We start from the raw sequence: 144,179 nt of genomic DNA, 5'->3' as shown, positions 1-144,179 counted from the left end.
ACCTGGTGATCTTTACATCCAGGTAGGTGAAGGAGTCGACAGACTCAACCTCCTGTGCATCGAAGACCAGCACTAGAGCCAGAGGTGGGAGAAAGTCAGAGGGACTGCAGCTTTTTTCTTTGCCCACCTGACGGTTAGGCCATGAGGAGATGCTGCTTCTTCTATCATCATGAGTGCATCAGCGAGGGTATCAATGAGAGTGACGAGTAGGGTGAATTATTTTCCAAAGAGTGCTGAGATTATGAGAACCAACCGCAACCCATATTCACCATTGCTCACTTGGATCATCAAATCATTGTCAGTCCAAATCCACTGTTGAAGAATGTTGCTAACAAAGACCACTGTTGACATTATTGCTCATGGCTTTTTAAAAAATAAATAAATAAAAAAGTGTCACTAGATGGGTCGGAAACACTGATAAATATACAGTAGTGACAATGTTGCTAAATCGGTAAAACTGAAGACGTTATGGCTCTTGCTTACCTGTACTGCCAACAATTGTGCACGATAAAATACAAAAAAACATTTAAAAACAAAAATACCACAAATGTTACATTTTATTTGGACTTCCTTAAGACTGCAAGGCCAGTGAGGGACTGTGGACAAGCCAGATACTTTGCCGAAAGGCCGAGCTAGACCAATCCGTCGTCGGTAAGTGTCGGGGCATCGGATTGCGCCGTCTGATTGATGTAGCAAAAAATATAGCAGAATGCATTGTCAAAGTTTTTATATTCCACCCCCGCCAAATAGCTTTCCAGTTGGCTTTTTCTAATCATGAGGAATAGTGATTACGGCCACCGATGGTATGGAGGGGTATTACATCTCATGCATCCGCAGAAGCTACTTTAATGGTCACCGTCGTTGTCTGTCATTGCGGTACATTTTTCCAGCACGATGTCAGTCACAGTTGGCAGACATCGGATTGGTCTATCTAGGCCCTAACATTGGCACAGACTATTTTGTATATTGTGTATATATATTTTTTTTAAAGTTATGGTTACCTTCAGCTGGGGAAGGAAGGGTGGGTGTGCCTGGCTGGGAGTAGCACAGGAACATCTGCTGGTCAAGACTTCTTAGGGCATGGTAAGTAGGATGGGTGTGTTGCTGGACAAAGACGTGCCCGGCTGAAACAATATTCACCACGATCACTTCAACTGTCACACCACTGGGCAGGAGAAGCTAGATGACAAACGACAACGTGTTAAAAGCAAAATATAAATCAGAGCGCACAGAATAGTGCAGGACAAAACCTTTGTGGCTGTAATGTCTGCAGCCGGCCAGACATGTGAGTTTTAACAACGATTGGAAAAAAAGCATTAAAAAGAAAATATTACTACGATAAGTCCATTCTAAACATTAAGTGTGGAGATCAATTCAAACATGGTTAAGGTAACAGCAAATTCAACATACATGCAATTGGAAACTACACACATAAAAATTTTTTACTTTAAACAGCAGTCAACTTTTTACACATGTATTAAAGTCAAAATGTCACTGTCGCTTTGCACAGTTTAAAAGGTACCTCCATCTGCCCATTTCAAGGTATTTATGGGTAAATGGAAAATTGTAAAGTGTGATAAATATCTGGAGTTCCCATCTTTGTGTCTAGTCTTGTATTCGCCAAAACAGAAGGGCCCGCGATACCCCAGGTTAATTTTATTGCAAGGTGCCCCATGTTAGAAACGGATGTGACATAACATCGTTGACTGGGCTTTCTCTTGCACCCACCAGTTGAAGAAGAAGAAGGCCTTTATTGATCCCGCAGTGGGGAAATTTTTAGTGCTACAGCAGCAAAGATATAGGTCACACAGGGACGGGGGCATAATGTAGCCATTAATGTATAACATTTACGGCAAACATTCAGGATCAAACCTTTGTAAATATACGCAGTAACTATGTGTATATACACACCAACATACATCTACATAAAAAGTATGAGGAACACTCATTTTAGCCTGTACAAAGTACAGAGGAAAAATACTCTAAGTAAGTGACAGTGCTGCAGTGAAATGTAAGTAAAAGCATTGGATAAAACTAAAACTAGACTAACAGTAGTGGGGAATCCTGAGTATTGCACAATACAAGCTCAGGTGCAGGACTGCACAATTGCACTAATGTCCGCCAGTTTGTAGAGAGTACACAATGTTCTTGTTAAAGAGTCTGGCAGCAGCAGACAAGAAGGAGCGGCGGAATCTCTCCTTTGCACAGCGACGGTGTAACTGTCTGTCACTGAAGGAGCTGTGGAGTGCTGTTAGGGTGCCCTGGGGGGGTAGGCCGGGTTGTCCAGCATTGATGACAGCCTGTCTGTTTCTGTCTGTCTCACTCTCTCACTCACTCACCCACGCACACACTTTCAATATGGAAGGACTTAAATTTGTTGACATATATTCTGATGTTACAAGTCTGCACTCTCCTGTTCAATTGCCAGGTTTTTATGTTATGTTTTATGTTGCTTGTTTCATCTGCATTTTCACTTTAGAAGCAGCATTCATGCACTGCACTTTTCTTGGCCTTATTGCACTTAAGTTTAACACTAGAACGCCCAGGGTTTTATTCACTTTTTTGCAACAACGATTGAACGACAAATCTGCTTGATATTTGACAAACAACTCTGCTGGCTACAAGTAGATGACTTTCATTTGTAAATTGGCCATTCCCTGCCAAAATAGCAGGTGATATGGTGACATCGTCAAATGTAAAGCATAAGTAGTCAAATGACCGCCTTCTGGGCGTTCTAGTATAAGTGGACTGTTATGTTTTATTTGTTGATTCATACATTGTTAGTAAGTTAATTCACTTGTCAAATTTTATCTTTATTTGAATAAATAACACTTGTTACTGTAAAAAAAAAAAAGAAAAAAAAAAAAAAAAGAAAAGAAAAGGCCGCACCTGACAAATACATCAAATTCTAAAAAACTAAAACTAATAAAAACTAAACTAAAGCTAAGCATTTTCCCCAAAACTAAAACTAATAAAAACTAACAAATGTATTCTAAAAACTAATTAAATCTAACTGAATTAGAAATAAAAATTCAAAATGAAATAAAAACTAAACTAAAATGAAAAATCCCAAACTATAATAACCCTGCCGAGGACCAGACTCTGAGACCCGAACAACGCTTCGGTTGTCCAAAGTACTTTGTCAAGCCTCAGATTCACTTTTTTTTTAAAAACATACTTATGCAATAGGGATGTTCTGTAGCCAGAACGTGGCTAATGGGTGGGCCTGGAAAAATCAGTGTGGGCTTGAATATGTGTCTCACTTCGCACAATCCTTCTGTCCCAACACATCGTATATTCAAATAAAATCACAAACCGAATAATATGTTCAGATCTTCCTTAGACAACCACAATTATGCTATTCTTAATATTTAATTAAGAAAAAACACAATTTAATAATTTGATGTTCCGATCAGGTTTAATGACACCGATACCGATACCATGCATGAGTGAGATCGGCCGATACCGATTCCAATCACATGGAAGATCTGTGTATTTTTCCATTTATTTATGGTGACTGCTATTATGCAATATTATCTGAACCCCCCCCCCAAAAAACAGCCATATTATTGCCGTAATTTTGACAAAAATCTATATATATTTTCAAAAGTATGAAGAAATACAAAACCATTGCTGGCACAATACAACAATTACTCAGTCACAAAGATAACGGAAAAACTTAAATTTACCAGCTTTTAGTAACACAGTTTTTAACATATCAAAATAATCAGCAGTCTCAAAAGACTTCATTATGCACAAAGTCAAATAAATAACATGCCACCTAAACATTGCATGGTTCAGAATATAATCAAAGAAGAAAAAATGGTCACATGCAGGCTTCACTTGAATTAACTATTCAATGAGTTCCTAAATTGAAACGACTCAGGAACTTCATTGTCTTGTGCATAAACAAACTATCGTGTGCATTTGTCAACGAGAAAAAAAGTCACTGTTAATCTTTTTGTGAATTATAAAATTATATAGTGGGTCTAATGCCCACAAGTGACCTACAATGCATCTCCCTGTGGCAATAATGCCACTTATACTGCGCTGTGTCCGCCTTGACTTTATTCAATGCAGTGAGCCTCGTAAATTCACCATAGTCTCCCGATTGCTTGTTCTTCAAATGTCGGATTAAGTTGGTTGTGTTGAAACCTTTGGCCATGCTCCCCGCGCGAGGTACCTTTTCATGGCATATACAGTATTACAAGACGCAAACTCCACACACACAGCAGACAAGGCTATGTTCACACCAACTGCGGTGGTCGGAATATTCGATCTAAGCCTTTCATTGCCGATTAGGGCTGTTCAATTTTGCCTGATAAGAAAATCCCGATTATTTTCTCTCAAACCCTCTTTCTTTGAACTCAAAATGCCAGTCAATTTGAATTCAATGAAGGGGATCGACTGGCTAAAATGCAGGCCGACCAGAGCAGGGATGATTCAGAATGGTTCAGTTCAGTTCTATTCCAGGCAATTTCCAAGTTTCAATCCTCGGCTCCTTGCTCACCATCGACCTGGACAATTCCGTCAGTGGAGCATACGCTCCACTTCACTTCCTCACTCACTCGGCAGTCGGCTCGGATAGTCGGCTCCTGCAGCAAACAATCCCCCACGTGTCACTTTCTCCTCGGCCAGCGGACAATCGCTTCAGCATTTTCAGCAATTGGATTGAACGCGCTACTCACGTGACCGCATGACAAACACGGAAGTAACCAACGGAAAACAGAGATCTTAATACGAAGAGAAGAGTAACAGAAAGTACAAATACGAAGAGAATGTACAAACAGAACACAATACAGAACGTACAAATGGGCGATTTGAACGTTTTAAACATCTTTTTATTCAGAAAATTCAAAATCGCTTAATCGAGCAGCCCTATTGCCGATTAAAACATCCGATCACCCGCAGTTCATGCTTCGCAGCCTTATGTTGCGTCCCTCCCCTATGCTCGCAGCGGAGGCGCGGCTGCATTAGGGAGCCTTTCTGGCGGCGGGTTTCGATTGGAGTCAATGTAGCTCGCGCGGGCGGGCGCAGTTGCGTGCAGGGCGGCGGGAGTGATGCTTTTGGACGGAGGGACGTCGTTGCGTATTAAACAAATAAACTTTTTTTGCCATTTCGTCTCGCGGCGGCCAAGCATGAGCTACGGGTGATTGGATGTTTTGATCGGCAATAAAAGGCTTTGATCGAATATTCAGATCACGTAATTTTTCACGAAAATCGTCCGATCATGATCGGTGCCCGATCGATCGGAGCATCCATAATATGCAAGTATACATATGCGCCAACGGCAATGTGGCATCATCCTTTAGTTACTTACATGAACCACCAGGATCACCCGCCGTACACTGTCAAGCGGCAGAGCCCAGGGTGATCTTCCAACCATCCATTTTCTTATCCTTTAGGACTAATTTTAAATCCATCCGCTTGTTGTACAAGCTGATAGTTATAGAGAGGCTAGCCGGTGTATTTTCATGTCTTCTCCAGCATGCGAGCAGTCCGCCGCTTCTGCCACTGTGACGGCTTGAGGCAAGCAATGAAGTAAATAGAGACAAATGCGTTGATAAACGGTCTAGCGGAGCTTCATTGACTGCTTCAAGGAGCCGTATCATGCTAAATCAACTTTTGGGAGTTTTAGCCATAAAACGTTAAAATGCTAATTCCTCACCAAAAAAAAACAAAAACTCCAAAGTGGTGTTTTCCTCCATTCACCCATCTCTGAGTATTCCTCCGCTCTTAGCAACACCTCCTCTCAAACCAAGAAAACAACTAGGTGGGCCAATAGGTTTAATGAACCCAGACGTCTTACTTCAGGCTCTGGGCATAGGCGACCCATGCGGTCACCAAAGTCAGGGGTCCCCAACCACCGGGCCGTGGACCGGTTCGAGGCTGCAGGCCACTTTGGACCCGGCCACGGTGGGCCACAGATAGAAGGAAAAAATAATAATAAAGTACTTCCGGTTTATTTATTATCCGAGGCTGAAAAACATTTTATTTTGAAAAGTGACCGGATTCTCTCCGTTACATCCATCTATATGACTGACTTTCAATGCATGCACTTTTATTTGTCTTTATATTTTTTACATTTAAACATTTTCTTGTTTTGCACCAAAAAAATGATCATTTGAATAATTGTGATTGCATTTATTACCAAAGTAATCATGATTAACATTTTTTCCCCCATAATCGAGCATCCCTACTCAGCCTAACCAAAATGAGTTTCGATGCAATTTTTCTTGATTAAACCATACAGTATATATGTTCCTTTTGATCACCACAGGTACACTTTAAGCTTTTATGATGGTAACTGTTTGACTCTGGAGCGGAATATTTAGATTTTCAATGTCTTTTTTCCTTTTAAAATGGAAGAAAATTCTTCACCTCACCACAACATTCATATGTCCTCTGAGACTATGCAGCATACATATAACACTTAAACCAGTACTTTCTCGAGAAGACAAAGAGTCAGACTTACCCATGAAGTCATGGGGAGTGACGGCAAGGTGAGGGGGGGTGGCGGAGATGCATAAAGGTTGGTCAAATCCATATCTTTAAACTTCTTACCAATCAGCGACAGGGCTTTGTCAACTTGCAGTTGCATACCTGAGTAGACATCAAATACGAGGTTCAACTTGAATAAACATCACTTGTGATAAAAATATATATTTTTTTATTTTTAAGCACTTGAGCCAGATTCTTTCAGCTAGTCAGTTCCCTTTTCATAAGATTCTATAAAAAAACGAGGCAGTCCCCACAACTCACCCTCTATGTGACAGATTTGGAACTCCTGTGTGTAAGGCAGGGTTGAGATGTATATCTTTGCACCTGAGGTCTGCTTCAGAAAACTCACATACCTTCCTTGCTTCCCAATTAATCGCCCAACCAGAAGCTGAAACAAAAAGACAGCCAAAGAATGCACATCATTCACATTTTAATGAACATTGAGAGCCAACCTAATTTCTTAAAGACAGAGTCCTTTCTGAAATGTGCATCAATGGTCAAAAGGAAATCATATGCAAAAATCACGAGTGGAATGAAAATTTGACTCAAGCAAAATAACTCTTACACATACTTCCAGTTCAACTGTTATCACAAGTGACATGTAAAAACTCTGCATGTGTCATGTTAAAATCTATATTCACTATGTGCACAGAAAGACTGATTTATTTTTAATTTGGCATTTATCACATTTTGGAAAAGAGCCCTTCAGTTTACCTTTGAAAAGCTGTTCGAGGCAGAGCGACTGTACTGCATTTTACCGACAAATGTTTGTACAATCACACTGGATTTCAGGTTCATCTTTCACTTATTAAAAATTGCAACGCTTTGCTTATTTTACTTGTAACAGTTAAAAATAAACAGAAATAATGCTAGTTTAATATGCTGTCAAAGTCTAAACTTTGCCCTTCGACTAACACTTATAGAATCCGTCTGAATTACTGTGAATGGGTTGTTGCATGCCAAACCACCCTAAAAAATAAAAAACTATTTAACCAAGCATATATCAAACTAGCAGATATTATATATAGTCTCTGTCATGTGAAAAACAAACTTTTTTTTTTCATTTTCCTATTCTTACATGAAAGGTGTTTCCGCATTAGACATCGCATTCAATGTGAAAATGTGAAAAAAAAAAAACATTGACATTTTTTTATTAGGGTTAGGCGATATTCAAATTTTGACACGGTTTCACCATCTCGTCATTACACTGAGGTGTAACAGTAATACCATTGCTAATTTTATATCATTGTACTAGTCAAACAAACTTGCATTTCGGTGTCAGTTGTCCCATGTAGGGCTGAACGATTAATTGCATTTGTAATATAATTGCGGTTTGAGAATGCGGGACTTATTCACTTGTCAATCTATATGATAAGTTGAATGAGTGATTTAAAGGCAAAACCAAACTAAACCAAACCCAACATTTTTTTTCTAGAATATATTCTATGCAGGCCCACTATTTGAAACAAGGCATTCTGATTAATATTGCCTTTGTGGAATATGATAAATGCATCAGATTTTAGCCATCTCAGTGGGCGTGACCTGAGCTCTGAGCAATGTGCATTTTGCTGCTTAACTCATTCCACAAGCGCAAATTAATCAGAATGCCTTGTCTCAACTAGTGGCTCTGCATAGAACATATTCTGTTAAAAAACATGTTTTGGTTGACTTCCTTCTAAGAAGTGCAGTCCACGTTTACATATCATGTTTAATGAAATGAAGTGACGTGTAGGAAATGGTACAGAGCCACTGGATTATTGATTTTCGGTCGATATGAGAAGTTGAGTGATTAAGAAGTGCAGTCCACCTTTACATCATGGTTCATGAAACAACGTGATATGGAGGAAGTGGCAAAGCTACTGATTTGTTTACATTACTGTTGTAATCTGCACTTGAGTTTGTGCCTTTACAGTATACTATCAGTATAGTCAACACCGTATTTTCCGGACGATAAGCCACATCTTTATGTAAGCCGCACCCACTCCATAAAAAAATAATGATAAAAAAACAAACCGCACCTATCTATGATGAAAAATGGGATATTTACTGTATGTACAGAACGAGTTTGAACTGTAAATGTACTATGTACCTGAACAGATTCTTCCCTAACAGTGCCTTTTGACATAGCAACTTTGCTGATTAAAACCGAACAGAACCAAGAGAAAATAAACAGACTTTATCTTCATTTCACTGCCCACTGTCACTCCAGTTTGTCAGTTAATAGTGTCCATCTTTTGTTGTTCTACTTCATACCAACTAATGCATAACCTAGTCTATAGTGCCCTCACCTGTTGAACTCCTCACATCCTGTTAATGGCAATTGTATTGTATTGTAATTCCGGTTATAACACCCCATGCGGAGGAAGAAAAATCCACGGAATAGTCGCACCGTTCTATAAGCCGCATGGTTCAAAACACCACACCTGTGTGGCAGAATTATGTTGTCGTGGTGGACGCTTACCAAAGTGCACATCAAAATATTTAGGAAATGCATAACTAATTGTAGCAGATAAACTGTCTTTCATATTAATTAATGCTTCATTTTGCCTTTACCCAAATATTCTATAATGCAAAACAGATCTCAGATTGTTTGTTGTAAATTAATAAAGATTAATTTGTTGAAAAAATACATTCAAAAAGCATAGGGGGGTGGGGGTGGGGGGGGATTGCAACTCTCATGAGAAAATGCAATTTTTATTTAATTTTTTTTTGGGCCCAATTAGATTATTTTGCATAATTGTTCGGGCCTAGTCCCAAACACCGAACACAATGCTTGCTGTGAGTGTGCTCTTATTTTTAAAGTAATACATGTGACAAGCTGGCAAACTCTTGAACTGATTCTGCACTAAAAGGGGTTAACATTGACGAGAGTAATGAACATTGTTAAGACCTGCAATGCCTCACCTTTGGCACCTCAATCTCCCAGATGACAAGCTCAGAGCTTGAAGATGAAGCATGGTTACTATGACTTTCTCGAGCGCCCATTGTGCAGCCACTGTCCACAGAGTCCATACTGTTCACATCAGAGCCTAGACAGAGACAGTCATCATTGTTTTCAACAGCACAAAACAAACATTACCAGTTCAAGACACCATAAAAATCTTGATTGGATGAAGAAGGTGAAAGCCCATGTCTCGTAGGCACTGCATGGAGTGCACGCCACTGTTGACAAGATCACATCGAAGTGGTCACAAAATAGTTTGAAGTAGTTTTGTTCAACTAATGACGTGTGGGGCGGCACCGTGGTCGACTGGTTAGCACGTCTGCCTCACACTGTAGAGGTCATGGGTTCCAATCCTGGCTTTCCTGTGTGGGTTTGCATGTTCTCCCCATGCGTGCATGGGTTCTCTCTGCGTACTCCAGTTTCCTCCCACATTCCAAAAAACACGCATGGTAGTAGGGGTGGGCGAGATGCGCAAAAAAAATATCAATATTTTTTCAAAAAACTCGATAACGATAATTTGACGATATTGACAATATGATAATATTTTAAATCTTCACTTGTTTCACAGACCAATTATCGATAGACAGCGTTTGTGAACATCTCTTTTAAATTGCTAAATGTAGCTTCTGCAAAACAATTATATTCTACGACTATCTAACAAAAGAACAAAAAATTATGTATAGACTTACATAGATTTTGGGGAATATTTATGTCATTTAACTGTCTTTGCTCTCATTCCATAATGATGTGACATTTTGAGCTGCAGTAAGTACTGGTGTACCACTGCCAACTACGAGAGCAATCAGAATGGGAAAAAATGTATTTGATATGTGACGTATGACGAAGTGTCACCCAGCGAGGGAAAAAAAAAAAAAAACTTTGTCATGACAAAACCCATTCGAATACATTGCCCGCCGTATTTAGAATAAAGTTGAATAACAAAACTGCAATTTACCGAAAAGTGCATTTTCTCACTCAGTCGTCGCTGTGATCTGGAGACTTGTGACTTTATTCATATTTGGGTGTATGCTGGCGTCACACTAATAAACCGTCGTAGTTTGTGCAACAGCATGCCTCTGGTCTAAAGGCTAGTTATGAATGATGCGGACTAAAAGAATGTCAACTGAATGTTAAACGAACATCCAGGCTATCACGTTTGACTTGATCGCTAAAGTACTGGGCGTGTGTGTGTGTGAGTGCGTGCGTTTATATTTGTTGGTTCAACTCGGCGACTGTTTTCTGAGTGTGTGTGTTTAAGCTTTTGTTTAGCATGCTTGCGCGATCAAGTTTTCCTCGTAATCCATATGGCTCGTGGTGCAACAGAATTGCTCTTCACGGTGACCTTTTTGGCACATCTAACAATGTTATTCCCACCAACGTCAGTCTTGTCAACCCCAAACCATTTACAGACTGTATGGACAACGTGGATTCCCCGCTGGACACTCCTCTATACTTGAAGCTCGGCTGCAGTGCGGACAGTCACGTGACCGGGTCCTGCTCGCTGATTCGGCGAATGATTATCACTTCCTCCTCCTCTGCCGTCAATGCGCACTGATTTTTCAGTATTTCCTCATACTTTGCGGCCGTCGACTGACTCGAGTCAGAGGCAGTATTAATACTCGATAATGTAAAATTATACATCGTGAAAGCAAGATGGACGATGATATCGATAACCATATACATCGCCCACCTCTACATAGTAGGTTAATTGAACAGTCTAAATTGTTCCTAGATATGATTGTGAGTGTGAATGTTTGTCTCTCTGTGCCCTGCGATTGGCTGGCATCCAATTCAGGGTGTACCCCGCCTACTGCCCAGCTGGGAAGACAGCTGGGATAGGCTCCAGCACACCTGCGACCCCTGTGAGGATAAGGGCCTTTGATAATAGATGGATGGGTGAGGATGTGTGTGCTCTGACTGGTGAGCGCAGCGCACATGTGGCTTTGCCTGCAGCTTTGTGAAAATAAATAAATAAAAGTCACTTCCGGTATTAATATCACGATATTTCGTCCAGTATTACTTGGAATTAATTATCGGAGATCACTGATGTTGGCCATTGCTAGTTTGGGCTGCCGTCATATGTATTTAAAAAAAAAAAAAAAATGAATTTCAACTCATATCACAATTGCCATTTTTAGGAGAAAAAAATATATTTTCCAGAAACATTCAGCCCTACCATGGACGCAAAAATTTTGTTTTCCTAGTCCTACTCGGCCAAAACGATGCTGCATCATTCCCGCAGCTAGAGTTTGGTGCCACCAGTGCTCTAATTCTTCGGAACATTTCCGGTTTTTGTGACAGGGCTGACAATAGTAAGCAACTTCCAAGTGTGCGCAGAGGCATTGTAAAATAGGCAGGCGCCTTTGGCCACTTGACAAGTGCAGCAGCAGTGTGGACAAGCTCGCTCCAAGCATAAAGAAGGCAGGAATCTCCCATGGGTATGACGGTGTGGTGAAGCCTGGGTCGGGTGTGCTGAAAGTGGCCATCTTCTGGCCGAATTAGGTACAAACTATTCCAGATAACAGCATTTTCAACGCAACTTGTTTGTAAGTACGAAAGCATCTTTATCAACAAAACAGTAAAAAGAACACTAACCATGTTCAAATCATTTAACATGACACATGAAGAAAAATAACATCACCTGCATTGTAATAAACAGTTAAACATTTACCATTCAAATATTACCGGCTTGACTCATTTGACTTGGTACATCGTAAGCATGTTTCAAATGTGGCTGATAAATGACTGCAACATATACACAATCACAAATTCACTATTTTAGAGTATCATTTTCATAATATGAACAATATATATACATTAGGGCTGCACGTTATTAGAAAAACATCCGATATGTGATATGGATGTTGACTATTGCGATAGATATTGTGATATTTAACCTAATATTTAACCTCAAGAAATGACCTTTTTATTATCTAATGATTAACCCCAAATAAAATGCAGATGTATGCATGTATGTGTATACACACACATATATACACATATACATACACACATGTATATACACATACATATATATATACACACATGTATATACACATACATATATATATATATACACACATACATACATGTATATACACATACATATATATATACACACACATACACACATATATATACACATACATATATTCATACATATACACACATACACACGCACACATACATTCACATACATACACACGCACACATACACATACATACACATGCATACATACACACGCACACATACATACACATTCACACGCACCCACACATACATATATACACACGCACACACACATACATATATACACACGCACACACACATGCATATATACACACGCACACACATATGCATATATACACACGCACACACATATGCATATATACACACGCACACACACATGCATATATACACACGCACACACACATGCATATATATACACACGCACACACACATGCATATATACACACGCACACACACATTTACAATATATACACACGCACACACAGACAGACATATAGATATATATACATAAACACACACACACACACTGAATGTTTCTTAGACGAGGAAGTGTCTGTTTAGCGGAAACAGTGTGTTTAGCCAAAAACATCAAACTTATATAGAGCCAAAAACATCAAACTTAAATAGCGAGATTGATCATATTTTAGCGTCTCCCAGGAGGTCAGACGTAGTTTAATTATGACGTTTTTATTAATCCAAATACAACTGCTTGCGCTCTTCTTCGTTCTCCGCTGCCCCCCTCGCTTGCCGTATGATGCATTCATGAACCTCGGAAACATCACAACTCACATATGGACAGTCTTTCATTTCAGAGGTTCCACCACATAGCTCACTTCGATCGACAAGTGACACACAAACGCGTAACTCACCTCCAGACTGGTCGGTTTCCACTTCACACCCTTGAGGTCCATTCCTTAGGTCCATTCCATCAAGCATCTTCACACCACACACAGCATCCATTGAATTTTCTTCCGTCAAAGAAAAAACCATTTCCTCTGTCGGTGTCTCAATTAGTGATTGGGGTTCTGTTGCTTCTTTTTCTGACAAGTCTGTAATCTGGAAGACATCCATTTTGCTGTCAATCAGACTACGTTGGTGATTTTTGTTGCTGATGCCATCCTCAGAGTGGCATGTGCTGCAAGCAGAGTCCTCAGTCTGTGTAGTTGATTCATCGTCTTTTAGTTTGTTGTTTAGTAGAGGTGCACCCTCTGCTACTTGGTGAGACAGTTTTGGCATGGGGTCTTTTTGTGTATTGTTTATCTGTACTAATTCATTGACCTCTATAGAGTCCCATACTGAGGCAGTAAAAGACCCGTTGGGCATCACTTGCGCTTTGTTTTGGGTATCATCACAGCCTGTTTGGTGGTGGTTTGACAACCGAGGATGGTGACACTGCTGCCTTCTGTCAGAAACTGAGCAACTGGTGCCACCAAACACCTGCTGGGTGGCAGCTGAGATAACCTCAGTTATGAGCCCAGCTGCCAGAACTTCCAGATCTTGCTCCTCTTCATGACTGCTGTGAACCTGGACTTCTTGTGGTGTCAATGATGTAGTCTGGGCTTTGGAAGTCAGGACCACAGAGTTGGGTGTGCTGGTTAGAATGCGTTGATTAAAATCTTGCAGTGAAATGGGTATTTCTCGAGACTCAAACTGTGATGAGACTACTGTCTGCACTTCAACAGGTAAGATTGTACACCCATCATCCTGCGGTGTCATATTGCTGTGGTTCTTTGCAACTTCCCCCTCTGGCTCAGGCCGCTCTGCATCAGAAAGGCACACGGACATCGTGGTCGAATGGGCAATTGTGGCGGATTGGCGGGGAAAGACAATCTCTTTGACAGTGATTTCTGAAGCAGACGGTTCTCTCTTTAGATCGATGTCTGCCTCTGAAGCACAGGAGGGTACTGGGTCTTCTTTCAGGTCACTACGATCTTTCAGTGACACATTGAGACTCTCGTCCTGTTCATATGATGGCAGAGTTGAGACTGTGGGTTTATCAACTTCCAGTTTTATTCTACATGGCTCAACAGCTGCCTCTTCAAGAGTCTGTCCCATTACGGATGCTGCGTCTGTATCGTCAACATGATTTTGGGAGACACTTTCCTGCTCCTCAACTTTTCTAGGGGCCTTTGGATGTTTGCTGGTCAGGTGGTGTTCTGTGTTATTTGTCGTAGATGCAGTGTCCTTCTCAACCACACCATTGCGACCCACCGTTAGAGACAATCTCAGGGTTCCATTAGTTGGACCTCCATCTGGGTCATCATGGCTGATGAGGCGCTCTTTCTTACGGGAGGTGTACCACCACCAGCCAATCAGTGCAAGGACTCCGGGCAGCGTGTAGGGCACAACCGAACGAAACCTTAGAGGCATCTCCTCAGGACACTAGCAGCTGCACCTGAACGGAAGGGGGGGAAAAAAAAGGACAGATTTATCTCATTTGCTATGTGAGCTCTATTCAACTAGACCACATTTTAAATGCAAGCCTCATCCAAACAATAGTTATAGTCTTCATCCATGTTTGGTTAACCTTCGATTCGGCTGACATCATTACAAAGTTGGAACAAGAAGTCGGGCGCTTAACTAAAGTGGTGGACCAACTCTCTGAGAAGCGCACCAATCTCAAAGGGTAGAATACAAGACAAAACTTGCGGATTTTGCATATGAAGGAGGGTGCAGAGAATGAAAAGAAACCCGGGTGCTTCGCGGCACAACTTTTGAAGAACGCTCCATCTTTGGAGGGGCGCCCCCTTATTGACAGATGCCTAGAATGCTCCGGCCCCATCCAAATGACGATTGATCCTCTTGCTCTTATAGCCACGAGCTTGAAAAGGCATAACGGAAAGCTGCTGAATCTAAGTAAATAACTTTTGATGGACAGAGGATCCTGATACTATACCCCGGCAGTTGTGAAATGTAAAAGAGTGAAATCATGTAAAATCATCAAACTTAGGTAAAAGCACTGTGCTAAATAAAACTAAACACTTGTATTGGTTTTTAATTTTGTTTTTATTTAACCTTAATACAAAACGTTTTGTTTTGCTTCTCTAATATGCATACCGGTAATTAGATCTTCACATTCAAAATGTGGTATGCACCCGGAATAGAAAAAAAACAAAGATTCAGAGGAACATATTTTTTAGCACTCTAAATTAGTATGTTATTACAACCTAGATATGTTATGTCTTATATTGTTAGGTGTTGTCATTAAGGGTTTGTGGGAAATAGGTCATGTTGTGTTAACTTTGAGTAGTGGGATTTCCGAGTTATTAAATGCAACACTCCGTACGTGGTCATAGTGACCGTGAGGCAGCGCATAGCCCCTCGCTGTTTAATGACTACCGCGGGTACAGAAAAAGTGTTTTGGTTTAAAAAAAAAAAGAGTTTGCTGACTAATGCCTAGGGTTGGGCACCGGGAACCGTGTGGAACTGGGATTAGCACTTCGGTTCTCCCGGAATCGTTTAGGGTTTAAGATGTCGGTGCAACATTTCGATTCCTAATCCGTCTCGCGGAGGAAGCCGCACAAAACAAACAAAGTACCAATAGTGTGCGCACTGCGCGGATCAATCGACAGACACAAGCATAGTACAACCAATAGGAAATGCGTTTGCGCGCCGAGCCTACAAGCAACAAGTGTCGAGCATTTCTGGCAGCACGTTTCAATTGGAGTCAATGTAGTTCCCGCGGGGGCCCCAGTATGAATTATGTTTTTGGACAAGTGGGACGTCATCGCGTAGGGCTGCTCGATTAAGCGATTTTGAACCGTAACCGAATTTTCTGGATAAAACGATGTTTAAAAAAGTTCAAATCGGCACGTTTGATTTTGTTATTTTTGGTGTATCTAAGTGTAGCCCATTTGTACTTTCTGTATTGTGTTCTCTTCGTATTAAGATCTCTGTTTTCCGGTGGTTACTTCCGTGTTTGTCATGCGGTCACGTGAGTAGCGCGTTCAATCAAATTGCTGAAATGCGGAAGCGATTGTCCGCTGGCCGAGGAGAAAGTGACACGTGGGGGATTGTTTGCTGCAGGAGCCGACTATCTGAGCCGACTGCCGAGTGAGTGAGGAAGTGAAGTGGAGCGTATGCTCAACTGACGGAATTGGCCGGGTCGATGGTGAGCAAGGAGCCGAGGATTGAAACTTGGAAATTGCCTGGAATAGAACTGAACCATTCTGAATAATCCCTGCTCTGGTCGGGCTGGTAGGAGGCTGCATTTTAGCCAGCCGATCCCCTTCATTGAATTCAAATTGACTGGCATTTTGAGTTCAAAGAAAGAAAAATTAAGTTTAAATAAAAGACATTCAAAATACTTCACTTTTCATTATTTTTTATTTCACAAAGAAATCGTAATCATAAAATCGGGTTTGAGAGAAAACAATCGAGATTTTCTTATTAGGCCCGCGCGAGCTACATTGACTCCAATTGAAACGTGCCGCCAGAATCGCTCCCACCGCAGTTGGTGTGAACGTAGCATTGTCTGCTGTGTGGAGTTTGCGTCTTGTAATACTGTATATGCCATGATAAGGTACCTCGCGGAGGGGAGCATGGCCAAAAGTTTCAACACAACCAACTTAATCTGACATTTGAAAAACAAGCAATTGGGAGACTATGGTGAGTTTACGAGGCTCACTGCATTTAATAAATCAAGGCGAGCAGACGACGTATGGCACGCATGCCGCAGCTTGTTATGCATGATGCGTTACTGTCACAGTATAGTCACCATAAATAAATGGGAAAATATACAGATATTCCATGCGATCGGACTCGGTATCGGCCGATCTCACTCATGCATGATTGGTATCGGTGTCGTAAAACCTGATCGGAACATCAAATTATGAAATTGTGTTTTTTCTTCATTGAATATTAAGAATAGCATAATTGTGGTTGCCTAAGGAAGATCTGAACATATTATTCGGTTTGTCATTTTATTTGAATATACGATGTGTCGGGACAGAAGGATTGTGCGAAGTGAGACACATATTCAAGCCCACACTGATTTTTCAAGGCCCACCCATTAGCCATGTTCTGGCTTCGCCCCTGGTGCAAAGTGTTGTATTCTGTAAACATGTGGGTTCAACAGACAGCAAGAAGTTGTACGTTTTCCAGCAAGTTATTTTCCCAGACTTCCGCCTCCAATCCTATACACGGCCTTCAAAATAAAAGCATTCCAGCAAACCATTACACAAGACAGGCAAGGTTGCAGATCTAATATGATTCAACACCTCCGCTTACATGGGGTAGAATTGTTAGTGTTTGGTGTTTGACTCTGCGTCGATCTGAAATTCCTGTCGAGACGTCCTACAATGCTTAGTGTGCTTGCGCACGCATACTCACAACGCCGACAGTGAGTCAGAATCGGGTAAGTATCCAAATGAAATATGTTTAATGTCTACATCGAGCACAAATTTTTCTTTTTATTTGCACACTTGGCTTGCCCATGGGTGTTAATTAAGTAGCATGCTATAAGCTGCATTATTTTATTGTATTTTCTTGAGATTTTGTCATCGTTTTTTTTAAATACTAATTTGCACATTTCTGACCATTTTCATAAAACATATTTAAAATGCGTATAAAACTCTGAAAGAAAAAAAAAAAGACATTTTAAGACAGCTAAGCTTTCTGAACAGGTTTTAATTTGAATAGTGACAATTTTTATCAAAATGTGCAGTGAATGTAAACATAAAAGGTAATAATGTAAACATAAAAAAAAACAGCTCGTAACGCAGGTCTAGTACTTTGAAGAGTCTTTTAAACCCCCCGTTTTCCACTGTTTTAATGGGAATCATGTCTTCAGCAAGGTAATAAGTCACCGCCTCAGTTACTTCTTTACACTGCTTGCTTGTTTTTTCATATGGAGTGTTTTTGTTAAATGACTGTTACCGTGAGTTGCGTTAGCTTGGAGCTAGCGGCTGCCTCTGGTTACCATGTGTCTGATCTCCGTTTGCTTTGGCTGCCGGCGCTGACGTCCTAACAGAGTCTCTGCAAACTTTGCAAATAACTAGTTTGCGCTTTCTCCTCCGAGGAAAAGCCAAACCAAATCGACACTGTGGATGTGGAGTTTCTTTTTGGGAACAACTCTGCTTTGTGGTGACTTTCCGCTTTATAGCTTCCCGCTATACAAACAAACAGGGAGGCGGGGAGTGTCACGTATGGTGCACTGTGCGTGCTGTGATTGGTTGGTCGGGTATACGGGTCAGCGGCTTTGCGCCGCCATAGAGCTAAACTATTAAGGATGTGCCATGTAGACAATCAAACGATCTTTCGGCTTTATGAGATCCTTAACGGTTTAACGTGTTCACGATCAAATATCATCATATCGCCCACCCCTAGTTTGATATTAATGAATGTATTATTTATCATTTCTAATAGAATTTATTTATTACAAATATTTGACCACCCCCCCACCCAAAAAAAAAAAGAATCGGAATTGAGAATAGTTAGGAACCAGAATCAAATCGAGGAACGGGAATCGCCCAAATTCAAACGATACCCAACCATAGTTATGACGTGATGTCTTCTTTAGTGACGTATCCATGAAATGAGATCAAAAAGCCTCGACTCATTGTTTCCCCCAAATACTGTATTTCTACCTCCTCCTGAATCGCTTCACTGTAGAAATGCCTGGACCACATTTACTTCTGTAAAAACTACATTGTTTAAAAATCAGTGTGAACCTAACCTTAGATTCATGTTCACAATCAGAGGCAAGGCAGGTGCACGAGTGGCACCCGCGACTCCTTCCTGTAGTTAAGGCTGTGTAATCTTATGACAGCACGTCCGAGACCCTAGTGAGGATAAGTGGTTCGGATAATGGGATGGAACTAGTATTATAGAAAAACATCTATCATGTTGTATCACGCTATAGTTTTTATAATGTTATTTTGATGTGTGCGGTTGGTATTTGTGTAACAGTGGCCCGCCGCCTGAGCCCCACCTACTCGGCCTTCGAAGCCGCAGCAATGGCTTGGGAGCACGGGCCGCCAAGTCAATGACTTTCAAAGCTCAGAGGAATGGTTTTGCTAACGTACACTCACGCAGCGCTAGCTTCCCTCCTTTACATTGGATTAGCTCTGTTGCTACGAACATAGCATCTGTGCATTTCACTCTTTAGGAATGACGAACCGATTCCCACTCAATGCAACTGTTATGTTAATGTAAAAGGGTGGTTATTCTTGGTTTGAGTGGTTATGCCTGGGGAGGGACCGTGGGATGACGTTGCAACTAGGGATGTGCGTGACTAGTCGTTTAACCGTCTACGATTTATTAAACGTTTTGTATTTTACTAGTCGGTTAAAAGCGGCATTAAGTATCACGCATCTTTTTCAACACACCTCTGCCTTGGCCTCTGTAAACATGCTGAGCACCAAGAGAGAGAATTGCTCCCTCCCCACTAACCGCAACACCCCCCTACACCCGCACCCACACACACACACACACACAAATAGTAGGGGGCGGGGACACTAAGATTGGGGAAGAATATTTAGAAAAGTACATTCTGAAGATATTGAAGCTACCACGAAGAAAAAAACGCACCGTTTGGCAGTATTTTGATGCGGCATATGACAGTGGGCATGGCGGCGGGACCAGGCAGATGAGCATGAGAGCGTTTGTTCCAGCCACGCGCTGCATGCTCGCCGCACAGCAAAGATTGCCCAACTAATTTGTGAAATGACCGCCCGCAATATGCTGCCGCTTTTTGTTGAAGGCAAAGAGTTCGAAAAATTAATGCTGTACACCTAGCCTGAGTACGAGGTGCCAAGTCGCAAAACAATCACGTCCCAACTCGAGAGTAGCCATAACCAAATAAAAGGAGATGCTACGAGCGTTTGAGCGGGTCAACGACTGTATGTGGCCATAACTACAGACGGATGGACGTCCATAGCCACCGAATCTTACATGACTATAACGCGTCATTATGTGGACGAAGGACATCTCCGCTGCTGTGTGTTTCAGACATGTGCCTTAGAGGAAAGACACACAGCTGAAAACTTGGCTGCTCACCTGCGGAGTGTGATGGGTATGTGAGCACTACAAAATAAAGTCGTCGCCTGTGTGCATGATAATGCAGCTAACATGGTGCTAGCGAATGAGACCCGCTGGACTGGGAGTCGGTACCATTACTCTTTACATTATTCATAATAAATGTCATGCATTGCATTGGAAAATGTATCCGAAATGTATTTCTCTTTCAATTGTTCACCTTTATTCAGTCAGTTGTTGTTACATCAATAGAATTTAAATTAACAAACTGTCCTGAATGTTTGGGCTAAAAAAGCCCCTAAATACACACATTTGCATTTTAAACTTTGAATTCAATATGTATAAAAATTCAAGTTTTCTTCCTTATAGACTAGTCGACGGGCAAATTAGTCGAAATTCCCATCCCTAGTTACGTCACTGCTCAATGCCCGTTGTCACAAATGCGATCAATAGTTAAACTGTCAGGGGAAAACAAGCAAGCTTAACACACATACAGCAGAAAATGTGCATTTCACCTCACAGAAGTGCTTTTTGCTAACCGAACTGCATTTCCAGCCTTGTTGCACTACACACGGTTTCTTTTACACTAAATCTTTAACAGTATTACAGTGATTTATTCAAATCATTTATTTCTCTGCAAATTATTTTACATTGTCATTAAAAAAAAGCATAAAAAATAGTTTTAGTTCCAATGTTTTTGTTTTGTGTTTTTCTAAACAAAAACATATGGACAAAAACACCATTAACCCATTAAGGCCTAAAGCGTCTGGCTCAACAGCTCCCTAAAACATAAGATCGCCTTTGTAATTACCCTTGAAAACCTTTTTTTCCAGGAAAAGTTTTCCCAGAAATTCAATTTGAAGATGTAAAAATAGCATGTCAGTGCAAGAGAAGCACTATTTAAATTTTTTTTTTTTTTTTTTTTTTTTTTTTTTTTTTTTAAATCGAGTGGTAATTACCATCCTCTATTCTGTTACAAAGACACCAATATCGTCATTGTCTACAAACCACATCATATCACGCTCGACTGGTTCCACTGTTAAGAGTAGTAGCATCGTTAAAATCTTAATCAATACCCATCCCTAGTACCTCATGACACCAGCAACGCCAGCATTCTATTAACTAGCAACCAGCAGGGCACCGGCATGCTAGTGTTGCTGGTGCCAGCAGCAACCAGCAGGGAGGCCCATCATAGGTGATCACCAGAATAATCAGCAAATGTGCTGTTCTTAATGTGTTTTCGTGCTGGTCTTGCAGATACCAGTAGCAACAAGCAGGGCACCACCAGCTTGCTGATCTCACCAGCTACCAGAAAGACCAGCATGAAAACACAACAATAAGCAGCATATCGCTGGTGTCGCCCAAAACTTCCTATGTCACAATTTGATATGTCATGTTTTTTCAATATTATACTACTGGTCAGCCCATGTGTGTTGGCTAGTTTAAGTGTTGAAAATGGCTTGCTCTCGTTGACGATGCAACGTCAATGGTTGAACAAATATGCCATTTTTGGGGTCTACTGAAAATTGATCATTTTGGAGGTACGAAGATTCTGCCCCACGGCGGTGATATGACGGTGAGCACCTATGTATGTCCATGCCAGGGATGGGCAACTGGCAGATTGTGTGTTGCCTATGCCCCCCGACCACACTGAGTGGGTCCTTAATAAAAAAAAATTTAAAATGTAAAAAGAAAGAAAATACACATTTATACAGGGTTGGGCACCGAGAACAGGGAATTGAGTGGAAACGGGTCCATCATTCCAGTTCGTCCCGAACCGTTCAGATTTTAGAATGTCGGTGCTAAAGTTTTGATCACTAGTTAGCCGCACGGAAGAGCTACGAACGAAGTACGACCAATTCAAAAAAAGAAAAAAAAAAAAAGAAAAAAAAGGGTGCGCACATAGCACGCAGCCCCAGGCTACTGCCGCTGAAGGTGCGGCACAATAGCGCGGACGCTCGCACTCACGCGAGCTGCCGTGGTCCGCCCGGTCAGTACCTCTATTTGCTTTGTACCGGCCGGCAAGCACGGGCCGCTGCAACTCTGGCCGTGCACCCGGCCCTTTCCGCGGATCTCCACAGCGGTGTCAGCAGTCGCCCTTCGTGGGGTCTGTGAACCTGCCCGGGCCGGCCGGCTCATTCGGTCGACGCCTAGCCATAGAACTGACGTGATGCACTTATGAATCAAAAGTCAGGCTAAGTACGTCTAATGGCAACATTGCGCCAACAAGTTCAACACACAAATGCACATATCCAGCTAATATTTAGCCTATAGCATACGCAGCTGCAGCATATACATAAATACTGTACATACAGATACATTGTATATAGACTGCTTAGATTAGATAGACTTTTTTGCTTGCCTTAAAATGCAGCGTTGTGTTTGTTAAATATATTTTCTTTCTAAAGACAGACAAGGTTAGACAATCAATTGGTGTTCAGTAGCATGCTTTCAGTAACAGCTGCATTATTGTATTGTCTTGAACTTCTCAAAAATAAAGCTCCTGTGAAAAATAACACAAAATAATAATACAAAAAATGTAATAAAATAAATAAACTGGTTAAAAACAGCCATTTGAGTAATGCTGGGTAAAGTTCACAAATAGTAAAATGTTCATGAAATTGAAGAACAGAGAACTTCATGTGATTTGTCCAAAAACAACTTTTTTTTGTTAGGAATCAGAATTAAGAATCGTTAGGAACCGGAATCGAATCAAAGAATCGTAATCGTCGAGATTCAAGCAATGCCCAACCCTAGTTAGGATAGTGGATCTTTTGTACAAGAGAGATGGGCATGCCATCCCAGAGACGTAACGGTTCGTCCGTCCAGGAGGTGGACGAACGGACGGAGGATGAGAGGTTTTTAAAAAGGGCGGACTAAGCAATGACAGAGGTGGGTTTTTGTCCGTACCTCTATCCGTACCTAATCGGGTCAAGTACCGATTACGTTTTGTGTTCTTTTAAAAAGCAAGACCACTGTTCTTGTCTTGATTGGGCGTAATTGTAATTAATGCATTAAAAATGTTTTATTACTACGCAGTCCATTTTTTTTCCCCCTGCCGAAAATCAGCATTGGTCTAAAAAAAAAAATAATGATAAAATTATTGGTCCGGTCTAGTTTAGGTGTACATTTGAAATGGAGAATAAAATTCTTATTAAGCATTTGTTTATGACCATTACATAGATCTAGCTAGTACCCCCCGACAGTAATCTACAGATGTAATTGTGAAATCAATTATACAAGCTTTATACAAACACTAAAACATTTTACATGACAAACAAAAGGACCACCACTTCAAACATCTGTCTTCCAAAGACCAGCCCATTCACAATGTTAGTCTTGTTATTAAGCACAACTATTAAGTGCAGTAATATGCATGTAATGTGCCTGGGAAATGGTGGCTCACACTAAACTAACCTTGGACAAGGTTACAAGTGAAGTTGGCTGGCTGACTGATTACGTGTCAAAATGGCCTTTGCATGTCATATCGCTGTTCATTGCACTTTTCTTGACCTCTAAAGTCAACTTTGCAATTCAAGAGTGGCAGTGCAACTAAAGATTGAGGAACTTGTGTGACCTACATATTGAAATCAAATCAACTGTTAGTTACTGTATTTCAAGTGTACTTTGGGCTGTTCATAAAGTATAGCATTGTTTTGCATTTTGTTTGCAATCACTCAAAATATCCAATTCTCTCTGTCTGGCACATAACTGTAAAACTGGCAACAAAGCTTCTTCATTAAATCCGGTTCGGAAATCGTCCGTTTGGGGCACCATCTCGTCCATAGGGACACATTGCGAGATCGCTGCATGCGCAAGTCATGCGTGCACAGGCTCAGGAAGTAACGACATACATGTACTGGCGTTACATATTAATGATACAAAAAAACAGAAAAGACCAGAGAAATATATAAAAATAAACATCGTATTGATTTTTTGTTTGTTTTATTGAAATATTTCAACATACAGTATCTGGTATTGGAGTAATCCAAATGTGACGAAAATAGTAAAGTTATATTACTTTAATATTATGGCACTTGGATCACATTACTAACTACATTTTTTAACAGGTAACTAGTAAGTGTATGTATCCACTTACCCGTCAGCCGCACCCCCCACAAAAAATTTCAGGCCACGAAAAATTGTTATATGGGGTTGGGGGGACACCATCTGCCCTTTTAGCTTAGGGCACCCAAAGGGGTAGCAACGGCCCTGAATCTATCTAACAGTTAGTATCACGGGTATAAACTTACTACTGGTACATGGGGAAGGAATAATTAGTTAAGCCTAGTTGTTTTTGCATTCAAGTAATGCCAATTATAGGGCTGTTAAATTCTAAAAATTATAAGTTGTTGTTAACACATATACAACTAAAAGCTTACTTTTAACATTCAAAACAAGGAGAGAAAATTCCAACCCGAATTAATTCCATGTGCTACTACACCGATCCTGTTGGTGCTTAGTACACAAAAGAAAGTCACACTACACTCAAACGCCACTGTAGCTACCATACCGTTAAGCTCGTATGCAAAACCAGTTGACAAATGTTTTATTTGACAAATGGTTAGATTTGGTTCCACAGTTTTGTGTCATCCTGTCATTTGTTTGAGTCCTTTTAACAAGTAGTTGAAGGAGTTAGCTATCTGACAAATTAGCATCGACCACCAGTGTCAAACGGAAACACTCGGACGTCTTTTCCCCTTGAAAGGATACAAGAAAGGGCATACCATGAATGAAACCTCCAACCGTTTCTCCTTCTGATTCAAGCTAAACAAGTATCTAACATATCAACACTTTAAAAAAAATCCACAACAATACAGACCACGACAACCTTTTACTGCTAAAAACTAAATATACATGTAAAAAAAACAAAACCGTAGGGTGACTAGTAACTACGGAGATTACAAAGTTATGTGCCCGGGTATCAAAATAGGCGGCCGTTGTCCTACATTTCTGTAGGCGATTTCGTGGGCGCATTTACGTGCAAATAAGTAAATTATGTTTCGGTGCGTTGATCGGCGTTAAAGAACAACCCGACGCTGATCGCTGTGACCTAATGCTAACTGACACTGCTGGGAATAAAGCATGGCTCGTTGGGAGGCCGCTGTGTTTGACACACGTTACGTTAATAGGCAATCGCCGTAATTCAGTGAAAAAAAATTACGTCGAATTAACGGTAACGTTGAATCAATGTCAATACAGCAAGTAAAACTACTAAGGTGCGATATTTTGGGCCCAACGACACTTATCGTGTGTTACATCATAAGATCTTATGTGTCTAAGAACAGTGTTTCATGTCGTTCTCGCCCAATAAAATTAATGTATTCACTAAACCGTAATACTGTGAAATGCAATAAAAGAAAGCTGTCCAGTGTAAACTTGAAGACATTTCAGCCAGCGCTCCTCCACCGAACGGGCCCCAGACCTTGACATTAGCTTGCTAACCGGCCTGCCGAAAAAGAAAGCAGTTTGTCGAAGTGCTACCGGCAACGTATGCATCATTGCCACTACTCTGGACAGTGGCTCCTGTTATTAATGCATGAATTAACGACAGAGAGGGCGAATTTGGCCAAATTATGGACAGAAGTGGCTAACTTGATTACGCAAGTTTAAGAAAGGTTGGACGATGATGCTAGTTGCTCAATGACACGGACTTACTAACGTCAGTGGATTTTAGGGGAATGTAGGAATACATACTATCAACACGAAAGTTGTATTAATAAACGACCCAAAAAAACTCTTGCGTTGCATCGAAGTCAGTAGAACTAACCCAGCCACGCGGAGTGAACATGCAGTCAACTACAGGCTAGCCTGCTTGTGGGAAAAAATATCTGAATGTGAGTTTATCCATTTCACTTACAGTATTTTAAGGCCCTTGATGTCGCCACAGTGAGAAGAACGCGGTCTAAACGTCGATTTTAAAAAAAAATGTCCCAATACAAAGTCAATCTTCTCCCCCCACGTGTTGTCAGAGGAGTACCAGGCTAAAAAAAAAAAAAAAAAAACGCACACAAACAGCTGCTCATATCTCGCGATGCTTATGTGTTGAATACACATCACAATCAGTGATGTCTCGCGGTAACTGAGGTTGCGGCAATGGCAAGTTGGCAACATTGCCAACAGCCGTGTTCGCATGGCCACCATACAAACTAACTCTTGTACTTTTTATTGTCGAATACCAAATAGTTTATCCAAGTAACAGATGGAAATACATATTGATAACCTGTGTCAAGTTCAGAGTGTGCTCAGCGATTTTAAATTCAAAGGTGATCTTTTGGTAGTTATCACTGGTTGAACTAGAGGAGGTTCGGGGGGGGTACTGCTCCCGGACCCCACCCCATCTCCACTTACTGACCATTGCATTATTAATGTATCACTAAATTTCGAATCTCAAAAATCAAAGTCTAAAAATATATGGAAATTTAATAAATTCACTTTTGGTCGACAACAGCGTTTGTTGTCAGGTGAAAACTACAGTACCTTGACAGAAATAAACAAATTGGATATGTCGAACATAGGCAAATGGGAATGGTTCAAATGTCAAGTAAAGCAATTAGCTATTGAAATGGGGAAGAAAAATGCTGAAGTAAGAACGCAGAAACAAAAAAATAAGCTTACTTTGTGGAAAACCAAATCTAAATGAAGAATACTCAGAATTGTTAAATTCTTTTCAAAATCAATTGGACCAAATTTATTTAGAAAAGGCAAAGGGAGCCTTTGTAAAATCCAAAGCTAAACCGATCGAACAAGGGGAAAAGAATTCTTCATATTTTTTCAATTTAGAAAAACGAAGGCAATCAAGAAAAAAGAAAGTTAAGCAAAAATGGTACTGTAATACATGATCCAACTCAAAAACAAGAAGAAATATGATTATTTTATCGCAATCTCTTTAAAGAAAAAATTGAGAAATATAAATGTGATGTCTTTATGGACATGATGAGAAATAATTTAACTATATTCAAGTCAAGTCAAGTCAAATTTATTTATATAGCCCTTAATCACAGGAAAGTCTCAAAGGGCTTCACATATGCACCAGATCATATACACGACATCCCCTGATCTTAACCCCCAGGAGGGCAAGGAAAAACTGAAAAAAAAAAACATCTGGGGAAAAGTGAGAAACCTTGAGAAGGGACCACAGATGGGGGAATCCCACTTCCATGATGATCAGGCTGCAATGGATGCCGAGTGGGCAACATAGGGTTTACATTATGGTACTGTACAGAGTTTGTTAAAGTGATGTGAAAGTTAATCAAATGAAGTGCTGCAGGAAGATGACATCGGTGAAGTGAGCAGGGGCCCAATGGTCAATGTAGAAATCTCCATAGCAGCGCCTCCGAGGATGTGGTCAGCCTCCAATCTTGTAGCAGTCAGTTCCTGTTGGATCGAAACAGCAAGCTCCAATTCGGTCGTCATCACCTAATTCCCAAGCCTGGGAAAAGGGGGCAGAAAAAAAATAGAAGCGGCAGTAAAGAGGCCAAAACAAACAGTTCAACTAAATGCAGAATCGTACAAATAAGTCTTAAGTCGTATTTTAAACATTTCTACTGAGGTAGTGCCTCTAATATCCGCGGGTAGGGCATTCCAAAGCATCGGTGCCCGAATAGAAAATGCTCTAGAGCCTGCAGACTTCTTTTTGGCTCTCGGGATCACTAAAAGACCGGCATTTTGTGACCGAAGGTTTCGGATCGGAACATATGGTATCACTAAGTCGACGAGATAGGAAGGTGCTAAGCCGTGCAGTATTTTGTAGGTAAGTAGCAAAATCTTGAAATCGCATCTCAAGTGGACTGGGAGCCAATGCAAATTGGCTAATAAGTAATATTATCAAACTTTCTCGTCCTTGTCAAGAGTCTTAATTTTGGACTAACTGCAGACTTTTAATACTAGACTTGGGAAGACCAGGAAGCAAAACGTTACAGTAATCGAGGCGAGACGTAACAAACGCGTGGATTAAAATTTCTGCATCACTATTTGACAGAATTGGATGAATTTTAGCAATATTACAGAGATGGAAAAATGCGGTTCTAGTAATATTAATGTAAGTAATGTGCATTTGAAAAGACAGAGTTTGGTCGAATATAACACTAAGATTTTTTGTTGAATCACTTTGGGTAGTAATACATTAATCGAGCCTCAGAGTGGTGTTAAATAGGTGCAGATGACGAGCAGGGCCAAGAATCAACATCTCGGTTTTATTGGAGTTAAAAAGCAAAAAATTGAGAGACATCCATTGTTTAATCTCGGCAAGGCACGCCTCTAAATTACAGCAATTAGCCGGGTTTGTTATCTCGAGCGGCATATATAATTGGGTATCGTCAGCATAACAGATCTTGTTACCAAATATTCAACTAAACTATATTTCCCTTAACGACACAAAATGTAATAATAAAAATGTTAATCAAATATTTAAAATTAAACTTCATGACTTTGAAATAAGTGCTAAAATTAATAATAATGAAGGTAAAATTACAAAAGAACATGTGTGCTTTATCAAATGGCCAATAGCTCCTAAAGTAAAAGAAATGCAATTCGAAATTCTACATGGTTACTACCCAGTAGCAGCAATGTTAAAAAAGCGATTTGGGTTTGAGGCGCAGCCTTGTGGCTTTTGTTCTCAAGAGGAGGAAACGATTGAACATCTATTTTTCTCCTGTCTTAAGACCAAATATTTTTGGAAGGAAGTTAAAATTTGGATGCAAATTAAAATGGATAGTGTTCCACGATTAAATTTGGACCGAATTCTCCATGGCAAAATTAAATTACCAAGAAAAATACTTAAACTTTGTGACATTGTTATAATTATGGGTAAATACCACATACATAAGCGTAAAGGGCAAAATAGAAATCCGTCCCTTAATTTGTTTAAAATAGAGTTACAGCCATATTTTGCTTCCTTGTCACTTCTGAGGGACTTGAATATAGAATTTCAGAAGATATGTGAAGATGTCTCAAGTTATTTATTTTTTGAATTGTAATATATTAAGAATAGTGCTCTGTGATTGGCTGGCAACCAGTTCAGGGTGTACCCCGCCTACTGCACGATGACAGCTGGGATAGGCTCAGCACGCCCGCGACCCTTGTGAGGAGAAGCGGTATATGGATGGATGGATGGATGGATGGATATATTAATACTGACTGTAAAGAGCTTAAAATGTCATTGAATTTGCCTTGCTGTTCCTTTTTGTTTTAATGTTAAGGTTGTAATTTTTAATGTTTTCTGGTTTATTTGTTTTTTTTTCTCTATACTAGACTTCTTTTATGGTCATTGCACAAACAATTAAGAATTAATGTAATCAAACCTTGAGTCAAAGTACAAGGAAGAGCTTTGACATATACTTTCTTGAAACACCTGTAAAAGAAAAGGTGCTATCTGTTGAGCGAATAATTTATAGAATGCTGTGGTAAGGCCATCTGTTCCCGGAGTTTTAATATTTTTAGCAGTTGTATGCATTGAGTTACCTCCATTAAAGGTAAGAGAAGGTCACACATTTTTTTCCCTTTCCCCCTGAATCAAGTTGAGGAGTATTCGAGAATTAAAGAACGTTTTAGCATAATTGTCAGTATATTCTGAAGTATAAAGGTTTTTGTAAAAGGAAGTACAATATTTAGAAATAAGTTTTTGGTCATCAGTTTTAGTGCCATTTACATTCAGTTCAGTAAAAGTGTTTGTTTTAGCATGGTGTTTTTCTAATTTTAAGAAATAAGCAGAGTTTTGTTCTCCTTCTTCTAACCATTGACAAAAACAAAAATCAGATTTCAACTGTTTAGCAAATAAAAATACAGCTTATGTTATTTCTTAACCCCTTGACGTTTAGGGAAACTATAGACAATGAAATACTTATGAGTAGAAAAAATATTTAAACTGTGAAAATGTGAGAGGGATGCAGATGACATCATCCTGAGTTTCAAATGCAATCCAGTTGGTCAATAAACAAGTTTGGCCTCCAGTAAATAACAAAGCAACATAATAACCGAGTTCGATATACAGTTTAACAAAAATCATTATTTGAAAAAAATATTTGTAATTTCCTACTAATAACAATAACTTTAATAGTAACAGAACACAGCAGCTGGGATTTAAGATTCCAAAACAGTCTAATGTTACGTGGCTCATGAACCGGATAGAGGATTAGTCTTCATTTCACCCTTTATTTCAGAATATTTCTTTACTACTGATAAAAGCCTGTGCGCCGACGTAGTAAGCAGGGAACCTGTCCTTACGAGCCGTGCTGTGAACGGACGGGGCCATAGCTTCAGCCTCGCCTCGCGGATCGGTTGGGAGAGGTCCTTGGCCAAGCGGAGCCCGCTTTCATGCAGAAAAGGGTTGCCCCTGGCAGATTTCCAGATGGCATCACTGTAAGAACGCAACGCGAAGCGCACGATGATAGCCCTCGGGTTAGAGTTGTTAGTTGCTCAGCTTCCCCAGGCGATGTGCGAAATCAATGGCCCCTTATCCTTCTCCTTGGTTTGGATTTTCTGGCAAATTTCTATAACTTTCTCCTTCACATTTTTGTTCGTCATCTCCGTGACTCCATAAAATTTCAGGCTCCATTTTCTGGAGTAAGAGTCTATTTCATTTACCCAGGTTTGGAAGGTGGCTAGTTTAGTTTCTTTGGCTTTTAGACGAAAGTCAATCTTGGTGACCTTTTCCTTTGCCTCTCTGACTTCGTTGCACAAAAAGTCGATTGTCTTCTTCATTTCGCCCATTTCCTGAGTATTTCTGTTGACCAGAGATTCAATGGTGTTTATAAGTTTAGAGAGGGTGGATATTATAGTATCTTTAGATGTGTGCTCCGTTTTATAAAGAGCTTTTTTTTGGTGGCTGGAAATTTAGCTGGAGTAACTGGTAGCTCAGGAAATTCTTCTCTGGATGCAGTCGCAATTGGTGATGGTGCTGACATGTTAACTAGCCATGACACTAGGCAATTAAGCATGTTTTCAACCTGAAGTTTAGGAGTTGAGTTTTTTGCATTCTGCCTCCTCTTCCTTGACACCATTTGACCTCTTCTGTAGCTTTGTACACAGATTTACTTCTACTCAAAGTTGGGTAAAGTTAACTGACTTTTTAACCGTTTTGCGGGTTCAAGTGCAGGAGCTCAATAAAATCCGTCTAAGGTAGCCAACTTGGCCTGCCTCCAGGTGCCGCACTCACACGCGACCGAGTAAGGAAAAAAAATAAATAAATAAATAAATAACAGTGTTGTGTACCTTGCGGTCCCACAGACGCAATGACATGTGCCCTATATTGTTTTTATTTCACCGATCACCACGCATTTACTTTTTCATAGCGCCGTGTGTGTGTGTGTGTGTGTGTCTGTTTTGTTTGATATTTTTTCTTTGTTTGACAGCGTGTCAGCTCGTGCGGCGCCTCTGCTCGTGCGGCGCCTGCCTGTGACGTGAGGATCACGTTCTCGACACCGATTGGCAAAAAGTGTTTGCAGCTCCCAGTGTTTGTTTTTTTTTTCATGGAAATCGGGTCGAAATGGCTCTTTGAGTGAAAAAGGTTGCCGACCCCTGTATTAGACACATCTGAGGTGATAATTGGTCCTTTCCTTGGAGAACACATGGCAAGTCAGCTGGATGACACTTTGATACATCAACCCAGCTGGCTGTTTGATTTTTTTTTTTTTTAAAGAGACAATTATAGACAAGGCCTGCAGACACTACTTTTCTGGAACCTGACATACTGCATACTGTCATATAATAAATTGTTTTATATAGAGTTTATTTTGAAATGCAAAAAATGCAAATAAACTATTAACACCAAATTAATGTTTACGTTTATAAACCCTATGAATAAAGATAATACCGTTTCAGAAGCAAATAGCGAGAATTGCACGTTCCTTCACTTTCAGCTCGTGTCAAGGTGAGATTTGTGAAACAAAAAACTAATGACACAAATTAAACAGTAGTTTAAAAGAGTTGTAATCACGTTATTCTGGTATCAAATACTGCCCCAAATAGAACAAAATATGTAACAATATTAAACGGAAGATGAGCTATTCATTTTGTAGTCCGTCCTGTGTGGAATTAAGACAGCTGGGGCGAGTCTTCATTGTCTATCGATACGTGCTGTGTGCTGTTTCTACCCCTAGGTGTCAGGGATGCCTAAGGTCTAAGGCATGGATTTCAATGTGGCTATGGCATTATGGTTTGTGGGGTGGGGGATTGGGGACGGAAATCGAGACGTACGGACTACGGGTCACCGTTTTGATACGTTGCTAAATATACACTAGTTTCCTATATTTGAAAGGAAGCACCTTTTCATCCCTCCGCGACCAGATGGCTGGAAGTCTAAAAGGAAAAGTACAGGCGTCAATGAAAAATAGGTTGAGGTGAGCTTGTTAGGGAGTCGGTCATCAAGCTACTGTACCTGGGCAACGCTATTATTAACTTGGCTATGTTGAAATAAATACCAGTGTATTGACTATTTAGCTGACTTTGGAAATGTTCAGCCCTGACCGCATTATTGAGGTAAAATGTCCCTATGCAGGCGTAAAGGAGACCATAATTCAGGCATAATTTGTACCAGTTAAACTGCCGTTTTGTGTTATGATGTTTAACATATTTGAAAAATTAAAAAGCAGAAAAACAGTAAACAAAGGTAGTCCAAATAAATTGAAAGGGAACAAAATAACAACTGTGAAGACTTGTTTTAGTTAGCACGTTCTCACATCCAACCATTTCTTCAAATTAAGACAATGGTAGATTAAACAAAACTGTTTGAGAATATAAAGTTGTAACATAGATCTTAAAGACAAAATCACACATTTATTCTGAAACATTTCAGTTAAGGATGATTGATCAGCATGGAGAAAACAAGTATATTGACACATTTCATACAGACAAATAAAAGCCTATGTAGAGGAAGATGATATGTAATTTAACCTTACTCAAGACTGGCTATACAAAAAAAACCAAAAAAAAACAGGGCTCATGCCATTGTGGCAGACAGTGACAGAGGAAATTCATGCTACTTCACAAAGAAGTACACAAGCAGCCGCCGCACGCGCAGTCATGCCAAACAAAGAAAAAATACCACACAAAAAAAAAACAGACACACGCACACGCGCAGCGTGGTGATTGATGGAATAAAAACAATATGGAGCACATATCATTCATTGTGTCTGTGGGACTGCAAGGTACACAACACTGTTTTATTTTATTTTATTTTATATAGTTTTCCTTACTCGACCGCGTCACGCAGAGGTGGGTAATCCAGGTCCAGAAAGTAAAAACCCTGCCACAATTTGGCTTTAGCCACATGTGCTTCAAATCAACCGGCAGGTAAACAAGCTCATTTGATTAGAAGCACCTGTGGCTAAAGCCAAACTGTGGCAGGGTTTTTACTTTCTGGACCTGGATTACTCACCTCTGGCTGCATGTCAGGTGTACGGCACCAACGTGTGACGTGGTACAGGTTAAGTCCGTTCTCGACGTCGTTTGACTCGGACCGACTGGGGCCACGTGGGTCAATTAAATATGCAGACGGGAAATAGGCGATGCCCAGTTCTGCCAATCAGAGCTTTAAGCGTGGTATATCTTGTAATGGCTGCACGGATGACTTTGGGTGTCCAAGCCATTTCGGTACAGTCAGGGGTGCCAGTGCAGGGGTGCCCATTACGTCCATCGCAAAGTCATCGTGGATAGATAGCCAGTCTATCATCCATCTTCACTACCGTATTGCTACGTTCACACCAACTGAGTTGGGAGCGTTTCTGGCGGCGCGTTTCAATTGGAGTCAATGTAGTTCGCGCGGGCGGGTGCGGTTGCGTACGGGGTGGCGCGAATGATTTAAAATAAAACAAAATTTTTTTTTTTTTTTATTCACATAATACAATATAATACAAACCTCTCGACGGGAGATTAAACAATTGTTCGTGCAATGACCATGGAAAGAGTGTCGTATAGAGAAAAAACAAAACGAAAACATTGAATACTACAACCTCAACATCAAAACAAAAAGGAACAGCAAGGCAGATTCAATGACATTTTAAGCCCTTCATAATCAGTACTCTGAATATATTGCAGTTCAAGACATAAACAACTTGAGACATTTTTACATATCTTCTGAAAGTCCACATTTGAGTCTCTCAGGAGTGACAAGGAAGCAAAATGTGATTGTGACTCAATTTTAAACAAATTAAGGGACGGATTTCTATTTTGCCATTTACACCATTTACACTATTTATCCATAATTATTACAATATTTCAAAGTTTACGTATTTGTCTTGGTAATTTAATTTTACCATGAAGAATTGGGTCCAAATTCAATTGTGGAACTTTATCCATTTTAATTTGCATCCATTTTATAACTTCCTTCCAAAAATATTTAGTTTTAAGACAGGAGAAAAATAGATGTTCAACCGTTTCCTCCTCTTGAGAACAAAAGCCACAAGGCTCCACCTCAAACCCAAATCGATTTTTCAAGATTGCTGCTACTGGGTAGTAACCATGTAGAATTTTGAATTGCATTTCTTTTACTTTAGGAGGTATTGGCCATTTCAAAAAGTACAGATGTTCTTTTATAATTTGACCTTCATCCTTCTTAATTTTAGCACTGCTTTCAAAGTCATGAAATAGTTTATTTTAAATATTTGATTAACATTTTTATTATTACATTTTGTGTCATTAAGGGAAATATAGTTTAACTGAATATTTGGTAACAAGATCTGTCTTTTAGAGTAAATTAAATAATTTTGAATCATGTTTAATAAGGCCATGGGAACAGCTTTACAAACTCTTTTATATTCTCTTTTAGAACTTGTACATTTTTTCTCAAAATCTTCCATACCCAGGAATTGACCATCTTTGTCTAATATATCTGTAATAAGCATGAATTTTTTTTTGTACTATTTTTGAATAAACAAAGTTTTCTTGTTAGACGTTATTACCCTTTTGTTCCATAGGGTAGAGCCATGCGGTGTAAAATTATGGGAAAATACCATCTTCCAAAAGTGTAACACCTGTTTGTGATATTCAGATAATTTCACTGGCAACTTAGATATTTCAAAATCACACTTTAAAAGAAACTCAAAACCTCCAACTTGTTTAAAAATATTATGTGGGATGTGAAATCATAAAGAATCTGGTTTCTTAAGAAAAGCTTTTATCCAATTAATTCTAAAAACTCCAATCATAGATTCAAAGTCTATTGTTTTTAAACCGCCATTGTTATAATCTTTTGCTAGTTGTGATTTTTTTTATATAGTGGGTTTTGTTGCACCAAATAAATTGATATATTATTGCATTTGTCTTTTTAATATTTTGTGGAGTGATATAAAGTGAATAACTTGGTTGTACTGTACTAGTTTTGAGATGCATTCTGATTTTGATAATACATTTCGGCCTAACATAGTTAGATCTCTAATCAACCAGTGATGTAAACTTGTATTAATTTCCTCAAATTTTCTCCTTCATATTTCTAGATTCTCTTGATTTGGCATCCCTGGTAATGTTCATGCCCAAATATTTAATTTCCATCTTGACAGGAATAGACTCTAGGTCCTTATCAGTACAATCATAAAGGGGTAGTAATTCACATTTTTTTAGATTAAGCTCAAGTCCTGATGCCTGATAAAATTTGTAAATAACATTAAGGGTATTTTTAAGCCATAAGGCCCTGATACACCAAAACGACGTTCACCAACAGTGACAGACGCTTACCCCCTGTGGCGTCCGGCCGGCTGTCGGCACGTCACGCTGGAGGAATACACCGCAACGACAGACAGTGACACTGACCATTAAAGTACCTTCTGCGCATGCATAAGATGTAATACCTTTCCATACCATCGGCGGCGGTAGTCACCATTTCTCATGGTTAGAAAACTCCAACCGGAAAGATGTTGGCCGGGGGCTGATTATAACAACGTAAACAATGCATTCGGCTCTATTCTTCACTCATGATGAACTCCCACGCCAAGTAAACCATCATGTTCTTGACACGGTATTGTGAAATACTTACATTGTCAACCCTCGCTCTTGTACTTGTAAGAAGATTAAGGCAGCGGAGGCGTGCTCACTGTTTTTCCGCCTTTGTTGCTTCACGTTGGTGCTCCGCGCGCTGATTTGCTAGCTAACAGCCAATCAGAGTGACCAAATGTCACGACTGGCGATGCCGATTCAACATAAGTAAATGCCCCCAAGACGCTTACAGCCGGGTTACGACACTACGATGGTGGCCACTACACTAATCAGACGACACTTAACGACCTCCGACGTCGGTTTGGTGTATCAGGGCCTTTAGTTTGTCTTTCAAAAAGATTACCATGTCATCAGCGAATTGACTGATTTTAAATTCTTTATTAAACATTGTTATGCCCTCTATATCTGGTTGTTTACTATAAGATAGGCCAACAATTGAGTGCACAGAATGAATCATTTTGGCGAAATTGGACATCCTTGTCTAATACTTTAAGACACATTAATTCTTTGAGTCATACCGGGATTGTCAGGTCCGACAAAAGAGGACAGGAAAAAATGTGGATCCCAAAAACGCAGAATAAGACAAAATCGTCAAATAGAAAAATCTTTAATTACAAAATACAAAAATGACCGACAAAGTATGAACAAAAGACGCTGGAGAAAACAAGGCCAGGGAACATCAAATGGGAAACACAAAACGCTCGCACAAGGAAAGGAAGAATTGACCACCGAAAAACAAAACTAGACTGCAAAAACTCCAATAATACGAAACACAAAGCGCACAGTGAAAGTGACGAGGAACAAAACTTTATACTACAAAACTTAACCAGAAAAATCGAGAACAAGGTACGAGAACGAGGGGTCTAGAAAACAGAGCTTGGGCTGTGAAGCGAGCAAGGTCAATAATCTGACAAGATGTGGTGGTGAACAGTGTCCGATTAAACCTAGCTGATTATGATCAGCCACAGGTGCGCAGCTGAAGGGAACGCCCCCCCCCACTCCAGCTGGGCAGCAACTAACACAGAGAGAGAGCGAGAGCGCGCCTAGAGCAAAACATGACAGGGATGCAGTGTAACGTAACTGAAAATTTCCTTGTAAAAAATACCCATTCTCTTGCAAAAAATGTCTCCAAAACCAAACACTTTCAATGATTCCTTGAGAAAATTGTGCTCAACAGAGTCAAATGCTTTGAATACGTTTATGAATAAAATTAGGCCTTTTAGGCCCTGATACACCAAACCGACGTCGGAGGTCGTGGCGTTTGTAAGCGCCAGCTGATTGGTGTAGTGGACACCGTCGTAGTGTCGAAACCCATCTGTAAGCGTCTTGGGGGCGTTTATGTATGTTGAATCGGCGTCGCCAGTCGTGACATTTGGTCACTCTGATTGGCTGTTAGCTAGGAAATCAGCGCGCGGAGCACCAACAGGATGTGACGAATGCGGAAAAACAGTGAGCACCCCCCCCAGGGCCTTTGGAATCAGTTCCAGAATGATAGTCTAACAAGTCTAAGATTAGTCGAAGATTGTTATGTACTGTATGCGCTTGCCTTTGATGAAGGCAGACTGAAACTCGTCAATCAGTTTATGTAAAATATTTTTAATCCTGTTTGCATATACCAGAGCCAACAATTTGTAGTCATTGCAAATAAGAGTTATTGGTCTCCAATTAGTTAACTCTAAGAGATCCTTATTTGGTTTGGGTAATAACGTTATTAAGCCAGTTTTCATTGTGTGAGATAGTTCACCATTATTTATACAGTCTATGTAAGCACTAAATAATAATTGCTTTAGGTCCTGCCAAAAAACTTGTAGAACTCAATGGTAATTCCATCGATACCTGGTGATTTGTTGGATTTCATCTGCTTTAGTGCAATTTCAAGCTCTGTTATTGTTAGGTCCTTTTCAAGTGATATTTTGTCCTCATTTGTCAATTTAGTTACATTATTTCTCATCATGTCCATATGGGCATCACATTTATTTTTCTCAAATTTTCTTTAAAGATATTGCGATAAAATAATCGTGTTTCTTCTTGAACTTGAGTTAGATCATGTATTACAGTACCATTTTTGCTAGTTTTCTTTTTTCTTGATTGCCTTCTTTTTTTTAAACTGAAGAAATATGAAGAATTTTTTCCCCTTGTTCGATCCATTTACCTTTGGATCTTACAAAGGCTCCCATTGCCTATTCTAAACAAATTTGATCCATTTGATTTTGAAAAGAATTTAACAATTCCGATTCTTCATTTAGTTTTAACCTGACAACAAAAGCTGCTGTTGACCAAAAGTGAATTATTAAATTTCCATATATTTTTAGACTTTGAGTTTTGAGAGTCTAAATTTAGTGATACATTAATAATGCAATGGTCAGTAAGTGGAGATATCTGACTCCCACATTTTGCCACAATATCAATGAGAGTTTGAGACACCAGCAAATAATCCAACCTTGAGTATACGTTTGGGTCCACAGAACTAAACCATGTTTAACTTTCTGTGTCAGGGTTGGACATTCTCCAATAGTCAACCAGGTATAATACCGCACAAAAGGAATTAATAATGCTACTATAGTCCGGCTGTGTTCCCCTGGAAGGCCTTCTATCGAGCCAAGAATGAGGGGCAATGTTAAAGTCACCATTTGTTATTATATTATCCGTACCATAAGTAATTTTCCATGTACTAATTGAGTTAATTTTAAAATGGCCTTTTTGTTTCGATATCTGTTATTGTATCCATAAAAGTTAATTAGGATATATTTCGTGTCTTATATATCTAACACAACCATTAACCAATGGCCATCTTCATCACTCTTGTGATCAATTATCGATCTTATAAATTTGTGGAATAATATCATCGCTCCTGTTGAATGAGAAGTGCGATGTGAAAATAATGCAATGTCACCCCACTGTTGCTTCCAAAATTTTTCATCCCCCTTACATGAATGTGTCTCCTGTAGAAAAATAACATTGACTTTTGTTTCCTTACAAAATAAAAACCTTGCCTTGCGTTTAACATTGCTCTTAATACCTCTAACATTTAAAGAACTTAAATGAACAGACATGACTACACTCAAAAAAATCAACATGGGTGTCTGTTTTATCAACAAAATTGTGACATGTAGCTTCTGCTTTATTTATTCATGTTTAGTGCTTAAACATGTTTCAATCATGCAGTTTTAACCTGACAGGCAAAATTCTTAAAACGGCATGATTGCTTTATGTCAACACAACCCAATTGGCTTAAACGGGAAACCCATATGCAATACCGCTCCAGAGCAGTATGTGGCAGTAACATGCGACATACCCTCTTCATCAGCTAAGATTGGGTGCTTTTGTGTAAAGTTACATTACAGAAGTTGTGAGACTCATATTTGACTCACGCAAATTGAAGCTCCGTGCAGCTATCAAATTTAAACCAGCTACGGGGGAGAAACATATCAGTCAATAAGTTCATTTTCACTTTTTATTCTCTGTGATGGGTTTTTTCTTTTCTTAATTATTTTAGATGTATGACCACTAGTTTTAGCTTTAGTGTGTTGTTGTCTTTTAGCTAAGCCGAAACTGCACACAACTGTTAAACACGGTGCGTGCTATAGACCAGTGGGAGTACTTTACACTTTTTGGTACGTTGGTCAATTAATAATTGAACAACAATTTGTTGTTCACATGCCTGTAAAATTCACAAGACTTGATCAGGGTGTTTGGCGAGAAAGGTGGCACTTAAGGAAGAAATATTTGGAGCATCTTGGTTCCCGTATCTCTGGTATGTTAATGGAAAAATAGCCTGTCAAACCTATATATCTTTTTTAAAAAAAAAAAAAAAAAAAAAGGTTAACATTTGAAAAGAAAGAAATTTAATTACAACAAAATCCATATCTGATAGATTACAGATTCAATTAATTAAATTACAGATTTGCACAAATCTAAAATTTGAAAAGTTTTGATTTAGTCTTTAAGTCATTCGCTGCCAGACATTTTCAGACCCTATTTTACTCTAACGTTTGAAAAAATATATAAATACGTTCCTGTGATTGAATGGCTGGACTGAAAAGACAAGTAAATGTCTCAATGGCAATGAATGAGTTTAAATAATGTGAGACAACAGAGTGACTTGCCAATACTTATGTATGTGTTGTGATACCTACACTCCTCATGATTTAAAATGTGTTTTTTAGATTTTTTTTATTTATTTATTTTAGTTGTTGTGGCAAACTGACTGACACTGCTCAGACCAACATTGTTGATATCAGAAGAGAGTGTATCTCAACACCCTGTGCATGTACCTCAAGGAGACAAGCTGGTGAAAGAATACATGGTATGGGTATAGAATTACATTTTTATCCTATGGCATTTGTAATTCACTAATAATTGTGCACTTCAAATATAGTATTTAACTTTGAAATGTCAATGAATAATCTGTCACAGTAGTTATGTTCATATTTATTTAAAGAGATGAGTCATGAATGTTTATGTTCTGAGTGGGTGCAGCTGTCGAAAGCAACCAGGCTGAAATTAAGGAGGTGGTCTTTGGAATTTATGCCATTCGAAAAGATGGCGCAGAGTCAGAGGATAACCCAGATGATGTGGTTATCATCATAGATGCTGTCAATGTTCTGGATGAACTGGGGAATTTCCCATTTGCTGTTGTGATGCTGTTCGCTCTGGTCTACGCACTCAACCTAAACTACCCTTCAGAGTTAAGACACAACATTAAAGTTCTGCAGAAGATCATCATGGAGCTTGGTAGAAACAGACTCCCAAGAAAAGCTCAAACATTGAAAACCACGCTTTTACCCAAGTCATCCTGTGTGGAGTGACCAATAGACCTAAATTGAAGCAAGTATTATCAAGGAAAACCTTATATGTAGTAGCTTTTTTGTATCACTGAGAACCTGACAGGGTTTCAATAATGGCACAATTTTGAGGATATTATGTTTAAAAGAGCAAAAGGACTTTGAATTAAAATGCTCATAAGAATAATGTAAATTTAACCAAGTATTTTCAAGGAAAGGTGATACATATATAAGCAGTCATGTTTAGTTGTTCAAATGCTGCTCATTGCTGCTTTCCACATTCTCCTTATAAGATTAGTCATCATGGAGAACCTGACAGGACTACCAAAATGGTTCAATTCTGAGTTATATTATTGTTTGTTTTATGAACAATGTAAATGAATGTTGGATGCAAACTAAGATTTCGCACAAAAAAAGCACTTTTTTTTTTTTAATGGAGTCGAGAGGCTTATTTTTTGTTTGCCTTTTCTGTGCAATAAAGTTCTATTAAAACTCAAGTCCGTTTTGTGGTCTCTTACAAACTTGACATCAACTGCGGTTAAACTAAACTGACGTGAAAGATGCTCAATGTAAACATTCAGCAACGATGCCTTATTTTCTGAATTATTTTTGTGTATTTACATCTAACTTTTGGTTCACAGTATTTTTTGTTGACTTGTTTTGTTAAATCAGCATTAGTGTTATTTTACCATTCAAAAATGTAGCTGTACCAACTCTGTCAAAATGAGATACCCGTACTATTATTCCATCCATCCATTATCTATACCGGTTATCCTCACAAGGGTCGCGGGGAATGCTGGAGCCTATCCTAGCTGTCTTCGGGCAGTAGGCGGGGGACACCCTGAATTGGTTGCCAGCCAATCGCAGACCTGTACTATTATTATAGAAGTTAATCTGACCAAAGGGAAAAACGCGTGTTAAATGGGTTAAAACAACCTGAACAAATGAAGTTGAAATCAAACATTTCAAATAAGTATGAACAACACAAATACTTTATGTCCACTCAACACATTTACGATTAGTTGGTTCAACAAAATTGTATCTCGCCAAATAACAGCATTTTAGTTAGATTGAAGCGTAGTACGGTAAATGTGTTAAAACATGAACAAATGAAGTTGGAATCAAACATTGAAAATACGTACAAACAACACGAATACTTTATGTCCACTCAACACATTTACGATTAGTTGGTTCAACAAAATTGTATCTCACTAAATGACAGCATTTTATTTAGATGGAAGTCCTTTCCATAATTTTATTACGTTAACCCAACAATTAATTTTTTTCAGTGTAGATTAAAGTAGTGTACGCTTTGAGGGCATTGGAAAAAAAAATCTGAATACGCAGGAATCAACCTATTATATGGTCATCATACACAATTAGCTAAATGTCTTTACACATAAGCAGTTATAACATGATAGCTGAGAGGAAAACTCTTTGTGTCTTGTGTAAACTCACAGACACGCAAACACACGCACACACCAACAGGCATTCATACACAATTGTTATGCACACTTTTATCGGTACACGCATTTACACACAAGCTTGTGGAGGGAATGTGGCCTCCAGTTGTTTCACAGGGCTGAGTCCATGGGGCTCTGGAGCCGCCAGACAAGGGAAGGACTCGAGACGGCAAGATGACCTGAGATCTAGAGTGATACGCCACGGAGGGAGAAGATTCGAGTCTACCGACATTTTTTTAGATTCCTCTGTTAGGGCAATATGGTATATATGTGAGGGCTGCATTTTAGATGGCGCGCTTTTCTGACTGTGCCCGTCACGGGTACTAGTCACGGGTACTAGGTACTAGTGTGAAGAACCTTGGCGTCATTTTTGACTCTGAGCTCAGTTTTATTCCTCATATTAAAAATGTAACCAAGATTGGTTTTTATCACCTTAAGAATATCGCCAGAGTCCGCCCGTTTCTCTCTCAGGCTAACACGGAAGTGCTGATGCATGCCTTTATTTCCTGTCGTTTAGATTACTGTAATGCCCTGCTCTCTGGCCTCCCGAAAAAGAGCATTTCACCACTGCAACTACTGCGGAATTCAGCCGCTCGGGTGCTGACGAGAACCAGAGGGCGGGAGCACATTACGCCAGTTTTGAAATTGCTGCATTGGCTCCCTGTGTGTTTCAGGATCGATTTTAAAGTACTTTTATTAGTTTATAAATGTGTTAATGGTCTTGGGCCATCTTATTTATCTGATTTGCTTTTATCATACCAGCCCTCGCGGATCCTGAGGTCCTCTGGCGCCGGCCTTTTATTTATTCCAAGGGTGAGGACCAAAATGCATGGCGAGGCTGCATTCAGCCATTTTGGTCCTCACCTTTGGAATAGCCTGCCAGAGGATGTCAGGTCTGCAGAGACTGTTGATATTTTTAAGAGGAAGCTCAAGACACACCTTTTTAGTTTGGCTTTCAACAACTTTTAAATAATTTATCTTTTCTTTTGATTGAAGATAATTCTATGTTTTGCTTTGAATGTTTTAAAGCAGGCGGCACGGTGGTCGACTGGTTAGCACGTCCGCCTCACAGTTCAGAGGTCGTGGGTTCGATCCCGGCTCCAACCTCCCTGTGTGGAGTTTGCATGTTCTCCCCGTGCCTGCGTGGGTTTTCTCCGGGCACTCCGGTTTCCTCCCACATTCCAAAAACATGCATGGTAAGTTGATTGGATACTCTAAATTGCCCCTAGGTGTGATTGTGAGTGCGGATGTTTGTCTCTGTGTGCCCTGCGATTGGCTGGCAACCAGTTCAGGGTGTCCCCCGCCTACTGCCCAAAGACAGCTGGGATAGGCTCCAGCACGCCCCGCGACCCTTGTGAGGAGAAGCGGTACAGATAATGGATGGATGGATGGATGTTTTAAAGCACTTTGAGTTGCATTTTTATGTATGAAAAGTGCTATATAAATAAAATGTGATTGATTGATTGATAGTCCGCGCGAGGTTAAGGAAAGCAGCCCAGCTTGACTTTTGTCAGATTCCTAAACTTCAGAGATTCAAGCGTCATCCTTGATTGCTGTGCGCAGCTTGACTATACTCGTGGACACAAGTTGCTTTGAAACAGTTGCGTTCCAAGTTGGGGGGGGGGCGTCGCTTCAAAAAGTCAGTGACAACAATGGATATCGTGCCTGCTACAACCATAAAGCGACCGAGATGACTAAACGATGCATTTAATGTTATTGCGAAAATGATCTGGAAGGTGGCGGCAAAGGGGGGACGTGGGTGAGCAGCTTCTTTACACACACATACGTGACATAACACCCACGCAGCTGCCAAACTAGCTTGCTTTGCAGCAGCAACGAGTTGCGTGGTGCATCCTCTCCTCTGGGGGAAACTCTATGTCATTGCAACATGTGACATAATTGACCAATCAGCGCAGCAACAATTCCTGATGTGTGCATGGCATGTGTTGCAGACCTGTCGCCAACAGCACAATGCGTAGGTCATGTGAATCCATGTGGCAGTTGTCGCTCGCGCTGATGCGGGAGTAGAAAGAAGCCTAAAAAGAAGCCTTTCACCGAGTGGGCTGAGATGAAATTTGGCCGCCTCGCGGCCACGTCACACGTACATAGCGGGCCGGACTAAAATTCACTTCCGGCCATGCTTAGTCCAGCCCTTTTCAAAAGGACTGCCCAGCTCTGCATCCTAAGGTTCTTTTCTTTTTCAAGTTAAACTCCGAATTAACTAAAGTGTTGAAGCCTAAGTGCTAATGTAGTGTAAAGAACAATGCATATGCATACATACACATCTGCATATACACACATATACACAATGTAGGTGCCATAATTGAGTTATGTCACGTGGTGTTTTATCTTTGCTGCTGTAACACTGAAAATTTCCCCACTGTGGGATCAATAAAGGTCTTCTTATCTTATCTTATCTTATCTTTTGGTTGCTATGGTAACGGGCTGTTGGTTGGGTCACATGTGGTGAATGCCAGGTAATTTTAAATAGGCGTGCTTACCAGCTGTACGGAGAGAGAGTAGAGAGAGTCGGAATGGGTAGCCGTATTTTATGTTGATCGCTAAACGCTACGCTAAATGCTTCGCTTTGCTACAAGCATATGCTCTGCTACGTTACGTCACTGTCATATTAAAACCATCCAAAGCGCAATCAAGACTCAAGTGTTTCAACTGTCAAACCACCGTAACAGCAGAGTGTCAGACAAGTACCCAACCCACCCACTGTCTCTCAGAAGCAGTCGTTACAATTTTGTCAACAAAAAATGGCGTTTGAAGAAAGTCATCGATCGCAATACAAGCCACGAATGAGCCTGGACACGGCAAAGTAAGTGCGACCATGCAGTACAGTCACGCGGAGCACAGCGCCACACCCAAACGCCACTTTGAGAAGAACAGGTAGGCCACCTGCTTCTTGTTTGCTTGTGGACAAAGAATCTATGTGCATTTAATGCTGGAGTGTCTTCCTGGGAAGTTTCTTCAAGATGCTGGATAAATATGTCATCTTCCAAACCGCTTATCCTATACAGGGTCGCGGGGAGGTGCTGGAGCCTATCCCAGCCGTCAACGGGTGAAGGCAGACTACACCCCGAACTGGTCGCCAGCCAGTTGCAGGGCACACATAGACAGCGCCACTGAGTGGTAATCGATCCCACGCTGCCCGCACACAACTCAGGCGTGTGCACCACTACACTATCAGTGACCCGATGCTGGATAAATGATATTGAATTACCAACTGAAATAAATGAGACCAAGTTTGTGGAGCAAATGGAAATCGACCTTCGTCAAATGTTTGTGATGCAAATGAAGATGACATAAATCCAAATGACAGTATTTCCAATTTTGGATCATCCGAGACATCTCAAAGCATGCATTCAACAACTTCATCTGCACGTTTAAGAGAAGAAGCTGAACTGGCTGCTTTAGCTACAAGACAAAGATTATTGGATGAGAAACATGCGCTAGAAAGAAGAGGAGGAACAACTCCGCAAAAGGAAATTAAAATTACAACTGAATACTGAAATTGCTGAGAAAATGGCACAATTAAACATACTCAAAACACGAAGCACATCAAGTGGAGGAAGGACATCAAAAGCCTCGGATGGCATGAACTCATACTTGAAAAAGGAAAATTCTCAACAGCAACTCAACGTGGATGCAGAAGAAGTCCATCCAGCAGGAGATACAAAACAAAAAACAGGTCAGCACACTATGATGGAAAAGATGACATTATCATACAACAAAGTTCCTGAATGCTCTGTGGTTAGAATGAAGCCAACCAATATACAGCATGTTCATCAACAACTTATCTCAAATTCAAATACAAATACACCTAGAGTGAGCCATTCAAGTACTGTATCACACATTCATGAATGCATTCAAAAATGGAGTTGAGAAAAACACGACAAACAGCTCAGACCGTCTTTATCATTTGGAACAACACACTAAAGGACACGCCAAAGAACTTGTGAGAAGTTAATACATGGACCCATCCATCTATCCATTATTGATACCGCTTATCCTCACAAGGGTCGCAGGGCGTGCTGAAGCCTATCCCAGCTGTCTTCGGGCTGTAGGCGGGGGACACCCTGAATTGGTTGCCAGCCAATCGCAGTACATGGACCCAGACAATGGATATTCAAAAGCCAAAGCACTACTAAAAGAACAGTTTTACTACATGGACAAAGCCCTTTCATGGCCAGCAATAAAAGCAAAAGATGCGAAGGCACTACAAGATTACAGTTTATTTCTCAGAGGATGTTGCAATGTGATGGAAGATGCACAATATCTGCATGACTTGGACATGCCTTCCAATATGCTAAACATCATAAAAAAGTTGCCATACAAGCTCAGAGACAGATGGAGAAGCCAAGCTAGTGAGCTACAAGAACAACAGAAACGAAGAGCAAGATTGAGTGATATTGCAGATTTTATTGAAAAACAAGTCAAAATTCTATCTGATCCTGTTTTCGGCAATATACAGGATGCTCCTACAATTCCGACTAAAGCAACATACAAACCAAGGTTACATCCTCAACCCAAAGGATCAATCTTTGCAACCACAGTTGGACCTATTGAGGAGAAATCCCAGCATGCAAATAGATATCAAGAAGCCCAAGAAATCAAAACACCAGGAAAGGATACCTGCATTTTCTGTGGCGCAGGACACACACTAGCCGTGTGTGCACAGTTGGACAGAATGGCACATGAAAAGAAGATGGCATTCTTAAAGGAAAATGGCATTTGTTTTGGTTGTATGTGTAGAGAACACATTAATAAACATTGCCACAAAAGGATTTCCTGTTCAAAATGTTGCCTGAAACATCCGACTTTACTCCACAAAATGCAGGATTTGGAGCATGTCAATAAAAGAGATGCAGAGGTTGGTGTCAATCTGCTAATGTCAAGTGGTCTTACAGGGGCTCGAGAGAACGACTGTAAACTGCCAATCGTGCCCTTACAAGTTAGATATAAAAACGGAAGCAAGCTTGTTGCCACCTATGCCTTTTTGGATTAAGGAAGCACGGCAGTGTTTTGTACAGAGAGTCTGATGGGAAAACTGCAACTCACTGGAACGAAAGGACACATTCTTCTACGCACTATGGGGCAGCAGAAGGTTGTGAGCAGCACCACAGTATTGGGACTGGAGGTGGCGGCGCTACATGGGAACAAATTTATTGAGTTGCCCAAAGTTCACACACAGAAATCCATGCCAGTCTGTAAAGACAAGATACCTACTAAAAGGGAAATCGAAAAATGGCCTCACCTAAGACACATCACCAGAAATCGAGCTCCTCATTGGAAGTAATGTGCCACAAGCACTGGAGCCATCGGAAGTGGTGAGTAGTGTGGATGGAGGACCGTTTGCTATAAGGACTTTGCGCGGATGGACCGTCAACAGCCCACTAGGAATAATGGAGCTGCAAGAGCATCTGGAGCTGGAGAGACAGGTGCGCAACAAGGCAGATAAGATGTGCAGGGACCTTGGAGAGGAGCTGGAAGCTCTCAAGACTGAGTTGGAGAACACTTTGGACCCTACTGCAGCGCAACAGGAGCTGAGGTCCAAACGTGAAACAGAGTTGCTCCAAGAAGAAACTCGTCAGAAGCTGAGCCTCTCCACTCGCTTGCAGCAGCAGAAGGATGAGCGAAACAACCGGCAGGAGATGCTGGAGGAAGAGGAGGAGGGCAGGAGGATCGTGGAGAAGCAGGTCTCCTCGGAGAGCAAAGAGGGGGGTCGCAAGCGCGCCCAACGTGACGCTGACTCGTTGCAACATCAGCCAGATGAGAAGACCGCCTATGACAAATTGGAGAAGACCAAAACCCATTTGCAGCAGCAGCTGGATGATTTCCTGGTGGACCAGGACAACCTGAGACGGGTGGTCTCCAACCAGGACAGGACACAGAAGAAGTTCAACCAAATGCTGGCTGAGGAGAAGGACACCTTCGTTCGACGTCGCAAGGAGCGCGACAAGGCTGAAGCCGACGCCAGTAAGAAGGACATGCGGGCGCGAGTTGGAGATCATGACAGACCTGAAGGATGAGGTGGAGCTGTCCTGGAGGAAGTGGGAGAAGGAACACTTGCCCCAGCTCCAGGAATGCCAGGGATGGACAGGAGTAAGGAGGAACCTCGTGGTCGGCGATCTCGTGCTCATCATGGACAGCACAGCGCCTAGGAACTCGTGGCCAATGAGACGAGTAATAGACACCTTTCCGGACCAAAGAGGATTTGTCCATTGGGTACGGATAAAAACACAGACCAGCTGTTTGGACCGGCTTATTAGGAAGGTCTGTATGCTGCAGGAGGCTGAGGCTGGTTAAGGACGTACCAGTCTCAGCAGTGACTTTTTTTGGACCTTATGGACACCTTGCAGAACTTGGTTTTGTGGATTACTTTTGATATACAGTGAGACATTTTTTTTGTTTTTGCTCACACTTTAATGTGGGCAAGTATTATTTGGACATTCCTTTCTGGACTTCAATATGAAGAAAGAAGATATGATGGAGTCCAACCCTCACTGGGAACGAATCCGACTTACTGCTGCAATGTGGACCAAACTCTGACATCGGTGGTACAGCCCGGACAGCCCTTATCAGGGGGCTCGGTACACCGTACTCCCGAAGCACCCCCCACAGAACTCCCCGAGGGACACGGGCAAAAGTCCACAAAACACATGTAGACTGGTTGGACGAACTCCCATGCACCCTCGAGGACCCTGCTGAGGGTGTAGAGCTGGGTCCACTGTTCCACGGCCGGGACGAAAACCACATTGCTCCTCCTGAATCCGAGATTCGACCTTCCGACGGACCCTCCTCTCCAGCACCCCTGAATAGACCTTGCCGGGGAGGCTGAGGAGTTTGATCCCTCTGTAATTGGAGCACACCCTCCGCTCCCCCTTCTTAAAAAGGGGGACCACCACCCTGGTCTGCCAATCCAGAGGCACTGTCCCCGATGTCCATGCGATGTTGTAGAGACGTGTCAACCATGACAGCCCCTCGGCATCCAGAGCTTTTATGAACTCCGGGCGGATCTCATCCACCCCCGGGGCTTTGCCACAGAGGAGCTTTTTGACTACCTCGGTTACTTCAACCCCAAAGATAGGAGAGCCCACCCCAGAGTCTCAAGGCTCTGCTTCCTCAGTGGAAGGCGTGTCGGTGGAATTGAGGAGGTCTTCAAAGTATTCTCCCCACCGACCCACAACGTCCCGAGTTGAGGTCAACAGCACCCCATCTCCACTATAAACAGTGTTAATGGTGCACTGCTTCTCTCTCCTGAGATGCCGGATGGTGGACCAGAATTTCCTCGAAGCCGTCCGGAAGTCATTTTCCATGGCCTCCCCGAACTCCTCCCACACCTGAGTTTTTGCCTCAGCAACCGTCAGGGCTGCATTCCGCTTGCCTCCGGAGTCCCGCAGGCCAAAAAGGCCCGATAGGACTCCTTCTTCAGCTGGACAGCATCCCTTACCGCTGGTGTCCACCAGCGGGTTCGGGGATTGCCGCCACGATAGGCACCGACCACCTTGCGGCCACAGCTCCGATCGGTCGCTTCAACAATGGAGGCACGGAACATGGTCCACTCGGACTCGATGTCCCCCGCCTCCCCCGGGACGTGGGCAAAGCTCCTTCTCCAGGGGATTCTGCCAGACGTTCCCAGCAAACCCTCACAATACGTTTAGGTCTGCCAGGTCTTCCCCCACCATCGGAGCCAACTCACCACCAGATGGTGATCAGTTGACAGCTCCGCCCCTCTCTTCACCCGAGTGTCCAAAACATGCGGCCGCAAATCCGATGATACGACTACAAAGTCGATCATCGAATTGCAGCCTAGGGTATCCTGGTGCCAAGTGCACATATGGACACCCTTATGTTTGAACATGGTGTTTGTTATGGACAATCCGTGTCATTGCCCACGTGAGCATTGAAGTCCCCCAGCAGAACGATGGAGTCCCCAGGTGGAGCGCCCTCCAGCACACCCTCCAAGGACTCCAAAAAGGGTGGGTACTCTGCACTGCTGTTTGGTGCACAAGCACAAACAACAGTCAGGCCCCATCCCCCCACCCTCAGGCGGAGGGAGGCTACCCTCTCGTCCACCGGGGTAAACCTCAATGTACAGGCGCCAAGCCGGGGGAGCAATAAGTATGCCCACACCTGCTCGGCGCCTCTCACCCTGGGCAACTCCAGAGTGGAAGAGTGTCCAACCCCTCTCGAGAGGACTGGTACCAGAACCCAAGCTGTGTGTGGAGGTGAGCCCGACTACATCTAGTCGGAAACTCTCAGCCTCACCCACCAGCTCGAGCTCCTTCCCTGCCAGAGAGGTGCCATTCCATGTCCCAAGAGCTAGTTTTTGTTGCCGGGGATCGGACCGCCAAGGTCCCTGCCTTCTGCCGCCGCCCAGCTCACACGGCACCCTACCTCTTTGGCCCCTCCCAACAGTGGTGAGCCCATGGGAAGGGGGACCCACGTGTCCTTTTCGGGCTGAGCCCGGCCGGGCCCCATGGGTGCAGGCCCGGCCACCAGGCGCTCGCCATCGAGCCCCACCTCCAGGCCTGGCTCCAGAAGGGGGCCCCAGTGACCCCCGTCTGGGCGAGGGAAAACGTGAGCCATTCATTTTTTTCTTCATAAGGGGTCATTTTGAGCCGTGCTTAGTCTGGTCCCTCACCAAAGACCTGTTTGCCATGGGTGACCCTACCAGGGGCATAAAGCCCCAGACAACTTAGCTCCTAGGATCATTGGGGCGCACAAACCCCTCCACCCCGATAAGGTGACGGCTCATGGGGAGCTTTTACGTTTATTTTATTCTAATTCAAGTTTTCCATTTCATTTTATTTGGTCTTTATTTTATTGTATTGAAAGCTGATTTCAATTCAATTTTTTTAGTTTTCCCGAAATTTTAATTGTTCATTTTTTCCCACTTTTGCCCTAATTCTTTTGTTCATTTACAATTTTTTTTTTATTGATTCACCTGTTGTACCCGGTCCCTTGCATACTCTCCTTGGACCTATAGGCTCAAGGAAGACTATCCCTTAAGAACCAATCACAACTTTTGCAAATCAAAACAATTTTCCTGCCATCTGAACCCAGCTTGCATTGCTGAAGCCGGGAGCAGCCCCTTTCGCTGACTAACCCTTCAACCAGGGTGAGCCAGTGTGCTCCACCTAAAACAAACCGTGGTGTGAGCATTTTTTTTTTAACGGACGTGTACTGCGTCCTCCGGTGCCAACGTGATACGCCACAGATAACTGTAATTATTAACTTACCTGCGTGTAGCTGATTAATTAACAGTTGTCCTGCCGTGTCTACCCGTCCACCCGTCGACAGCTAAAGCGTGTTCATTTTGCGTTTTAGTTTGTTTGTTAAATTGTGTTAGTTAGATCAACACAATTCGGAAGCGAAATTACTTAACAGGACAATATATTTTCCCTTGCAAGTTCTGAGTAACTAAGCCACTGTTGCCTAAAGTAAGTATACGCATACTTTTACACCGCCAGTAAGTTACGTTTGATTTGAGCTTCGCCAGCATGGCCGAAGCACGTGAGACTCCAAGTCCTTTTGAAAATCTAGATTCTCTCGGACAATTGATCAAGGACATTACAAAAGACCTGATACCAGGTTATGCGGAGTCTGTCAGAAATGCTGACGTTGACACTCTGAATGCTAACATAGCACAAAGCATGAGTGATGCTGAAGTCAAAACCCCGAAAGACAAAGCCCTTACGCGATTGCTCGGATGTATGGTTTTGAATCTAGTGTCCCAATTAAGATTAAGATTTTGGAGGATGACCAAATGAAACGTTGAAATGAAAAGTTGAACGGCAGCAGCATTGCGAGACGATGGCACAGCGAGACACCACATGACAGCAAAACAGTGCGGTGACTGCACAGCTGGGGGCAACCACTGAACGTCTAAACACAGTGGAAGCCCGACTGATGACACTGACTCTGACGAAGGTTCACCCTCTGAGGACGCTGTCTTGACCTAGAAAAAACGCGAATTAACGGAAGCCCTCGCTTCCTACAAAGACACAAATCGCGAACAAGAGACACTGTTACGCGCTGCCGCTACAGAAATTACCAGACTGAAGTCTGACATGACCAAATTGGCTGAATGACCCTCCAAAGACCAATTACGACAGGTTGAAGCCGAACACAAGCGTGCACGCTTGTTGCTGGACCAAGTGTCGGACCAAATTACTGGTCTCCAACAACAACTTCAAACCCTTCAACAGGAACATGCTGCAGACGTGGACTGCTCGTATGACCTCAAAACGCAATTGGCATTTCCTGAAATTAAGTACAACCGCATCCAACAGCGTCAACGAACCGGGAAGCGGAGTTAGAGCAGGTAAAACATGAGATACAGCACTCACGGCAGTTAAATACCACCTGCGGCACACCCCCGTCAAGGGGTCCGACTTCCCTGAACCAGTAATGACTGCCCCACCTTTCAAAACATCGCCAGGGTTGGAACCGGAAACCGCATGGAACACGCCACGCATTGCCGCCGTTTCCTTGGGCCAAGCGTTACAAATGCTAAGGCCCGCACGAGACTCAATGCTGCCACCCGCTGTGGACTACTCCGCAACCTGGAGTGGGCACAAGTGTGCCCTGGAAGGATCTAGAGAAATTGACACGTAACATCCAGAAGTTTGAACCTGGATCAGCGCGTTCCGTCAGTTCGTCAGAATACCTTAAGGACATTGACTACTACTTAGAGCGTTTCCCTACGGCTAACCTTGACGACAAGCTCTATCTAATTTAGATGACGTCTAGTCGAGCAACCGACTCCTTGAGCGACAACCCGCTCACGTGTAAGCCGACCCGAACGGTTTACACAGAGCAATGGCCCGCGAATTTGATGACTCTCCCAGTGCCACCGGCATGGCAGCAGCCTTGCCTGTAAAACAAGGGAAGTAAGAGTCCCCCCGAGTCTATTATGGCCGCATTGGGCGACGCATATTTTGGGGCTTGCAACCAACCCGACATGGAAGAGAATCCAAGCTTCAAAACACTGTTTGTTGAGAACCTCCATCCAGATCTCAGCCATTACCTGGGGTTGGTGTTGTGTCCCCAGACACTAACCAGTTTTCAGCTGCGCGATCTAGCCCAGGACCAGAACCCCTAAAACAGCCGACGCTGTCGTCTACAATGTAGACCGGGACCTTCTGACAGAACTCGAAGGTACCTGCCCCAATACATCTGATGAGTTCCACTCAAAATCACGGAACCGGACATCAGCGTGATGCCCAACACATTGTTCGAACAACTCCACGCCACATCACGAGCTAATGACTAAATCCTTTGTCTGCAACGCTGTTCACTCAATATCGTTGCTTTCTCCTCGACAAACACCCAATTAAATTCTGTGGCTATGCTCCACTGGTCCATCGGGGCCATGGAGTTCATCCACCCAGTCTACGTGTCACCTATCGAATCAGTTTCGCTGCTCATTGGTCAGGACTTGCTGTTCCGCTTTAAACCCCTCATTGACTAAAAGAATCTTCAAATCTGGGCTCAAGTGCAACAGGCTCTGCCGACACGGCCGCCAGATCTCAGCCAAGCTCAGTGTTGCGCTGTCAGCAAAGTACAGCAAAACAGGTACCTTTGATGTGGGGCCGGTGCCAGCGAACCCTCAGCTGAAAGACCCTGAACCGCCTCGCAAAAGTCACCTGCAAAATTACGACACATTTCTGTGCCATCTTGACCCACCACGACATGATGCAAGGTACGTCCTCCATGTCTGCGGAGGTGTCAGACTGCAAGGTACACTTGTAGAAGACGCTGTCCTTGTCTTGTGCTTTGCCTTTTTTGATCAAGATGGTTGAAAGTGGGCCTGTGTCTTTGGCGACCCTCTGGACAATTCGGCCTATTTTACTGTTTTGGCTGATTGGTGCTTCATTCACAAACGCTCTGCTTGTGTATGATCGCCAAACTTTATTGGACTTGCGATGCAGCGTTGGAGGTTCGGGTGGCACGACTGTAAAGACACGTTGCCCGCTGACATCTTTCATCTCCCACCACTACCACCAAGGCGAAAGCAGCGCTGAGGCAAACGTGTTGGCAAGCTAGCGAGGCTAAAAAGGGAGCAGGTGCACGCTTCGTCCCCTGCTCGCTCCTGGACGCACGGACGTACTCCACCGCTGTGCCTCGCTCGGGACCCTGCTGCTGGCTGCCTGATACCCGTCGTCGGCTGCACCGAGGAATTCCGGCTGCACCGCCGTCTACCATGCGCCATAGGACGCGGTGTGAATCACCAAATTCTCAAGGAGCTTCCCAGGGCCCGCCAATCGGAGGTGACACCCGCACCTGCTGCTGCTGATGCTCCCACAAGGATAGCGTTGTTGAACGCCCGGTCGTTGGCGAACAAATCGTTTATCCTGAGGGAGCTATTTCTTTCCAACAACTTGGATTTCCTCCAAGGAGACTTGGACTGGCCCCAGTGAGTGCAGTGCGATGCTTGAACTATTACCGCCTGCATGCTCTTACTTGGATGCACCAAGAACTTCAGGCCAAGGTGGAGGAATGGCTGTTTTTAAAAACAAATCTAAATGTAAAGTGTATATTCGCCACAGCGTTCAGCAGCTTTGAGAGCACATTCCTTGAAGTTGCCAGTGCCGTCCCTGTGCTCTGGGCTCTCATATACCGTCCTCCCAAATACAACAAGGAGTTTCTGAATGACTTTTCAAATCGCGCCGAAATCATGTTGCGATATGATCGCATCCTGTTAATCAGGGACTATAATATTCACGTGTGCTGTCCTGAAAAAACACTGGCTAAGGACTTTTTAAGACTCATTTAATCTTTCAATTTGGTGCAGTGCGTGCCAGGCTCCACTCACAAAGAAGGACATACTTTAGACCTTGTCCGTTCTTATGGTCTATCGGCCTCTAATGTTTTTCAGTGCTATCAGAGCTAATGCTAGCGAGCGCAAGGCCCGGGTTTTTAACCACCTCACTGCTAGTCAGTTCTCCGATGCCTTTGATCAGCTTTGTGTTCCCTCATCAAACACAGAGGAGCTCAGCACTTGGTTCCATTCATCTTGCCTTAATATTTTGGACTCCGTGGCTCCATTAAAAATTAGGCAGCAAAAAATTTTACCGGAGCCATAGTTTAATGAGAGCACTCGTACAGCTAAACAAGAATGCCGCAGAGCTGGACACAGGCTGCAGGTCTCATATCAAATCTTAAAAGACTGCTGGCGTCGTTACCAGAGAAAGGTGAAGGAATCCAAGAGAGACCATTCGTCATGTCTGATTCAGGCAAATCGGCAAAATCCACGTGCCCTATTTAAAACAATTGACTATGTAATGAAGCCCCGTCAACCGACTTGCACGGAATCGTCCCCTGAAATGTGCGATAGAGTCATGCAGTTTTTCATTGACAAGGTTGCTACAGCTAGGGCTCTTGTTTTGAACACTACATTTCACCCCTCTGTCCAAGTTCCTTGTTCAGCAGTGTTCGATTCCTTTGAGCCGGTTTCTTTGACATTTTTGGAGGAAGTGGTTTGCCATATGAAACCATCGGGCTCCCCTTATGACTCCATTCCTCCACACTTCTTTAAGGAGATTGTCCCGACAATTGGTAAATCGGTTTTGGCCATTATCAACAGCAGCCTGTCTTCTGGTGTGGTCCCCCAACATTTTAAGTATGCTGTAGTGCAACCACTGCTGAAAAAAACTGGCCTTGATCAAGCTGTGCTATCAAATTTTAGACTCATTTCCAAGCTGCCTTTTATGTCTAAAATTTTGGAAAAAGTGGTGCACTCACAGCTAAGATCTTACTAGGATAAACACAATGTCATGGAGGTTTGCCAGGCAGGCTTCAAGAAGATGCATAGCACCTTGTCAGCCCTGCTACGTATTTTTAATGACATCCTCCTGGCAAATGACACTGGAGACCACGTATGTCTCGTTTTGTTGGATTTGACTGCAGCTTTCGATACGGTAGACCACAAAATTCTTTTGACTCGCTTGCAACACCAAGTGGGCATTAGTGGAGTGCTCTAGAGTGGTTTGGATCCTATCTAGCAGGACTTTTTCTGTTAGCCTAGGTTCCTCTGAGTCCCGCTCTGCCCCTCTATCGTATGGTGTTCCACAGGGTTCTACTTTGGGGCCATTGCTGTTCTCATTGTATTTGCTGCCCCTAGGTTCCATCCTTAGAAAACACGGAATTTCCTAAATTTCAACAAAAAGAAAACAGAAGTTATGGTATTCGGTCCCAGTGGCTCGTCTCCATCCCACCCTGTTGACCTGGGCCCCCTGGCTTCATATCTAGCCAACAGTCTTAAACTTGGGTTTCAAAATGGACAGTGATCTTAAATTGGACCGGCAAATGAGCGCTGTTGTAAAGTTGAGCTTCTTTCACCTTAGACAGCTGGCTAAGGTAAAGCCCCTCCTTTCCCATGAGCACCTAGAAACAGTCATCCATGCCAGAGTCAGCCAGTCCTCCCTCAAACGTCTCCAGTTGGTCCAAAATGCTGCTGCCCGCCTACTAACTGGAGCTCGGAAGATCGAGCACATAACACTAATTCTGGCCTCCCTTCACTGGCTCCCAGTGCATTTCAGGGTTCAATTTGAGATTCTCCTATTTGTCTTTAAATCATTAAATGGCCTCGACCCGGCGTAGCTCTCTGAGCTCCTCCACTCCGATGCACCTTCCTGCAGCCTCAGGTCTGCGGACAAGGCGCTGCTCGAGGTGCAGAGGACCAAGCGGATCCACAGAGGGGATCGAGCCTATTCTGTTGCTGGTCCTTCCCTTTGGAATGACCTCCCATTGGTTGTTAGGCAAGCCCCCTCTCTGTCCATTTTAAAACCCGGTTGAAGACACATTTCTTTTCTTTGGCTTTTGATCAGACCTGAAATTTTGTGCGCTTTTCCAGTGACAATTGTATATAGTGTTTTATGTCAATTCATGGGCTTTATATATTTATATTTTTATTTATATTTTATATATTATTTATATCTATATTTATTTATATATTAATACATGTATCACAGCCTTTTATTGCTTTTGTTCTATTTATTGTATTGCTTGTAAAGTGCTTTGTTACAGCTCAAGCTGTTATGAAATGCGCTATATAACTAAAATTGTATTGTATTGTATTGTATTGTGGGCCGACAAATTGGCCGTCACTTCAGCTTTTGTCGAGGACTTACGCGCTAACAATTCAGACTTCCCTTTCGCTCCCAAGTCGTGCCATTTTCTGCTGAACACAGAGCCCCCATCTGCAGTCACTGCAATGGGCGTGTGCGCCTTGGACCTCCAGTGGGCTCAGCGCTTGCTGACCCATTATTTCTTGGTAGTGCCTGATGCACCCCATACCATTTTCATTTTCATTGGTGCGGACTTGCTCGTCTGTCTCGCAGTCCAGGTAGACACCATTAAAGGGACGGTGGGGCCGGGATGGCCATGTTTTCACTAACAAGTTCATTTCATATATTTTTTGATCAGGAAAATGAAAAGAGTTTTTATCTTTTAGTCTTTTATACTTTCACAGGTTGAAGTGGACAACAGTATTAATGTGCATTTTCATTTTGGTGACGATCGGTCACGGTTTTAGACAACAGAACTGACAAAGCAAGCAATATTACCACGCTTGGCTCCCTCCCGTGACGTGGACAGCTGAGACCGAAAACATAACATAAGCCACGCCCCAAAAAGGGGAAACCTAATCACAAAAAAAAGCCCTTAAATCACTACAGAGTCTTTTGGGGTGGGCATTTTAGTATTACTAATGTCATTTTTACATGCAAACCTATTATATAAATGCCAATGTTAAGCTCACCCAAGTGTCCCTTTAATAACGTCTTGTGGTCCCTCACCACGTCTGAACCTTGGGCTTGTGTACCCATCCTTTCGAACATGAAGTCCGGGCAAACCATCCCGGTCGCTTGTGAAGTCCTCAATGAGTATGAAGTACCGTATTGGCCTGAATATAAGACAGTGAGTGTTTTTCGCTTTGAAATAAAACTGAAAAAGTGGGGGTAGTCTTATATTCGGGGTCTAGACATTATACCCATTCACGACGCTTGATGGCGCCAGATATCATTGAAGCGAATACTGAACTTGACCCCGCAGGCCAAAGCAACCCCTGTCACGTGAGGATGACGTGCTATGGGAGGAGCCAGAGGATGGGATTAAGGACAGCGACGGTGAGCACAGCAAGGCAGATAATTATTTGTGAGGAGTAATGGTCTGTCATGATAGATCTCAGCTACTCTCAAGTTATAACAGTTTGCATTATTTTATTGCAATGTTTTTCCTTATTCAGATTTGTTTCAAGACTACAATTACAGTTAGACTTCACTTTGATGGTTATTGCAGTTATTGCAATTTTTGTTGTTTGAGCACAATAGATTGGTTTATTTACATTTCAAAAACCAGAAGCCATTCATTTACGAATGTGATTGCACTTTAGTTTACATATTTAAATGTTGAGATATTAAGATTTGAATGAGGCAAAATAACGTGCCTTTTCTCTCAAATATATTGTTATAATCATTTGTTTCAGATGTACTGTAATTATTTTCTGTATAAAATCAATTTGGTGTTAAAAAAAACTTTTTTCAAACTTGAGTCTTGAAAAAGAGGGGGTCGTCTTATAATCAGGGCCGTCTTATATTTGGGCCAATACGGTAGTTGCCCCAGCTGCAACCATCAACATTCCCATCCGCTTGGCTGCGCAAGCAAACCAGTCTTTTGGCTAGTTGCCCCAGCCTCCCTGTATGGAGTTTGCCTGTTCTCCCCGTGCCTGTGTGGGTTTTCTCCGGGTACTCCGGTTTCCTCCCACATTCCCAAAACATGCATGGTAAGTTGATTGGACTCTCTATATTGCCCCTTGGTGTGATTGTGAGTGCGGATGTTTGTCTCTGTGTGCCCTGCGATTGGCTGGCAACCAATTCAAGGTGTCCCCCGCCTACTGCCCGGAGACAGCTGGGATAGGCTCCAGCACTCCCCGCGACCCTTGTGAGGATAAGCGGTATCGATAATGGATGGATGGATTGGTGTGGTGCCCCCTAGCGGCGATCGAGAGTTAGTGCAGGCATTAACCCAATCGCCGCCCATTTATTAAATTAATATTTAATACTAATCATACGCTACACAAGTTACACCAGCATATAACAGTACATATAAAAATAATTCTCAATATATTTATAAATAATGTGTTTTGCATTTTTAGTAGGTGATAGATCATTTTGACTGGGTCATGTCATAAGTAGATGACAGGCTGAAATGCTTTTTCAGGCTGAAAATGTGTGGGCACCCCTGATCTAGCACAATCCGAGAATTGGCCAACATACAAAATGGCATACAGGGCACTTGTGACAAGGGAGCAATTAAACCTCGTAGAAAGGTCTAGGACACTACAATTCACTCGGAGCTGCTTCAAGGTCAAGAGAAACTGACGTATACACAGCAACAATTTCTGACGCGTGTGTGGCATGTCTTGCAGACCTGTTGCAAACATGTCTCACAGCACAATGCGTCGGTCACGTGATGCAATGCAGCAGTTGTCGCTCGCGGGAGTATAAAAAAAGTCGCCGAGTAGGTTGAGATTAACTTTGGCTGCCTCGCGACCACGTCACATGCATGAGGGCCGATTAATGGGCCGGACTAAAATCCACCTCCGCCCTTGCTTAGTCCACCCCTTTTTTTAAAACATGTCACCTCCTGTCCTCCGCCCCCAAAATCGGACGGAGCTGTGGCCTCCGGAAAGGAGGGATGGACCATTCCGTCCCCAGAACGGACTGCCCAGCTCTCCAAATCAGCTGTTCTGGAACCGGAAACTCTGAGGTAACGACCAATCACGGCTCAGCTTCAGAAAACAGGTCAGCCGAGATTGGTCGTTACCTGAGCCCTGAGACACTGTGATGTCATTTTCAGTGGACAGAAGTGACAAAATGGCCGCCCCCACAGATGGCTAAAAACGAGTGGATTAACTCTTATTCCACAAATGCAATATTTATTAGAATGCCTTGTTTCAACTAGTGGGCTTGCATAGAACATATTCTTTCAAAAATATGTTTGGGTTGACTTCCTATTTAATATTTCAAAAAATAAAACAGTTGTACACCTTTTGTGGTGTTTTGTGCACTGTTCTTATTTTGGTGGGCCTAGTTCTTTTTCCGCTTGTTTTTGGTTTCTTTTGTTGGGAGCAGCTCATTCTGGAGGACACCCATTCACACGTGCAAGCCATCTGCAATCAACTAGGTTTAAGAGCCAGTCAGACTAACATGCAGATGCTAGATGATTCCCGCTATAACAGTGGAACTTCGGCCAACACTACAGTTTGCACCTTGATTTTGAGTGTCTACACCCCTTTTTTGATATTTTTCTTCGTGTCACCAGATCCTCCAGAAGATCGACTGTTGAGCTCCGATCACAGCTCATCCTTCTCACCACCTCAAGTCCCACTTTTATACAGAGGACTTGTCACCTGTTTCCTTTCTACAAAGAAACCCACCAACTCACTCCCGGACACAGCTCATATGCTCAGTTTTTGTCATTAAACCCTATCTATACTCTCAACCTGTTTCCTCTTCGCTCTTAGGTCCACCTTTAGAAACTTATCGTCGGTCCTATCACTTTTCAGATCCTCAGACCTCAATGACATGTCCCATATTGGTTTTATTTCACCAATCACCACACTGTGCGTGTGTGTGGCGTGGAAATGATGTTCTCTATGCCGATTGGTTGTAGCCGACGAGGGTCAGCCTGAAATACTTACGGGAACATAGTGAGGGCCTGACGATGCCCACCTCTGCTGATTGTTAATATGTTAAAAGCACATCAGAGTACATTGTACCTATTAGGTAACTTGGTAGGTAGGCTTGGTGCCCACCAATCTGCCCACCAAGATGTACGGTATACTAACTTGATAGATGGAAGGCTGGTGGCCGCAGAAACTGAAATTAGACTCAGTTTACATCAATTCTCAATAACAATTTGTTCATCTTCCACGAGACATCATGGTTTGGCACGAATGGTTTCTGGAAGCAGAAAACCAGTTTAGCTGCTTGCATAACTCAGCTCAGGGAGGGTCACAACTACAATTGACGTCATGAGAGTCTCCAAAACAAATTATATACTGGAATTATAACTACTCTTAGCTATTATCTTGGTGGAGCACAAACATGATGATAATCAAATGAGTCTGCCCAGTCCAGGTTTTACCAGGCCTCTTGCCCTGGACCGTCACCAAGGTCGGGCCACAGGTGGCCATGCCACTCCACTTGAGTCTCAGTATTTTTTTTTCATTCAATGTTATTTGATTTTATTATTGTAGAAAAAGCTACAAAGTCCTAGTATGTTAACCTTCCCTATGGCTACTAATTTGCATACTTTTTCTAACTGTCTTATGTAAAGTGAGTTCATGTCACTTAGGCATTTATGGTGTCTTTAGATTCAAGGATGATCGTTTTTATGAAACCAGTAAAAAGACAATAGCCCTATGCAAAGTTTGAAACTCGAAGATGAGAGAGACACTACATCTTCAAGTTTTGTTTCATTTGTCTGACGCATCTAAGATAGCTCTGTGAACTTAAGATAGCTAGTTTAGCTCGAGAGTTTAGCTCACTAATCGCTGGGAACTTCATATAGGTTCTGATTTAATTGAGAAACCAATAAAGAGATAGATTAGACACCATGGATACTGTAATCTTTTAAACAGCGGTCATTACTTAGGCGTAGATATCAATACATAGTCTAGTATAAATAGTCTGCTTCCTGCTTGCGTACTTTGTAGAGGCCAGCTGCTCAGCTCCGGCTTTGCTTGCATTCTTTCAGTTGATAACGGCTTTGTATTTCTCTCTATGGACTTCTACTGGATAGTTTTTATAATGGTGTGGCTGTATGACTTTTTCTTTTTTTAGTGCAGCCAGCACTAGGCCAGGGGCCTTTTTTCAACATTTTTCTTTACCTCCTCATAATAATGTAAACACGCCTGCAAATTAGCACAAGACTGCAATTTAGCAACAAGTCGAGAAGCATAATGTCTCCCGTCTCCACTGATGAATACCACAAACTCCTTCAGAAGATGGCGGTGCTGGAGGCAAAAGTGCAACGCCTCGAAGTGTATGTGGAGATGAATGGGACATCAGGCAATGAGCCCACGCACCTAAGTCCTCAAACAGCGGACACAAGCATGCTAACAAACAGCTAGCTCCACCACCAAAACAAAAAACAGGCATTCAACTGAGAAACAGGGTTGCCCTATTGTCACATGACCAGCAAGTTTCGGTGGAGCACAGCACCAAAGAGAAAGTGGACCTTTTCAGCAAATAAGACCAGCTTACTGGACCACAAACACTGATAACAGGTGATAAAGCCTTATTTGGCACCAAATGTCTACATAGCAGAAAGAACACAAAAGTTCTGTGTTTTGCTAATGACATGGTGTCGGATTTCTATGAAAGTCGCTACTGAGCATCCGACTGTCATATCAGTTATAATTCACACAGGAGTATTTTCTCACTGTCCTATGAAAAACACGTATGTCCAATTTTGGAAACTTTTTTTGAATTTTCACATTAATGCGATGTCTGTAATGCGTAAACTCCATTCATGTCAAGAAAGAAAAGATGAAGAAGAAAGAAAAATGAAAAAAAAATAGAGAAGTGTTTTTCACAGGACAATTTGAAGTGTTGAAAGTAACAGTCAGAGATACTGAAGCAAGACTTTGTTAGCATTCTACAAAAAATGCAATCTCTGAACGATTCTTATGAATATTGCATTTGTGGAATATGAGTTAAGAACAATGCTGCCGATCGAAAAATGGATTTATGCAGGCAGGTGACATTGGAAGACATCCATTTCAGTGTTAAAAGCTACATAGAGTTTGCCATCAGCTGATCAAAATAACTATGACTCTGAGACCATGCTAGTTTCTCCTGTGACTCTCTGACACGTCGGGTGGAGGAGTATTTCCCCCTGCGGATTGACTGGGCCAAACCAGAGGTAAGGGCTATTTGGCAGTGACCTTTATCACTGGGTTTGTGCAAAAACAACTCACACCATGTATTGGGGAGTTGAACAAGAAGGTGTGTATCCTTTCAGTTCCTCCAACCTCCCATACACCCCCCAAAAATATGCTTCTAGGGATCGAAGTTAACACACAGTCACACACGCACACACGGACACATGCACGCATACACCTGAACGCGCCTGTTTAAAGCGCAATGATCATACATTTTTTGCAAATTGTAAATAGATATTTTAACATTCATTGTTTTTTTTGCGATCAAAATTGCTTTTTAAGAATAGTTTTTTTCATAAGAGGAATACTGTACTGTTTATATAGCTGAGGTGTCATAAAAGCACAAACTATTGGTGTCAAAGCTGAGGTTTTACTTGAAATAAGTCTTCAAAAAACCCTCGATTTCTCAGAAACAGGATTTCCAGTGAAACTTGCCTATGTTCTATTGCAGATTACTAAATAATGACAAATGCTTGAAACAAACTTTTTTTCTGATGAAAGAAGAGTCTTATCTTTCTTTTGGTAGGTCCCATGTCTATATAGTCATAAAACACAATATTCTGGGACTTCAAAGATGAGTCAAAATCCTCAAAAATGGCTGGCACTCAGGGGCTTAGCTGCGCTGCGAATGTTCTGACATTTAATGAGTTAAAGAGGTGAGTATTTGTTGTACCATTTATGTTGTGAAGTTTGGCGATTAATCAGAAAACTAAGTGATGATATAAAACTACCGCTTAAGGCTAAAGGTTCTTTTGCAGTGCCTGTACAAGCTACGGAACCTTCGAATACAAATGGGCAAAGTGAAATCTTCGTTGGTGGGACCACATATGGTACCGAGCCTCCTGCTACAGACCTGGCTGACACACTTCCTTTGATGTGTCCAAATGACACTGGACTAGCTGGAGAACCTCCCGAACTAGACGGTCCAACTGATCTCACCTACTGGAACAGTGTTGGCGCCAGACCAAAGTCATCCACACCAGCCAGGACCTGGTCTGAAGTTGTCCGTCGCAGAGGTAAACCCATCAGAAATTAAAGTTTCAAATCTCACTGGATGCAGATTACTTGGAGCACACTTGCGTCATACTGTTGGAATGGCAAACCCAAACCTGAGTGTGCAGATAAGACCGAAGAACACAGAGAGGCAAACGACTTTTAACTCTGCCTCATCACCAGATTCACAACACATCACCCATATTTTTTATTCATCTTGATTTTAACCATTTTAATCTAATTATTCTTCGTCATTTAGATTTTTGTAATTCTTAATGTTTTATTCCTCTTTCTGTAATGCTTTTGATGTTTTATGCAAAGCACTTGTCTTGTGCATGAAATGTGCTATACAAATAAACGTGCCTTGCCTTATATGACACACTCTGGCATGATTTATTTGATGATCAAATATTGAAAGGAATTGAATAGGAGTAGAGTAAATTTAGGAGGACAAATCGGTTACTTGACTACATGAGTATTGATTTGAAAATATAGATCAGTTTGAACAGGGGTGTAATTGTGAGAGAGAGAAAAAATGATAATAAAGGATAAATGTACGATATGTGGAATCTGGCAATGCATTGTGTTACGTTTTTTTTTTTTTAGTTTTGTACTTTCAGCATTTGTCTGTATCGTCAATGATTGTGTCCACCTGTCTGCATTCCACCCCCTTGTGTTAGCCAATCACCTCCCTCCTATCTTGTGTGTCTCGTCCAGGTGTTTCTCCTTGTCTTGTCAATATACTTGTATTTAAGTTCCTAGTTTTTCTTCTTTCCTTGTCGGATCACTGTTGCTGTTGTTGTTTTGTTTCTCAGTGTTTCTTTGCTACTTTGAGTTTTGGACTTTTCAAGATTTGTTCCTGCTGGATTTTTTAAAAATAAATATTTTCATCAATACGCCCTGCATTTGGGTCCTCCATCCCGCAAACGTGACAGCATTGGGCTATAAAGATTTAAATTTGTTAAAAAGTTCAAATTTAGTTACAAAGTAGGTCTCTTTGGAGGGACCAGTCTGATTATGGTGCGTTAGTGATTAGAACTCGATGCAGTGGTAGCACATTTGAAAAGGTTCATCTCTATTATGAAAAATTAAAGTAACAAATACAATTATAAGAAAGCAAAAACTAGGGAACTCCAGGACTAAAAGAAAGTAGGGGGACAAAATATAAAATAAAAACGAAGAGCGATTAGACATGACAAAAGTAAACCAAGGATGATATCAGAAAAACTAAGATTAACTATACAGGAAAAAGACTAGCATGTATTGAAATTAGAGCACAACAGAATGTATTCATTAGTCATAACAATGGAAACAAAAGAGCAATGAGCCAGCATCAGGTTAAGGTGTTGAGAAGTCATAGAACAGGATTTGTTGAACCTGGCCCCAGGTGTGACATTCCTTTCTGAACTCCTCCCTTTGCTATTTAGAAGCTACTAATAGAATACGGGGAAACTATTAAGTAATACAACTTTGTTAAAAACAGATAGGTCAGGACTCATTAAAAAACAAAAACATTTAAATCAGCCTAAATCAGGAGCAATCGCCACAGTATTTTTGATTCTGTGGAGGTGATCATGATGAGATCATGTTTTATGTTAATGAATCCAAACTATTGTGCAGAACACTTTTATACTTTCACATTTTGAAGTGGACAAGAGTAGTAATGTGCATTTGCATTTTGGTGGCGATCGGTCACCGTTTTAGAAAACACAACTGACAAAGCGAGCAATATTACCAAGCAAGCCTTCCCTCGCGTGATGACCGCTGAGACCGAAAACATAACATAAGCCACGCCACTTTTTGGGGCCATGGAAATTTGTCATAAACCTAATCACAAAAAAAGACCTTAAGTCACTACAGAGTCTTTTGAGGTGGGCATTTTAATTTTAGTACTAATGTCGTTTTTACATGCAAACCTATTATATACATGCCAATGTTAAGCTCACCCAAGTGTCCCTTTAACCAATACATTAGCCATATGTTGATCAGACGGTAACTGCATTACATATTTATGGTCATTACACACAAACCTCTAAATGTCCTTACACAAAAGCAGTCATATAACAGACAATAGAAAGAAGAAAGAAAACTATTTGTATTGTGTAACACACACATCAACAGGCCTTCACATAACTGCGCGCATGCAGCTTTGTCTAATGTAATGGAATATGGCTTTGAGGGATGTCTGACAGAGCTAGAAGTCCTTGTGACCAAGGATGTCTCCGGGCCAGACGACCTGGTCCTTGAAGTGATTAACCATAGGTGGAGAAGATCAGAACCAATGTTTTAGATTAGATTTATCTGACAGCACAACACTATGTGAGGGATGCATCTTAGACAGGGCCCTTTTCTCACTTCTCCCCCATGGGTGTGAGTGTTCGTGAGGTAAGAAAAGAAGCCCAGATCTGACCTTGTCTGATTCCTGTATTTCAGAGATTGAAAGAAATGGATGAGCAAATTCACTCAACTTGTGTGAGTCTTGATTTACATTGGATGCTTTCTTGAAAGATTAAACGAACAGTCGAACACGCGTTGGAAAATGGTTGTTGATTGTGAACTAATAATTCAGCTTACATGCCAGGTGAGTGACCTGCTGAAATTTTCCTAAGAGCAGCACTGTGTTTTTGTCAGCCCAGTCGCCGTTTTGCGTTTCAAGAGAGACAATATAAACAAATTATGTCTCAAACAGCGATGCAAAACCGCATATTTTCGAAAAGTGAAGTGCTTTTTAGAAGTTGTATATATATATGTATATATATATATATATATATACAGTCCTGTGTGTGTATATATATATATATATATATATATATATATATATATATATATCCCGTCAAGGGATTTTATGTAAGCTTTGCTGTCACTAGACTTCTAAAAAGCACTTCACTTTTCGAACTCCTAATCTAATAATAATAATAATGACAATGATAATAATAAATCTTTATTTGTCAGGGACGATGCAGTCAAACATAGATACAAACTTGCAGCTGATGTGATGCATGTAGAAGTTATAGCTAATGCTAGTTCTCAACTCCGGTCCCCAGTTGGGCTCTTCCACAACATTGCAGTACAGTATAGGAAATTATACATCAATTAACAAAACAGACAAACCAATAACCAATAATCAAATATCACTATTACAGTATATAACATAAAACCTTCACATAAAATAAATAAGAGCAAAAACAACATGTTTTATAATTCAATAACCACAATAAAAACGCATTATTTACAGGTGAGTACAGTCAGTTAATGGACGACTGGATTCCATAATTACTCCAGTCAAGATCACACTTCAGGGCTTGGTTCTTTCCAATATGAGGTTGATTTCAGCACACCTGAACTGTCATAAGTCACATTCTGTCATCATTGGCTCATCAACTGGCTCACAAACGTCAGCTACACCCTCTGCTTCATCATCTCCTTGTGGTGCCGTCTGTGCTTCTTATGAGGTGATCTTAATTAATGTCTCATCCATCTGAGGTGTGCCATCTTCCCCGCGAAAATAAATGTGAGGCGTTACCCAGTGGTTACCCTGCAAAAAAAACAAAGCATAGATCAACATAGGTGATCACCAATATAACCAGCATAGTGTCGCTGTCCTGTGAAAAACACTTATGTCCATTTTTTTCATTTGACATTTTTTTTTACCTGAATGGAGTTTCCTCGTTACAGACATTGCATTAACGGAAAAAAATAAAAATAGACATAAGGGGTTTTTGCAGGACAGTGCTGATATGCTGGTTCCTGCTGGTGTTGCTGCTGTCAGCAGCTACCAGGAGGGCAACAACAACATGCTGGTCAGCAGTGAAAACAGACCAAAAATGTTATTTTATTTCATTTTGGGGGCATGGCTTGCCATCCAAAGCACTGCCAGGAGCACAAGGAGCAATTTAGGTTCAGAGTCTTGCACAGGGACACATTGACAGCAGACAGTCAGAGCCAGGATTTCAACCACCAACCCTTCGGCCATTGGTGATTCGGGGAAGGGACTGAGGTTGCTGTTTACAAGAACAATACCCGAATACTTGAGCGAGGGAGGCTCCTACCTGGAACATTTGAATGCATTTTAATGAATGATAAAAGATGACTCCTTTGACATTCAATTTTAAACACCAAAGACAAGGGAGGGACCTAAAATAGAATTCGGGTTGAACCATTATTGTGCTAAGGGCGGCTACTGTTTGACATTTAAACTAATTACACAAAATAACAGGGGTGAGCCAAGTGCACTTAACTCATTCACTGCTATTAATTGACTTGCCTTTTCACAGGACAGCCATTCATTCGCAGGAACTTATTTATATTTTTTTCTAATTTTTTCAACCGTTTGGGTAAAACACTGTCTGAATATGTCTGGCACTGATTAAATGCCTGTAATTTGAGAAGCTTAGGATCAGTTTTGGTTGACAAAAAGAGATGCTAGTCTGCGTTAGGGCTGATTGTCTATAACAGTGTTTGTCAAGCTTTATTAAGCCAAGCCACATATTTCTCATGGAACACCACTTAGCAAAACGATTAACAAAAAGCGGCTGTACTGGGTCATTATGTACCTACTGTAATCTACTGGAAGAACATTTTATTGTTTTTCCTATTACAATACGTGGTCGGCATGAATAAACAAAACAATTTTTTTTTAATTATATTTTTTTTGTCAAAATAATTGACATTGGATAATTTTCTGTTATCTACAAAGAGTTATGTAGATAACTCTACATAATGGAATAGAGTAAGGTAAAAAACATATTCACCTTATATTAGGTCAAATCCAACCAGTGCATAAACTACACTTCTTTTCACTGAAAAATTTCCAGAATTTCACACACTCATCATATTCACATTAGCAGAGATAGGCACTTTACCCGTTTTTTGGGGGTCCGACCTCCTTCCACTACCTGGGTAACCCTTCCGTCCTCATCCCTCCATTCTTGTCATTCATGAAAATAATCGTCCTCCAACCCCGTCCATCCTCGTCGATTTAAAGGAAAAAAAAAGTCTGTGCACTCATAAACATTAGTTGAAGCTAATTAGCTGGGTAATTTCCTATGCACTTCAATTTACCAGCTGGGAGTACTATGAGTGGATTGAATTGTTTACAACTGTTTAACCAAGATAGGATTTAGCTGCTGTAAGAATAATTGTAAATATTGTAATCATATATTTGATGCTATAATGATGCTTTGCACAACTAACTGGAAGAAGACCAGGTGGAGCCACACGTTTGCTAAAATAAAATAACTTGCCACTTTAATGATGTCTCTACTAAAGATTTCTTAATGTCTTACCAGACATGTACTAAGTAATTTTCCACCTACATGCATACAATACACAAACAAATACAATACGTTCCAACAGCCCTTTCGCTCACCCCATCCTTTAGTTGGAACGCCCATGTAACTAGGGAAGTAAGAAAGAATAAAAAGAAAGGAGCCAGAGAGACTGTTTTAGAACACACTCAAGAATTGTACTGTACAGTTGTTCTCGTTCTCCTTGCAACCTGTGATGTGATCATGATGATGATGATGTGGACCGGAGCAAGCCAGGGGACATCACGAAAATGTTTAAGATTTCAATGCTATTGCCTTTTATTGCAAAACGTTTTAGCGTTTTAACTAGTGTTGTTCCGATGCCATTTTTTGGCCCTGATACCGATCCCAATACCCAGCTGTGCGATATCGGCTGATGCTGATACTGTACTGATACCGGACTTTTGGAGAAAAAAAAAAAAAAGATATATATGAGCATTTTTTTCTTGTAATTCTAAAGAACTGCATACTCACTTGGATGTTAAACCATTGCTATCATGGCTTGGTCAGACTTAAAAACCTTTGTGAAACAAACAATATACACAAGGTATCTTTGAGGGAGATTGTGTCGGAAAGATTACAAAAGCTATAGGACATTATTATAAAAGTTTGTTTTGAGTATTAGTGACCCATCGCAACAACTTCCGCTCCCAAATTCACTTTCAAAACCAAAAACAAGCATTAGGAAAATCCCAAAAGTTCAACTCCAAAATCCAAAATTAAACAGGGTTTGTTGTTGCGGTCCATTCCCCTTGTTCATGCTCGACGGCGCCGGCGCCGCCGCAAGCTCTTGTTGCTTGTTCACATGTCCATCCATCCATTATCGATATTGCTTATCCTCACAAGGGTCGCGGGCTTGTTCACATGTTTCGTCCTCAAATGTTTTATCAGGTTTGACGTATTGAACCTGGCCACTTTGGTTCCACCTCTTGCAACTTTCGCAATGCTAATGTCGCACTTAGCTGTTGTACTCGCTGAGTTTCTATGTTGAAGAACAGTAGTTCCATATCGCCGCCGACATTATTTCTCCTGTACCTCACTGTTTTTTTTTCTCTCAACATGAAAAAGCATGTTGAAGTAGTTACATATCGACAACATTATGTCTCCTGTACCCCACTGCCCCCCCCCACACACACACACATGAAAAAGCAGCAGGGAGCAAGATACAAAGCGCTGCATTCAACGTTCTTTACTAGTACAGCATCGAGAAATGGCATCGGCACATTATTTGTAAGTACCGTATTTTCCGGACTATAAGTCGCTCCGGAGTAGACATCATTTCCACCGAGCTACGATGCTATGTGTAGCATTCAAGAAAGTGACGGTAAGATAACTTTAGACTCACCAAAACGATTGTAGATCGCTTAAATAAGTCTTTTATTCATCCCCGACCATGTAGAATGTTTCCAAGTCTCCAAAAGTATTTATGTATTCGGTCGTACTTATTTCTTCCTCTCCTCTCTGCTGAGTGTGCTCCTCCTTACGTGTGTGGCTGCATGATGCAATACCCCAGCCAGAGGCAGGCAACTGCATGTTTGTGGTTCGTTCTTATTCAACCATCGTCTGTAAGTAACTTACAAAATTGTGTGTACCGGTAATAACCATGCAATATTTATATAGGAACTGAATTGTGACTGATTGTACTGTGTTGTTGACTGAACATACTAATCCCTATCGCTAATGCTATTCGCGGTTGCTAATCGTTAGCATGTCTGCCTGTTTGTGGCTTATTCTTGTTCAACCATCGTCTGAAACTAACTTAGATAATTGTGTGTAATGACATTTATATACGAGCTGAATTGTGGATGATTGTAGGTTGTTGACTCAACATACTAATCGCTATCGCTAATGCTAATCGCGATTGCTAATCGTCAGCATAGCCTCATCTTGTTCATGTCTATGAAAATACATGTGTATGTAATGCATAGATTGATAGTATTTTCTGTTTCTTGTGCAGTTTCACAATATAAACAGGCAACTTCGCTGCACACCTGGAGTCAGTGGAGTTTGTTTATGAATGTTTAGCTGTCTGTATAAGCTGACTTCCTCGACTAGCAAGGCCTGTTAGTTTAACAAAACATTAGACTTTAACCATTTAAATTATTCATGCATTTTAATAGCTATTAGGATGTATCTTATGTTTTTTTCATGTTGGTTACAATAACATGTGAAATGATATAGAAGTAATTGTCATGGCTTGTTAGTGCTGACTTGTATTTATGATGTTTTGTCTCCCCTAAAGCGCCTGCAGAGGGCGGCAAAACATAAGCCACAAGTCAGCACTAACAATCCATGACAGTAATGTGTTAATGATTTCACAAATAGGTCGCTCCAGAGTATAAATCGCACCCCCAGTCAAACTATGGAAAAAAGTGTGACTTATAGTCCGGAAAACACGGTACTCGCAGATACCGATACCAGTGTTTTAATGTGGTATCGGGATACTTCCCTATGCCGATACTGGTAACACTAGTTTTAACGCAAGACGTTTTCAGTTTTTATTGCATTTTGCAATGAAAATAATTATTGCAAAATAACGCAATGTTATTTCAGTCGGAGAACGAACGTTTTCCACTTCCGGGTCACAGCTTTCAGTGTATGCGGACCTGGCATCACCCGTCAGGTCAGGTCTGAATAGATTTTTGGATTGATTTTTAGTCTAGAGATGTCCCAGACAAGGACATATTTTGCATGCAATGGGATAAGGTTTGTTCTCAATGTTAACAGTAAGTTAACAAAACAAAATTGCTATCTACCTTTTTCCTCGTCAGTGAAATGGGCATCCATTAGAGGGCAGACTTTGCCTTTGAGAACAATACTGCTGGGAGGGAATGCACATGAAAAAGAGCACTGTGTTGTGAAGGCTGTAGTCATGGCGGCTCTGTGCTATCGCGGAAGAGAACAGTGGTCTTTCTTTTTAAAAGAACATAACACATCAACCAATACTTGACCCTGTTAAGGATGATTAGAGGGACAGACGAAAACCCACTTCTGTCCTTTCTTAGTCTGTCCTTTTTAAAAGACTTCTCATCCTCCGTCCGTCAGTCCACAAAATGGGCATCTGTCCGGGACGGACGTACGGACCGTTCCGTCCATGGGACGGAATGCCCATCTCTGAGGATGACTATGTTGCCGCCCGAAGGAGGGATTCCGGTAACAAAATCCACTGCTATGTGCGACCGGGGACATCCAGGTACTGGGAGCGGTCGTAGCAGATAGTGGTGGGGGAAAATTCAGATTTTTAGATGCATCGAGATTCAGAAATGGACGAATCTGAATCGATTCACTGAGGTTCACATTTCGATTATTTAAATATGTTAATTAAAGTAATACAGAATGTTCTAACTAATGCAGAACTAAGAAGCGCGCCAATTGTAATTTCCGGGAAACTTTGGGATACGCAACGCCAACACACAGGAAAACAAACATGGATGACCGCCACCCACCTCACCGTGAGATACGAAAGGCTCCTTCTAATTTAAAAGCTGAGGTATGGAAGCACTTTGGCTTCTACAATGTCGACAGTGGAAGAAAACTGGACAAGAGCCACGTTAGATGTAAGATGTGTGGCGCTAAAATAAAATACTTTGGCAACACAACCAACATGCGAAGTCATGTAAGTCGATTCCACCCTACAAAGGAGTCTGGGAGACGGCTGGCTGTTGCTGCGGCTACAAGTGGCGCTACTGATCAGAGAACAATCGAGGAAGCAATTCGGAAACTGCCAGCCTCATCGGAGAAAGCGAAGCGAATTACGAAGGCCATCTCAGCATCTATTGCCATGGATTTGCGTCCATATTCCGTCGTGGAAAATGAGGGATTTCGAGCACTGCTACATACTTTGGAGCCTAGGTAAACCATACCATCCCGACGCTATTTTACTGACACGGCGATGCCGACGCTCTACAACCAAACCAAAACAGAAGTCATGGCCGCGCTGTCAAAGGCAAATACGATCACAGTTACATGTGATGCGTGGACATCTGTCGCCACCGTATCATTTGTTACTCTAACTGCGCATTTCGTTACCGCTGAGTGGAAGCTAAGCTCATATGTCCTCCAAACAAGAGCAATGAATGAAAAACACACAGGTGCTAATGTGGCTGAGCTGTTAAGCAGTGCCCTAAATGAATGGAACATCGCAAAGAAAGACGTTGTTTTAGTTACAGATAATGCCGCTAACATGATTGTCGCCGCCGAGCTGGGTGGCTTCGTTCACCTGAAATGCTATGCACACACTTTAAACCTAGCCTCTCAGCGAACTCTGAAGTTGCCGAGTGTGGCAAGGTTGCTGGGGAGAATAAGACGTTATTGCAGCTTTTTTCCACCGCAGTGCCATTGCCAAACACCAGCTTGAAGAGAAACAGAAGCTGCTTAATATTCCAAGGCACAAACTGAAGATTGACTGCTGCACGAGGTGGAACAGTGCATATGAGATGGTGAGCAGGTTTTTGGCGCAACAGCCTGGGATCACTGCCTCACTTCTTTCACCTTTGCTGAGGAGAGCAGAGTCAGACCTCTGCACTCTCAGTGAGGCTGATGTCACCAATGCCGAGGATGTCATTGCAGCCCTCAAACCCCTGAAGGATGCGACAGCTGTCGTGTCAGAGGAGAGCAGCCCCACTATTTCTCTGGTTGCTCCTTTGCAAGCTAAACTCCTCAATGAGACAAAGGACTGCTCTGGAGTGTCTACACTAGTCAAGGAAATAAAGCAGGCCATACACGAGGACCTTAACAAGCGATACAGTAGTGAGTAGGAGAAGCAAATTCTTCACTTGGCTGCTGCTCTCGAACCTCAGTTTAAAGGCCTGCCCTTCCTCTCAGACGAGGAAAGAGAGGAGACCTATTGCAGACTGGCTGAGGCTGCAGAGGTAATTCTGCAATTTTATTTTCTGTAAACTATGACACCATGCTTATGTTTAACTACTTATTCTTTACAAAAACACTATTAAAAAAATAAAAGTTATACCTTATACTAAGACTTCATAATCCAATATTTTTATTTAACATTTTGGTCAAACATGATTTGAAGTTAAGTTGGGATATAGACATTTAAACGTTTTTTGTTTACGTGTTTTTAGGTGAGGGAGGGAACAAGAAAAAACCCCCTGCTGTGATGGAAAAAGACCCCCCGAACACCCAGCTCCCAAAAGAATGGCTTTGACTTCATCCCTGCTTGAAAATCTGCTAGGACAGAGCTTCACTGATGTTCCTGTACAACAGCCCATATCTGCCTATGCCAGGGCCGAGGAAGAACTGAAAAAGTAGTGCTCCACCTCTCCGTCTCTCTGAGGACCCTCTTGACTGGTGGGGTAGGAATGAGGTGTATTTTCCTATTATTTCCAGGCTTGCCAAGAGGTACCTAAGTATTCCAGGCACTAGTGTTGCTGCAGAAGGAGTTTTTTCGACTGCAGGGCATATTGTCACTGCGCAGCGCAGCACACTATTATCCGAGCATGTTGATCAAATCTTGTTCTTACACAAGAATTTGCAAATGTCCACAACACTCACTAGCTAAGCACATTTGAATTGACCTGCATTGACGTTTTATTGTGGCCTGTTTTTTAGTTTTAGTAGCACTGTTTTGCAAGCACTTTTAAAAGGAAATGTTGTTTAGTGTCGTGGGTTCGATCCCGGCTCCGGCCTCCCTGTGTGGAGTTTGCATGTTCTCCCCGTGCCTGCGTGGGTTTTCTCCGGGTACTCCGGTTTCCTCCCACATTCCAAAAACATGCATGGTGAGTTGATTGGACACTCTAAATTGCCCCTAGGTGTGATTGTGAGTGCGGATGTTTGTCTCTGTGTGCCCTGCGATTGGCTGGCAACCAATTCAGGGTGTCCCCCGCCTACTGCCCAAAGACAGCTGGGATAGGCTCCAGCACGCCCGCGACCCTTGTGAGGATAAGCGGTACAGATAATGGATGGATGGATGTTGTTTAGTCAATGGGATTCTGTGCCAATTTAGTCTGAAGTCAAGTTGATACATTTGCAAGTAGGAGCCACATTTCTTGTTACAGTTTTAAAATACAACTTAGCCATAGTTACAGAATTATTCGTTTTTGCAACTCAGGACAGCCTTTTTATTTTGTTAAATATTGAATATGCTCCTGAGCTGCGGATACAGAAGGACTATTTTATTTGTAAATTTCACCATTTCATGTTTACAAACATTTAAAATCAGCAAAGCACTTTTTCAAGCTGCTGGTACTGAAGTACATCCACATTTGTAATTAATTAGTTCCTTTTGTGTTCATTTATCTAATTTTATGTTGAAAAGCCTCAACAGAATTTTTTCTTTTACAATATGCTGCTATTTATTTTGGTATAGCATTTTATTTAGTCAATATTTATTGATTACAGCATTGCATCCAGTTTACACGCATTTCCATCAGTTTAATAAAATATAATGGACTCCTTCTTCATTTCCTTCTTCGTCTCATTCTTCTTCTCGCTCTTCCTTTTCTTCTCCTCTTTCTGCAGACCGTGTTTGTTTTTCTTAAAGCTTTTTGCAGAACAAACGTGCGCAATGCAAGTAAGTACGCACAGTTGGTAGTGGCTCATTTGAGGCATTCAGAGGCAATTTTTGTCGCGTGTCCATTTCGCCGAGTAGGTTGAGATGAACTTTTGACCGCCTCGTGAGCACGTCACACGCACAGGGCCGATCAGTGGGCCGGACTAAAATCCTCCTCCGGCCTTGCTTAGTCCAGCCCTTTTTTAAAACTTGTCACCCTCAAACTCCCCGCCCCAAAAATGGGCGTTCGGAGGGCCGGACCGGTTTGGCCCCGGGACGGAGTGCCCAGCTCTGCAAACCCCGTTGTTTCCGTCGCATGGGTGTACTGTGTTGTTCCTTCTGTCAAGAGCCACCTGCAAAAATGTGTCAGGTTCTGAAAGTTCTGCCCAGCTCCGTGCCATGTCAAGATCACAGGTACAGGCCAATCGCTGTCGCACCCCTGCCCCGAACTACAGCATCGGCCAAATTCTTTGGCTTTGGCCCTGTCTACACGTAGCCGGGGTTTTTGAAAACGCCGGATATAAGCCTGCGGATAACCCTATCATCCACACATCCCCAGAGTTTTTTCAGTGAAAACGCAAAACTCCGGCCGCAGTGGAGAGTTGCGGATATATCCAGATATCTCCTGATCCGCGTTTTCGTCTGGACAGGTATAGCCGCAGATTTACGTCGTCACCGTGCGACAACAATGCTTTGACGTCACTTGCGCGACTTGAGTCAACATGGACTCTCGAGGTGCTGCGTTGGTTATACCCATTCTTGATGCGCTTTTTGCTTACTTATTTGTCCACAACCAACCACTGCTTCTCGGTGAAAGGTTTAAAAGCAATTCTGACGGTCTTTTGTCGGTTCGGCGCCATGTTTTTGCTTTCGTAGAAGTGACGTCAAAGGACGGAAGTTCCTTCTGAATGGACAGTATTTGGCTAACTACTACCGCCTAGAGGCTTGGCGTGCATTTGAAAACGCACTACTGCGGTTAAGTGTGGATGCCTTTTTTTATGTGTATTCTAACGCAGGTGGGGGGAATATAAGGCCCGACACACACACACACTCTCTCTTCTTGCTGCGCAGGCGTGCTGCACTTAACATGCACATTAACACAAACATGTCTGCCGTGTGGAGTTACTTTGTTGTTGTTGAGAGCGATGTGATGTTCGCGTCTTGTAATATATGCCATGAAAAGGTATCTCGCGGGGGGGCATGGTCAAAGGTTTTAACACGACCAACTTAATCCGGCATTTGAAGTACAAGCATTTGGAGGAGTATGGTGAGTTTACGAGGATCACTGCATTGAATGAAGTAAAGGCGGACGCAGCAGCAGCAACAGTAAAACGGCAGCTCACTCAACCCATGCTGACCAACTCAAACCCGTATCAGCCATCCATCTAGAGTCAGTAATTACCAGCCTGATACTAATATTGGACAAATCCTTTACTGGATTGATTCAGACTTCCATCTTCACAAAGCTGTTCTGCATGCATCTGAGTTTTCCGGCTCACATCCTGCCATTGCTTTAGCGTCAGCTTGTTCGAAACATGGCATATTCTAAAAGACAAATACACGTGATATTCAGAGATAACACCCGGAATATGGTGAACGCTATGACTGATAATGGGCTACCAAGTTTGGGGTGTATGGCACACACCCTGAAGCTATTCATCATGCGGTGCTGTCACAGCGCACTATAAATTACACCATTGCCACACGGAGACGCATTGTGGGTCACTTCCACCACTCCCCCTTAGCATATGCAAGACTTCAGAGCATACAGAAACGGCTCGGCCAGCCCACTAAAAGACTGCAACAAGATGTCAGCACGAGATGGAATAGCACATACTATATGCTCCATTGTCTTCTTGAGCAAAAACGGGCATTGGGCGTTTATGCCCTTGACTTTGATCTACCTGCCACATTCACATCATCACAGTGGGGATTGATTGATAACATAACAGCCCTCCTGGAACTTTTTGAAGAACTGATCAAGGATATATGCTCATCAACGGCATCCATCTCTGATGTAATACTTTCTGTGATGGTTTTAAAGTGCCTCCTTACTGTAGCGAATATGCCTTCATGTGGACCACATCTTGAGGTTATGAGACTGATTCAGCCAGATGTCATCAAGTCTGCTCCAGCCTCACTTAAAAACAATTGAATCACCAGGGGACCCCGACAATTGGATTTTACAAGGACATGCCAGGACTCAGGAAGACCCAAAATCCTGATAAGGAGCCACTCGTCGCCATCTGAAAACCTCTCCAGACAACGGATATGGATTCGAATGGCCTTAAAACAGACTTCATGGAGCCTCCCCCCAGCGGGAAGCCAGAAGGTTCTTCTCACAAACCCCGATGAACATCGACAGTGCTGGATGAAGACCGACCCCAAGAGGTCGACATGGGAACTGCAGCATTGAACTTCCTATGCTTTTGATCAATCAAAATTACCTTGAAATGAAACATAATTGAATGTATGTTTGTGTATTGCTTACTGTGTGTATCCTGCTAAGTTTGCATTGATGAAGAATTTGAAGAATTTTGGCCGTTTTGCAAGAAATTTACCATACACTTCCTCATCAAAAAGCATTTTGAAGTTCTTTTCAACCAAAGAAACATTCAATGGCAAAAAAAAAAAAACACTACAGAAAATAACAACAACAAATACAGCTAAAAATCATGTATCAAAGTTTACTTTCATTCTTATCAACAGAGCTGGGCACTTGACCCTTTGGCCCGTCCGGCCGCGACCCTCCACCCTTGACCTGGGTACCCTTCCGGCCGCGACCCCCCGGCCATATTCATAAACATTGTCGGCCCCCGCCCGTTCCGACCCCCCCCCCCCCCCCACCGGCCTTCAAAATAAAAGCAAACTACTACACAGCAGTTTTGCTACAGCGTATTTCCTTAAGTAGGAAAATGCATGATGTGCTATACTTGAGTGCTGCGCGCAGCTTGAATATACTCCCGGACACAAGTTGTTTTGAAATAAGCCTAAAAAGAAGCATTTCACCGATTAGGCTGAGATGAAATTTGGCCGCCTCGCGAGCGCGTCACACGCATGAGGGCCGATTAGTGGGCCATGCTTAGTCCAGCCATTTTATTGTCACCCCCCACCCCTCCGCCCCAAAAATGGGCATCCGGCCGGGCCGGAGGGCCCGACCGGTCTGTCCAATTTATTAATATGTATTTCATAACATCGTTCTGTCTCTAATAATAGCTTTGGACTCAGGTTTACGGCGATAGATTGTAATCCAACTAATCAAACTGTTAGCATTAGTACTTGGCTAATGTAGCTCTGTTTTCAACGTATATATGTACCCACAATTTATCACGTCGACAAAAATGTATTGTATGGATACTGTTAATAGCTCTTGCTAACTTGGTTGCTCCGTTTTTATTGATTAATCAAGTATTCTCACAGAACTAAAAAAAAACAAGTAGTGTTTAATGCACAAGAAAAAATGTTGCACATAATTTCTTGTATAGTGAAGACATGCCAGAGAGGGCTATTTTGTTATCCTGCGAACTAGTTTAAACTGAAATGTAGTGACACAAGTGAGGTTTATCCGCTTTAACATCTTACTGAGTGTTGTTGTCGTCCTTACATGTTTTTTGGTTCAAATATTACATATTCATAAGTACAGTATACCGTGTTTGTAGACACTGAGACACACACACTGAGAGTGTGTGTTGTGTATATTTTTTATGAGTTGGTAGTGTAATGTCATTGGATATTAATGAATATATGCACACACGTCAGCTTCATCGGAGTTGGCTTTAATGCAGGTGACTTAACATTAAAACAGGGCTGACTGGGAGTTCACTCTGTCTCCTCTGTAACTCTGGCATATCCAAACCACCAGCAGCCTTTATCGGTACCTAGTTGTAGAACAGTTGAGTCTCTATATAACATCTAGTATGCATAATAAGAGCAAATTATGAATCCGCCCCATGGAGCAAACTTGTGATTGTGTATTCCTAGAAAAATATATGAAATGTCACTGTGTTTTATATGAATCAAATAGTTTGTCAGTACACTGAAAAAAACGTTGAGTTTACTCAATTTTATCTTGACAAGTGGTTGCATGATATAAAACCATCTGAATCCTATTAACATCCCTCCATCCATCCATTATCGATACCGCTTATCCTCACAAGGGTCGAGGCGTGCTGGAGCCTATCCCAGCTGTCTTCGGGCAGTAGGCGGGGGACACCCTGAATTGGTTGCCAGCCAATCGCAGGGCACACAGAGACAAATCCGCACTCACAATCACACCTAGGGGCAATTTAGAGAGTCCAATCAACTTACCATGCATGTTTTTGGAATGTGGGAGAAAACCGGAGTACCCGGAGAAAACCCACGCAGGCACGGGGAGAACATGCAAACTCCACAGAGGGAGGCCGGAGCCGGGATCGAACCCACGACCTCTGAACTGTGAGGCGGACGTGCTAACCAGTCGACCACCGTGCCGCCATCCAATGAACAATGATCTCTTTTTCTTTTGTAGTTTCTTCCTTCTGAGCAAATCAGCCCAGCTGCAGCACTTTGTAAACCACCACCGAAGTCCACTGCAGTATCATTGGAACCTCTACCTGTTCAGCATACCCCATTATGTTTTCTCTGGAAATTATTTTAATAGATCCACTGTAAATGTCCTGGATGTAACGATTTACTCCAGCCCAGATTCAAGTGTCAAATACGGCTGTCACAAACAATTATTTTGCTAGTCGACAATTCACCAACAGGAGTTGCGATTAGTTGACTAATCGGATCATATGTAAATTGCGGCATAATCGCACCAGCAAGCTGCTGCTCTTATATGACTATCAGCAGCTTACAGTTAGAACTCTTTAAGGTATCGTACAAAAGAAGAAAGACCAGTGCTGAAAGATGATAGTACATTCAACTTGTACTAAAATGTGCAGGTTGTACCAGCATTCCTGACTTGTTTTCAGTGGAGTACCAGTAATTGAAATTATGGCTGTAAATATTTTATTGCTGAATGTTTAGTGCATTTTAAAATTGAACTAAAAACCAATACACAATGCTGAGTTGCACTAATACTATGAAACTACCTATAAATACTAAAGGAAATGTTGGATTTGTAAACATATTTCACCCTTCCTTGGTACCAATCATTTTTTCTCCAGCAAGAGATGAGGCATTTTGGAGAGAAAAATTTACACCAAATAATTTGAGAGCGGCTATTGTTAACATGGCGTTGATTCTAATCTCTTTTATTTATTTATTTTTACCTCTATGCATATTTCATGCAGTTTAAATTAATTTTAGATGAATCGTTACATCCTTAGAAAATGTATCAAACAATGTTTTTAAATTCTTCACGTGTTGTCAGAAATCAGATTTCAACTAATTGAAACTGATGTACACAAATACAATTTTACACAAAAAGTATTGCCTGTTCATCGCGTCCAATGATACTGAATAATAAATGTTATGCCTATCTACAAATAACATACTCAGTGAAATAATTGATGTCTATTATACTCTGATGTGTTGCATAACTATGCAATTTAGTACTCATGATTTTGTCAAGTGTTTTAATTTCTATGTTGTCATTTTGTCGTGGCTCTGTTTCAATCTCCACGTCGTCATTGACATCGTCCCCCAAGTCAGGCGGTCCATCTGAGGGCATATGTTCATCGTCGATCTAGATTGTCATCAGTGTTTGCCTCCATCTCCAACTCAGCTGTTTTTTCAGCCCACTCCATCTGGATCTCAGCCGTCACCAGTGACTTGCAGTCACACTTCAAGTCAGCATGCAGGGTCAGAGTTGTGACCGTCACCAAAGAGATCATGCTGGACATGACTGTCTACATTTCTGAAAATATACGGTAATTACATAAAAATATTTATCAGGCAAAGTATATACTGTTTGAGATGATGGTAACTTCGATAATACGTAATCCAAATAAATTATTCAACTAAATGATGATCAATAAATGTGGCTCTGGATTAAAAATGTATCTTGTTAGCTGCATATCGTCGCTGTCATGTGAAAAACACCTCCATTTTTTTCAATTTTATTATTTTTACGTAAATAGTGTTTCCGCTTTACAGACATCGCATTAACATGAAAACTAAAAAAAATTCAAAAATTCGATATAAGTGTTTTTCACAGGAAAGTGATGATAAACTGTGTGTTGAAAAGAAAATGAATTAGTGTTACCCTTGTCTTTTTGATCGAATCGATACTGCTACTGTTCTTCAGGCATGACATGAGCCATCATGTTGCTATTACTATAAAAGAAAAAAAAATTGCATTGAAACTAATATTTTCAATTAAAATGTGCGCAACTTTGTTGGCTTGTGCATGAAACCTTCAAAATAGATATCCTGACAGTCAATAATATTTTAGCAGTACAGCATTGTAAACTGGGATTTTTGGGGAATGTAACTCAAAATCCATTGAATACTTGGTTAATGTGTACTGATATATAATAATTTGGTCTTCTTGTTCATATACAATCAATAATTTATTAGAATATACAATACAATTTTATAAAATATTTATAAAACCTCACTGCCCTTTCGTGTCACTACATTTCTATTAAAGATAGCTCAAAGACAATCAGACTCAGTGACATGTCTACAAAGTAGAAACAAATTATGGGACATTTTGCTTAAGTATTTTTCTTTTACATTAACACACGATAATGTCCTTGTTTTTTGGAGTTCTGTGAGACTACTTAAATTAATAAAATGGAGCGCCCAATTTAGCAAGAGCTATTAACAGCATCCATACAATACATACATTTTTGTTAACGTGCTGAATTGTGGGTACAAGTGACTAAACTACAGTATGGCGACAGATATGTTGAAAACAGAGCTACATTAGCCAAGTACTAATGCTAACAGTGAAACGTATCATAAGATTGCAATCTATCGCCGTAAACCTGAGTTCAAAGCTATTATTTGAGACAGACCGACGTTATGAAATACATATTAATAAATTGGATATACGCGTTGCTGACTTTACCTGCTGTGAAGATGCGTCTCCTGAGCCGCTGGAAGCGCCGTCCGATCCGCACGTTCGCCATCTTTGTTTTCTTATCTACGCATGCGCGGGGAGAGGAATCGCGGATCGATTAGCTCCCCTTGGGATTTGCCTGTTCTGCATGACGTCATCCTAATTTGCATGTTGTGCAGATTTGTGCTCTCACAAAAGTGTTATCCCGGTGGTGGCAAAAAGCCCAACCAAACAAACACAAAGCTTTGTTGTCTACTTTTTTTTTTTTTTTTTTTAATCTTTTTTTAAGTAATTTGTATAAAAGCAACACTGTCATATGTCAGTTTTTGTTGATTATGGCAGCTCCATGTTGACAAAAGCGGTAGTGTTTTGAGAAAAGTCAACCACATTTCCCATGTGCGCCAGCAGGTAGTGTCGTGAAATCCTGAGCTCTCGCTGGCCTGCAAGTTGGACTGAATTAAACTTCTATTTCCAGTGGCTGTGTGAAAGATGAATAGCGATGAGTTGATGAATCAAATTTTGTTCAAACAATACTTTCGTTTTTTTATTTGTTTTGGGGCTTCTGCTATGACAACAGTAATAGCGCGTAGCCGTTCGAATCGACGTCCGTCCTTATAGCGAAAGGATGAAGTGAGTATGTCATAAAGCAATTCAGGACATTTGTGTTTTTTTGTGTGCAAGGGTTGCTTCCATCCTCCTCAGAGTTGCTGTGTGCCAGTAAAAACGATACAGACCCCCCCATGGCGTGACAAAAGTCCTATTCAACTACTTGTAAGTCAATGTTTCATCAAAAGAGTTGTGAAAAAAAATTATTAAGGTCGACTTCTTGCCCAGTGCTGCTTTAAAGGTATTCCACCTGGCTTGGAATACAGGGCTGATTTGATAGTCGGACACAGTAACAATATAACTATATTTACAATACAATACAATACAATTGTATTTATATAGTGCATTTCATAACAGCTAGAGCTGTAACAAAGCACTTTACATACAATACAATAAAAGGAATAACCTCTTCGAGAGCCTACGGTGGACTGATGTGGTTCAGATGTAGTATGCTCTTTTCGCCCCCCGTGTGTCGGTCAGAACACAATGAGGAGTGAAGATGGGGTTTGGCAGCTTCAATCTTGTTGCAAGAATAGGCAGGTAACAGCACAGGTATGGCAGTAGTGTGCGTGCAGACAGGCGTAGGCGCAAGTATAATTGATGCAAGGATGCTAGAGTGTATAAAAGGAGTGTGTGTGGTTCTGAAAATATGCAGCATATGTGTGCATTGCCCAGCTGCACACTATATCTAAAAACTCCAAATAGGATGTACAACATGACACATGCCCTAGCAAATCAAATGGCAAACAAGAGGTGAAACTACCTCAAATAAACATACTGTAACTAGAGGCCGACTACAGCTGTGGAGGTCACGCAATGGCATCGCCCATACAAAGTGCACACTGCCCGACCCACGCCAGACCTGACGTGCCAAAGAGGCACCAAACATGTAACTAAGGCTAGGTTCACACCGCAGGCAAATGCGACCCAGAGTGGATTTTTTTGTCCATATGCGACCTCTATCTGATTTTTTTATGACGGTCCGAACGGCTCAATTCCGATTTTTTTCAAATGCAACCTGGGTCGCTTTCATATATATTCCTAGACCAGATACGTATTCGATCTTTTCCATTCCGATCCCGTCTGTATGGCCAGGTCACATCCATCTCACATTGACGTCATCCGGAGCCCAAAATGCACTGCACGCAGGTGGAGGGAGACTGCAGGGGGATCGAATCTGCAAAGTTGTTTTGAGTAACACTATTGACTTTGTATTTTACTTTAATTTAATCCCACTTGAAACATGAAGCATAAAGTGGACATTTATGGCGATCATAGCAGCCACGGCTCGTTAGTGACGTCATCGTTCGTGATGTCTCCATGAAATCAGATATTAAAGCGTCGCCGCGTGATTCTCCCCAAATACTGTATTTATTTCTACCTCCTACCTAATTGCTTCACTGTATAAACGAACCGACACGCTGGACCACATTTACTTCCGCAAACACAACGCCGGGAGTGACGTAGTCTCTTCTTCTGCGCATGCGGGTCTCTTTCATGCACATGCATGTGTTCATACAGCAGGAAAGACCGAGGTCGCATTTAAAACGTAATATGAATGCTGATACAAAAATAATCCGATTTTTTTTTTTTTAATCCGAATTGAGTATAAAGACCTGCGGTGAGAACCTAGCCTAAGTACACCGTACTTATGCACCAACATTCAGAAATGAAAATATGAACATCCGCGCGTCATGTTTGAGATGCTCGAATTACGCGGCAAAGTTCAAAGAGTTTCGCCGCGGACCATGGCGACAAACAATCCAAAATTTGGGATCATGTAATAACCCAACACTGGAAGAATCCTGTGATAGGATGTCTGCTCATAGGAGTGGCTGTATTTTTGCCTAAATGCGACTTGTCGGCTTTTGTGTTTGAATTTGTTTTCATAGGTTTCTACCTAACAGGAATTCAAATGATGTTAAGTACTGCTACAACCACAAAGAATCAACTCACAACGATGACACCAATGAATGACTAAACAACTTCTGATTATCCTTAATTGCATTCATTCTCAAAGAATTCCAATGAGTAAACTGTTCTTTGAAATGAATGCATCCACCCATTCAAGTATTTAAGGCTGCAGGGTTTTGCAATGCTGACACAGGACGTCGACAGCAGCATCATGTACTGTAAGCCTTTTGATGTTTTTCCTTGCATGTTATATCGTTTTGTACAGTTAGGTTTACCATCTTTCTTGAAAAGTTATTTTATACACTCAGTTGTGAATTGTGTTCGATTAGGCCTTTGGCACATACGATTAGATAGGTGACTTGAGCCAGGGTATTACACTCTAAACACAGTTGCGTTAAAAATAACACAATTTTTGGTCAAAAATGGACCGATACACAAATTGTGTCAATTTGACCCATTCTCTTGCATTGTTTTGTACAAAACAGCCCATTTTTGGGGTTGTTGCCTGCAAAAACAACCAAGAAAGGTGAGTCAAATTGACCCAAGTTGTGGACCGGTCCATTTTTTGACCCAAGATTTTGTTATTTTTAACCCAACTATATTTAGAGTGTATTTTTCTGTGGCCTTTCCCTTGCTTGTGCTTGGCTTCCCTTCTCTATGACAACCTTGGCACATATTAGTTGACTTCAGTTAAGACGGTGAGGGTCACACATTGTCACATGGGTCAACCCCCACTGTGGGTAGGTGGCCAAGGCAGGATAAGTGTATTGACCACTTTGGACGGATTAGACCTTCTTTTGCAATCTCTCAGGATAAAGCTCCACGGACGTGTTTCAATCTCGTGGTGTGGGTTATTAGGGCTAATCTAATAAATGCTTATAATGTAAAGATTTTTTTTTTTTTAAAGAAAAATCCCTCCCTTGCTGTGAAATATGAAATCTCCAATGATGAGGAAATGGGTAATGTATATATATATTTTTTTCCACTTCCAACATTTAATAGAGTGTTACATTTAACATAACACAGTACACAGCATCTAATGTTACATGTTGTCCAACAGTTGGGGATTGCACTTGTGTTTCTGCATACTGGTAAGATCCTTTTTAAGAAATGCAACCGTGGCCTGCTCATGCCTCTGTTTAACATGTTTTCATCTATCTGTCAGATGCATTTTACACACACGCACCCCCACACCCACGCACACTCCTAGAAAGGTACTCTAGCGGGAAGTGCGAGGCATACGCGGTAATTGCCTACAACTTATTGCGCAGCAGTTAATGTGCTGTCCGCCACCATTACAGGATGCGTTCGGTGCTGCTGTTTTTGTGTGCGTCCCCGAACACAAAACCACACACACTCTAGGTCATTGTTTGTTGTGCGGTCCTCAGTTATGGTTTCTAAAGTAGAATGCATACGTGTCCAGAATTTTGTTCAGCACATTCACGGAGGAAGTGAGAACAAATCTAAGTTAAAAAGTAACGTTTAGAATTGTATCAAATTCATATATTTTGTGTCATGGTGCTTTAGATATGAATTGAATGAATAAGACACCAACGGCAGTCTGCAAAGTGGTGTCAGAAACAATCAGTCTGATAGGCTGTCAGCCAGAAAATGAAAATCAGTCCATGAGATAGATTAATTTGAAAAATTTTAAACAAATGATTTCAGTTCGTCAAAACAAGCATTGCTTAGTTGTGGTCATCACCAGACAACTGTCTCACACTTTCACACGGGCTGTGATGAGTTGTGGGTCTATCCTGAACAGTGTGTTGAGATATATTGACCTCTTGAGGAGAGTTACGCTCAACAGTTTTCAATCTCCAAGCAAGGTAACCAGAACCACTCTGGTAATCATAAAAATGTTCCTGTGGATTACAGTAAACACATAAAGTTAATATGGAACATTATTTGGAGAACGCACGCACGTTCTTGTAAAGTGTCACATCCTACAATGGCGGCAGACTTATGCCTTTTTTTTTTCTTTTTTTACGATTCCAGCACTCGTCCTGTCCAACACACACGCTCATTTACAAGGCAACACGTTTTCAAAAGATTACAATGTGTGAAGTACTTGTGTGATGAATGAAGAAATTCAAATGTCAAAAGTGTCGTTGACTTGACCACGATGCTGCGTGTGTAGACATATGAACGGTATGTCGGTGGCTGGTATGGCCGGCAGTCATACTTCATTAAAGTGTACATCAGGCACCTGTGTATGGGCCTCTAAGGTTGATTTTTGACCCAACATAAAACATTACTGGCATATAACCCAATATATAGTTTATTTGAACCAACAACTGGGTTAATTTTTAAGAGATGACCCAGAATTTTGACCCAACACAAACAATCCAAAAATTGGTATCGATAATGGATGGATGGGTTAGTGAAATAACCCAACTGTTTTTAGAGTGCACACTCACACTTTCACACATAGATGCCTTATAGGAACTCCTGCATCCTCGCATTGTTTGCTACCTGTCTTTTCTACAAGATTAAAGCTGCCAAATCCACCTCTTCACTCATTGCGTTCTGACCGATACCCGGGGGCGAACAGAGCATACTACATCTGAACCACGTCGCCTGTATAGTCCACTCGCAGCTCTCGAACACACACACAGCATTGGATAACTCAATAAAACAAACATTAAAAATATGCATCTTTTTGTGTATGTATTTTTCCAGGAAATCACGTGCAAGCCAGCGGCAAGCGTAAGCATGCTACTCATTATGTTCATTCTGCATATAGCTACGGAATGGGGTCTCAAACTTCAAAACCCAAACACCTACTATAGGTTGGACTCACATAAGAGTATATAAGTACATGTAATATAGATATCTGATGTGACATTTATTGCACTTGAATCTTTTTCTCTTCGCTCAAATGTGGTTCACACTTTCAGACCTTTGATCTCCAAGTGATTATGAATGATTTTAATCACATTGTATTTTAAGATTTTTGTTTTTTAATCCACGCGCTGCGTCAAACTAATTTTGTTAATCTCGTTCCATGACTCTACATACACACCAACTCCACCTTCTGTCTCCTGGATGAAAGAGAGAGAATGTTGGACTAAATGGTTTGATCGCGACAACCCCGAGTCTGGAAAAGGAGACTTTGAGACTCTCAAGCAACTGCGCCTTGCAAACCCGATGGAAATCTGCCATGTGCCAATTCAAATTGAGGCTCGGACTTTATCTGGAGACAGCGTGGCTTCAACAGGCGAGACGATCCATAAGTAAGTACCGGTTGCAGCGCAAATATACACACTGTTACATTTTTTCTTAGCTGAAGTGTACTTTGTACATTCAAGAGGTTATGTTGTGACAAAAAAAGGTTTCAACAAAGAACCAACCTTTTATAATCATTGTCAGGCAATATTTAAAATTCTTATTGAATTCTGGAGCATTGAACACACTGAAGACAGTTTAAGTCATGGCTGTGATATAAACAAAGAAAGAAAGAAAGAAAGAAAGAAAGAAAGAAAGAAAGAAAGAAAGAAAGAAAGAAAGATGGAGAAAGATGGAGAAAGAAAGAAAGAAAGAAAGATGGAGAAAGATGGAGAAAGAAAAGGAAGGAAGGCAGCAGCCAAAGTCACCCAGAGCAAGGGCAAACAAAGAAAGTATTTATACAGTACTTGTTACTTTCTGAAGTCCAAACAGAAGACAGCCAAGTCCATCAAGCAGTAGAAAAGCAAAGATTGAAATTATCTTTGGGGATGTGACAACATATGTACCCTGCAAATGGCTGGAAAACAGATCTCGCCCAATGTCAGCTGAGATAGGCCCCAGTTTTACGGACAATTCTCACAATTTTTGTGGGGGTCAGTGACAGGAACAGAAAGAGGGCTATCCCGCCCCAAACTGAAAGTGTGTATGTGTCTAAATCGACTGTCTTTGGCCATCCCTGCAGATCTGACACGAGCAAAGGATTCATCTGTAGAAATGAAGACCAATTAAGTGGAAATTGCTCGGATTATGAAGTTCGTTTTCAGTGCCCCCTCAGTTTCTGCCCTCATGAAGGTAATCATTTATCCATAAAAAAAAATGAAGTACTTATAGCTTAGGTGAGATGCAGACTTTCTTTAACTGTCAACTTCACTAAAACAAGCTAAAAACTGAGTATTTTCACAGCAATGTGACTTGTAAACCTGTTTTGTACTACAGTATATGCACTGAAGGAGCAATGACTGTCTGCATGTCTGTTCTGGTCAATCTACATGCTTTAATGTTGTCAAGTCAAAACAGTCTACAGCAGTTGTTCTCAAATGACAACTGAAAAGAATACTTGGCTTTTCAATATTACAATCTTTATTTACAAAATGTATATTTGAAGTTATTGGCTGTCTTTTTGAAGCGATGCCCCGCGACTTGTTTCAACACAATTTGTGTCCACGAGTATATTCAGACGCTAGCACATCAAGGTGGAGTTGATACACTTTTTCTGGCGTTCACTACTTCCGGAAATACGCCATAGCAAACCTGCAGTGTATAGTGGTTTGCTGGTATGCTTTTATTTTGAAGGCCGGGAAGGAGGGAAAGTGTGCAAAATAAATAAGTAACTTAACTACGACTTCTGCGACTTCTTCTTCTACGACTCTTCTCTATAAATATTTGACCCAAATAATTATACAGTACGACAAATCCAACCCCGGGGCTCGCAATGCAAGGAAGCAAGCAGTTGGGTAAATACTACTGCCGCATTTGAAGCGTGTCCACAGCTGGTGCGAATAGTAAATTAGCCAGCTAATGATCCTTAAAAAGCCTCTGCCGTTAGCTTCTCTCCCGCAGCGACGTCAATCACGGTCATTGGTTTTTTTTTTTTTGGGTTGGGGGGCGGAATGGGGCGGGGGCTGACAATGTTTATGAATATGGCTGGAGGGTCAAGTCAAGGGGTGGAGGGTCGCGGCCGGATCGGCAAAAAATGGTCAAGTGCCCAGCTCTGATTATTATTAATCATTATTATTATTATCATTATTAGCATCCATCCATTATGCAATCTGCTTACCTTCATAAGAGTCACGAGTCGCGTGCTGGAGCCTTCGGGCAGTAGGCAGGGAACACCCTAAACTGGTTGCCAGGCAATCGCAGGGCACACAGAGGCAAACAAACACTTACACTCACAGTCTCACCTAGGGGCAATTTAGAGTGTCCAATTGACCTACCATGCATGTTTTTTTGGAATGTGTGAGGAAACCGGAGTACCCGGAGAAAACCCACGCAGGCATGGGGAGACATGCAAACTCCACACAGGAAGGCCGGGGTCGGATTCGAACCCACGACCTCTGAACTGTGAGCTAACCAGTCAACTACTTTGCCGCCAATATTAGCATTATTATTACAATTCATATTAGTGGATTATTATTATTAACAACTAGCTGTCATGTTATAACGTGATCTAAGTCCACTGCCATTAAGCTATAAAAAGAGACAGCTGGAAGTTCAACAAAGAAATCGAAGAAATGAGATATGTCTCATGTCTCTCTACTCTGACCTAAAAACATGTGCCACCTTTTAAATCACAGGTCTCAAACTCAAGGCCAAGGGGCCAGATCTGGCCCGCCACATGATTTTATGTGACCCACAAAAGCAAATTATGTGCATCGACTTCACTTTTTTTTTTTTTTTGCAAAAAATATTGTCTTCACTTTAAAAAAGTATTTTTTTTGTTACCAATCCCTCTTTTAAAGTGAATTGTTTAAAATGAATGTTTATAACATTTGAACAAACCGTTTCTACTGTCCTCTGATTTCCAAAGTAGTTATTCATCAATTTGTGGTGTTTGTATAAGGCAAAAAGACATTAATTTGGGTTCAAAATCAGTCATAATTGCTCTCCAAAGGATACCATAACTGCAATGTGGCCCGCAACAACAATAAGTTTGACAACCCTGCTTAAATGATCACTCTAGAATGCTGGACTCCATGGTTTGATCGAGACAACCCCTCTGGTCATGGAGATTTTGAAACTCTTCCTGACCTGCACAGAGAACACCCATGGAAGATCTGCGACCATCCAATTAAAATTGGGGTCAAAACGACATCTGGAGCCAATCTTAGTTCAACAGGCGATGTGATTTTGGCGTAAGTACAGGATGAATTACAAATGTTGTTGACATAAAGTGCTTACATGTATTTTAGATCAATACTGATTGAGTCTGCCATTTGTCTCTAGAGCTGACACAGACGTAGGATTTGTTTGTAGAAATTGTGACCAGCCAAACGATGGTCATTGTGCAGATTATAAAGTTCGTTTCTTGTGCCCCCTTGAATTCTGCGAACCAAAAGGTAAGGTATAATACACTACAGTAAATTTCAGCCGGTCAAAGGCTTTTTTTTTTTTTTTTTTTACAGTACACCTTTTCCTCACTTTGAACATTTCAGAGGAGACACATGTAGTTGTGTCGCAAACATTTGGCGATGAGACTTCCATATTGCGGTGACGCTTCCATGCCACGGTGGGGAAGTTGTGCGAAGTTTGTAGACGGAAACGCAAGCAGAAGCCCGTTTGAAATGATAGGCAGACCGGCCTATAGGCTCTTCTATTAGTTAGCGATTTTTCTGTTTGTGTGTTTATAACTACAGTATTTCCCTTCATTTTCCTTCATTACGTTTTGATTTTTATTACTAAAAGTACATTTTACCCAAAACCGCCAGGTAACCAAGGTTCCAAGCTCAAGTCTAGTGCAAAGCGCAGTCTAAATATGCGCATGAGTGGGGTTTTCTTACTTTTGGTATTTACCCACAAAATTCATAAACACGCTGACCTAGGCCAGCATGAAAATGACGATGCACCTGTTTTTACGCCGAGCGCAGACAGCCTTCAGGGGTGAGACTTCTCTGTGCGCCGGAAGTAACACCCACGCGTTTTTACACCGATCGCATCTGTTAATTACTCCATGTAAACACCACACATTTTGCAGTAGGTTTGGAAAATAAAATGATGTGCTTTTACAGTTGAATTCAAGAAAAAATACAAATTTACCACAATGTTTTATGGATGTATTTCTTTAGCATGCAAGACACCATGGTACGATCGAGACAACCCTGGTGGGAAGGGAGACTTCGAGCTACTCGAGAAACTCCGGCTTGAGCACCCAAATGAAATTTGCCCATTTCCGCTTGACATTGAGGTCACAACTGTCGCTGGAAATACTCTGTCTTCAACAGGGGATGTCATTGCTGTGTAAGTACTAGATCCACCGCAAATGTACACGTTTATGATCATTTTCTGGGAGTCAAGCAAGCATAACGCTTAAATTGCATCTTCCTGTTGAGGTACATGTGTAAACTACTATTCAGTCCAATCAGATCTGCTAGGTTTATTTAGGAACTTCCTTTTCCCTCAAAAATACATCTAAAACTATTACATTGTTTTGATTTGGTTCACGTGACTACTTTCATTTCTGCAGAGTGGACGCAACTACTGGGTTTATCTGTAAAAATGAAGACCAGAAAAAAGGACACTGCTCTGATTATCAAGTTCGTTTCATATGTCCCAACGAATTTTGCAACGAGCACGGTAATCATATGTAATCAACTATGCATTCAAAGTTGTGATAAGCTAATGACAAAACAAGGCAGGTGAAAATGTTTATCAATTATTTCACAAATATACTGATGCATTTTTTTTTTTTAACAGTGCTCCAGAATTACCAGTAATTTCATATCATTCTTTTATTCACCAACGATTGCAATGTACCTCCTTTTGTGATTGCTCCAGAATGCTGGACTCCATGGCTTGATCAAGACGACCCCTCTGGTGCAGGAGACTATGAGACCCTTTATCAGCTGCGTCACATATATCCATATGCAATCTGCCTGACACCATTTCAAATTGAAGTTGAAACTATACATGGGTTCAGTGTGGCTTCAACTGGGAATGTGATTCATGTGTAAGTACTCGATCCATCACTGGTTAACTCTTTCACGTCTACCGCGCATTAACTTTTGGTGAGAGGAGCATGTATTAATACCAAAAATATCCACATTTAGAGCAAACAGTTGAAGGCCAATTTTTTTAAAGATTTCTGTAGTCATATATGAACCGACTGTAAAGTATATAAGATTGACCCAATTCTCTTTTCCAACAGAGCCGACGCCGAGACAGGATTCATATGCCAAAATTACGATCAGAAGCATGGCATGTGCGCGGATTATCGTGTCCGTTTCAGGTGTCCCCTCGATTTCTGCAAACCACCAGGTAACCAAGGTTCAATTGTTTCTTAGTCAACTGAAAGTCAAAGTTAGGAGAAAAACACTCATTATGAATGCCTTCTGGTATTCTAAAGATCAGGTGCTTGATCCTTGAGACCACCCACAAAGTGTCTTGTGAAGTGCATGTGAGACATAATGATGAAATTTGACTTGAGTCCATTGACAGACAAATCAACACAATGCCCTAACGTAGTGGGTCCCAGACATTTTTGTAAAGGCCTTCTTTTAAGGAGAGCAACATTGTATTTCTGATAGAAAGTCATCCAATGGTCATATAGTCTTATGGAATATCCATCTACCGGTAGTTCGCCTGTACAGTGCATCGCAAAATCTGCACTTGATGAACATAAAATGTAACCTCTGCATTTAAAACCATAGCTACTGTGTCTGATTAAGACTAAGGTTAAAACAACAACCACAACAAAAATGCCCTGAAACGCTTGCTCCAAAAAATTGCATGCCTTCCTTGAAGAGTAGTGTAAATTATTAATATGCGTTGCTGATCCTACTTTGGAGTAGGATTATCATGACTTTGCCTATAATTAAACAATTGTCACTTTTCCAGCCTTGGACACACTTTTGCATGCTATTTAATGAGAAAGTGTGCTGAAACTTAATGTGTGAGCATGTCACAGGACAATTGTGGTTTATATTTCACTAATTATGTTCCTATTTCTACTCATCTTCTCCCTCTTCTTGGACAATGGCTTTAGAATGTTGGACTGAGTGGTTTAATGTCGACACTCCCAGAAAAGGTGGTGACTTTGAACAGATTTGTGCAATTCGGAAGAAATTCCCATCAAAAATGTGTGACATGCCAGCTTCCATTGAAGCCCGGACAACATCTGGAGCCAGTGTAGATTCAACAGGCGATGTGATCCATATGTGAGTACCAGATGCACAACAAAGACCTCACGTACATTGTCTTGGGAAAAAAAAATATCACTAACTCACAACCATGAAACGAACTATTAAGGTGCCCTATAATAGACTCATTCTCAGTTCAAACAAAAACAAAGACGAGACTGAAGCTGTAACTAAGCCCATTGCAATAACTGTCCTCTTAATTGTCTATGCAGAGCTGACACAGAAACAGGTTTCATCTGTAAAAATTCAGACCAGGACAAGGGGCGTTGTTCTGACTACGAAGTGCGCTTTAGGTGCCCCCTTAGCTTCTGCCAAGCGCATGGTAAGTCAATAGTCATATTTAGAAACTGTACATATAATTATTTCAAAGATTATTGAAAAATATTTCATGAAAAGACTCCTAATAATGTCTACCGAACAGTGTGCTACACCCAATGGTTTAACCACGATGACCCACATGGAACAGGAGACTTTGAGCTCCTATCCCACCTGAAGCCAAATAATCTTGATATCTGCGAACACCCTATCGACATCGAAGTTGTCACTGCATATGAGGGTTATCCTTTTGCGTACACCGGCCAGGTACCCTACATGTAAGTTGGCTTCATGGTAAAAACAATACATTGGACTGTGAATGGTTTTTTTTTCAGCTTCTCCAAATACCCAGAGGTCATCAACTATCATGAAATGATCTTTTGGATATTTAAGTTGCTTGTTGAAATTAGTCACAATAGGGCTTCAAAATAACTTTTTTTACCAACCGAACTGGTGCTCTCATTTGTTGGTTTGAACAACCCCATGGATGTTTTAGTTTTAAATTAACCCTAATATGAAAATTCAATTTGATATATTTTGTACAGTGTACTATTTGACAAATGCATTTTAATCATTTTTCAGATATAGTGCCACTGAGGGATTTGCCTGTCGCAACGAAGACCAGCAAAGTAAACAATGCTATGACTATAAAGTTCGCTTTGGATGCCGGTGTGACTGAAGTGTAATGTTAGTCAAAACCTGTATACTGTAAACGTGTTAATGAACTCTTTCTTATTGCCATTTTTGATATAATCAGAAATATTTGCCCACACCATCTGTTAGATCTGTTACTGAGAATATTGTGTTGTAATTTTTGTGATTCTTAACAGTATGACAATCATAGGTTGGGGGCCGACTCTTTTAATGGCTCCAAAGATAATCTTATCAGATAATTCTTCTGTGTGGTGTGCTGAGCCTGATCTCGGCCGCTTAGAAGGACGTCCGACCTCAAATCGAGGATATTCGACTTTTTGGATTTTTTTTGGCCCGACTGTGCGCTGTGCCCCTAGGACAAACGAGCCAGTTGGCAGTGACGTACAGCCAATCAGAAAGCGTGGTGATGGGGCGGCGAAGAAGCGCGGTGGGAATCCAAAATGAAAATAGTCATGCCGAAACGGAGCCCAACGTCTTTTCTTTCTGTGCCACTTTTTTTTCCCCACTAAAACTACTTCGCAATCTAGCGCCACTGTCAAGACACGACCTGAGACCCCTTCTGCTTTTTCATCTGCCATGTTTGTTCACTGCAAAGTCTAGTTTAATCCTGAGGGGTTTTGCAAGATTCCCGTCTGACTTGAGAATATCCGTGAATGAATCGGTTTGTGTGTGATGCGTTGATCATGCAGTGTGGCTGCACACCACACACGGTAGGTTCAAAACTGTAATATGCGTTTTTCTAGTCGTGTGTGGGGGCTCTCAGAGTTAAGAAGTTGGTCGATAATTTTAAAATCCCGACGTGTGAACCAGACTTAACAGTTTTGAACGTACCGTGTGTGGTGTACAGCCACACGCCAAGATCAAAACATGATCAAGATCAAACTGGGGTGGGGGTCCGGGGGAGGACTGATGGACTGACGGACCGATGGACGAACTACTGACGGACTAACTGACGGACTTAACTCACGAATTGAATGACAGACTGACGATTGCAAATGAGTTTGTCATGAAAAATGATGGACTGACGAATGGCAGACAGGTACCCAGGCCGCTGATGGATGATGAATGACGATTGACGGACCAGCAAAATTTAGTGAAATGCCCACATCTGATGATGACTAAAAACATCTTTACAAGTGTATGTAAACTTTTGATTACAACTGTATTTTGTGCAGAGGGTGTGTGGGGGAGAGGGGATGCCCTGGCACGTTCCCTTTTGCCCGTTGATACCCAAAGTGTCCCTTTGTCAATATAGAGATATATATTTTGGCGGAGATGGGGGATTCGAGTTATATGACTTGACTCGCATCAGACTCGAGCTACTATTTACAGGACTTGCGACTTGCTTGGCAAAAACATGGGAATGACTTGACTTGAGACTTAGTATCTAAGTGACTCGACTTGACTTAGATTTGAACTTCATGACTTGACAAGTTTTCCGTTTTTCAAGGGACGTTTGGCAACCCTAGACACATACAGCATAAGCCTGAGAGCCGAAGCTAGCTAGGTTAGTGCGACAGTTTAGCTCACCAGTCGCTGGTCGCATACTTAATGTGATCATCCAGCCGGGACGGTTCATTTTTCAATGACAAGCTCAATGTATGTATTTCTTTTATCAGGAAAATGATGTTTTTGCCACCTCGCGAGCACATCACATGCATGAGAGCCGATTAGTGGGCCGGACTAAAATCGACTTCCGGCCATGCTTAGTCCAGCCATTTTTTTCAATTTGTTTCAGTATTTATCACATTAACAGTGTCACTCATAAACGTTAGTATGAAAAAAATAACACGCATTGTTCTAAATAATTTCAGTGTAGAAATTCATTTTACAAATCAATTGTTTTTCATTTTATTTTTAGAGCTGTCAATGTTCATTTTTAGAGATAATGTATTTTTTGTAGTAGAAACTGTGAAAAAAATTGTATCACTCTAATACATGTTTTACTGAGCAAGATTTTATGACTTGACTTATGACTTGCTTGAAACAAGTAATGACTTGGTGGCAACTGGACTTGGATTTATTTTTTTTCCACAGACTCGGACTTACTTGAGACTTGAAGGTTACGACTTGAGACTTACTTGTGACTTGCACATTTGTGACTTACTCCTCCCACCTCTGTATTTTGACATGTGTTTGTGTGTGAAAACCTGTCTGTGGCTTTTAAAAGGTAAAATGTTGTGGAAGTCAGCTTGAAATTTGTTAAGATAAAACTAATTTAAGACCCACTGAGGGGCGAACATTTCCAATTCTTGGCGAAGGTAGAAAAATGCGCATTCGCGTCAGGGTTCGTCAGGGTTTGTTCAAGGTTGCGAATGTTCACATTCGTTTGGCTAGGGTTGCCAACTCCCGGAAAAATAAATAAGGGACACCTCATCGGCAGGGACGGCCGACCTGACTGCCTTCAACTAGGGATGGGCGTATCGATACACAAATATCGATATTCCGATCCAAAGTCTTCAATTTTAAGTATCGATCCTCAAGATAGATGTATAGAAAGTAGTGATATTTGCAATTAATTCATATATATATGTAATATATTTATTAATCTAAAATTTAGAAGGTTGTATTGTCATCCTATCAGAATTTCCACTACGTGTTGCCATCGGCAACGAGCCTTGACAGAAACGTCTTTGACTACTGCAGAGTAAAACGCTGAGCAAGACCTGTCATAGTTGAGGATCAAAATGAGCTCACCTTTAATCAGTTCAGCAGGACTTTTTCACATATTTGTCCACTTACTGTTCATAAAAGAGAACAATAATGTAAACATTTTTACTTGTTTTTTTTTTACTATATTTATAGTAAAAGTGTAGTATATCGACTGCATGTACAGTAAAAATTATGCATATCTGTTTGAACTTGTAATAAATGTAAGGCTGTGTGTGTATTCTTTATTTATTATTCATCAATTTATTACGTTTATGTATTATTAATCTATTTAATGTACATGTCAATCAATTGTACCTGTTTATTACACCCCCAAATTATTATACCTGTATGTTGTTTGTCCATGCAATGATGACATTCATTGCACATCCCCATATTAACCTTGATTGGATGGTTAAAAAAACAAACAATTCTTTACATACCATATCGATCTCTGGCATTGCCTGGTGGACAACAAATTTGTAATGCTGCTTTGTTGACTTCCGCTATCTACTTTGGCAAGCGACATTACCTCGACCAATAAGATAAGCAGATTCTGTATCCTAATATGCCCGAATGTGCTGTCACCTCATTGGTCACAGAGCAGGGGAGGGCCTAGGACCGTTACCGTAAATTGTCATATAAAGGGAACTGTTGTTCATTAATTCCATCGACATTTTACAGATTATTTTTTACTCTGCCGATATTACGGGACAAACTACGTCCCTTTACAACTCAATACGGGACGTGTACTTACGTTCCTAAATACGGGACGATTCCGTTTTTCAAGGGACGGTTGGCAACCCTACGTTTGGCAGACTTTTCTTGTCGCAAAGGAATTTTGAAAATGATCAAAATTTTCTTGCGACAAGAAAAATCACTAAAACTGTTAGCGGGCAAACTATTAACTAACGTCTGGCGACATTTAACAAACCCTGGGGAACTCTGACGTGAACGCAACATTCACCGTCTTCGAAAACACTCGCAATTGTTCACCGCTCAGTGGGATAGTGCTACTAATCCAAAAAGTTATAAAGTTTGACTCGCGAGTGTGTGAAAGAGAGAGGGGTTGGCAGCATGAGCAGCGCAACGGGTCAAAAGTGCCTTTAAAGGGCAGCCAAATTGAATGTACCTCCCATACATGCCATGCACAAACTTTTACAGCCATTAAAACAATTTCATTCATTTTCAACTTCAGTCAGTATATGCATTTCCGTGCTCTTTTGATGCCTGAACACATCATTCAATACGCCACGGACACGACCTCTGTGTCGAACACATCATTCAATACGCCACGGACACGACCTCTGTGTCACACACACAGCAGCTGATTGACATTCATAACACAATGACAACTCTACGTCTGAAAACCTGTTACAAATGCAATGGGTACTTTAGTTAATTGTCGCCAACAAGTGATGTCATAGGCTGGCGCCTATGTGTAGGCTGGCGCCTATGTGTAGGTTGCCGCCGTGACTTCCCGCCAGTTGGTGGCTAGACTTCGAAGGAGATGGACGTACGTTGCAGTCTCACTGTTTTTGCTTGTCAACCATCTTTGTGACGCAAGGTGAAGTGTGGATGAATCTGCTTTGTCATGTATGATTTAGCGGACCTTCTACCGGGCTTGTTTTTTTCGTGTGTGTGAATAAACGACTGGCTTTTTTTTAATATCCCAGCATTGGCGTAGTTGTGTACTTTTTTTGCCTCATCTTTTCCTCTTCACCGCACTAACCCGAAACGTTACAAACCGTAACCGTTTATCACCTACATTTCTGTGAACTAGTATAGGCATGTGATAATCAGTCTCTGAAAATATTTGAACGAAACTCGCCATATTTTTTTAGTTTTCAGAGGTTGAAATGGGCCCAAGTAGAGGTGTCCACGTGTATTGGGGCCGATTGATCCCCGTTATTTTGACAATATTAGCGATGTTATTTACAATGACTTTGAATAGCAAAATATAATCGCTCCCCGTCGTGACATCACACAAGGCATGGGGGGAGGGGGTGTGTGGTCAAATTGCTCATTAATTGTAGGCGTTCCTGAACACGTTAGTTTTGTACTGATATCTCCCAAACAAATTGATAAAAGTTCAAATGCAAGCTAATATCATTTTCCTGATGATAAAAAAATACATAAATTGAGCTTGTTATTGAAAAATAGACCGTGTCGGCTCTGATCCTGTAGCGTCGGTTGAAATGATGACGCTTTACTAGTGGTCAGAAGTTTCCTTTTAATTCTTTTTATTTCATACATAAACCTCTTACACCGTAAGAAATAGAAAATAAAAAAATGAAGCCATGAGTCACACGTATCTCCATATGTGTAAATTGCGGTTAATTAAATGGATATTCAAATCACAAACATAAATCTATAAACAGATAAACACAAATATTCACCTTGTTGCCACTTTCAATTGGGCGAAGTATCTTTGAACAGTAAATTTTGTCGTCTGATGAAAGGTTTTACTTCAGAATCGTTTCGACATGTACTGTCAGTTCACCGTCTAATCAGCCGTTAACTCCATGCGTATCCTCCAAAGTAAAACTTCAGCTATAACAGGAAGTCAAAAACAAAGGTCCGATATTATTGAATATTTGACAAATGAACCCATAGTTCTTTACAGATCCCTTTAAGTTGCTGCGTCATACTTCCTCGACGCCATTACACGGAGTCACAGACCGCGCTATTTAAACACTTGCAGCATTTTTAGCTTACATGTATGTAACACATTGTATACAAATATAAATATATATACAAATATATAAATACTATTTTGCGGTCCGTTTATCGCCTACAGGGTTGCCCTTCCGCCGTCCGTCCATCCACCTTTTTGTCCAGCCGCAAAAAATAGTAGGCCGATCTGCCTATGATTTTAAACTGGCTTCCATTAGCGTTTCTGACTACCAACTGATTCTTGGAGAATCAAATGCTTGGAGTTGGTCAGAATTTGTGAGTTTTTGTTTGCCCACCGGCCTCTTGGGGATTGACCACAAGTTCTCAATGGGATTCAGGTCTGGGGAGTTTCCTGGCCATGGACCCCAAATTTCAGTGTTTTGTTCCCTGAGCCACAACGTTATCATTTTTTTTCTTATGACAAGGTGCTCCATCATGTTAAGAATGGTATTGCTCTTCACTAAGCTGTTCTAGGATGGTTGGGAGTAGTTGCTCTCTGAGGATGTTTTCGTACCATTCTTTATTCTTGACTGTGTTCTGAGGCAAAATTGTGAGTGAGCCCAGCGCCTGGGCTGAGATGCAAACCCACACATAAATGGCTTCTGGATACTGTTGTAATGACACAGGAGCGATGGTAGCGTTGACCTTTTCTTCTCCATGCAGACAAGCTTTTTTCCAGATAGCCCAAACAATTGGAAAGGGGATTCATCAGACAAAATGACTTTACCTCAGTCCTCAGCAGTCCAATCCTTGCACCTTTTGCAGTATATCAGTCGGTCCCTAATGTTTTTCCTGGAGAGCAGTGGCTTCTTTGCAGCCCTTCTTGACACCAGGCTATACTCCATAAGTCTTTGCAGATGCACTCATACCTGCCCGCTGAAATTCCTCAGCTAGTTCTGCACTGGTGGTGCTCCGATCCTACGGCTGAATTAATTTATTCATTTATATGGCAAAGAGGGACTTTGAAATTAATTGCAATTCGTTTGATCACCCTTCACAACATCCCAGAGTACATGACAGTTTCCATAATAAAAAAATGAGGAAATAGACTTTGTGAAAATGAATACTGTATTTGTATCATTCTCAGAACGGCCACGGCTGTAGATTCCCATCAATTAATACTTTCAGTCAACTGTGCCGGCACATGTTTAGGATTCATTTACTATTTAGTGCCATCAGGTGGTCAATAAAATGTACTACAATCTAGTTTCCACCTACTTCAAAGTGGTGGGACAACAGTAATTCCCGGCCAAGTGGTTTGCACATGGTTTTAAGCAATCTTGTTTCATTTGCTCTATGGCGCCATCAAGCAGTACGCTATAAGTATACACAGAATGAAGTAAAATTTTAGGCTTAACAGTTACTAAACGACAATAAGTAGCAGTATTGCAGTTTTAACAGTACTGAAGGTGTATAGGGAAAAAATTGAGTCCTAAATAATATCCATAACATAATTAGTAAAATAAGCCTAAATAGATTTGAATTTAAAAATCAAGATCAAAGGAGGATCGAACCCATGGTCTCGTGTTTGACAGTGCGCTATATTATGAACTGTGCCTTCCCCCCAAAAAGCTCCTAAGTTTGATGAATACACAAAGAACATAACATTTAAAAAATGACTGAAAACTGATAGACAGCTACTTTGGCACTCCGAGTTTTCTTTTCTAACGTAGTGTGACTCCCTAACCCCAACTAAATTCAAGATCACTACAAACGCCGACAACACCTGCAAAGTAGCGCAAGGTCTCGAGTTGTCATTAGGCAACGATACATTGAATGAACCAATGGTGTCATCTGCATATACTGAGGCTTTGTTTTGTTAAGAGGAAACGATATGTTGAATGAACCAATGAAATCCTCCACCGAGGCCTCTTTTGTCATCGGTCACGTGATTTTTTTTTTGGACCCGATACACCCCCGAATCAGGGCTTCATTTGGCACGTCCACTTTTGCTTGAGACACGTTCCGAAGCCCCACTACATTTAGCCCATTCCGAAACAAAACACCATTGTTTCTTTATATTTTAAATATCTGAATGACAAACAACTCAACACTAATTTCTTAACCCAAAAATAGAAACTATGATTGTTGGGGATCGAGTTCTGCTACTTATTCACTGATTCATGTAAATGAGCCGACTTCACATCAGTGTGTCAAACACCACTTGACTTGAAGCATATCTATATCATATCTATGCACCCGTGCTTCATTAGAACCATGTGAAAGAGTTTTTTTTAAGCAGATGAAATCCCCTGCAAAAAGGAAACCGCCTGAGTCCAAAACCTTTTTTATTGTTTTTAAATAAAAATGAGAATACTTTATTTTACCACACATTTTCACTTGTTGCATAAGCATAAACATAAACAAAGTAACAGAACAATTCATGTTAAAACAGTCTTCAGATAATATTTTTTATATTCGGAGCATGATTTACACTCCACCGTTTTATTGCAAGCATATTATATATTTTTCTGTCCACACGACGGCGTAGTCGAGGATTGGAATCAACTTGAAGCCCTTGAAGTATTTCATTTTGCCATAATATATATATATATATATATATATATATATATATATATATATATATATATATATATATATATATATATTGCTGCAGCTATAAAATTGTTTTCTACACCTACAGGCTCTACAAGTCATTACAAATGTGTTTTCTCCTTAATTTTAATCACACCCATTTGGTCAGCTGACCCATCAAAGGCGCAAAAAAGTCCTATTTAAGGACCTCGTAAACTCCGCCCTTTTGTACTTGCACTTATCGAACGGAGGTGTTCGCGTCGAAACTCCAGCACAGCTTTAGTGGTGAGTTCCAGTGCCAATGTACAGCATGCTTCAAATTACGGTGGACGGTGCGCTCTCCGTCACGCTACCGAAATGAAAAAGGAAAAAAGAATGAAGCGATATATCGTATGGAATAAACTGGCGTAAAAATTGATAAATTAATGTTGTAATGCGTCTAAGGTGTGTACGTGGGGCGTGCAAATGTCACTGAGAAGTGATGAGTGATTCCCCCCTTTCTTTTCTTTCATACTTGTTTGCATCATTGAAGTCCGTTTTTTTCTCTTCGTATTTAGATGTGACACCTGGATGGCATACTTTCACGAATTGTAATTATTCTGACGGTAACTAATTGCATCAGGGCCTCTATAATGTGCACATGCCAACTTTTTCTTTTTTTGTGAAGATTTTTTTCAAATCCATTTAATTCAAAGCAGATTTTGTGCTGATCCAGCCAATACAATTGGTGTTTAACGTTTAGTGTAACAGGAGTGAATACTTTTAGGAGGTACTTTGGGAAAAGACGGCACTGTTGAAATGAAGTGGACTCATCACGTCAAGGCAGGTCACCTGCGTTGCATTAACTCTTAATTGTCCCGGTTTGTTGTTGGGTGTGCCAACATTTATGATGGTGGTAGTTGCACTTTAAATGGTATCTGAAAATAATTATTACTTGATTAACAATTTTCACAAATCGAATTTTAATCAAATGATTTCATATTAAAGTGCTATTGAGTGTCACTACATACATTAAAAAGTTAAAACAACAGTAACAGTCTTGTTTGTTGTGGTGAAAAGTGAAACTAGTAAATCTAAGGCTGGTATACAAACTAAAAAGGTAAAATAGCCCGTCACAAATCTGTCCAGCCCCACTTCAGCATTTTAGTTATTCTAAAATACATTGAAAGAAATCCTGTAGCAGATCCTGATTGCTTTGCTGCATAGTGGAATCTTGCTCAAGAGTTGTTGCTTCAAAGTTTCTTTTTTTTTTTTTTCCTCTCTCTTGTTACATTGTACCTGACACGTTTTTTTAAAATTTATTTTGATTTTTTTAAATATATAGATGACTCGTCTCCTTTCGTAAAGGTTAGCCAGTCGTAACCCATGTTAAAAGTTGCATCGAAAATTTTCCCGAGCATTTTAGAATTCAAATAACCTTTCCTACAAGTGCTTTGGGGTGATCTTGCTTGGATAGGAAAGGTTCCTCGGGGGAAAAAATGCCTTGGGGCAGCCACATGTGACAAAATCCACCACTGCGTTTCAGCCAAAACCTTCCATATACTGGCTCAAGACTTGAAATTTCAGTTCAAATGTTAACGCTATAAATGTTTAAACCTGTTTTTTGTGGTCACATTTTCTGTCCTTTTCAGTGATTAAACTTCACTGCCAGAATCATTCAACAAAAATTCTAATCTTGTGAAGTATTGCTACAAATGCAACAAAGTCCTAACTTTCTAATTGGATGTGTGCTCAGTGAAATCTGTCAAGTGGGTCGTTCTTTGAATTGCATATTTAAGGCTACAATGTTCCAGTGCTGACAAAGGCTATCTTGTCAACCTGAACTGTAAACACTTATTTTTCCTTGAATGAAATATAACTTGGCTTACTACTTTTAAAATGTGTAGTCAGTTGTGACTTGTTGAATGCTTATGATAGAAATGTCTTTTTTTTTTTTTTTTTGTCCCTGTAAAGAAAAAGCTGTCCCTTGCTGTTGAAATGACGTCTCCAATGATGATCAAATGGGTAACGTATGAACCTTTCCCCAACTTAAAGGGCAACTGGAGGCAAATGTTTTCTTTGCAGTATGTTCTATGTGCCCCCACTTGTCTTCTGATTATTTCATTTGTGGAATGAAAATTAAGCAGGTTAAGCTATCAGTTTGTCAATGTCGGGGCACTCCAGTTTTGTCATGTTGCACACCCTGTTGTGGACTGAAATGGACAAAATGCCCTCGGATTCACATTGGTTTGTCAATTTGAGTTGAAAACACAGGGTAATGTAGGACAAAATTGCCGTGCTCCTCATTACTAAACCGATGGATTAACCTGCTGAAAGATTATTCCACAAACGCAATATGCATACCAGGGGCACATATATTATTGCAAATATGTTTGCCTTTTAAGTCCCCTTTAAACACAGAGTGAGATTTTAACTTGGTCCACAGCATCTAATACTTGTTCTCCTGCAGTTGGGTATCATACTTGTGCTCCTGCATACTGGTATGATCCGTTTTTTTTAAAAATTCTACTTTGACCTTACACAATGCTTGTGCTCTGTGACACATGCCTTAATAGATGCATAAAAAACTCAACATTTTCTTTATTTTTCTAGGAAATCACGTGCAAGCAAGAAGTGATCGTAAGCCTGCTACTAATTTTCTTTATTCTGCATAAAATGTTCTCACACTTAAAGGGGAAGTCAACCTAAACATTTTTTTTTTTTACAGAATATGTTCGATGCAGGCCCACTAGTTGAGACAATACTGATATTTTGTTTGTGGAATATGAGTTGAGCAGCAAAATCCACCCCTTTTTAGCCATCTCGGGGTGGCCATTTTGTCGCTTCTGTCGATAGAAAATGACATCACAAATGCGCAGGGCGCAGATAACGACCAATCACGGCTCAGCTTTAGAAAAAAGGTGAGCTGTTACTGATGTCATTTTCAGTTGACAGAAGTGACAAAATGGCGGAGATGGCTAAAAACGGGTGGATTAACTCTTTTTCCAAAAACGCAATATTTGTCAGAATGCCTTGTTTCAACGAGTCGGCTTGCATAGAACATATTCTTGAAAAAAGATTTGGGGTTGACTTCCGCTTCAATGCATAAAGGGCGATAGTCCCGTTGGACCTGCTGAAGGTTATATAAATAGCTCTGGTTTGAATACCCTTTTTGTTTTTTCTCAAACTGAAATGTGGTTGAAATGGTAATGCTTTCAAACAGCTAATCAACAATATTGTAATAAAATAGGAATGGGCTTTATCAGCACTTGTCAGTGCTGTCCAAGTGTGGCATTGGGCACATAAAATAACCTGCATCAAGCAGCACGTGATTTGTCTGCGGCATTAAGATGCTGTACAAAAAGACAGCTGGGAGTTCAACGGGAACAAGTGGGAACATATTTTGACGTCTGATCACTGACCTGAATACATGTGCAATCCTGAAAATGATTTCTGCAGAGTGCTGGACTCGGTGGTTCGATCGAGACAATCCCTCCGGTCATGGAGACTATGAAACCCTGTCCGACCTGCACAAAGAAAACGCAGGGCAAATCTGTGAACACCCAATTCAAATTGAGGTCAAAACTACATCTGGAGCCAGTGTTGGCTCAACAGGCGATGTGATTCATGTGTAAGTATTAAGATGAACTAGGAATGTTTTTGATTGTTTGAGAGTGACTAATTCTGCCGGTTGTCTCTAACAGGTCTGACACCCACACAGGATTTATTTGTAGAAATCGTGACCAGCCACACGATGTTCATTGTGCAGATTATAAAGTTCGGTTCTTGTGCCCTCTTGAATTCTGCGAACCAAAAGGTAATGTTACGCATAATGTATAAACAGTTTTTCAACCCTTATACAGTTTTTTTTTTTTTTTACGCCTTTGATAAATAGCGGGAAGGAAAACGTTAAGTATTCTTGGGGCCAGATTTTTAAGATTTAACCCAATGTTAGTTTTTCCTCTACTTGACTATCTTTGCTGTTTTTAATTTTTCATGTTTCTTTTTTTTTTCCTCATTTAATTTGGTTTTGATTCCAATAAAGGAGCTTAACACTTAAATATCAGCCACAGTCTAGGATTTCAGTTACTGCATGTTAAGACACTTGAGTAGGTTTTAAGAAACGCCTCCCCCCACCCTGTCTTAACTCAAATTTGAATCCAAGGAAAGTACAAATGCCATAATGTTTCAGTTTTCTCCCTGGATGTGTTCATTTCAGTGTGCAGGACTCCATGGTACGATCGAGACAACCCTAGTGGCAATGGAGACTTTGAGGTACTTGAGAAACTCTACGTTGAGAACCCAAATGAAATCTGCCCATTGCCACTTGACATTGAGGTTCAAACTGTCGCTGGAAATACTCTGGCTTCAACGGGGGATGTCATTGCTATGTAAGTGCTAGATCAAGTGCAAATACACCTTTTTTTTTTTTTTTTTTGGTCAAGCTAAATTCATTGTATCTGCTTGTTGCAGTAGATGCACAAACAACTATTCAGTGCAACTGGACAGGTTTCTCCCCTTAAAATGTGCAAATGACTTGAAGGCTAATAGGTCATGACTGGCCATGGTTTGATTGAATTGTTTTTTGTATTACTGCTTTTCATTGTTCCTTTGACACTGACAAATTTCTATTTCATCTCTGCAGAGTGGACACAACTACCGGGTTCATCTGTAAAAATGTTGACCAGGAGAGTGGACATTGCACTGATTATAAAGTTCGTTTCATATGTCCCATTGAGTTCTGCAATAGACGAGGGTAACCATGAGAAATAAACACTTTCAATTAATCAGTCAAAAGTTGTTGTTTTTTTTTCCAGCAAAGGCAAATGAGAATTGCAATGCTGGTTACAGAGAAACAATGCAAAACAAATGCATATTGTACTAAAATTTGTTGCAAATGTATACAATTTTATTTATATAGCGCATTTCACAACAGCTACAGCTGTAACAAAGCACTTTACATGCAGCAACAAAATATCCTCAACACGAGTGAAATCAATAAATTGACACGAAACGCTATATACAATGACACCAGAAAACAGCCGAAAGATTGTCAGTCTCAGGTCGGATCAAAAGCCAGAGAATGGAAATGTGTTTTCAAGGGCCCTAAAATGGAACCCTGTGGAACACCATACGATAGAGGGGCAGAGCAGGACACAGAGGAACCTAGGCTAACAGACAAATCCTGCCAGCCAAATGGGTTCTAAATTAGTGATGGGTATATGGCAAAAAATTAGACCACAGCCATGGTTTAATGAGTACTCATGCAGCTAAACAGGAATGCCACATAGCTGTATGCAGGTGGAAAAGAGAAAACGGGTATTTTATCAAATCCTAAAGAACTGCTGGCATCGTTACTGAAGAAAGGTGAAGGAGTCCAACAGAGACCACTTGTCAAGTCTGATTTGGGCAAATCGATAAGAGCATGTGGATTATATTTAAAACAATTGACTCTGAACTTAAGCCCCGTCAACCGATTTCCACCGACTCCACTGAGATTTTTTGTAGTTTTTTGTTGACAAGTTTGCTACAACTAGGGCTCTCGTTTCGAACGCCACATTTGAGCCCTATGTCCACATTCCTTGTTCCGTAGTGATCGATTCCTTTGAGGTGGTTTCATTGGCATTTTTGGAGGATGTGGTAAATACGTTTTTGCCATTATCAACAGCAGCCTGTCTTCACATGTAGTCCCCCAACATGTTAAACATGCTGTAGTGCAACCTCTGCTGAAGAATCCTGGCCTTGATCAAGGTGTGCTGTCAAATTGTAGACCCATTTCCAAAATTCTACAAAAAATGGTGCACTGTTTAAATATTTCTTGGATGAACATAATGCCATGGATGTTTTCCAGTCAGGCTTCAGGAAGATACATAGCTCAGAGTCTGCCCTGTTACATGTTTTTAATGACATCCTCCTGGCAAATGACACTGGAGACTGTCTTGTTTTATTGGATTTGACTGCAGCATTCGATGCAGTAGACCAGTATTCTTTTGACTCACCAAGTGGGCATTTGTGGAAGCGCTTGAGTGGTTTTAGTGATGGGTTGATGAGGCATCATGAAGTGTGTTGACACAATGACACAGTCACTAAATACTGACACCTGCTGGACTTTAATCATCCCTTCAGGCAACCCATTTGACACACTGATTTGATGACTGAGTCAACTATACAATTTCATTCAAGCGTTTGCAGTCAATTGTATTATTCCATATCTTTAAATAATGTGAACATGTAGCATTTGAAAATGAGGATGCTTGTGGAATGTTTGCCATTATAATTTTTTTTATTTCAAAAAATAAGTTTCTCCAATGTTTTAAAATTCAGTTTGTTACATTTTTTGCTTGCAATTTCTCCTGCGGTGGAGAACACACACAGAGTACAGATGCCGTTGTACACAGGAACTCTTTTGGAAATAAGAGGTTGGGGTAGGAGGCTTGCAGGTTTCGCCAATATTCAAGTGGATCCTGAGAGCGTCCAATATTCCCCTCTGTGATGTATCACTGCACTTCTGAGAGAGCATCTGCCCATTTAATCCAAGTGCTGCAATAGGTTATCTAAAAAAAAAAATTTTTTAGTACATTTACAAAAACAAACTTATCAATAACTTGCCAGATGTGGTTGCAGTGTGCTGTGATGATTGTCCAGGCTGGGCCTCGTTCATGCATGTTGGCACCTCATTGATGAGTTTCAGAGTTGACCGTCCCATCTGTTGCTGCACCTGAGCAAGCTTCTCCTTGGCTGTAGTGCTTGACCGGAAATATGTGACAATGTGCCTAGCTTTATTTCTGATGTCTGTGAGTGCGGGGACCTGATCTTCACAATGCAAATTTTGAGTGGTGAATGTGGAGGTGTCTAGTGGATGCGATCATGTTTGGCGCTGCGTCTCTCACGAGACACTTTACCTTATCGGTTATGGCCCAGTCGTCCATCATGCCCTTTTGACCTGAGCCAAATTGTCTGAAGTGCATCTGTGGAAAGTATGGCACACCCAACACTAATGAAAATTTGCAGTTGTACTTTTTAGCAACCATTTGTTTGATGGTCTGAAAAATAACCCAAAAGCAAATCAGTACATTTAAATCTCAGATTAAATAAATTGCCAATATCAACTACTACTTTGTGTAACTTGCACACAAATCTTTGTTGGCAAAACATATGAGGGTTCATAGACCTGCATCAGTTCCTTGAACCCTTCAATCTGCACAATGCTGAGGGGCTGGCAGCCCGAGAATGAAGTTTAGCAGTGCTTCGTCAAGCAACTGCTTCCTGGAAGCATCCATCCATTATCTCCCGCTTATCCAAAGTCGGGTCGCGGAGGCAGCAGCTTCAGCAGGGAAGCCCAGACTTCCCTTTCCCCAGCAACATCTTCCAGCTCTTCCGGAAGGATCCCAAGGCGTTCCCAGGCAAACCGGGAGACAGTCTCTCCAGCGTGTTCTGGGTCGTCCTTGGGGTCTCCTGCCGGTGGGACATGCCCGGAACACCTCACCAGGGAAGCGTCTAGGAGGCATCCTAATCAGATGCCCGAGTCACCTCAACTGGCTCCTCTCGACGCGGAGGAGCAGCGGCTCGACTCTGAGTCCCTCCCGGATGGCCGAACTTCTCACCCAATCTCTAAGGGAGAGCCCGGACACCCTGCGAAGGAAACCCATTTCGGCCGCTTGTATCCGAGATCTTGTTCTTTCGGTCATGACCCACAGCTCATGACCATAGGTGAGAGTAGGAACGTAGATCGACCGGTAAATTGAGAGCTTCGCCTTTCGGCTGAGCTCCTTCTTCACCACGACAGACCGATACAGGGTCCGCATCACAGCAGACGCTGCACCGATCCGCCTGTCGATCTCCCGTTCCATCTTACCCTCACTCGTGAACAAGACCCCAAGATACTTGAACTCCACTTGGGGCAGAATCCCATCCCCGACCCGGAGAGGGCACGCCACCCTTTTCCGACTGAGGACGATGGTCTCAGATTTGGAGGTGCTGATCTTCATTCCGACCGTTTCACTCGGCTGTGAACCGCTCCAGCGAGAGTTGGAGATCGCGGCTTGAAGAAGCCAACAGTACCACATCTGCAAAAAGCAGAGATGCAAAACTGAGGCCACCAAACCGGACCCCCTCGACACCTCGGCTGCGCCCTTTGTCACCGATTCTGTCCAAAAGTTATGAACAGAATCGGTGACAAAGGGCAGCCTTGGCGGAGTCCAACCCCCACAGGAAACAAATCCGACTTGCTGCCGGCAATTCGGACCAAACTCTGGCATCGGTGGTACAGGGACCGGACAGCCCTTATAGCTTAATTGTTAAACATGAAGTGGAGAATAAATCAATTACTGATTCCCAATTAATCATCAAAACAACTGTGAGAAAGTAAGAGAATGGCTGTGTACCTGAGCTTATCCTGGGTGTAATCGGGAACATCATTCTCGTGCTTGGCCCGATAATGCCTCAGCATTGTGGAGGTGCTTTTCTTGGCGCATGACAGCTCAGTCACAAATGCATTAAAAAAAGTAAAAAAGAAACTAACTTGAATTAGAACAAGACAAGTTGAAAATCTGAGAGGAAGTGGGTGAAATAAGGAGATTGAAAGAATTACCTTGTTCTCCGAAATTAGCTAAAAAACGATTCCATATGGCAGACAACCTCTTTTTCCCCTGGGGCTGCTCCATATTGCACAATGTCCACAAACATCTATAATGTCTGGAATATTCTGGCAAGAGTATCCCGTTGACAGACGCACGCTTCCTTATAAACACAGTTTGTCGAGACTTTTACAGAGTCGACGCAGTTCATGTGTCTTTCACGTGATTGTCTTAAAGCGGTACACCCACCAACGCGGGCATTGCTCTGACAGCTCTGCGCGTGCGTCGGCGTTGCGGGACCCATCACTAATTTAGATCCCATTTGGCTAGCAGGATTTGTCTGTTAGCCTAGGTTCCTCTGTGTCCTGCTCTGCCCCTCTATCGTATGGTGTTCCACAGGGTTCCATTTTAGGGCCCTTGAAAACACATTTCCATTCTCTGGCTTTTGATCCGACCTGAGACTGACAATCTTTCGGCTGTTTTCTGGTGTCATTGTATATAGCGTTTCGTGTCAATTTATTGATTTCACTCGTGTTGAGGATATTTTGTTGCTGCATGTAAAGTGCTTTGTTACAGCTGTAGCTGTTGTGAAATGCGCTATATAAATAAAATTGTATACATTTGCAACAAATTTTAGTACAATGCATTTGTTTTGCATTGTTTCTCTGTAACCAGCATTGCAATTCTCATTTGCCTTTGCTGGAAAAAAAAACAACAACTTTTGACTGATTAATTGAAAGTGTTTATTTCTCATGGTTACCCTCGTCTATTGCAGAACTCAATGGGACATATGAAACGAACTTTATAATCAGTGCAATGTCCACTCTCCTGGTCAACATTTTTACAGATGAACCCGGTAGTTGTGTCCACTCTGCAGAGATGAAATAGAAATTTGTCAGTGTCAAAGGAACAATGAAAAGCAGTAATACAAAAAACAATTCAATCAAACCATGGCCAGTCATGACCTATTAGCCTTCAAGTCATTTGCACATTTTAAGGGGAGAAACCTGTCCAGTTGCACTGAATAGTTGTTTGTGCATCTACTGCAACAAGCAGATACAATGAATTTAGCTTGACCAAAAAAAAAAAAAAAAAAAAAGGTGTATTTGCACTTGATCTAGCACTTACATAGCAATGACATCCCCCGTTGAAGCCAGAGTATTTCCAGCGACAGTTTGAACCTCAATGTCAAGTGGCAATGGGCAGATTTCATTTGGGTTCTCAACGTAGAGTTTCTCAAGTACCTCAAAGTCTCCATTGCCACTAGGGTTGTCTCGATCGTACCATGGAGTCCTGCACACTGAAATGAACACATCCAGGGAGAAAACTGAAACATTATGGCATTTGTACTTTCCTTGGATTCAAATTTGAGTTAAGACAGGGTGGGGGGAGGCGTTTCTTAAAACCTACTCAAGTGTCTTAACATGCAGTAACTGAAATCCTAGACTGTGGCTGATATTTAAGTGTTAAGCTCCTTTATTGGAATCAAAACCAAATTAAATGAGGAGAAAAAAAAAAGAAACATGAAAAATTAAAAACAGCAAAGATAGTCAAGTAGAGGAAAAACTAACATTGGGTTAAATCTTAAAAATCTGGCCCCAAGAATACTTAACGTTTTCCTTCCCGCTATTTATCAAAGGCGTAAAAAAAAAAAAAAACTGTATAAGGGTTGAAAAACTGTTTATACATTATGCGTAACATTACCTTTTGGTTCGCAGAATTCAAGAGGGCACAAGAACCGAACTTTATAATCTGCACAATGAACATCGTGTGGCTGGTCACGATTTCTACAAATAAATCCTGTGTGGGTGTCAGACCTGTTAGAGACAACCGGCAGAATTAGTCACTCTCAAACAATCAAAAACATTCCTAGTTCATCTTAATACTTACACATGAATCACATCGCCTGTTGAGCCAACACTGGCTCCAGATGTAGTTTTGACCTCAATTTGAATTGGGTGTTCACAGATTTGCCCTGCGTTTTCTTTGTGCAGGTCGGACAGGGTTTCATAGTCTCCATGACCGGAGGGATTGTCTCGATCGAACCACCGAGTCCAGCACTCTGCAGAAATCATTTTCAGGATTGCACATGTATTCAGGTCAGTGATCAGACGTCAAAATATGTTCCCACTTGTTCCCGTTGAACTCCCAGCTGTCTTTTTGTACAGCATCTTAATGCCGCAGACAAATCACGTGCTGCTTGATGCAGGTTATTTTATGTGCCCAATGCCACACTTGGACAGCACTGACAAGTGCTGATAAAGCCCATTCCTATTTTATTACAATATTGTTGATTAGCTGTTTGAAAGCATTACCATTTCAACCACATTTCAGTTTGAGAAAAAACAAAAAGGGTATTCAAACCAGAGCTATTTATATAACCTTCAGCAGGTCCAACGGGACTATCGCCCTTTATGCATTGAAGCGGAAGTCAACCCCAAATCTTTTTTCAAGAATATGTTCTATGCAAGCCGACTCGTTGAAACAAGGCATTCTGACAAATATTGCGTTTTTGGAAAAAGAGTTAATCCACCCGTTTTTAGCCATCTCCGCCATTTTGTCACTTCTGTCAACTGAAAATGACATCAGTAACAGCTCACCTTTTTTCTAAAGCTGAGCCGTGATTGGTCGTTATCTGCGCCCTGCGCATTTGTGATGTCATTTTCTATCGACAGAAGCGACAAAATGGCCACCCCGAGATGGCTAAAAAGGGGTGGATTTTGCTGCTCAACTCATATTCCACAAACAAAATATCAGTATTGTCTCAACTAGTGGGCCTGCATCGAACATATTCTGTAAAAAAAAAAAATGTTTAGGTTGACTTCCCCTTTAAGTGTGAGAACATTTTATGCAGAATAAAGAAAATTAGTAGCAGGCTTACGATCACTTCTTGCTTGCACGTGATTTCCTAGAAAAATAAAGAAAATGTTGAGTTTTTTATGCATCTATTAAGGCATGTGTCACAGAGCACAAGCATTGTGTAAGGTCAAAGTAGAATTTTTAAAAAAAACGGATCATACCAGTATGCAGGAGCACAAGTATGATACCCAACTGCAGGAGAACAAGTATTAGATGCTGTGGACCAAGTTAAAATCTCACTCTGTGTTTAAAGGGGACTTAAAAGGCAAACATATTTGCAATAATATATGTGCCCCTGGTATGCATATTGCGTTTGTGGAATAATCTTTCAGCAGGTTAATCCATCGGTTTAGTAATGAGGAGCACGGCAATTTTGTCCTACATTACCCTGTGTTTTCAACTCAAATTGACAAACCAATGTGAATCCGAGGGCATTTTGTCCATTTCAGTCCACAACAGGGTGTGCAACATGACAAAACTGGAGTGCCCCGACATTGACAAACTGATAGCTTAACCTGCTTAATTTTCATTCCACAAATGAAATAATCAGAAGACAAGTGGGGGCACATAGAACATACTGCAAAGAAAACATTTGCCTCCAGTTGCCCTTTAAGTTGGGGAAAGGTTCATACGTTACCCATTTGATCATCATTGGAGACGTCATTTCAACAGCAAGGGACAGCTTTTTCTTTACAGGGACAAAAAAAAAAAAAAAAAGACATTTCTATCATAAGCATTCAACAAGTCACAACTGACTACACATTTTAAAAGTAGTAAGCCAAGTTATATTTCATTCAAGGAAAAATAAGTGTTTACAGTTCAGGTTGACAAGATAGCCTTTGTCAGCACTGGAACATTGTAGCCTTAAATATGCAATTCAAAGAACGACCCACTTGACAGATTTCACTGAGCACACATCCAATTAGAAAGTTAGGACTTTGTTGCATTTGTAGCAATACTTCACAAGATTAGAATTTTTGTTGAATGATTCTGGCAGTGAAGTTTAATCACTGAAAAGGACAGAAAATGTGACCACAAAAAACAGGTTTAAACATTTATAGCGTTAACATTTGAACTGAAATTTCAAGTCTTGAGCCAGTATATGGAAGGTTTTGGCTGAAACGCAGTGGTGGATTTTGTCACATGTGGCTGCCCCAAGGCATTTTTTCCCCCGAGGAACCTTTCCTATCCAAGCAAGATCACCCCAAAGCACTTGTAGGAAAGGTTATTTGAATTCTAAAATGCTCGGGAAAATTTTCGATGCAACTTTTAACATGGGTTACGACTGGCTAACCTTTACGAAAGGAGACGAGTCATCTATATATTTAAAAAAATCAAAATAAATTTTAAAAAAACGTGTCAGGTACAATGTAACAAGAGAGAGGAAAAAAAAAAAAAAGAAACTTTGAAGCAACAACTCTTGAGCAAGATTCCACTATGCAGCAAAGCAATCAGGATCTGCTACAGGATTTCTTTCAATGTATTTTAGAATAACTAAAATGCTGAAGTGGGGCTGGACAGATTTGTGACGGGCTATTTTACCTTTTTAGTTTGTATACCAGCCTTAGATTTACTAGTTTCACTTTTCACCACAACAAACAAGACTGTTACTGTTGTTTTAACTTTTTAATGTATGTAGTGACACTCAATAGCACTTTAATATGAAATCATTTGATTAAAATTCGATTTGTGAAAATTGTTAATCAAGTAATAATTATTTTCAGATACCATTTAAAGTGCAACTACCACCATCATAAATGTTGGCACACCCAACAACAAACCGGGACAATTAAGAGTTAATGCAACGCAGGTGACCTGCCTTGACGTGATGAGTCCACTTCATTTCAACAGTGCCGTCTTTTCCCAAAGTACCTCCTAAAAGTATTCACTCCTGTTACACTAAACGTTAAACACCAATTGTATTGGCTGGATCAGCACAAAATCTGCTTTGAATTAAATGGATTTGAAAAAAATCTTCACAAAAAAAGAAAAAGTTGGCATGTGCACATTATAGAGGCCCTGATGCAATTAGTTACCGTCAGAATAATTACAATTCGTGAAAGTATGCCATCCAGGTGTCACATCTAAATACGAAGAGAAAAAAACGGACTTCAATGATGCAAACAAGTATGAAAGAAAAGAAAGGGGGGAATCACTCATCACTTCTCAGTGACATTTGCACGCCCCACGTACACACCTTAGACGCATTACAACATTAATTTATCAATTTTTACGCCAGTTTATTCCATACGATATATCGCTTCATTCTTTTTTCCTTTTTCATTTCGGTAGCGTGACGGAGAGCGCACCGTCCACCGTAATTTGAAGCATGCTGTACATTGGCACTGGAACTCACCACTAAAGCTGTGCTGGAGTTTCGACGCGAACACCTCCGTTCGATAAGTGCAAGTACAAAAGGGCGGAGTTTACGAGGTCCTTAAATAGGACTTTTTTGCGCCTTTGATGGGTCAGCTGACCAAATGGGTGTGATTAAAATTAAGGAGAAAACACATTTGTAATGACTTGTAGAGCCTGTAGGTGTAGAAAACAATTTTATAGCTGCAGCAAATATATATATATATATATATATATATATATATATATATATATATATATATATATATATATATATATATATATATATATATATATATATATATATATATATATAATAACATTTAAAAATCGTTGCCTAGCCCACCTGGGCGGTATCTCGCTTAAGTCATTGTTTTTTCAGAAAACACGAAAAACTGAACCACATTCTGATGATCTTATATGTATTAATAATTTCAGCCGTAAAGTTTAATGATCTGTTTAACGGATGCAGCCAATTTTACCAGAGGTGGGCAGCAGCCTGAGGAGATTCATCCATCCATTATCGATACCGCTTATCCTCACAAGGGTCACGGGGAGTGCTGGACCCTATCCCAGCAACCTTCGGGCAGTAGGCAGGGGACACCCTGAATTGGTTGCCAGCCAATCGCAGGGCACACAGAGACAAACAAACATCTGCACTCACAATCACACCTAGGGGCAATTTAGAGAGTCCAATCAACTTACCATGCATGTTTTTGGAATGTGGGAGCAAACCGGAGAACCCGGAGAAAACCCACGCAGGCACGGGGAGAACATGCAAACTCCACACAGGGAGGCCGGAGCCGGGATCAAACCCACGACCTCTGAACTGTGAGGCGGACGTGCTAACCAGTCGACCACCGTGCCGCCTTGTGTAAAAATGGTCATAGAAAAGTTATTTTTTACTTTCTAATATAAATACTACTCACAACTTCACTTATTGTGTGTATTTTGTGACTTTTGCATATATAGATGTATATAGAATTTTTTAAAGCTGGAAAATATAATAGGTATATAGCCTGAAGTCTGACACAGTTCCACTACAAATTTGAGAACAATAAACCACATGTATAGTCAGTGCAGGCTTCTGTTACACAATTAATTTAGGTACGCCATCTCAATAAATTGAATTATACTGTTTCACTTTTATGCCCTGCGATTGGCTGGCAACCAATTCAGGGTGTCCCCCGCCTACTGCCCGAAGACAGCTGGGATAGGCTCCAGCACGCCCCGCGACCCTTGTGAGGATAAACGGTATAGATAATGGATGGATGGATGGATGGATGGATGGATGTTTCACCTTTAATTATGCACAAAATGCACTCCTAAATTGTAATATTTTTGGTCTATCCTACATTGAAGATGTAACATATGACGAGTCAACATTTGATTCATGTTTCATTATTTTTAGAGCAGCAGTTCTTGAATATGGAATGTGAGACCAGGTCAGGGTGGACCATGGCCGGGAATTTTACTTGTCCCTCTACATGCAGGAAATGCTGTCTCCCCACAGACACAACTTGCAGAGACAATCATATGTCCAAACTCAGACAACAAAGGTGAGGACATGCGCTCCTTAATGCACATGTGCATTGTTTATGTCTGAGATGTCTGTGTCTATAATGACACTAGTAACAAAACTCTGGCAGTGGTTGTTAGTGGAATATATAGCCATTATTTGACACTTTTTTCTTTTTTTACAAAATATATCACTTAACCTTAACAAAATGCACCCTTGAGTGGAGATGCTTGTAGGTACCCTTTCACATCTATGGTTCCACTCCTTGGAATTTCAATCCACCTGCTTCCCATGTCTTAACTTTTTACATGTTTCCTCTTTCCATGGTGATTTTTCAGACTAAATTCAGCAAGCAAATGTACCGTTTTCTTGTCTACAGAATCATACAGTAGAGCGAATGTGGGTCGAGATCAACAACCGGGTAAATTTGCCCTTGAAAGAGGCCCTCCTGCAGCTGCAGGGTCAGGAAGTACTCAACATGAATGACAATGTCACCAGATACTGTACATTAGGGCTGTTCGATTAAGCGATTTTGAACCGAAACCGAATTCTCTGGATAAAACGATGTTAAAAATGTTCAAATCGGCACGTTCGATGTTTTTATTTTTGGTGTATCTAAACCACCGTAGTTTCCACTTGCTCAGGCAAGTGAGTGTTTAGTTAATAAATCGGGCAAATATAGATCTGTAATGTAGTGTGTGCCCTGCATGTACAATACAACCCGCGAGCAAGTAACTCAATGTCTGAAAGGCGTCCCTTTTTTTCTCCTCTGGCCAGCCGGTGCATACGTAGGCTACTTAAGATTGACAGTGCATTGTATTATTGAGTGACAGTTTTGCTCTAATCATTGATTTATGTTTAAGTAAGACCAGGGAGAAATGTGAAAGGATAGTCGCTGGCTGGTTGGCAAAATGACTTGCTGACAGACTGTTTGGTTTACAGACTTGACTGTCTACCTTCTCTCATGTTGATGATTTTGTCTCAGATGGTATATGCACTTTCTTCTTTCATTATTGGTTTAATTAACCCTTTGGAGGTATTTTACATATTTTGTCTTTTTGATGGTTTTGATGAGTTATCATCAAAGATAAAGCATCGAAAAAAACACTCTAGCTGAAATTTCACACAGAATGTTGAAACAGGTCAAGGTTCAAAATGGCACCCAGCTGTAATTTCTAAACCATTGCATTTAAAAGATACGTACTTTACTCACACTAGAGGAATAATTACATAAGATGTCCCATTGACGCCCATTATAACTCACAATTTTCAATATTTTATAATTCTGATATTCTTAATGCATTTCCGGTGATGACCGCAAAAAGGCATTCTCAGGCGGCTGAATTCCATGGATAAAAACAAATGGGTGGGTTTCCACCCCTAAACCACCAGGTAGCGCCAGAGACTAATTAATGATTTCTCCGCGCTCAGTAAGGATTATGTTCAATCCACAAAGAAGTATTCGCGAGCAATTTTAGCACATAAAACTGCTGGGATTACCAGAAGAGGTTTGTGTGAGTGTGTCTGAGGAAGAGGTTTGTGTGAGTGTGTCAGAGTGTGTGTGCGCGCACGGGTGTGTGCGCGTGCGTGACATGGAACAATTGTAATACACGCCAAAATACCAGTATTTTACTCTAGCGTGAAGATTTGAATATATTTTGTGTTTGTGTGTGATGTGTGTGTGCGTATTTGGATTTACGTGCACCCTCGTTGCACGTGCACGCGCGCATGTTGAACATACATATTGCAATGCATGCACGAATGGAGTTATGTGCTTGCGAAGCAATGCAAAGGCGCACGTGCTACACGTGCACGTGCACACGCAGACCAGGTGTAGACAAATATACAAGGGTTTTCCTTGTATCTAAATAAAGACAGCGCGAGACAATGTCACGCCAATCGTTTTGAAGGTGTTTGGATCGTTGGAGGGCCACACACACGTATTGTTTTTGTCAATCAAATGCTGTTTCTTTTCATCTGACGTCACCGGCTTCTTCTACGTTCCTATTCTTGGCATGTGCAAGTAAAATAATTAGTCTCTGGCGCCACCTTTTTGTTTAAAAGCTGTGTTTTGTCATCTGACGTCACCGGATTCTTCTTCGTTCCTATTCTAGGCATGTGCAAATAAAATAATTAAACTCTGGCGCCACCCTTTTTCTACAACACTCGCGAATGCAAACATTACATGACGTTGCCTGGCGATCGCTTTTCTTTGAGTCATTATGAGGCTTTCGCCGGCGCGCACCGAGGACTGTTTTGTTGCCAGCTGGATATGCTTTGTTTTGTCGCCAGAAAGCTTTATATCAAAGCTGTACTTTCTCATCTGGACGCCACCTGCTTGTTCTTTGTTTCGTGCAAGTAAAATAATTAGTCTTGCGCTACCTTTTGGTTTAGGGGTGTAATTGCATGCAAGCGCCTTTGCATTGTATTGCATGGAGCATGATGACGCTGTGATCTGCGTGCAGGGCCAACAAAGGGCATGAAAAAAAAAGAAGATATGTACGCGGAACTCTGATCCCTCTGAATATGTTGAGTGGTTGGGAAAAAAATGACTTAGTTATCACACTTCAAAACCAGAGTGACTTTTTGGTTACATTACATTATCTCCAATGGGGTGTTATATGTAAAATTGCCATTATCAAAAATAGGACCACAACCTCCGAACTGTGAGGCGGACGTGCTAACCAGTCGGCTACCGTGCCGCCCTGGTCTAATTATGCCATATTTAATTTTCCAATTTCAGTTGTTCTAATACATACAGCATAGTTAGTTTTTCTATTAACATAACACAGCTGTTATTGTCCATACCGGGCATCAAAAAAAAAAAAAGATAATATGTATGCGTAGCTAAGGTCCTCTTGAACATTTTGAGTGGTTGGAAGTAAAAAAAACATCGAAAATGACAAAGTTATAACACCGCAAAGGAAGGGACATTCCACGGTCGAAATACCGATAGTGTGAGTTTTTATGTAAAATTGCTATTGTCAAAAGTAGGGAACTTCAAAAAAAAAATCTGTTGTTATGTCTCATTGACTTATTCAAAGCTCTAATTAGGCCATATGAAATATTCCACTTTGATTTATTTTTTTTAATGATATATACAGCATAGTTAACTTTGCTATTGGCATAGAACCGCTGTTACTGTCCATAGAAGGCATAATTTTTTTTTTTTTTTTTTTTTTAAAAAAGCATATATGCACATGTAGCTAGGGTCCCCCTGAACATTTTGAGTGGTTGGAAGTAATACCTTGAGTGTAGATAAAGTTATTTCTAACCCCAAGGGTTAAGAACAGATCGAAAATCTATTGTGTAAGTAAAATGCTGTTAATCGTAATGAATTGTTCTGTGTGTATTAATTTAAATTAACTGGCATTTTGAGTTCAAAGAAAGAAAAATTAAGTTTAAATAAAAGACATTCAAAATAATATTTTTCTATTTTACAAAGAAATCATAATCGTAAAATCGGGTTTGAGAGAAAATAATCGGGATTTTCATGTTAGGCAAAATCGAACAGCCCTACTGTACATCAAACCTTACTCCTTAGCTGCGCAAGATTGGCATAACAAGAGCTGTTCTTGCATGGAATGCACACAGAATCCCAGGTGAGTTATATGAAAACAAATATTTACCAGATTATGGTTCACTTCTTTTTTTTTCCAAATTGAGAGTAAATCCAAACAAAAGATGACATTTTGACCTATGCTGCTTTATAGGCAAAGGAACGCCTAATCATTTGGCAGCAGGAGGATGTAAAAAAAAAAAGTAGGAGCTGAGTTTTTGCCACATGCCGGCCAAGCAGCAGACATGTACCAACAGGATGTTGGCTCTTCATTTACTTGAGTGTCTTGTTTTGGAACTGACCCCTTCTCAACTGAGGAGGACAAACTGTCAGTAGAACAACGTTTTGCAGAGGAGTACACTGATATTTCAGTTTTATTAGAAAACGTGGTAAACTACAACTTTGTATCTTTTCAGGATGCATTGCTGTATCTGATAAACATTACGCAACAATATACATAAATCAAATAAACCCCAAGTTTGTTCTGGATATACTGTATATTTTGTTATTTTCCTTTAATTGCAACAATTGAACACTTGCTACAATAGCAATGTTAAACAAACAATGTTCCTCAACCAATGAACACATTTTTCTAAAGTGCAGCAAGAAATACTTTATAATAAAAACATTCTGTAACCCCTACGGCTGTATAGAGTGCAAAATCCATCTTGACTTTTAACAAGACAATTAGCCAGACGTACTATAACAGAGGTAATACGGTTGAAATCTCACAACATAATAGTGTACAATTTAAAGGGTTAATCCATCTTAATTAGACCACCCAAAATGGGGAGAACACTGTCAAGACTGGTCAGCCTGTGTGCACTGACAGAGAACTCATCAGCCCTGCATTTGAGGCACTGGTTGGGTGTCAGCATCCACTGGTCAACGCAACTTTTGCAGCCAACAAAGCTTTTTCAGCATATGGCAATCACAGGTTCTTCCATTAGCCCTGTTTGATGAAGACGATAAAAAGGACAATACACATGCAAGATTAGAGTTCAATATATTATCTTGTCTCGGTTTCATCTAAATATTACATGGTTCAAATCTTGACCATGAACAGTTTCATTTCAAAATGCAAAAGAATTAATTCTCGATTGGTTTGGATATTCAATTTGATCATACTTTAAGGTAGACTTTAATATTACATGAAACAACAGACCTTTGCATACAATACAATCAAAAGCCTCCTTCAAGTGTGCTATAGTGGGGTTGGTCAGAACGAGCATGGCGCCGCAGGTGTTGCTGGCATGTGTCGACAGGTCCTTCATGACTGTGGTGACTTCACTCAGCCCTTGAGCAACCAAGATCACTTCTTCGATTTTATCACGGACCTCCTGAAGACTTGTGGAATCCATATCTTTAAGACTACAAGGGACAAAAACAACAAAAATACACAAAATCCACCAGTTATGTTCAATTTTCATAAAAGAGATGGTATTTACAACAAAATGGAAGACAAAACACTATTAGTTGGCTATGAATTAACTCAAATGCTTACCTCAGCTTCTTGGCCTTTGTTCCTTGCTGGAACTCATGGAAGATCTGCTCTGGGACAGCAAGAATCTTTTTTGCGTTTTGCTTCCAATACTTGGAGCCTCGTAAGAGAGGAAGAAAATCAATTAATATAGACATATATTATAGACACAGTATAATAAGAGCACATCTGCAGCTGAACAGTACGTACGTTAAAAAAATAATTTAAAAAAAAAACAGACATAGGAAGCACAGCATTGAAGGCAATGAGACTTAGTTGATCATCAAATTAACAAATGACCCATCCATTCGTTCTCTGAACCATTTAGCCTCATTAGGATGGCGGTCTTACCTCTTGTTCCTTCTGAGTCCACAATCTTATTTCCTTGGGCATCAGTCAGGATGAGAGGGTCATCAGTCTGCAAGGGCATTGTGTACTTTTGCAAGGATACCTGTGATTGTGGCTTCAAACTCAAACAATCTGAGTACAACCATATGAGCAGACTTCTGTTTTCCCTGGCTGAGCTCAGCAATGAAAACAGACCTAGAAAGATTAGCGTGCAAGTGCTTTACATCAATTCTATCCAAAACACAGTCTGCATTACATTTCTAAATTATCTTGGTTACAAAGAACTCAGAAAATACATGATGCTGATTTATTCAGATGCAGCTTGCTAGTCCAATGTAGGGGCTGTGAACTGAGGAAATTGGTGGTACCTTTGGAAAGTGTTACTCATGCTTGCTCGGGGGGGAGTGGGAGCTATGGCCTGAGCAGGTGACCCAAGAGCAGCAGTGGGCTGTGCTGTACGGTTGAACTGCAAGCGGTTCGGACCTGGCGATGGCTGAGTCTGTTCAGCAATCGGTAGACCAATATCATCCGCATGAACCTCATAGTGGCCACGAGGTGTTAGTTCCAGGCAGCTGAAATGTCCAGCCGATCCCGGGAATATTGCCACATTTTCATCATCAGTTATATACAGGCTAGAAGCATACACCTTTGGAAAACAAAAACATCAGATAAATGTTAGATGTAGCCTACCAAACGTTTTTCTATTGATTAATTATTATTATCATTATTATTCGATTAACCCCCCCCACACACACACACCTCACGCACACACTACAAACACTTCGGAATGTCTAGGAAACAATGTTGTAATCTGCAAGGCTTACAGATAATATTTGAATTATAAAGTGGAATTGGCCCTCACGATAGTTTCTTAGTAGTTCGAAGACACAAAGCACAGGATTTTGTATATATCATATTATTACTGTTATATTAATTACAGTATTTCAGTGAGAGCTTAATGGGTCGGCTAGCCATACACTAGCTATGTGATAGCAATCTTTCGTCCTCCAAGCAAACGGAATAAAAGTGTGACGTACTTGGAATATTCTGGCGATTTTATCCACAATCATGTCGCTTTCCTTGAGCGTTAGCCTTTTGTTTCCTTCAAAAAGGATGTAAGGAGTCCATTATGCACTTACTTCACCGACACCACGCTGAAAGACAGGCTACCGCACTTCTCCTGTGCTTTCTGCAGCACGAAGCAACGGCTGAAAAGTGTAAAAATTGAAAATGTAATATTGAAACTGGAAATTCGGAAATTCGAGCCCTTTCCCGAAAACTCCTCATACTTTGCAGTTTATTTTTAAAAGAGGCGTTCAAATGGTTATCCTATTTTTGTTTTAAAAATGAAAATTGAAAATACAACCCTAAGTTTGTTTTTTGATTTGCGTTTCACAATTAGAAACAAAATCAACGTAAGGTACACGGACCCTACACGGACCTACACGGACCCGTGCCTCTTTTGTTCATTGGATGTTACGTTTGAAACAAGATATTAAAAACGGAAAAACTCGTTATTTGATTTTCGTTTTAATGTCAAAACACCAAAATTGAAATACAGCTTGATTTTCTAATTTGGTGTCTGGAACGAGTAAGAAAATGTCTCAAACCAGTTTGATGTTCAATTTTCAATTCTAAAACGAAAATAGAATATATCACGAGACACAAATCGAAATACGGCTCTTATATTGGTTTTAGATACCCGGACGTTGTCACCGAAAGAAATTCTCCTAGTGACCAGGAGATGGCGACAGCGTAGCACCTGAAGATGATATCGTGAACTGTATGGACTGAACAAAAGCAGTATTGTTTTGACAAAAATCAACCACATTTTCCATGCGTGCCAGCGCGTATTGTCATGAAATCCTGAGCCGTCCTTATAGCAAAAGGACGAAGTGAGTATGCCCTAAAGCAATTCGGGACCTTTGTATTTTTGTGTGTGCCAGGGTTGATCCCATCCTCCTCAAAGTTGCTTTGGGCCAGTAAAAACGATACAGAACCAACTGGTGAAACGTAAAAAAAAAGTTTGCTTTTGGGCCACTTCTGTGCAATTGCAATTGATTCGTCATATACAGTAGACCAATGTTACAAATCACTAATCTGTGTGTTTATTTTCGGCCTCGATCACGTTATTTAACTTGACACAGTCAGTTTTCATCTGCATCACCACACACCAGCTGCCTGGGCGACGTGCCTGTTTTTCACACATATGATAAATGCCCATGCAATAATGTGAGGCACACACACGTCTACTGTTATTTGCACTAGTACATGCACTGTCATTTCACTATTATTTTTCAGCTCACAGGACATTAGACATTTGATGCATGTATGAAGTACAGTAATTGAAAGAAGATATAGAGGGACTTTTTTTCGAACAAATTGCATGTTACAGGTGGGGATGCAATTCGACTGGTTAGCACGTCCGCCTCACAGTTCAGTGGTCACGGGTTCGATCCCGGCCTCGGCCTCTCTGTGTGGAGTTTGCATGTTCTCCCCGTGCCTGCGTGGGTTTTCTCCTCCCACATTCCAAAAACATGTATGATAGGTTGATTGGACACTCTAAATTGCCCCTCAGTGTGATTGTGAGTACGGATGTTTGTCTCTGTGTGCCCTGCGATTGGCTGGCAACCAGTTCAGGGTGTCCCCCGCCTACTGCCCGAAGACAGCTGGGATAGGCTCCAGCATGCCCCGCGACCCTTGTGAGGATAAGCGGTATCGATAATGGATGGATGGATGTTCCAGGTGTTTGTGCAGTGGAAGATGCTCCCCAATGCCAACAGTGGAGGAGAGCATTTGTTGCAAGGAAATTCCAGAAGTGATGGAGAAGATGAATACCTTTTACAAAATCAAATGTTATTATCCCTCCACTTACATTTTTTTATTCTCATGCTTCCCTTCCTTCAGGAGGACTAGGCATGTCGCCTATAGGCGGCTGGTGAGATGGTGCTGGCAATTCCTGGGGTGCTCAATTTGGGTACCCCTTCTATCCCGAGCCTTCACCAAGATGAGGGACGCCTTTCCTCGTGGGTTTCAGGAGCCAAAGAACATCGTTTCTTCATGTCTTCTATATGAAACCTTTCTTTTCGTGTGTTTCTATAATGAAAATGTATTTTGTAACTAATTGTACACTGGAAGAAAAACACTGGTGTTTTTACGGGGGGAAAAAACGGCTGCTGTGGTTGCCATAATATTGTAAAAAATATAGCAGTGTAAATCACATTACAAAACAACCTGTCAATTTTACAGTTTAAAACTGTAATCATTTACAAACAATTAAATGCTAAAATCGTAAATTCAACATCAATTTTCAGTCAAAGCACAACTATGCTGTTATTAAACCATTTTTTCCTGTAAAATGTATATACCGCAGTTGCTTGTTTTATATCAAATCCCATTCAATTTAACTGAATAAGATCAGATAAGAGGAGTTAAATAATATTACCTTCCTTATCATGTTGGCATTAACTGCATAGATATAACAGCATACCTCACAATGTTAATTTACACAGTGTGGCTCTTAATGACATAATGCTTTTATGACTTCCAATAAGCTAAAGTGCCACTTTACCCAGTACCCAGCTACACTTGAAGATTAGAATAAATCTTTTTCAACAAATGACAACAACTTTGCCTTAGCCCCAGCACACTCAAGGAAACATGGCAGGGAGGTCATTGTTTGTTGTGCGGTCCTTAGTCATGGTTTCATAATGTAGAATGCATAAGTGTCAGGAACTTTGCTCAGTAGATTCATGGTGGAAGTGGGAACAAACCTAAATTAAATAGTAGTGTTTGGAAATGTGGAAAATTCATATATTTTTGTGTCATGGTGCTTTTTAGATATGAATTGAATGAATAATCAAATCAAATCAAATCAAATTTATTTACATAGCACTTTTCATACAAAAAGAATGCAACTCAAAGTGCTGTCCAGTAAAAATGTCCAAAACACAACATAAAAAGGAAGACCCGCTCCCGCCCTCCCTCCCAACAAACCCAAAGATGTATATCCGCCAGTACATCAGCACTCGCACCTACACACACACACACACGCACCCAATATATACACACAAAGCACACAACCTGATAAACTTTGTTAAAAAAGACATGACAAGGCACAGAGGAACCCTATGAGGAAAGGGTACCCAAGGGGGCCTCGTTCACGCTGAGGAGAATGACAGCCCACGGGCCACAGGGAGTGCCGCCATCACAGAGACCCCCGGCCCGTATCAGCCGGGTGGACCCCACACAAAGTGTAGAGGCCCCGGGCCATCCGGACCCAAGGAGCCCCATGACGGCCCCTGCGGGAAGGGCAGCCACCACCCCAATGCGGAGGGCCCCCCATGAGGAAATACTGGAGCTAAAAGCTAACAACAACAGAGAGCAACAAAACTAAAAAAAAACAAAAAACAGTAATATAATTTATGAACTACTAAAATCAGTAAAATAAGAGAAGAAGAATCCTCAGTCAAAAGAAAAGATAAATTACTTAAAATTAGTTAAAAGCCAAACTAAAAAGGTGTGTCTTGAGCTTCCTCTTAAAAATATTAACAATCTCTGCGGACCTGACGTCCTCTGGCAGGCTATTCCAAAGTCGAGGACCAAATTGGCTGAATGCTGTCTCGCCATGCGTTTTGATCCTCACCCTTGGAATAATGTCCACTGATAGTGTAGTGGTACACATGCCTGAGTTGTGTGCGGGCAGCGTGGGATCGATTCCCGCTCAGTGACGGTGTCTGTGTGTGTGTGTGCCCTGCGACTGGCTGGCGACCAGTTCGGGGTGTAGTCTGCCTTCGCCCATTGACGGCTGGGATAGGCTCCAGCAATTCCCCGCGACCCTGTATAGGATAAGCGGTTTGGAAGATGACATGACATGACCCTTGGAATAATTAAAAGGAAAGAGGACCTCAGCAAATCGGATAAATAAGATGGCCCAAGACCATTAAGACATTAATAAACTAATAAAAGTACCGTAAAATCGATCCTGAAACACACGGGTAGCCAATGCAGCAATTTTAAAACTGGTGTAATGTCACCAAGGTCAGTCTGCAAAGTGGTGTCAGTGACGATCACTCTGATTGGCTGCCAGCCAGGACATGCAAATCAGTGCATGAGATAGACGAATTTGTAAAATTCTGTACAATTTATTTCCGTTCTTTTAACCAAGCAATATTGTATTTTTAACTGTATTGCATTAACTGTATTGCATTGGTTCAAGTAAAACCATTTTCAATGTTTAAAATACAGTAATATATAAATTCTACAAGGAAATATGATCTTTTCCACATATATTAACCGTGAAATTAACAATGAATAATTGTTTTGTTTTTTTACAATGTGTTGCCTTATATCTCATGGGGGTCGGTGGGGTGGGGTAGATGATTCTTGACAAAGCTCTGAACATACATCAAGAAAGCAAAACTAATGACAAAGCTACAGGTATACCTTCATTTTGTTTACCAACCACATGCTGGTTGTTTTAGATGCGTGTGAGCAAAATTAGGTCCTCTGAATGAAAATGGTAGTTCCAGGTGACTTACTGTCATCACTGTTGGGGGTTTAAGACTTTACTTAACGGGATCATTTCCATAGTTTTTGACTTTTGAAATGTGTAACAAAGCAACGAAAGAAGGAATATGTTCTTAGTAGATAATGTACACTGGTTGAAGCAACAGCTGAAATTGTGTTAATATTTTTCCAGTTTTAAGTACTGTCATCACCTTAGCTTTCGTTACAAAAACATAAGTCTGTCATCCCCACAAAACCTAAACTATAAAGTACAGGTATATGAACAAAATACAGTACAGTAAAACAAAGATGGTCCAAATACTGTTGAAAAAATACTGTAAATACTGCTAGACCAATGCAGTACAGTACTTAACTACAGTAAACTGTACTGTATTATAGTGTTGATTTTTCTCAAGACTTGGGAAAAAAAGTCAGCTAACCTTAACCCAGTACGCCAGCTCACCTTTCATCACATGCGCACGCACACCCCCGCACACACCACACAAACACACACCTCACCATTTCCCCATTTTCCCTTACCTCCCAATCTTTTGATATCCCTTTTCTTCTTCATTTATTTAGGCTTGCATTAGCATAGGATTTCTTTCTGTTTCTGACCATTTTAGTCTGTCTCGTATAGATTTCAATAGCTGTAGAGAATAAAGCATTGTCATACACAGAAATCTAGTGTGAATTGTGTGTGTTTGATTCAAAGTGTCCCTCACTCATCTGGTAAATTGGACTTACATATTTTAATGTTGCTCCTTCATATATTAAGACTGAATTACGAGGACTTTTTTGTCCGTTTTTGTCCAAAGAATCAATCCAAAACGGGCGTGGTGCCCCTAGCGGCGATCGAGAGTTAGTGCAGGCATTAACTCGAATCGCCGTTTATTTATTAAATAATATTTAATACCAGTATTTGCTAAGTGCTCTAGTAATAATACTTGTAAGTTGCTAATCAGGAAACACAAAGTAGTTTGTCGACTCGGACGCGAGACCGTGTTTATGTCAAATGTCGATCAAACAGCGACTATGCTTTTCCTCACAGCATTATATAAACGGAGCCCGTTTGTGCATCGTAATAGAGAATAACTCACTGTTTTTTTAGTCTGTTTATGACTATTTAACGTGGTTAAACAAGATGAGGTTAGAGCAAAATTATTATTGGTCTGACATGGATCACGTTACCTGCGAGCGATTTCCTAACTTATTTTTTGTTTAGAGGATGAAAAGCAACACTGTCCGATTACGTTCCGTAATGCGTTTGTAATATTATTGAAAATCACTCACTGGGTTATTTGCTTGTCAAAGAACATTGCAATGCCTGTAAATTAGGGGTGGGCCGATCGATCCAAATATCAATATTATCGATACTAAGCAAGTAATTGGATCGGATCGAGTCTATTGTCCTGGGATCGATACTTCGCTCCTCCACCAATTTCCTCAAAGCGCCGTTTCTCTGCGCAAATAGTGCAACCCTCCCCGCCTCCCCTCTCTCGCCCAGCGCCTCCTGCTACTCTCTCTCAGGCACAGTTTTCGCCCCTCCCTGGCACAGAGGGCGACGGGAGAGTGAGAGAGCGGCCGGAACCTAAAGCAATGGCAGAGCCAAACATGAAGCGGAGGCTAGTGCGGTGTGGACTTTTTTTTACAACAACAAAAAAGGACAGTGCCAAGTGTGATTTGTGTAATAAAGTGCTTCACTACTGTGGTAACACCACGAATTTACACAAACATATGAAAAAAGCTCACCCTACAGAAAGCAACGAGCTGCAAGCGAAGTTGAGGGAGGAGGGGGAAGGGGGAGATCCCCAAGCCAGAACACCCCCCCTGACACAGAGACAACGTACTCTGGCAGAGGCTTTTCAGCCAAAAAAAAAATCAATAATAGTTGTTGTAGTAGAAGTATTTTATTTTTTATAGTCTTAAAGGTTTTTACATTGTATTGTTTACTCCATTTGCACTTTCTGACTTTATTTTCAAAATATTGTGCAATGGAAGGTATTATAGTTGTCAACTTGACATTGTTATATTTCGTCGCTGTCATGTGAAAAACACTTATCTCCATTTTAAAAACATTTCTTATTTTTACATGAATCATGTTTCCGCGTTACAGACATCGCATTGAAGTGAAAAATGAAAAAAAGTTTAAAAAATTGGAGATAAGTGTTTTTCACAGGACAGCGACGATTTGTATTTTCGTTACATTGCTGCTTTTTTTGGATTGACTCTCTTGACTTTTGTTCTGAAACAGTTGTTGTAGTAGAAGTATTTAAACTTTTTATACTGTTAAAGTTTGCATTGTAGTTATTTAAGAAAAAATATATCATATATCATATATATATATATATATATATATATATATATATATATATATATATATATATATATATATATATATATATATATATATATATATATATATATATATATACACCCTTTATGTTTCACGTGATTGCGCTTCGCCTCGCAACACTCAGGTTCATTAGCAACGGTCACAGCAGGCCGTTGTGCTAGCGGCACCCTGATTGACAGACTGGCCACCCAGTGAGATTCATGAAAAAAATATATATATATTTTACTATTAAATTATTTATTAATTTGCGTTTCGTTGTTTTTTTTTATTTTATTGAATATTAAGAATTGAATACAGGTATAGTGTCCTACACACAAAAAAAAAACATGTTTCACATGATTGCACTTCACCTCGCGAGAGTCGCGACACTCATGTTCATCAGCAATTGGATGGCGCCACAGCAGGTTGTTACACTAGCTGAGCAGGAGGAGTTAAGCAATGGCAAAACAATTGCATATGAGCCATTTTAAAAAAAAACCTCACATAGAAAATTTGAGTACAGGTGCAGCAGCTGCTGCGGTAGGTCATCACGAAACGTTTATTGCCTCAGGAAATGAAGGAAACACGTTGCCATCCAAGGAGGAGAGCTCTTATGCCAATGTTTCATCTCCGACCCAGAGACCGACATTGGCGGGGTGTAATGACTGTACACCTGTTGATTTATCAGCGATGGATGAACCAGCGACTCAACCCAAACTGACAAGATTCCCTGCTACTGTCATAGGTGGAAAATCGCGGTCATTCCACGCCAACTGGTATGGGAAGTACAAATGGATTGAGTACAGTAGAGAGCAAGATGCAGTGTTTTGTAAAGCTTGCAGACATTTTCCGGAGATGCACACAGAGACTACGTTTATAACTGGTGACTACAAAAACTGGAAACGTCTCGGTGATGCCTGCGACAAACAAGCTGCATTCTATTGCGCTAACAAAACTGGCATCATTCAGGAGCAGCCACAGACCGTAAAGCCGAGGAACAGTGTTGAACCAGCTGCATGTGCCGGCATTTATGCAGAGAAACCGTGAACATATTAAGGTTGTCCTGGACATCGCTATGCTGTGTGCCAAGCTTGAAATCCCATTACGGGGCCACATAGAGACTGAGGACGCGCCAAGTAGGGGTCATTTTTTGGAGGTTTTCAAGTTTGTGTCAAAATATGCACCAGAAATTGAAACCCGCCTGAAGGAGATGCCACGAAACCCCACATTGATGAGCCGCCAGATTCAGGATGAACTACTTGAGGCTGCAGCATCCATCCTGCTTCGTAAGATAAAGGCTGAAATGCAGGGACAGTATTTTGCAATACTTGCAATGAGTATAAAGACCTGGCAAAATGGGAGTTGATTGCCGTTTGTGTCAGACTCATTCATGAAGGTGTGATAAAAGAGCGGGCTGCGGGCTTTGTTGAGGCTGCAGATTTGTCTGCCAAGGCTATCAGAGAAGGTCCTGGAGGTCCTTCATCCACTTGAATTGGGCACAATTCTATCTGTGTTGGGTTCTGTTTTGTTGGAGCATCTGTTATGTTGGGGCACAGGGCCAGAGTTCAAGTTGTCCTGAGAGAAAGATCCCCGAAAATCATTTATGTACATTGTTACTCTCATCGGCTCAACTTGGTGTTGTGCAGCTAGAGAATGTGGCCATGTGCTTTTGTTTTCAGCAGTCCCCCTATTCTTGGCATTACCGTTTATAGACCTCCCCATCATTAGACTTCTTTTATTACAGAATTTTCCGATTTCTTATCCATTTTATATTCCAGCTATAACAGGATTTTAATAACCGGCGATTTTAATGTACACGTGGATGACATCTCGGACCCACTATCCAGAGAATTTTCAAACCTTTTAAACTGCTTGGATTTTAAACAGCATGTCTCGCAGCCAACTCACAAAAGGGGACACACCCTAGATTTGGTCATAACTTATGGCTTGTCTGCCGGCGTGTCCTATATTGTTGAGTTGGCTGTGCCAGACCACTACTGTGTCTATTCTAACATCGCTAGTTTTAACCATCTGGCAGCCCCGGTGAAAACAGTGAAGAAACGCTACCTATCTTCTGAGGTGGCTGCAAATTTTATCGTGATTTTAAAAAGCACTCCTGCTGATATTTTACCTGCACTCTGTGATTGATAATTTTAACCTAAATCTAAAATCATCATTAGATTCAGTAACTCCACTTTTAATTAAAACAAAAAAAACAAAGACCGTTCCCCCGTGGAGAAACAATGCAATCAAGATATCAAAAAGAAAATGCAGGAGTGCAGAGAGGAGGTGGAGAAAAAGTAATCTTACAGTACACTACGAAATATTATGTGAACAACTAAAATCCTACAATAAAACATTCAAACGGGCAAGAACTTACTATTTCTCGAACCTCATTACAGTTAATAAAACAACCCCAGAGTTCTCTTTTCCACCTTTGAACTTTTTGCTAGGTCTAATTTTAACAAGTCCTCACAGAGACCAACAGACGCTTTCTGTGAGGACTTCGCAGACCACTTCAGAAGTAAAATCGATGACATAAGGTCCAGTCTTTTAGCCCGTCAAAATGCAAGTTTTAATAAACCTGGACAATCATATTTACATGAGGAAACACTGGAAAGTTTTGCCCTGGTTGATGTAAGGACACTTAGTCGATCTAAGTAAATCCTGCAACCTGCCTTTTGGATCCAATTCCCACATTTCTTTTTAGACATTTTCTGGATTCTTTGAGGAACAGATTTTAAATATAGTCAATTGCTCTCTTCAGATGGGCGTCTTCCCCACTGCCTTTAAAACGGCGGTGGTGAGGCCCCTTCTGAAGAAGAGCAATTCTGACCCCAGTGTTTTTAATAATTACAGACCTGTATCCAACTTACCGTTTTTAAGTAAGATTTTAGAAAAACTTGTTTTCCTCCAGTTAAATCATTTTTTAAATACAAATAATATTTTACAGAAATATCAATCTGGTTTTAGGATGAACCATAGTACAGAGACTGCTCTTTTAAGGACTTTAGATGATATGATGTGCACTGCAGACGTGAGAAAACTCACAGTCTTGGTGCTACTGGATCTAAGCACTGCTTTTGATACAGTAGATCACCAAATTTTATTAAATATACTTAAAAACCATCTCTAGTACTGTTTTTAACTGGTTTTATTCCTATCTCACAGACCGATCTTTCTTTGAAAGTATGGATATTTTTTCCTCCAGAACCCATGAAATTAAATGTGGGGTTCCCCAAGGTTCGATTTTAGGCCCCCTACTTTTTAATCTTTATATGCTTCCCCTTGGGGATGTCATCAGGGGACACGGCATCAGCTTTCACAGCTATGCTGATGACACACAGCTGTATATTGCCATGTCCCCTGATCACTCAGGGCCCATTGATACCCCTTTAAATTGCATTTTAGATATTAAGTCATGGATGGCAGACAATTTCCTACAGCTCAATCAGGACAAAACTGAGGTTTTAGTTATCGGTCCTGAAGGTCAGATAGAGAAACTTTTACCAAAACTTCAAGTTATTAATCCATCACATTGTGTGAAGAACTTGGGCGTAATTTTTGACTCTGAGCTCAGTTTTATTCCTCATATTAAAAATGTAACTAAGATTGGTTTTTATCACCTTAAGAATATCGCCAGAGTCCGCCCATTTCTCTCTCAGGCTAACACGGAAGTGCTGATGCATGGTTTTATTTCCTGTCGTTTCAATTACTGTAATGCCCTGCTCTCTGGCCTCCCTCAAAAGTATTTCACCCTTACAACTACTGCAGAATTGAGCTGCTCGGGTGCTGATGAGATCCAGAGGGCGGGAGCACATTAACCAGTTTTAAAATTGCTGCATTGGCTCCCCGTATGTTTCAGGATCGATTTTACGGTACTTTTATTAGTTTATAAATGTGTTAATGGTCTTGGGCCATCTTATTTATCCGATTTGCTTTTATCATACCAACCTTCGCGGATCCTGAGGTCCTCTGGTCCTTTTAATTACTCCAAGGGTGAGGACCAAAACGCATGGCGAGGCTTCATTCAGCCATTTTGGTCCTCACTTTTATTCCAAGGAGGACGTCAGGTCTGCAGAGACTGTTGATATTTTTAAGAGGAAGCTCAAGACCTACCTTTTTAGTTTGGCTTTTAACTATCCATCCATCCATTATCTATACCGCTTATCCTCACAAGGCTTGCGGGGCGTGCTGGAGCCTATCCCAGCTGTCTTTGGGCAGTAGGCGGGGGACACCCTGAATTGGTTGCCAGCCAATCGCAGGGCACACAAAGACAAACATCCGCACTCACAATCACACCTAGGGGCAATTTAGAGAGCCCAATCAACTTACCATGCATGTTTTTGGAATGTGGGAGGAAACCGGAGAACCCGGAGAAAACCCACGCAGGCACGGGAAGAACATGCAAACTCCGCACAGGGAGGCCGGGGCCGGGATCGAACCCACGACCTCTGAACTGTGAGGCGGATGTGCTAACCAGTCGACCACCGTGCTGCCCGCTTTTAACCAATTTCAAGTAATTTATCTTTTCTTTTGACTGAGGATTATTCTTTTCTTATCTTACTGATTTTAGTTCTTAGACTATATTCCTGTTTTGTTTTTTAGTTTTGTTGTTCTCTGTTGTTGTTAGCTTTTAGCTCCAGTGTTTCCTCATGAGGGGGCCTCCGCGTTGGGGGGGTGGCTGCCCTTCACGCAGGGGCCGTCTTCGCAGGGGCTCCTTTGATCCGGGTGGCGGGGGGCCTCTACACTTTGTGTGGGGTCCACCCGGCTGATCCCGGCCGGGGGTCTCTGTGGTGGTGGCACCCCTGTGGCCCTGGGCTGCCATTTCCCTCAGCGTGGATGTGCTCCCCTTGGGTAAGATAAGATAAGATAAGAATGCCTTTATTGATCCCACAGTGGGGAAATTTTCATTGTTACAGCAGCAAAGATATAGGTCACACAGGGACGGCGGCATAATGTAGCCATTAATGTATAATATTGACGGCAAACATTCAGGATCAAACCTATGTAAATATATGCAGTAACATGTGTATATACACATGTATATACACACCAACATACATCTACATAAAAAGTATGAGGAACACTCATTTTGGCCTGTACATGGTACAGAGGAAAAATACTCTAAGTAAGTGACAGTGCTGCAGTGCTGTAGTGAAATGTAAGGGACAGCATTGGATAAAAATAAAACTAGACTAACAGTAGTGGGGAATATTGAGTATTGCACGGTATTACTGTAGTGGGGAATATTGGGTATTGCACGATATGAGCTCAGGTGCAGGACTGCACAATTGCACTAATGTCCGCCAGTTTGTACAATGTTCTTGTTAAAGAGTCTGACAGCAGCAGGCAAGAAGGAACGGCGGAATCTCTCCTTTGCACAGCGAGGGTGTAACAGTCTGTCACTGGAGGAGCTGTGGAGTGCTGTTAGGGTGCCCTGGAGGGGGTGGTCCAGGTTGTCCAGCATTGATGACAGCTTGGCCAACATCCTCCTGTCCCCCACCGAGTCCACAGATTCCAGGGAGCAGCCCAGGACCAGTTTGTCCAGCCGCTTCTTGTCCCGGGCCGAGACGCCGCCTGCCCAGGTGACCACTCCCTGGAAGATGACCGATGCAACCACCGAGTCATAAAAGTTCCTGAGGAGTGTCCCCTGAACCCCAAAAGACCTCAGTCTCCTGAGTAGGAAGAGTCTGCTCTGATTCTTCCTATAGAGGGCGTCTGTGTTGTTGCACCAGTCCAGTTTATTGTTCAGATGAACACCCAGGTACTTGTAAGTTGAGACTCTCTCAACATCTGTTCCCCGGATATTCACTGGTGCAGGTGAAGAGTGCTGGCGCCTACCGAAATCCACCACCATTTCTTTGGATTTCCCCGCATTGATCAGGAGGCGGTTCTGCTGGCACCAGTCCACAAAACCCTGAGTAAGTTCTCTGTACTCCCGATCATCTCCGCCTGTGATGAGGCAGACAATCGCAGAGTCATCAGAGAACTTCTGCAGGTGACAGGTAGGGGTGTTGTAGTTGAAGTCCGAGGTGTAGAGGGTGAACAGGAAGGGAGCCAAGACAGTTCCCTGTGGGGCCCCCGTGCTACAGAGGAGCACGTCAGACACACAGTCCTGTGTCCGCACATACTGTGGCCGGTTTGTGAGGTAGTCCTGGATCCATGTGGTGAGGTGGTGGGCCACCTCCGCCCGCTCCAGCTTGTCTCCCAATAGGGTGGGTTGGATGGTGTTGAAAGCACTGGAGAAATCAAAGAACATGATCCTCACAGTGCTCCCCGCCTTCTCCAGGTGGGAGAGTCAAGTGTGGAGGAGGTAGATGATGGCATCATCCACACTGATGCCAGGCTGATATGCGAACTGGAGTGGGTCCATTGAGGGGGGCGCAGGTGGACAAGGACCAGTCTCTCCAGGGTCTTCATCAGGTGAGACGTCAGCGCCACTGGTCTGAAGCTGCTGAGCTCCTTCGGGTGGGGGGTCTTTGGCACCGGGACCAGGTAGGATGTTTTCCATAGCTGGGGGACCCTGCCCAGCTTCAGGCTCAGGTTGAACATGTGCTGGACAATTCCACACAGCTGGTCTGCGCAGGATTTGAGGAGCTTGGGTTGTCCGTGGCCTGAGATGGTCTTCAGGCCCCTCCAGACTCCGCCTGGCGTTGTTCTGCAGCAGCTGCTCCTCCATCCTCTTCCTGTAGGACCTTTTCCCCTCTCTGATCCTCCTCCTCAGCTGGTGCTGCACAGTCTTCCGCTCCTCTATGTTGCCTGACGCAAAAGCCCTCCTCTTCTCCTTCAGGAGAGCTTTTATGTCTGGTGTGATCCAGGGTTTGTTGTTGGAGAAACACCTTACTGTCCTGGTGGGTATGGTGTTCTCCATGCAGAAATTTATATAGTCTGTAACAGTGTCCGTTAGACTACTAATGTCTTCCCCGTGAGCATCGCTGAATACTTCCCACACAGTTGTGCTGAAGCAGTCCTTTAAGGCCTCCTCAGCCTCTCCAGACCATCTCTGAACCGTGCGGGTCACAGCTGGCTGCCTGCAGACCAGAGGTTTGTACACAGACTGGAGAGCCACCAGGTTGTGATCAGCTTTGCCCAGCAGGGGGAGAGGCAGTGATGTGTATGCCTCCTTGGTTTTATTGTCTCTGGTGTGGCAGGTGACATACTGTGTGAATGAAGGCAGAGAGGAGGAAGGGGAGGCATGATTGAAGTCACCAGAGATGAGTATCAGGGCATTTGGGTGCTGTATTTGTAGCCTGCTCACTGCTGCAGTCAAGACATCACAGGCTGTGTCGCCGCTGGCAGCTGGTGGGACGTAGACGGTCACCGCGATCACATGACTAAACTCTCGCGGGATGTAGAATGGCCTCATGCCAACAGCTAGCAGCTCAATATCCCTGCTGCAAAGCTACTCCTTAATCGTGATGTGCCCAGGATTACACTGTCTATCGTTCACAAACACAGCCAGCCCTCCTCACTTTCCTCTTTCCACTCTCCAGCGTCCTGTCCGCGCGTATGATTTGGAAGCCGTCCAATTCTACGACCGCGTTCGGCGTTAGCGCTGTTAGCCACGACTCCGTGAATAGCATCAGGCTAGCCTCCCGGAAGTCCCTCTCATGCCGGGTAAGCGCCGCTAGCTCGTCCATCTTATTGGGGAGCGATCTAACATTCCCCATGATAACAAACGGGAGGACGGGATGGTATCGTCTCCTCCTTTCCCGGCGTTTAACCCCCGCACGAGATCCCCGTCTCTTCCTCCTCAGCTCACGGGGGATATCGGGCCTCGCCCCGCGAGCCGGCGCAGGGTTAGCACGGAGTGCTAACAGCTGATTCCGGCTGTAAACAATGGGGGCGCGGCTCCGAGCCAAGTCGCCGGACACGATCGCGCAAAAAATAGCCACCAGCAGCAGCAAGAATACCGCAGTTTGGGTGTCCATTGCTACGCAAGTTACGACTATCAACTATATGAAAAAGGTATGAGGTAGAGTAATAGTTAGGCACAAAAACACACGAAAAGGCTCTCCGATGAGCCGGAGCTACTGTAGCGGGCTGCCACTCACGCGGCGCCGGCACCGGGTAGCCTTTCCTCATATGATTTCTCTGTGCCCTGTCATGTCTTTCTAACACACCTTATCAGGTTGTGTGCTTTGTGTGTGTGTGGGGGGGTGGGGGGGTGGGGGGGGGGTGTGGGTGGGGGTGTGCGTGTGTGTGGGGGTGTGTGGGGGTGTGCGTGCGTGTGTGTGATAGTGTTTGTGAGTGTTGATGCACTGGTGGAAATATGTCTTCGGGTTTGTTGGGAGGGAGGGCGGTAACGGGTCTTCTTTTTATGTTGTGTTTTGGATGTTTTACAGCACTTTGAGTTGCATTTTTATGCATGAAAAGTGTTATATAAATAAAATGTGATTGATTGATGTCAGCACCTTTTTTGATGTTGTCAATCACATACGCAGTTTCTCCACAGGCTGCCAATGGCACACTTGTTTTATTGAGATTCAAAAGGAAATGCACCCGGCCCCGTCAAAAACTGGAGCTAGAACAATCGAGTGACACCAGATGGAGCTCAAAATCTGGATCAGTGCACAAGATACTGAAATTGTTGGCTGTATTACTGGAGGCTCTAGCTGAATGTGCAGAAGTGAGTGGACAAACAAAAATAGAAGCAGAACAACTATTGCAACAAATGCAAACGAAAAAGTTTGTTTTCATGCTTCTTGTATTTTGTAAACTCTTTGACAACAGTGATTTTGCCACAAAAGGGCTTGCAGAGCTCCACACTCTGTGTGACTGCATATCCCTGATCGAAACGCTGAAAGCTACTTGTGCAACCTTCGGGGATGATTCAGATGGCAACTTTGAAAAGGTCCTGAGACAGACAGAAGAATTAATGAAAAAACACTAGATAACTAACTGGGATGTGGCTGCCTCTCGTGAGCGCAAGCTGCCCTCCAAGTTTCACACTTGCATTGTCACCACCACATTGGGGAAAACATCGATGATCAAAAGTAACAGTGATTTAAAATCTCTGTGGAACAGCATCCTTGACAGGCAGATATCAGAGATAAACCGGCGATTTAAAGATCACACATACGGGATAATGAGAGCATCGGCCGAATTTGCAGCTGCATCAGCCACTTTTGGTGACAAAGACATTTTAAAGGCACTGTGTGACTTGTATGAGATTGAGGTATCTTATGCTGAATATCAGCGCTGGGCACTTGACCCTTTTTTTGCCGATCCGGCCGCGACCCTCCACCCTTGACCTGGGTACCCCTCCGGCCACGCCCCCCCGCCCCGTTCCGCCCTCCGGCCCCCCACCCCAAAAAAAGTGTCCGTGATTGCCGCCGCCGCGAGAGAGATGCTAACGGCAGAAGCATTTTAAGGATCATTAGCTGGATAATTTACTATTCGAAACCCGCTGTGGACACGCTTCAAAATGCGCCACTAGTACTTTACTACTTACCCAACTGCGTGTGCTTACTTTCATTGCGAGTGCCGGAGTTGGTTTTGTCGTATTGTATGATTATTTGGGTCCAACAGACGGCCAGAAGTCGCATTCATCAAGTTATTTATTTTCCACACTTCCTTTCGTTCACGGCCTCCAAAATAAAAGCATACCAGCAAACCACTATACACAGCAGGTTTGCTACGGCGTATTCCCAGAAGTAGAAGACGCCAGAAGAAGTGCATGAACTCCACCTTGATGTAGCAGCGTCATACTTGAGTGCTGCGCGCACCTTAATATACTCCCGGACATAAATTGTCTTGAAACAATTAAGTTACAAGTCGGGGGGGCGTCGCTTCAAAAAGACAGCGACAACAATGGATATTGTACCTGCTACACCCATAAAGGGACCGAGATGACTAGACCATGCATTTAATTTTATTGCTAAACTAGTTTGCTTTTGCAGAAGCAACGATCTGCGTGCTTCATCCTCTCTCTCCTCTCTGTGTGGGAAACTGTATGTCATTGCAACATGTGACATAATGGACCGATCAGAGCAGCAACAATTCCTGATGGGTGCGTGGCATGTGTTGCAGACCTGTCGCCAACAGCACAATGCGTCGGTCACGTGAATCAATGCGGCAGCTGTCGCTCGCGCCGACGCGGGAGTAGAAAGAAGCCTAAAAAGAAGCCTTTCACTGAGTAGGCTGAGATGAAATTTGGCCGCCTCGCGACCACGTCAAACTCATGAGGGCCATCAATGTGGGAAAGTGGTCCTGATTCGTTTTCCTTCTGGTGTGCTGAGTGAACACAGTATATTCAGCAGAGCTGGGCAGTCCGTCTCTGGGCTGGACCGGTCGGACCCTCTGGCCGGATGCCCATTTTTGAGGCGGGGGGGTGCCACAATTGACACGCCCCCCCGCTGTCCGTTCACCCCTCCAGGATGCTGCCCCAGGTGGTAGAGAGCATGAAAGCTCCCTCGTCCCTGTTGATAGTCCTCGGGCCTCGCTTGCGAATCTTAATGGCTTCCCTGATCCAGCGCTGATGTTTGTTTTCTTCTGTGCAAATAACTGACTCTGGCCTTATCCCAGTCCACGATGTGGTTTTCCCTTTTGCCGTGGTCGATGATGGCTGACTTGTGGTGTTCCTGTAAAACACCTTCCTCTCTCCCCGATGTATGATTTATTGCATGATTCGCACGGAATTTCATATATGGAGTTGCAATTGTTTTCCGGTGTATTTTGTCCTTTGGATGAACCAAAATTTGGCGGAGAGTTGTGTGTGGTTTGACAGGTGTATTTTCTCATTGCTCTTTGGATACGTTCCGTAATCCCTCTCACGTACGGCAACGTTACCATTCCTCTGTGTTCTTGTTTGTTTGTTTTTTCTTTCCCCCTTGTGTTATCGTTGTTCTTGACCTGTCCTGCGCCTTTTGTTATTGCCCTGATACCTGTTTAGTACATGTTGTATGTGTTTTTCCTCTGTGTTCTGTCTTCCGAGGCCGTGATTATTGTGGTTCCACTCCTAGTCCCTCTAACTTCTCACGCTGCAGGGCCTCTCTTGTTCCATCAGGAACATTTTGCTGTCTCAAGAAGTCTTCCAAGTCATCCATTCTGTAAACAATAGAGCTGGGCAGTCCATCCCTGTACAGGACCGGTCGGACCCTCCGGCCCGGCTAGATGCTCATTTTTGGGGCGGAGGGGCGGGGGGTGACAAATTTTTAAAAATGGCTGGACTAAGCATGGCCGGAAGTAGATTTTAGTCCGGCCCACTAATCGGCCCTCATGCGTTTGACGTGGTCGCGAGGCGGCCAAATTTAATCTCAGCCTACTCAGTGAAAGGCTTTTCTTTAGGCTTCTTTCTATTCCCGCGTCGGCGCGAGCGACAGCTGCCGCATTGATTCACGTGACCGACGCATTGTGCTGTTGGCGACAGGTTGGAAAATAAATACCGTATCGGCCCAAACATAAGACGGTGTTTTTTGCATTGAAATAAGACGAAAAAGTGGGGGGTTGTCTTATATTCGGGGTCTAGACATTATACCCATTCACGACGCTTGATGGCGCCAGATATCATTGAAGCGAATGCTGAATTTGACTCCGAAGGCCAAAGCAACCCCTGTCACGTGAGGATGACGTGCTATCGGAGGAGCCAGAGGATGGGATTAAGGACAACGAGGCAGATAATTGTTTGTGAGTAGTAATGTTCTGTCATGATAGATCTCAGCTACTCTCAAGTTAAACCAGTTTGCATTATTATATTGCAATGTTTTTCCTTATTCAGATTTGTTTCAAGACTATAGTTAGTTCGCGGCCGGGAGGGTACTACCCAGGTCAAGGGTGGAGGGTCGCGGCCGGACCGGCAAAAAAGGGTCAAGTGCCCAGCTCAGGGGAACAAGGATAG

At 41.6% G+C, this 144,179-nt stretch overlaps 6 protein-coding genes across 7 annotated transcripts in view; 3 read left to right on the top strand and 3 right to left on the bottom strand.

The window, feature by feature from the left end:
- Positions 1–26,453, bottom strand: part of akap1b (A kinase (PRKA) anchor protein 1b) — a 38,962-nt gene extending 12,509 nt beyond the window's left edge. Inside the window, exons 1-6 of the mRNA XM_086035938.1 lie at positions 26,314–26,453; positions 13,346–14,871; positions 9,406–9,530; positions 6,763–6,889; positions 6,476–6,603; positions 1,002–1,179 (exon numbers count right to left, since the gene is read on the bottom strand). Of these exons, the coding sequence (XP_085892064.1) occupies positions 1,002–1,179; positions 6,476–6,603; positions 6,763–6,889; positions 9,406–9,530; positions 13,346–14,846 (2,059 nt within the window). The 5' untranslated portion in view covers positions 14,847–14,871; positions 26,314–26,453. The remainder of the gene's footprint in view (positions 1–1,001; positions 1,180–6,475; positions 6,604–6,762; positions 6,890–9,405; positions 9,531–13,345; positions 14,872–26,313) is intronic.
- Positions 26,454–74,074: 47,621 nt separating this feature from the next.
- Positions 74,075–75,008, top strand: LOC147145369 (E3 SUMO-protein ligase ZBED1-like). The gene is given in 3 exon segments (XM_086036082.1): positions 74,075–74,200; positions 74,202–74,762; positions 74,973–75,008. Coding segments are annotated over 3 exon segments (723 nt in total).
- Positions 75,009–88,063: 13,055 nt separating this feature from the next.
- On the top strand, positions 88,064–96,145 carry LOC147145368 (mucin-5AC-like). Its single transcript, XM_086036081.1, has 14 exons — positions 88,064–88,076; positions 88,593–88,619; positions 88,966–89,146; positions 89,821–89,930; positions 91,819–91,990; positions 92,082–92,194; positions 92,921–93,092; positions 93,319–93,428; positions 93,630–93,801; positions 94,000–94,109; positions 94,837–95,008; positions 95,203–95,312; positions 95,412–95,583; positions 95,888–96,145. Exons 1-14 carry the CDS (start codon positions 88,064–88,066, stop codon positions 95,982–95,984), a joined length of 1,731 nt encoding a protein of 576 aa, XP_085892207.1. The 3' UTR covers positions 95,985–96,145.
- Positions 96,146–103,983: 7,838 nt separating this feature from the next.
- On the top strand, positions 103,984–108,595 carry LOC147145367 (cartilage intermediate layer protein 2-like). Its single transcript, XM_086036646.1, has 8 exons — positions 103,984–104,104; positions 105,773–105,823; positions 106,269–106,299; positions 106,412–106,438; positions 107,258–107,429; positions 107,503–107,615; positions 108,018–108,189; positions 108,444–108,595. Exons 2-8 carry the CDS (start codon positions 105,797–105,799, stop codon positions 108,556–108,558), a joined length of 657 nt encoding a protein of 218 aa, XP_085892772.1. The 5' UTR covers positions 103,984–104,104; positions 105,773–105,796; the 3' UTR covers positions 108,559–108,595.
- A 4,498-nt stretch (positions 108,596–113,093) lies between these two features.
- LOC147145366 (cartilage intermediate layer protein 2-like) lies at positions 113,094–117,710 on the bottom strand. The gene is made up of 8 exons (XM_086036821.1): positions 117,590–117,710; positions 115,871–115,921; positions 115,395–115,425; positions 115,256–115,282; positions 114,265–114,436; positions 114,079–114,191; positions 113,503–113,674; positions 113,094–113,245 (listed from the first exon to the last, which is right to left on the bottom strand). The coding sequence occupies exons 2-8, from the start codon at positions 115,895–115,897 to the stop codon at positions 113,131–113,133; spliced, it is 657 nt and encodes a 218-aa protein (XP_085892947.1). The 5' UTR covers positions 115,898–115,921; positions 117,590–117,710; the 3' UTR covers positions 113,094–113,130.
- A 5,356-nt stretch (positions 117,711–123,066) lies between these two features.
- On the bottom strand, positions 123,067–126,216 carry LOC147145365 (uncharacterized). 2 transcript variants are annotated; one of them, XM_086036148.1, is made up of 7 exons: positions 125,532–126,216; positions 124,863–125,140; positions 124,598–124,689; positions 124,498–124,530; positions 124,171–124,267; positions 123,832–124,037; positions 123,067–123,618 (listed from the first exon to the last, which is right to left on the bottom strand). In XM_086036148.1, the coding sequence occupies exons 1-7, from the start codon at positions 125,562–125,564 to the stop codon at positions 123,584–123,586; spliced, it is 774 nt and encodes a 257-aa protein (XP_085892274.1). In that variant the 5' UTR covers positions 125,565–126,216; the 3' UTR covers positions 123,067–123,583. The 2 variants fall into 2 exon arrangements, with proteins under 2 accessions (XP_085892274.1, XP_085892275.1); XM_086036149.1 differs by having other exon boundaries at positions 125,634–126,216.
- Between the last annotated feature and the right edge of the window lie 17,963 nt (positions 126,217–144,179).

Source organism: Filicampus tigris, chromosome 7 (assembly GCF_054856515.1).
Source record: "Filicampus tigris isolate MCC_2025a chromosome 7, RoL_Ftig_1.0, whole genome shotgun sequence".
Lineage (NCBI taxonomy): Eukaryota > Metazoa > Chordata > Actinopteri > Syngnathiformes > Syngnathidae > Filicampus > Filicampus tigris.
This window is presented reverse-complemented; position numbering and strand designations above follow the sequence as displayed.

Coding starts and splice junctions, on each gene's coding strand:
- LOC147145368 (XM_086036081.1), top strand. Junction 93,802..93,999: donor ACTGGGAATGTGATTCATGT/GTAAGTACTCGA, acceptor CTTTTCCAACAG/AGCCGACGCCGAGACAGGAT. Junction 95,009..95,202: donor ACAGGCGATGTGATCCATAT/GTGAGTACCAGA, acceptor TTGTCTATGCAG/AGCTGACACAGAAACAGGTT.
- LOC147145367 (XM_086036646.1), top strand. CDS start 105,797: ATGACGTCTCCAATGATGATCAAATGG. Junction 106,300..106,411: donor ACTTGTGCTCCTGCATACTG/GTATGATCCGTT, acceptor TTATTTTTCTAG/GAAATCACGTGCAAGCAAGA. Junction 106,439..107,257: donor CGTGCAAGCAAGAAGTGATC/GTAAGCCTGCTA, acceptor TGATTTCTGCAG/AGTGCTGGACTCGGTGGTTC.
- LOC147145366 (XM_086036821.1), bottom strand. CDS start 115,897: ATGACGTCTCCAATGATGATCAAATGG. Junction 115,426..115,870: donor CTCCAATGATGATCAAATGG/GTAACGTATGAA, acceptor GTTCTCCTGCAG/TTGGGTATCATACTTGTGCT. Junction 113,675..114,078: donor TGAATTCTGCGAACCAAAAG/GTAATGTTACGC, acceptor TGTTCATTTCAG/TGTGCAGGACTCCATGGTAC.
- LOC147145365 (XM_086036148.1), bottom strand. CDS start 125,564: ATGATTGTGGATAAAATCGCCAGAATATTCCAA. Junction 125,141..125,531: donor AAATCGCCAGAATATTCCAA/GTACGTCACACT, acceptor TGTTTTCCAAAG/GTGTATGCTTCTAGCCTGTA. Junction 123,619..123,831: donor TGATTGTATTGTATGCAAAG/GTCTGTTGTTTC, acceptor TTCATCAAACAG/GGCTAATGGAAGAACCTGTG.